Source organism: Argiope bruennichi, chromosome 3, assembly GCF_947563725.1.
Source record: "Argiope bruennichi chromosome 3, qqArgBrue1.1, whole genome shotgun sequence".
NCBI lineage: Eukaryota > Metazoa > Arthropoda > Arachnida > Araneae > Araneidae > Argiope > Argiope bruennichi.
The window spans coordinates 53,721,508-53,865,686 of NC_079153.1; the positions used below are offsets into that span (position 1 = coordinate 53,721,508).

Below are 144,179 nucleotides of genomic sequence, written 5' to 3' on the forward strand. Positions count from 1 at the left end.
ACACTCTTTTGACTGCAACCACTTTAAATGAAGAGGGAAAAAAAAAAAAAAAAAAAAAACTCTCGGCAAGCTAGAAGGTAAGGGTTAATTCCTTTACACTAAGTTACTATCTGGAAACATAAATTGTTAATGTTAAAAAGGTTTAAAATTAAGGCGTGAAAAAATCCCTCTTAAGCCCCTAAATTTTAAAGTGTTATTGCAGTTATCGAAAACCTTTAAATACAAAAGTTGTTCATCTTAATAAGGCTCTAATTTGGCTAATTGGATTCATTCTTTCTATCTTCAATATTAAGAAAGTTGTAGTGAAATGAAAATTTCAACCCCCCACACACCATTTCCAACCCCTTTGAACTAGATGAGGCATTTACGAACTCGTCCGATACACACACATATCCGTTATAATGATAGGATGGTTTAAGGTTCTGGGGACTAAGATCGGTGACAAACTGAAAGAAATTCTCGAAGTCTCTTCTCATGAGAACAATTACCATAGATAGCCTTCCTATAGGAATCTACCTAAAAAATCGAAGCGAGATAGGAGGATACAATTTGTTAAGTGATCTTTTCATCTATCTAATTATTTCATTCATAGACAAAATCCGTGTAAAGGAGGTTTGTCTATTTATCAGCCTAAATTCACAAAAACACGATATAAAAAAATATGATGGATGAAATCTTTTACTGGCTTAATCATCAGAGTTCAAAATTTCTGCTCCATTGAAAGACGGTGTTTACGCTAGTCTGCCTATTCAAGGTTGTGCAAACGCGATTACACAGAACGACAACATTCGGTTTGATACCAAAACTGTTTTTCCTTCTTGTGTTTTGGATTCGATCAATCGAAAGGATGAATCGCTTAAAAAATATACTGTGTAAATGCATTTAGAAGACTCTAAACGAAGAAGCTTAATAGAGTCATATTTTGAGTGTATAGGAAAAATAGAGGAATTGTAGAAAACTTTTTTTTACGTCGTCTTGTGACAAAAATTTCTTTAATACCAAAATACCTAAATCTGCCCTTTTTATCTATATTTTTTTTTCTTATTATTACTATTAACAGATATATTTTTCAAAAATACTTATAATGAGGTAGAACCTAAATGCTAATAGTAGATCGAATAAAAGACATTTTTGTTCAATTTTAAAATAAATAAAAATATAACAAGCGGAAAATTGAATTAGGCTTAGAGGAACGTGAAAAGAATTACATTGAAAGTAAAGGAATCCATTTAGGATTATAAGAGAAAAAATTAGTATAGCCTCTTTTACTGACTGAACACCATGTTAGGTGTCTAATTTTTCTAAATTCAAGCTATATGTGAATGCGAACCAGTTCCAGAATATGAACTTTCAGAAAAACAAAACAATTTTTCAATACTTTTTTCCGTATAGTAAATTGTTATAAAAGTACGTTTCAATAATTGACGTTTTCTTTGGATAAAAACATGTTAATTATTTTCAACATTATATAAAGAAGAAATAAGACAAATTATTACAAATAATTCAGATATTTTAAATAAATGTATATTAGCATTCCTTTTAGTTGTATATTCAAAAATTTACTTTGCGTTTACAGATGTGTAAAATAGATTTTTATTGATAAATAGTACTGTGTTAAATACTTTTATTTTATCTACCAGACCAAGTCCTAAATAGTTAAATTATATTAATGATGTATATATTTTGTTTACAAAAAATATAAAAGAAGGGTTTCATAATATATAATTTAAAATTTAGATTATAATACCTTCCAAGATTCTCTAATGCGCTAATAAAATCCAATTAAAATGCTAATACAAAGGCGTTATATTTTAAAATCGCTAAATCATTTCATATGCCTTCGTTTACTCGTAATTCGGAAATATAATTATTCTTTCCCTTGAAATAAAGACTACATTAAAAACTATCGAATTTTATATCATCTAAATGAAGATGAAATTTAAAAAAAAGGCATCAAAATCCATATTATATTAAAATTGTCTGATCTGAAAATAAATTTAATATTTAATCAACTGTAACATTATAATGTCCGTTAAAGTCCGCATTTCAAGAAAAAAAAATTTATAGTTAAAAATAAATATAATAATATAATAATCTCTCAAAAAGTAGACGTTGCATGTCAAATATAGGAATTTTGCAATTTGTGTAAATATTTCAGAAACTATCAGACATAAGCACATGATTTTTTTGGATTGTGACATTTTAGAAAGTCAGCTTTGCTCTCATGTAAAAAATTTATAATGTTGTAATTCACTTTTTTTCACATTCATAAATTCATTAAAAAATATCAAATTTTTATTTATGCATTCAGTTCATGATTTTATTTAAAAAATATTTTTAGTGAACGATTTTTTTTAGAGATATATAATAACCTCCGAGATATCGTCGGAAGTTCATACGATTGATTTTACATTAGAAGCGTCATTTTTCTAAGATTGTGCAATTCTTGAATTTTTCGTTACAGCTTCATAAAATTTTGAAATGGAAAAAGAAAGCAGAAGAAATTGTTAAAGAAAGAAGAAGAAAAAAATTTGTGAGAGTAGTTAATTAACTAAGTAAATGGATTCGGTTAATCAGTTTATTGGTTGGAATAAATATACCCCTTCGAATCATTTCCAATGACAATTTTGTGAAGAAACCTTAATAAATAAAAAGGTTAATTGAAGTATCATCTATTTTTTGTTGCTGTTGAAAACAAAACATTTAAATACAACAGCGACGATATGTGCTTTCTTACCCTCCGGGTTAGATTTCAATAAAAGAAATTTATAACAATAAGACTTTTCGGATAATGATGAAAGGTTGCCAACTCAACTACTAATTTTTTTTAAAAATCATGAAAAATGTAAATTTCTATTGAAAACTTTGCACTCTTACTTCTTATTATTATAATTATGCGAATAATTAATAAAATAGAATATTCCGAAAAACATCGTAGAAGCGTATTATTCTCCTCTACTTCGTCATATCTTCAAAAGAATAGTACTCATCAAATCCAGACATCAGAATGCAACATTTTTTTACCATTTAAAAAATTTATTATTCAGTAATTTTCAGTACTTTTAATTAAATTTTCCTTTTATTGCTTTGAAATCCTTTAAGTTTCTAATTTCAAGATTCAGTGCCCCTCCCCCTTTTCTGTAAAATAAAATTAATTTCCTGTCCGAAACTTCGTAGTACAATAATGCCATTATGTTAAAAAGAATTCATACATTGGTTTGCGTTTATATAATCTGTTGCTATCATTTCCAATTTAAGTTTATAAATTTTTAAAATCATATAAAAATGAAGCAAAATGCAAGATATTTCGATTCAATTCGAAACAAAAGTAAGGCAATAAAAATAAACGAGCGTTTCGATAGCGAATAAACGGTAAAAATCTATAGTTCAGCGCTTGAATAATAAAATGAAAAAAATCTATTAAAATTAAAAGATTGTTTGCAAGGAAATGAAATTGTTATCATTGAAAGGTTTATTTTTCGAATTTTAAAGATGTAATAGTATAAAAACGATTCTTGTGTGATAATATGTTAAAAATAAATAAATTATTGACGTGGAACTTCAAAATTTCGCTTAACTGTTTTGGCCGTAATGGGCATATGTTTCGGAGATCAGGCCATATTCTCTATTGGATAGATTAAATCTTACTTTTTACATGGTTACATCCTAAAAAAGAACCATTTCACATGGGATTTCAAATTTTAACCTTTCAAAAGTAGGTCAAAAGGGTTAATGTTAATTTTTTTTAAAAAAAAATTGATTCAATATTTTGAAAAAGGCCTTCTCAGTGAGCATTAACTGCCTGAGAAGCAACTTTATGCCAAATGTTAAATCTCTAATTTTATCGGCTTATAAGAAATATACCAGTCTAAAAAAATATATATTAAAAAAAAGACAGGGAAAAAAAAAGTTTTGAATTCCGTATATTATACACTCAATATCAAACTATCGCCCCCCCCCCTTTTCCTTTTGAAACTTATACTATGAAATGTTCAGGTAAAAAATTAAATTTCAAATTATTGCATATATCTATTCTATATCCGTCAGCTTTTAGCATTTTTAAAAATCGATGCTCCTGAAAGAAAGCATATCTTTAAATCGTGACTGAATTATATGTTCGCGGAAAATTTTTGTAGTAGTCATTTATATTATAAGTTGACAGCATCTGCAATGTGTCTTTTCTTCCTATTAAATAGTTCTTGAATACGATCTTAGTGAATTAAAATTAATTGATATAGTTGGTCAAAATTTTGTATTGCACACAAATCATCTATAGTAAGAGTACAAGGACTACTACTCTTGCTTAATTTCAAAAATATCTTTCTACAGCCATAAAAAGCGTAAAAATTTGTATTGCGCCAGTAATGCATCTATTGGAAGCCTTCTACATGCTATCAGCTTGAACTGCTTCTGATCCTGTAATAAGGGCTGTTTACAGAAAGGAGTAAATTTCAAAATGAGAAATTCTAAAAAGGAATGAAAATTGCCCGAATATAAGTTAACCAGCCAATCATAGAAAGCTAGATGGATAAAACCCATGTTCACCAAAGGGTTGGCAGTCTATTGCTCTGTATTTTCAAAATCATGTAAAAGCGATACCCACACAAATGCAGTGACGTAAATTTGAAATCTGGTATGAGATTTTATGACTATATTTGTAGTTCTGTATTTGGTTCAAATTTTGGTTTTTCAATTAGTTTGATAAAAAGGACGACCGAAATACATTTTCTTCTCTGTTATCTGTGTATTAACAGAACCACAACGATTAATTGCCAAAGATCGCACGTTTTTAGGCTTTTTCGTAACTATTGTTCGCCATCAGCAGGTAGTTAATAATATGCTAATACATTCATTAGAAAATATGTGATAATATTCCGAGGAAACCGAAATTTATTCAATTAGATGGCTCTGAAATTAAAGCCGAAGATTGCAGTAATGACATATAAATGTTCAGTGCGATCGCCTTGCATTTTGGGAAATTTTTCGAGGGAAATTTTTTGCTGTACTATGCAATGTATTTTGTATTGTGACAGAACATGAGCAACAGAAATCTTGTTTACCGTTTGAAAATGGTTTGAAAGAAAACAAATGTTTTATTGTTGACTGTTCTTGAATGCCAAAACTATTCATTGAAAATTATTTTTTATTATTGTATTATTATTATTCTATGGGATTCCCATAATCAGAACTTAATTGACTTCAGAATTATCTAACAGTTGAAACTGTAAACAAAACAAAACAAAAATTGAATTAAAAGAAATTGATCTGAACTAAAATTTTAACCAAAATCAGGTTTCATTTCTTCCCCTTTTTTTTTGCTCAAGCGGCATCCGTATATTATAATTTATTTATGAATGAGTGACTTTTAAAGTTCCGTGAATATCAAAAACACGCTCTGTATTTGTAGGAAACTGAGACATCAAGAAATAGACAAGAAGCGGAGGAAACCAAAAATAAAATAGAAAAGATTTATTCCTTTTAAATTAATTTCCATAAATTAGACACTCACAAGGCTAATGTCGTTATAAGAAAACTTAAGAACTAACATGCATTTCCGAATACTTATGAACACTGTATACAAAGATGAGATACATTAAATATTCACAACATTAATATGCGTTCAATCTCATGGGTTGCTATTCTTGTGTCTGTACACAACTCAGTTTCTTTTGTGGATTATTTATTTGATTTAATTTAAGAACACAAATTCTACTTTAGAACACAGATTTTTTTTAAATCTAAGAACACAATTTCTTGTTAATTTAAAACAAAAATTCATGAAATTTTATTTAGGCTGTTAAAACGCTCAAATTTGGATGAAGTAAAAATTTTGGGAATCAATATTCCAAATATTTCATTTTATCATTTTTTTAAAACAAACATATATCGTTGTTTGATAAAGTGGAGAAAAATTTATTGATGGAATTTAATAAATAATTTTTAAAATATTATGATTCTTCGTTTTTCAAAAGCAACTGGAGATTATTATTGTATTTAATAAGAATAATTTTTGAAATAAGCTAATATTCTCTAATCAGTATAAGCTGGTTTTACAAATACATTAAGAATACATAAAGAATTGGATTCCAAGCAATTTAGAGCTCAATTGTCATTCGTTCATTAAAATTCTACAAATTTTGCCTATTTTCTTCATTAAAATTAGAGATTATCACTGAATTTGAAAACGATAATTATTAAGAAAAAATAAAGCTAATTGTTTCAGTAATAAATTAAAACAAACAAATAATTTAAAATGTGCAATGGAAATTTTTAGAAAGATACATCTAGAAATTTAAAAAATATGATTGGCAACATTGATTGGACATTTTTTACTTTTCATTTCTCTGTTGGAGATATCTAACCAATCGAATAATCCGGTGAAGAAATACCGGCTTGTAATTACAAAATAGCAACCCTTTAAACAAAATCAACAACAACAAAGACGATATTTTGATTATCCAGAAGGCTTGTCTTTTTTCAAATTGATTTTGAAAAACAGACGTGAACATTACCATCTCTCATAAGAAAACAAATGTACAAAAGATATATTTTTCACTTAAATAATCCGATTTTTTTTTAACACAACACGAACTATCAGCAGTGCTACTTTTTATACATAAAAGAACATTGCACAAAACGTAATACACGACATTTACCCCAGTTCCTTAACAAATCTCGTAGAAGCTTCAAATGAACACACAAAAAATATTCGATATAAAAATAAATTTTCTTCCTTAACGTTTTCACTTTGTACAGTCTATTCTGCATTGTAGAAAATAATGCCACACATTACAGAACAGAAAATAACCACTTTTTACAATACATATTTATGGCAAGTAAATTCACATTTGGCAAAAACAACTTTGTATCTTGTAATGCATGGGAATATTCATTTTAATGTGTATCATGTAAAACGTTGCAAGGAAAGCTGTTTTAAATAGCAAAAAATACAGTTATGGGAGAAAGAAAATACCTACAATTAAATAGAAAGAATTATATACTTTGAAAATATATAACAATTAAATTGATAGAAAAACTCATTTTAATTCAACAGTATGTTTTATAAAATCAAATTTGCTTTATTAATCGGTAATATCAGTCCTTTTTATATCGAATTATTTTAATCCAATAACTTTATAACATCTAAAAAATTAGACATAGAAGAAAATAAATACTTCCTTAATTTAATCGAATCTCAGAAATTAAAAAATATATATATTTCAGTCAGGGAATCTGAAATATGCACAAATAAAACATGTTCTGGGCTCTTCAATAAAACAGAAAACACTGAATGAAAAATTAAAAGGTTCAAAGAAACAGCAAAAAAGGAAAAAAACCGTAGTAATACTACTACTATTTAACCAATAGTAAATTTTGTTCCATTAATGCCTTCATTTATTAGTACATTCTAAACTACCGACATAGACTACAGAAAACAGTCAGACTTTAATCATAAGTTTTATGACTGTTGTTTGACTCAATTTTCATATGCTGTTTAAAAATTAAAATTGCTTGATAAAAGAAAAAGGGTAAATATTATCCTGGATTATGAAATAGCTGCCTCAGTTACAGTACTTGTTTCATGCCTTTAGCATACAGATAATTCAAGTACACTTTGTAAAAGTTTAAAAGAGTTGGGGAATTTCTTCCATCAAAAATAATAAAATCACTTTTGAAATTAAATCCATTTTTGTATTATAATCGATTTTAAAATTTTAAAATTGTTTGATAAAAAAGACGTGACATATAAAACTTCTTGTATAAAATGTGGCTACAGTACAAAATCAATTAGTATACTGATATAAAAATGTATTAATACCCGTTTTGGAACGATTTTTATGCAACAAAATATCTTTCAGTTATATTACAATGCAGTTGTAACTAAAAAATACTAAAAAAATGCTCACAAAGCCTTATTTATTCAAAATTATCATATCCATGTAGTGAAGAAAGAAAAAATACTGTTTAAAATTGAGTTTAAAAAAGGATTAAAAAACAACTTCAAAATACTACTACAGAAAATGCTATACATTTTCTGCTGGCTCGGAATGTAGACTACCGTGCCATTTGTATACCTGAAAAAATAACAATTGAGCAATGATTCGTCAAAACGGCCTTTCTCTGAAAAAAGCCTTATGTTCCGTATAAAGCGTCATATTGAATAAAACAAAAACAGTCTTAGCGCTGAGTGATATACGTCCGCAATGGAAGTTTGGCAACCATGTAAATAAAAACATTGTGCGTCTTTCCTTCCGAAAACGCCTCGAACAGGGTGATGAAATGAAACAAAATAAATTAACCATCCAAAAGCTATCTCGAGTAAAGACAGAAATTGAGCAGTTCCTTGCTGTAGCAGCTGGACTTGGAATCGCAGTCCCTCCAATGTCTTGAGCGCTAGAGACTGGACTTCCCGCAAGTTCCGAGCTACAACTACTTCTGGTCGTCTTTCTTGTTGGAGTCTATGATGCTGTTGACGTCTGCGGCCTGCACGGCTGCTTGCTGGTAGTTGGCTAACTGCTTGTCCAAGTACTTGATGGACTCGTTAATATAGTTCTGAGCCGCTGACAGAGCCGAGACTATGGCGTGCGAGCCGAATCCGTGGGTGATGAGCGAAAAGTGCGTGAGGTGACGCTGGATGGTTTGAGGCAGTATGGGAGCCATCTTAGTGTTGCAGAGGGGAGAGCGATCCTGCCCCAAGAACTCGGCGAATTCTTTGATGATTTCTCTGAAAGAATAAATAAGAATGTGAGGCTTAAGTAAAAACCATTGTGAGTGAAAGAGTAAAAATACTGAAAAAAGCATAAAAATTAGTTGAAATTGAAAAGGATTGTGACGGAAAAAATTAAGATTGTTCAAGAAGTAAATACGCTGAATCGAACTGAAAAAATTAGAGTCTATATATAGTCGGTGCTTTCTGTTGGCAAGCAGGTTCGAGAGCGACCTAAGATTGGTGGTGGGCATTATATATTATCTCAATTAGTTGAGTACACCTGATCAATTCTATCTGGTAAGAAGCAGTTAAAACGAATATCCTGATCGTAGAATTATAGTATCAGAGAGATAATGGCATTCCTAGATACATCATCATCTTCGGATAAAGGAGATTAGGAAGTACCTAGAAAACTCCTGAAGTAGAAGTTTAATATAGTTGCATTATGTAATGATAGACAGTCTTTTTAAAATCTTCTAGCAGTAGATCGAATTTGTATTTCGATTGGAGGAAAAAAAAAAAAAAAAAAAAAAAAACTAGGAAAAATTCGTTGGCAAACAAATCATTCTTAAAACTGACTTTGATTACCATTTTAAGAATAACATTAGGTAAGAGAAGAGGATAGAAATATAATTTATTCTTTCCGATTTATATTTTTTCTGCTATGCTATATTTTAACCCATTGCTGGTCAGCTATACATAATACATGTTTCCATGTAAGTTTTAGTTTATTTTTCCCTTTATGCGGAGTGCTTCGTTACATAAAATACAGATTGCTAATTTTAGAACTAAAACTATAAAACTTATCAATTAGCGTCGTATTTAGAATTAATCTGAGTGTTATGATGCACCGTAATCTTTCCTTTGCTATCAAATATAGTTGCCATTGATTATAATAAGAATCGCTACAGATGCAAGAAATTAGTTTGAGGAAAAATGAAATATTCTGAAAATAAAACGATTATTACGATGCGAAACAATATATTTGATCAAACCCTTTTCCTTAAAATGCATGCATCATTTCTCCATATTTCATCCTTTCTTCTATATTAAGGCAATTTACTTTGAATAAATTTTTTAGCAGTTACATTTTCACCAAAGGAAAGCTAATATTTTCTTAAACGTCGGATTCAGTTATAAATAATATTCTGATGTAATTGGAAGAATAAACTTGCAAAGGGGGAAAAAAAACTATTCAACAATTTATATAATTTAAACAATGAAATGACTAACTGTCAAATATTCTACACTCTTTAAAAATCAAATTGAATTATATTATCTTTTATTATACAACTAACATGAAGTGCAGCAAAAATATTCTATAATAAAAAGGAGCAATGAGTAATACTTTATATATAACTCAACTTGGAAGTATTTCATAAAATTAGTTTTTCTTTATGTTAGAATATTCTTTGAATAAATTCTAAGATAATTGGGCCTATCTAAATTTTGACCCGAAATTGAAAGGCTAGTACGACTCATGAACCTGGTATCTATGTATCATATTAACATAGGGTCACGATTGCAATCACGAAATATCAAAATTTATACTAATAGTTATTAAAATGATATTTAAATAAACTAAATTTGACTCAATTAATTGTTATTTTAAACTAAATATTTCATGTTAATTCATAGTACTTAATACATATTTTAATGCATAATTTAATACATAATTTTAATAAATAATTATCCTAATTTGTCAACCTGCCTATTTGAATATAATTTTCGATTTGTCAGAACTTTGTCCAGTTAGAATTTCGTCTGTCGAGATCAAATAGCTCTAAATTGTACATAAAAAATTCAGTTCCATGTTCAAGACAAATCTTACATAGAATCAAAATATAGCTACAATACTTTCAAAATTTTCATACGAGAATATCGCCTCATATGGCATGATATTGCATTTAACGATGATCTGAAAAAAAACTTAAAACGACCTCATTTAAGAATATGTTGCCTCAAATATAAGATTGAGGTTACATAATGGCCATTCTACGGATCGGACCGTCTTGTAAATTTTTTTAGTTATATATATATTTTATAGAGTGCCAGTACAATGGAGTATAAAAATATTAAAAATGACTACCAAAATGCTTTGATTGCGGCGTCAATTTCATTTAAAATATATAGTCCGTACATCATAGCTAGCAAACCATGCTAGAATCGAAATAACAAAAAACTCCTTATTTGTGTTCTGATTTAATGATACAACTATTAAAGAAACCAATGAAGAGTAAAGGGCACTACATGAAAGGAAACATCAGTTCTAGTTTTGAATAAAATTTTATTCGTCTTTTTATTATTGGAAGTTTTAAGTAGCATATTTGAGCAAGATAATCTTAATAAATTGCATTGCTAAAAGCTCTTTTTCTTCATGTACACTCCCTAATTCTTTCAGCAAATCAATTCGAAAAAAAATTGATCAGTGATCATTCAACGTAGAAGATCCTATACAACGCAAAATTCTTTTCTAGTCGTTATCTCTAAATCCGGTTGTAATGTAGAATAGTCGGTTAAAAAACACGGAAAATCCTCCACACCAGACGTATTCGAAAAAAAAAAATTCCAATATCCTTATCGAAGAAGATGCAATTGAATATTCTGTATCGGCACACAACGTTACAAAAAAAATAATAAAAATCAAACCAAAAAAAAATTCCAAGAGGCTTTTAATAATGATCACAAACAATAGCAACAACAAAGTCGGGATCATAACTCGGTAGAAATGAACCAATCAAATCCAGTGGGTCATCGAAACAATTAACAGGCCATAAAAAGAAAAGAAAGAAGAAGAAAAAAAAAAAAAAAGAATTATGTTTGATACTATTCGGTTGCTCAATTACGAACTTATTCCTCCAGCTTAATTAAGCTTGACGTGTTCGTCGACAGATGGCAGCAGCTTGAACGTCATTGACCGTGACCCGGAACCTTCTTGAAAAGTCACGTGGTTCTCGGAACTCCATTCAGATTGGCCCGAAGGCACGGAAAAAAATTAAGTGAAACAAGAAAACAAAGTTACGCATACAAGATTGAAAGAATTTTTTAACTTGAATGGCTTGGTTGGAAATAAAAGTTGCAGCGAAATCGGTTAAATTCCATTCCTTCAGCCAGCCAGACACAAATTTTCGCGAGCATTCAGCGATGTGGAAACGTGCGCGCGAACGGTATGTCAGAGTTCTCTGCATCATTTGTTTCGGGCAAAACGGCTTGACGCTTCTGGATCAAAGTCATGCGGCACGCAGGGTTTTTTTTTTTTTTTTTTTTTTTTTTTTTTCTGAAGTTCAGTCTGCTGCGAGAATATTAACGAGTTGAATAAATTGAGGAGGAGGCACAAATGCTCCGAATTTAGTCCAGGTGAATGCTGGCGTTCCCAATGACGTCACAATTATTTCACTTCTCTATTCAGTTGAGAAGTTACAAAAATTTGTGTAACTTTTTTTAAACCACTGTGACGGTGGAAATTCAGCTTTTCATGCGTTAAATGCGAGTTATCCAATCGCTCAACATCCTTTTTTTCGATTATTGCAGTATATTTCGTTAAAATAATAGGAAGAAATTTAAGGGAGAAAGAATGGTTTCAACTTTGTAATTAATAACTAAACGCTAAATAAAAGAAATAAAAAAAATCCTAGCATTTTTTTAAATTTCATATTATATAATCTTTATACGATTTGATTTCGAAAGTTAGCGTTACCAGAAAAAACTGTATCAGTTTTTATCTAAAAAACTAACTTTGTCGGATTTTTAAAAAATAATCCTTGTTACAATCATTAATAAACCGCAGCAATTAAAGACATTACAGAACAGAAAATTGCTTAAATGCTAAAGATTAGTATTAACAATTTTAAAATAAAAAATCGAACAGGTGTCCGTTATTTCGAAAATAGTTTGTAAAAAAGTTTTAAAAAGTTTGAATTTCTGAAAAAAATTCTTTTGGCTTAATTTGAATAATAGTATATTTGTCTAATTTCCGTTTTCATGTACACTTTTTTTTTTGTGTGTGTGTGGGGGGGGGGGGGATTTAAGATAGAAATTAAATATTTTCAGACATTTCTTGCTACCTTTCCCATGTCTATCGTTTTACCCACTTCAGAATCTTACATTTGAAGTATTTTATTATATAACAATATCCGCAATATCCCTGAAAAAATATGTTAATACCGAATTTTTCAGGAATAATGCAATAAATATATATCAAGATCGTGGCATAGAGAAGGTAACTGACTTTCGGAAACTTATGATCCCCCCCCCATCTAGTCATCATCAGCGGTTTAGAAAAAGAAAAATGGTGCCCGGGGCATGACATCCTCTTTCTTATGACATTTAACTTTAAAAAGTGGCATGAATGCTTTAATTTTTATCCCAAAAGACTACTTTAAAACTAGTTACTAAAGTTTCCAGATCACTCTTGCCTTTAAGGTCATTTTATCCAATGAGCTGAATTTGGCTGCAACTTAGGAATGCCATTGCTCTACAGGCATTTAAAAATTTATCAAACTGCTTTTTAAAAAATTGAACTAAAAAAATTTATTTATAAATATTTTAAAATTGTGATTAATGGTTGGGACTGGATAGTTATCGATTTTGTGATAACTATACAGATATTTATATCTTATGCTATAAATAAAAATTCATATTTTGGGGTCAAATAGTTTTTAAAAAAAAAGAACAGGACGAAAACTGATTCGTCAAATTCTATTTTAAAAAGATACTGGTTCACAATATAGTTTTATTTTCAAACTTAAGTCATAAATGGTTTTTACAAGTGACACATAACACCAAGTTTTGCGCCCTCTAAGACTAGCCCACTGGAGGTGTCTATATCTCCCTCTCCCATCGCTACGCCGCTGACTTTAAAGTATTAATAAAAGAATATGCGATTTCTTTCCCTCTATTATTCCAGAAAATACTTTTATGGGGACACTAAAATTCTTGGATGCTATTCTAAAGGGGCCCCAAATTTCCCTAGCTTAGCGTATTTAAATTTGATTAGGCTGGCCTTGCTTGCATCCTCTGATGTTAAATAACCATACCAAGTAAGCAGTGTCATTTCACTGAAAACCATTGTAAAATATTCATAGAAATTGGCTTTTAATAACGATTAAAAGTGATGACATTTTTAGAACGGGTTATTAATTCTTACAACAGAACTTTCGCTATTGGAAATGCAGAAGATAAAATTATTTTTGCTCAGCCCGAATAACTTAATTATTTAAAAGGGCCATTTCTTCCCCCCTAGTCATGGTATATTAACATATTTTTTGGATTAGGATTGGTTTAAGTGACTTATTTAGTTTATTAGATAAATTTGTTTTGATTATTAATTAACCAAAATAATTAATTAATCAGTAAGAAATCAAGACATACCATTTTGTGTGAGATAAGGAACTGAATCATCTAAGTTTGTGACTTATTGAAAAATTTGTCAGAACTTATTCCAAACTACATAATTTCATACAAAGATTGAAGAATTTTCTGGGAAGCACACTTCCCATGGCCCTAGAAAGGGTTCATCTAAATTCAAGTGGTGTATTCAACTCAGTTTATATTTGTATTCCTCAATTTTCAATACGTTACGCTTCGAAAAATTACCGATTACCGATTCATGTAATTCATTCACAGTACCACGAAACAGAAACCTACCTCAGTGTGAACTCAAATACTAAAAGAAAAAAAAATCTCAATAAAAGGGGGGGGGAGAGAAACTGCACGGGAGCTATCTCCGATGATAGGGAAATGCGCTCTGCGATGATTTATGATGACGTCACGGCAGGTAGGCGCTGAGGAGGGCTGGGTCGATCGTATGTGTGTGTGTGTGACTCCACCCTGTCATTATAAGTCCTCACAGATCCGGGAGTTTCGGTGCATCGAAGACGCGACATGAATTAAAGACCGAGCAATGAGATGGAGTTAGGGTGAGGTCATAATTATTTGGGGGGGGGGAATATTTCGCCAGACTTATGTATAAAAATAATGAGGAATATTTCTAGGAGGCGATCATTTTTTTATCGGTGATTTATTCGGAGAAAGATAAAGCATAAAGAAATATAGGTGTTTATGGTCTAATTTAATTTGCATATTGTCATTTCGACTTGTATATTTAAGTAGCGATATGGAGCCTACCGCAGAGGAGCATCATGACAAGAAAAAAAAAAAAAAGAACATAAACAAAGAACAGGAACTGAAACAATTATGGAATTATTTAAAAGCAAGTGTAAGAAACTGAATCTTAAAAACGTTATTAAGAATTTTAAAGTTGTAGAGGATTTTAAAAATATTAGAAGACATTAAAAATATCCATTTTTTTTCAGGTAAAATGTGTAATTTATATAACACACAGCATAAATTTATTGAATTCTTCGTGAATTGATTATTCTATATAATTTACTAAAACTTTAAAAAATTTTTAAAAACTTTTCTAACTTTTTTTGTTTAAAAATTGGTTTCTCTTATTAATTCTAATTTACCAATTAATAGAATATTCAGTACAGTCCTGCCATCTTCCATTATATTAATTATCACAATTTCTTAATTCGATTTATTCAACGAAGGGCGAAAGTGAAAAAGGATAGAATGTGGTTAAAAATTACAAAGATAAAAAAATTTGTTCAAAATATTTAAAGGTTAAAATCTGCTGGATTTCCTGCTTATTCCAAATATTTTACTTTAATAATTAAAAATACTGAAAATTTTGCTACTGAAATACTGTTAAAATTTTTCACAGTGTGTAAAAATATACAGTAGACTTAATATTAAATATCCGAATGGATGGTAAAGACCTTTTTCATTTTTAGAAATGTATACAATTCATGCATATTAATATAAAAAGATTATATAAAAAATTTTTCTTAAAAGTCAAAACCACTTTTATGCGGAGACAGGCCGCTTGATATAAAAGCCAGGTTCTTCGTGAAAGCTGTAATTTTCCTAAAAACTAAAGTATCATAACAAATTCGATAGAGGTATCATATTTTCAATAATTTTATTCATTCGATATCTCTGTTCCAAGAAAATGTTATATAAATTGCTTGAACACTTTTAAAGAATGTAAAATACTTTAACCGGAAAAATTGTTTAATATATGGTTAATATTTTAAAAAAAACTTTTGAACTTTAAAAACTTTTTCTTCTTGTTTTGCAAGGTTCAATCATTATGCCATAAACCTGCAATTAAGGTGCTGCAAAAAAACTAAAGCTACAGGAAAGAAAAGCATGCTATAAAAGAGCAATAGCACTTACTGTAGTTTATTTGCATATATAAATAGATAGAAAAAAAAACAATCATGAAATTTGCGTTTAATGATATATAATATTTCTTCAAAACGGTATTGCTGGATTGAATGAAGAATAAGGATTTCATTCTTTTTGCTTCCGATGATGAGATTTTAGCGTGACTCGATATGCATTCGAGGAATCGAACACGAGTGGAAGAAACAGAGCTTTCGATATTCTGACAAAAATAAAAATCAACAAGATGCAGCAATTAAAGCTTACGTATTTTAGTTCAGTGCTTTTCAAACTATAGGCTGTCAACTCCTAACGAGGTCGAATAGCTGCCCCCCCCCAAACACTGACAGATTGTTATCCTACCAGATTCATCAATATTAGTAAGTGAAATCAATTCAAATATCTATTTGAATTATAAAATTATGCAAATAAATTTACTTCATCATTTCCTTTTTTTAATTAGTCTTAATGAACTGATTTTTTTTTTTTTTTTTGGTTTTCTCTTTGTATATGCATCTGAGATAACGGGGGGGGGATCGTCGGTAAATGGATAACAGAACATTTCAAAGCGAAATGACTCGAGTAGAAAAAGCGGAAAAGGTTTTCGGTACCCTCTGTATCAACTGTGCTAATCACACTTATCAATTTGTGTTATTTAGAGACTTTTGTTATTGTCCCCTGAATGAACATAAATTAGTTCCAAATACTCGATTAAAAAAGAGAAATGATGAAGGCTTATAAGTTAATATTTGATGAAAAAGTTAATTTTTAAGAAATGATTCGTAGATAAAATTTTTTAACTCTATAGGCCAGGGGTTTGTTGCATATGTACGAAGAATAGATAGAAAGATATGCGTTTTTTTATATTTAGTCTTAATTTTTTTGCTTGTTTAAATAGGTAGAAAAATACATTTTTGTTTCTTTTTTAAAGCAATGATCTGGCATAATCCGTCGCAATATTTTGCAAAGCTGCATAAATAATTGCTTTTGTAGAGGGAAGAAACTCTTTATAATTTCATTATCATCAGGTAGATGGAATAATGGACCACTTTCAAAAACAGTTGTTTAATTATTTTCTAAGTTCCACATTTCACAAGACAAAACAAACACGAATACGAAAAATGCACGACACTCTCTTAGAATACGATCTAATAATGACACTCAAGAAGAATTATGGGAAATATGCCTTGATGTTAATAAGGTAACGCCATCTGTTGTATAAAAATAAAGGTAGTAGAGTGATATAACTGCTACATCTTTTAAAATACTTTTTATAACTCAGAAGAAAAAAAAATCCTATATGTTGAAACTTTTTTTATACGTAAAAATGTTTATTATGTCAAAAAACGAAAAAAGGAAAGAAAAAAAAATAATTTTCTTATGGCATGAAAAAATCCTTACCGTAAAACAGTTTTTTTTTTTTTAAATTTAATTTCATCGGAGGTTTAAAAACCACAAATACATTTAACAGAAAATGTATAGTATAAATATCCTATTTATACTAATATCTAAAGAATATATCTAAAGAAGTAAGTACCATATTATTCTTTTAACTAGGTGGCCTATTAGATAAAATTTATTGTTTTTTTCTTGTCCACTAGCTTACCTGGTGTCTACCAGCTCCTGCTTCCTTTTATAGATGATGGCAGGATCTGTGTAGTTCCTGGATAAGAATTCGGCAACTTGCCTCGAGGGGAATTCTGTGTCGCAGACATATCCAAAATCCCGGGCTAAGTGGATTGCTTCTCCTGGAATGAGGAGAGATACAAGAAATTAAAATTTGAATTAGAATAGAAAGATATCAACAAGCCTTTGTTTTGCATAGTTTCGATTCAGCTAGTGACTATGCCTTTCCCTGAAAATTTTGAATAAGGTTATTTTTGCAGTGCCTTTGAACCAAAATTCTTTGAAGCATGACTTGTTTACAGATATTTTTGTTCTTGTTTAAAGTGGGCGATTACGTTGAAAAGTTGATTCTTTTTCCATAATACTTTTTATTCGATGTTCTATTTGAAACGTTTTCTCCCAAAAACCAATTTTGAATTTTGTTTTTACTTGCATTCTTTGGGAAATTGCATTCACTTTTATGATTGTAAAACAACATTGAAACGCGTCGTATATTATACATTTTGAAATAGTATTTTCTAAAATTTTAAATTTCGATCCATTTTTCTTAAGAAAAATATAAATTAAAATTTAATGTTTATTATTTTCTCCAAATTTGGCATGATACTTTCTCGTTATTTTCTGCAGTTCCTAGTTTAGAAAATAAGCAAGCTGTTTATAAATATTCTATAATTATTTCGTTTAATGTTTTACAATGTAAAAAAAAAATCATGTTATTTATCAGTCATTGTCCAATATTTTAAGATATAATAAAAATATTGCATATTTTTTAGTTCTAGAACTGAGTAATATATTAAGTTGTATGCAAGATTTTGAATAAATAATGTGATAAACTTCTCGGCTAAAAGAAATTCCTTTATAGTATTTTTCAGCAGATAAATTTTATTGCAATTTTAAAAAACTTTTGTCATTTATATGATATATTTTGGTTTCATATTTTATATCGATTATTTATGAAAAAATTCAAAATTTTTATAATTTTACAGCGTTTTGCAAAATATTCATAACAAACAGTCACACATCTAATGTCAAAAAAAAAAAAAAAAATCCTTGCTATTTGAAGGGGAAAAAAAGCAATCCGTATATATATATATATATATATATATATATATATATATATATATATATATATATATATATATATATATATATATATATATGCGGATTGCTTTTTTCCCCCTTCAAATAGCAAGGATTTTTATATATCTATCACAATGATTGTTTTCTCTATAAGACGAGTATTATCAAGTTTGACTATGACGATTATTATTATAAAAGGGTTCATATATTTTTAGACCAACTACAATTTTAAATTTCAATTTAAAAAATTTATTTTAATATTATTCTTCGAAGTTATAAGAATCTGATTTTTCACTTCATGTTAATCGCAACCTTAACGTTTCAAAATGATGTCTTATAAAATAACACTTTTTTTTTTTTTTTTTTGAGAAATTGCTTCTGTAGGTCTAGAAGCATTTTTGACATTACAGCAAACCAAAAGTCATTTTCTGTTTTTATATGCATGAAAAATCAAACACCCAAATGACTTAATTAGTTGCAATTCGATGTAGCAACGATATGATGATATGCGACACAACTTTATCACTTGCTAGAAGGCGAGACAGTCATTAACCTACAAGACATCTCGTTTATATTCGACCTAAGGACATTGGATCGTCAATGATCTTTTGGGCTTGATTTTTAGACATGGAACTTCTGTTGCTTTATGAGGCTGATTCAGAATTTATAACGAAGTATTCCAATAAATTTTGCTACATTACAGTGCAGATTTGTCTTCATAAAATACATCTAAAATTGATACGTGAAATTTTTTTTTACGATCCCAGTAGGATAATAGTGACTCTTAATGGCTTATAAGCAACAAGAACGAGTAAATATAAAAACATTTAAGATTTATTTAAACGATTAAAAACTGCAAAATGAACCCTCTTATTCTGAATAACAACAGATTTGAATAAAACTGCTTGAACTCACAGCTATAACATATTTCTCTATAGCAGAAATTATATTCAATGCTAACATATGCGTACATAAAAAAAAAAAAGTTTTCATTTATCAGTTGGATCTATTTCGACAAATATAGTATATGCCCATTGGTTAAAATAAAATTCTAGAAATATGAAAAATGCAGGATTTTTTAAGACAAATATTTATTATAACAATTTATTCAACAAGTGAATCAGAATATGGGCATTCATTTGCATCACATTAAGCAAACCAGTAAATGGAGTTACGGACATTTTGATGTTTCTTGTTCAATTATAGAATCTTATTTTATAGTTAATAGGAATATATGCAATTGATATGAGTAGTCAATAAGTTTGATTAATGTCCATTAAGGTCAAAATAAAATACTTTAAAATAGAAAAAAGTGCTTGCTAAATGTTAATGTAAATTCTTAACACTTTCAATAACCTTTGGAGCCACATCTTATTTATTTTTGGACACAGAATTTTGTTGACTCAACATATGAGACGCAGAATTTGTCAAAAAATTGAATGCAAAATTTCTTATGCAATTTCATAACAATTCAAAAATTAGCAGAATTGTTTTTCAATCCATTGCCAAACACGAGTATAGCAATTGATTTTTGAAATTTTTACGTATAATTTGCTTATTTAAGAAATTGAGGATTAATAATTAACGTACCAAATTTACCATAATGATTTTTTTGTCACAAACTTTACATATATGTGCTGCCGATTTTATTTTATTAATTTATATTTATTGCACTAATAAGTTTCCTTTAGAAAATTTATGCACTTAAATGTATTAAAAACGACTTAATAAGAAAGTGCAAACTAAGAATACTTCTCATATCACATTCAAGCTCAGCATCATAATCAAAATAAAGCTATCATAATCAGTGATCGTCAGAATTTTCGCTCATTAGTTGATATATATAGCGTAGGTGCGATTCGTTACCTGTAATTGTGTTAACAGGCCGTTTATTTGGTAGATTCATAATTTTTTATGCATAGTGTTTGATTTGACTATTATTTAAAAGCTAAGTTTACGACTGCAAAAATTTATTTTTTCTTTGGAAATAAAGTTATTTATAATTAATTTAATTTAAAGTTATTTTTGGAAATATTTTACAACTCAATATTCTTTTTTTCTAAATTGCTCCAAAGATATGGCCAAGTATATGGTTAAAAAATAAAATGTTACCTCAGTTATAAAAATAAATTCAATATTTTATATATCGCTATCGCATATAAAAAGATACCTTCCCGAGACAAATTTGCATTTTACAGAAAATATTCATTTACAGAAATCTTTGGCTACACACGAAAGGGTCTTCCCCCCCATTTCAGCGTACTTTTATAACCTTCGTTTTTAAAGCTTTATGTTAATTTATTTGAACATTTTCAGACAGAAGATACTCACATGTTACATATTATCTACACAAAAGAGTCGCGACGTGCATTATTATTCAGAGCATTAATCCACATTATCAAATATAGATCTTTATCAATTCGTGGAACCCTTCGCGTATCATATGTCACGGTGACGTTTGAAACCATAAAATATGAAACTAAATATTTTTTTAAAAGAAGGCAATAAGACGTATGCGTAAAAAACGTGGGAAATGAGGTATAAAGATAAGGCAAGGACCAAAGTACCCTCACGATTGACCCTCGTAACATTTTTATTTGGAGCAAACACCCGAGAAAAAAAAAAGAGCAAGAAGAATGTGAAGTATGAGACGTTTTATTCCCGGCGTAAAGTAGCTGTGAAAAACGTCAACAACGTGTTTCGCAATCCAGCCTGCATAACTGCTAAGTCATGTCACTTCGCCGGTTTGTACTTTATTTTATAAACTCCATCTTATTCAGAAGGGCTCTTTCTCTCAGCGTGCATTCTGATGTCGGGAGATCGGCGCTTTCTAATCTTAATCCGGTTTTTTACCCATCTCCTTCTTATAAATAATGATACCGCGGGTTCGGAATACCAAGGCGATGCGCACACAGAATCAGAATGAGATGGAAGCATCCCTCTCTTCCTCCCCTTCCCCCCCCCATCTACTCCAAGAATTGGATTTTCATTTTCGATCTCGTGATTACGAAGATAATGGGTTCTTTCTGTAGTGTAGAGGACTTTTGAAGTCAAGACACATATATCATGTTATAGGCAAGGAAAAAAAAAACCCGACAATTTTATGATTCCAGTGCTTATAACTTTTTTACCATCTCGGTACCTTTTTCAAGCTGGAAAAATAGAAAATAAAGAGTTATCAAGATTCGAATGTCCAATTCTTAACATGTTTCAGGTTTGATTTGTCTATAATTATTATTCAATTTTTACTTTCTCTTATACGAAATACAGAAAGAAAAATTGTTGCCATAAAGAATTCGAACTCGAGATTTCCTCTTCGCGTTTGAAAACACACATTTTTGGAATTACGTCTGTCTGTCTGTTTCGGAAAATAACTCAAAAACGATAGTTATAAATTTCCAAGGGGGAAAAAAATTAGCAGATTTTCTAAGAGGATTTTTTTGTAACTATTGTTCAACAATGACATAATTTAACTGAATAATTAGTGCAATTTAAAATTTAATCATAGCAATGATCACACACACACACACACACACACACACACACACACACACACACACACACACACACACACACACACACACACACACACACGAGATATTTGATGCTGCAACACACGTGGATATAAATATATAAATATATTATTGATACAATAAAAAATACAATTGTAAAATACGTAGAAATTTCTAAAATAAATATGAAAATTTTGGGAGAATTTTCACTTAAAATAACATCGGTATTGCCAAAAAGTTATTTTTTTTTTTAATTTAAAAGCTTCTTTGTTTTTTTTGGCAATAATATATATATAATAAAAACTTTGTATCATGCCTGTAGTAATTAATTTACAGATAGAATACCAACCTATAAACATTATCATATTTAAACTGAAATAAAGAAAAAAAATTTATAATTCCAGTAAACATATTAATGATGAATAGATCAGCGAAGGAGAAGTGCTATCAAACTATTTGATAAATTTTAATGCCTTTAATTTTGTAGTTTATACTTGCTTAATAAACTTGAGAAGTTCATGTTGTTGATTTCAGTGATGCTGTAATAAGACCGCAAAAGTTTTGTTTGGTTTTATGACGCACCATATTACGCCAAATGATTTACGAGCTGGTCATATTAAGCCAAATAGATAGTCATAATATACTAAATTGTAAAACATTCAATGTTGCAATTTAAAAAGATAGATTCTTTTTATGTTGAAACATGAAACATTTTAAGACGTATGAATAACCTTACAATAATATCTTCAAACTTAACGTCATTAAATGAAAATCTTCCCAATAATGAAAAGTCATATAAACCAATAAAAAATCGAAAGCAAATTATTGGAAGAGAAAATTTGAAATCATTTCTGAAAAATAATAATAATTATAATAATAATAATTGCCGCATTTCTTGAAATTAAAATAACCGACGTAGATGATATAAACCGAAGTTTCCTATTTCAAGAAAAAAAGTAAATCATGTCAAAAAAGGCTCCAATTAAATTAGAAATCAAGGCGGCGGAAAGATATGTCAATTAATACGCTTGAATCTTTATTACAGGAATATGAGTTCATTTAACAAACGTAGCACACACCTTTTTTATTATGAAACTCGAAATGCATCAATCAAAATTTTTTGGCGTAAAGGATTTGTTTGGCACAATTAAAAATATCAACAAAAAAAATCATCGAATTCAGAGCGTTACTAAACATTTGAAAGCTTAATAAAGAAAAATAACTGTTTATCTTAAATTTAAAAATCTTATTAGAAAATGTAGTTGCAAAAGAATTGCTTTCAGACCTCAATCAAGGTTTCGATAACTGGAATATAAACAAGAAAATGAAAAATATTTTACACAAACGAGCCAAAAGGACCACTTTATCGTTAACAAAAAATAGCGAATGCTTATTTATAACAAAAATATCTAGGTTTTATTTGGTTTTCAAGAACCCTTTTTAAACTATTTTTCTCTAATATAATCTACTATTAAATCCAATTCTCACTTATTTTTTTTTAACCCAAATTCGCATACTAAGTTCTTGCAAGTGTGCATAAATCTGCTCTAAATTTGTAAAAGAAAACTAAGCGTTCGCTATTTTTTTTATACCATAAAAGAATTAAACAGTTTCATTCCAAACTGTCCTATTACTCTTAGTTGTTTTTTAAAAAATGATATTTGTTGACAATTACTTGCAGGTTCTTTACAGATTATTGTAAAAGAAATTTTAACTGAATTTGCCAAGCCAAAAAAAAAAAAAAAAAAAAGATTGGTGAAATGATAAGCATAAAGAAAATCTGAAACAAGTTATAAAATTACAAAATAAAGAAAATTGAAGCTATTTATTTTTCTCCTTTCAAAGGAAAAGGACCAAAAAGACTTAAAATGAAAGAAATTCATGAAAAAGTTTAGCAAAAAAAAAGATAAAGAGTTTCTTTCAATTTACCGCAAAATATCATTGTGAATAAATATAATCTTTTGTAGAGTCAAAATTTCACAAAAATATTAAGAGTAGTAACCCCTGATAGGCACCACCTACGTTCCCTAGAAATGGAAATGCATTTCTTGGAAGTCGTTTAATGCAAATCTTAAAATATCTGTTGTCTCTACCAAATATAAACAAAAGTTTAGGGCAGCAAAAGAAACATTTTTTTTCCCGATTAATGGGATTTTTTTTACTAAGGTATTTCGATAAGACTGATTAAGATTCAAAAATATTTAAAGTTTGTTTATTTGTATCCAAAAAAGTATTTTGTAGAATTTATTTTATTGCTGCTCCAGATTTGAATGATTTTGAAGTCGTTATTTCTCCAAGGTACAATTTTGTTACTAGACTATAAATTTGCTTTTCTGTGCAGCTGGTTTCACAGTAAAAAGAATTTTACAGTAGCTCCAACGAATACTGAATGGATGCAGGGTCAATACCCCCTTCCTTGGCTACAAACTTCGTTAACTTTTGGGATTTTGGCGATAAAAATGGAGGCTCTCGAAAAATGGGATCGAGGGGGAGGGATTTTGGCGATATCTCTATTGGGATTTGAGATTTCTTCTCGAACATTCGATATCCTGTCATGGAGACTATAAAAACAGGAAAAATGCAGTTTTGGGTATATACATTTCACTTTAATGACTAGAGAATGGCGTGCCACGCCACAAACAAATGAGTAACAAGTCCTTTATTTGTCTATTGCTCTAAGCCTCCAGATATCAAATGCGAAGATTCAAATAAATGTCGCTGTTATGTTTAAATCAATAAAAGAGATGACGAATATCTGAAATCTCTAAAAGACCAGAAATTAAACGATTCCATGAAAAATTAGTCTCGCATTTCGCAGTTTCTTCAATCATTATTTTTCTTTTAAATTATCTAAGCTCAAGATGTATATGCAAGAATTCGTGCTTATATTGTCCGTACTTTAGGATAATGCTAGAATAGTTTCTAAACTTTCAAGGATGTCTGAGATGAAAAATATTAATTACTGCCAACTATAATGGCAACATTTTTTAAAGACAAAAATGTTAAATCCCTATTATTTTTTGCCGTTTTAGCTGTTGATCGGGTGTAACCATTTTGAAATATTATCGTGAGGTAAACATTTTCAGAATTTCAAAGCAACTGTCTTCCATAGCTGGCTTTTCAAGCCTTTTCTTCATTTGCTTTCAATTTGTTAATCAGTGTTTACTAGTCCGCATGACATTTCAAAATATAGAAAATCCAAACAATTTCGCTCGAAGAATGCCTTCATTAAAATATAAATTCAGTTTTTGCCCTCAACCAGCAACTTTTACTTAATGAACTGCGAGTTTCCATTTTCACGTAAAAAAAGAAATTTTTCAACATAAGGAAAGTTGTATTATCCTTCAAATTTCTTTATTTTGAAAGTTGTGTAGATTAAAAAACAAGCCTTTATATATTTTGTAACGCAGTTTTTGAATAAAAATTCCTTACAGAATATATCGTCTTTGAAGAGCATTATCAAACGAGAATTGACCGGAAAATGAGTTAAGAGTACAATAGTCATGTGAATAGTTGCACAAAATAATTGCTGTTTTGTCTTGATATATAGGTTTGATATTGATATTACATAATTTATCCTTCGAAATTTCTCACATGAGGTCCAGAACTCAAAATTTATAGAATATCTCAAGAACTTAATACTTTTTAATTAGTTAACTATAAAATAGAATTATAAAAAAGAATCTATAATAAAAGATTCAATAGTTTTTTAACTGCTGTTTGTCTTTAAAGGTAATATTTTAATAAGATCATTTTTTATATTACATATACCTAAGCGTTTCTTCGGAATTTTTATATTTATTTACAAGATTATTTCTTTTGTACTTAGATCTTCCTCTAATTTAAAGTTTAATTATCCATTAGCAATTTTATTTCATTTATTAAATAATGGAACATTTTTATAAATGTATTTGTATTAGATTTTAAAAACAGACGTGGATTTATTAATCTTGGATGATGCATTTTAATTATACAATTTCCAGAAGAAAATTACTTCAATATAATTTTTGCGTTACAAGAAAAAAATAAAACGATTAAAAATTCAAAGTACTTAGAAGATTAAATAAAAAGGATCCAGCTGGAACATAATTTAATGTATTCCACGAAAAATTAATTTGCACACCTAAAGCAAATCATTTTCAAGTGAACTTTTTCCACATGAAGCAAAGGTCATGAAACTCCTCTTTTATGAATTAAATTTAAAGGGGGAAAAAATGACAGTTTTTATGAAAATTTCCATATAATTTTTCGAAGAAACATTGAACAGTATATTACTTTTAGCTGTTCGTTGAAGAGCACAAAAGCAAACCATTGAATTCTTTGCTGCTAATAAAATGAGAAGAGAACTTTTTCAACGTTGAACCTTGAACTTGGCAGCCATTTTTCTTTTTCCTCTATGGGGCTATAAAAGCGAATTTGCTCTCACAAAACATAAAATGTAAAAAAGAAAAAAAAAGAATTTCCAAGAATTGAGGATCCCAGCGATGTTAAAAGAATCCAAAAACGTTATTCCTGCTGCCTTTAATATTAAGAAAAAAGATGAGGTCGTCAAGTCTATGCACACTTGTTCGTTATTCTTTAACCCGAAGAGAGTTTTTTTTTTTTTTTGAAAGAAAAAAGCATGTTGATTCTCGCTCCTTTTTATTCAATATAAATAGCATTTATCTTCCCAGCTGAAGGAACGCTATTTACTCACGTGGAATGGTGAAAGTGTGTACGCAAAATGAACATCATCATCATCATTTCTGAAAGTTCAAGCACTGGCGCTTTTGAATATCTTACTCCGACATTTCCACGCAGAATGAATGCGGAAGTGAAAATTTTATTCTATTCTTCGCCAAATTGAATTTTTATTTTGCTTTCATATTAGAAGCGATTTTAAAAGGAACAAAAGGAAACAGATTTTACATGCGTTGCATTGATCCTTCTGCGATATATCATAACAAAATTTACTCTGGCTGCGATAACAAATTTAAGTTGTTTAACCATCGAATCGAAATAAAATTGATATCTTTTATTGAACTTGTTTTAGCATGTAATGTTGTGTTTGAGCAACTCGACCCTTCAGTTAAAGACTTTTGTGAAGTCGAACACAATTATTTTTTTTTCAAATTTCAGAGTAATCACCACAAGCTAGAAAGAATAGCCGTCATAATTTTAAACAATAACAGAACAATTTTCCAACGATTTTGTGGATACTTGTTTCAACTAAAATGCACCTTTGCATTTGAAACTATTATCGTTATGAGAATATAAACAAATGAATGCTATGAGGTTAAACAAAAGTCGTGATGCTACTAGTTGAATATAGATAACTTGAGTGATATAGTTACCAATCTACTCATGATTACCACCAATTGTGTGGTCACTGCTCTAAAATTATTCGAACTCCTCCGCAGTTTAAGTTCATCGCTTTTGAAGTATTTTGAAGTTCACACTGCATTCTATATCAATTGTAGAAATAGGAGAATTTTTTGAATTAAAATAATATAAAAACATAATAATACGCAATATTGTAGGAACTTTCATAATTTACATATTTTTTTTTCTGTACTACCGCAACATCTGAATATCTGAGACATTTTTTCCGAATATCTGAATAGAACTCCCGCAATATAAACATTAGAAGTATAACGAAAAGAAAACCTTCATTATACTATTTTTTTTTAGAAGTATAATGATTGTGGACCACTGGAATGATCCACAATCCTCTATTTTCTGTTATTTAAAAGGCATTGCTATTTGCTTTTCATATTTATATTTAAATGTTTTTAAACTCGATTCAAATGAAGCTGCTAAAAGACAGATCATAGTAATAGATCCGAGACGAGTTTGCGAATGCAAAAATTAACATTATTCATTGTAGTTAGATTATTGGATAGTAGCTGCAAGTTGATATTTTAAACAGAGCCTTTTGACATATTGAGTACAAAAGATGTCAGCAGGTAAGGATGGCATTCAAAGTTGAAACAAAATCAAGCTTCTTCATTAGCTCGTTTAGGCAAATTTGTAATAGTTATTGAGTTGCATTCGCCTCATACTCAGTTCTCGATATTTTTGGACGTGAAAACTCAATTGGAATCGAAATTCATTCATTGATTTCTTACTTTCAAAAATGTAAAATATCGTTAATAAAACAAAGCAGCCTAAGCTTTGAAGTTACCATTTACTTCCAATTTTAATATGGCATTTAATAATACATCAAGATGATGTTGCCAGTCGTCGTTTTATTCAGTCACCTTATTGATGAATAAACATGAAATAATAAACAATTCCGCTCAATTAAAAACCAAAAAAAAAAAAAAAAAGACGGCAAGAAAGATGTTGCAATGTATATTATATATAGCGCAACACAATGCGAAATATTTTCGAATTTAATAAAACTTATGAATGATTCTTAAATATCCTTTGTGGAAAAAAGAATTGAAATAAGTACACTTGTGATCTCTTGAATAGCATTCAGCCACCGGAATAGGTTAATGATCCGATTTCAAAGATTTTGGAGTTTTCTTGGTCCAATTTGATCACTGGTACATGTATTGCTTTCTACATGTAGTTGTCAGCAGATTCAGATTTTTTGACATTCCAATTTTCAGTAGCTATTATTAATTAGGTACTATAACTGTATAGTATAAGAGCAATTGCAATGAGAATAATTGCAATGGAATGAAATTTAATATGCATATTAGCCGAAATGACAAAGACATATTTTTTATAATAGTCATTGCTAAATAATGAAAACTAAATATATTTCAAATTGTGATGAAAATATAATTACTAGCTAAATTGCGACTATTATGTGATTATTATAAATCAGTCTAATATCATATATTGCATAAGAATGACGAGATTCCATGCAGTCAAAACAAATTAAATTTTATTTACATTTATATACTATTCTCATTTTTTTGTAACAAAGCATACAATATCTGTATCACCATAGGATATTAGAAATACTGAATGGATAATTTATTGCAATTCATGTCAAAGTTCAATTCAGTAGTGCTTTGAGATTTATGCTTGATTGTCATAGCATATTTAAATTGCTCTTTTAAGTTACTTATTTCTTTCCATGCGTGATGCCATTTGGCATTTCTAGAATATCGTGCTTTCATATGCATTTTTTGCTTTTAATTTGAGCTGTAAAATGTTAAATAAATAAGCAGCCAAACTTATTTTGCAACGAGTATAAAAAAAAGCAGAGAAAATAAACATTTAAAAGGCTATTTTGTGAGCTAAAATATGCAACCGCAGACACTAAACTTTCTTAACAGACTCATCAAATAGCCGATTGCGGCACACTAATAATCTCCACACACTTCTTACATAACAAAAAAGTATTAAACAAGACTTTTAAAAAAATGAAGAGAAAATCTTAAAGCCACGCCCGTATTATTAAAGGGCAAGCGAGAGCTTAAACAAATAAAGGAAAATTATGGAAATCAGGAAAATAGCGTGAAGACATTCGCGGACAATGGAGCCAAAGATTTGACAGATGACAAACGGGGTATTAGGAGACGTTTATGATATTATCGCATAAACCCTGAACTGAACAAAAAGCCCCGTAATCGTTGTAAAATAAAGAGCTAACAACCTCTTAGGTTTTCGTCTTTATTCTGATATAAAAAGGTAGCACCTCTTTTATATACAAAAAAGCAACAACCTATTAGTAGTAATTTGGATGTGCGCTGTGCAATTTTGAGGAAGAAAAGAAAGGTTCTTCTTTTTTTTCTCCCTCTCTTTTCATGGTTATTCAAATTATTCTCCCCCCCCCCTTTGAAAGTTAACGACTGCTTTTAGTCCATTAATGTGCAAGATTGGTATCATTTATAAAAGCATCAATGGTTTTTCCCCAAAAAAAGTTATTTTTGATGCTTAATAATGTGCAAACAAATTATACAAACTTATTTAAAAATTCTTTTTTTTTTCTATTTAAAATTTACATAAACGACTGCAGTAGAGTTTAAAAACAGAGAAGTGAAAAAATTAGAATTCGCATAAATATTAAATAGGATTTGAAAGAACATTTATATAGAAATGGTTTCGATTCATTCAAATTCGCGAACATTTAGTACTAAGATTTAAGAAATTGAGAAATTCAGTCCTGAACGCATATCAGATTATTATCAAAATCAATTCATATTAGACTGATACAAAAAGAATTTAATTCCAATTATGTTAGGGAACTAATTTTTTTTTAAAAAAAGTTCGATATAGCCTATTAATATTATCTTTTTAAAAAGAATTCGATTCATTTACATGTGTTTCGTTTTAAGTATTCGAGATATTTAAATAAGTAAATTTGTCTTATTTGTTACACTACAATGTGTAATATCTGAATCCTGTAATCAACTACTAATAATAAATCACTTTGCAGATCTTAAGATATTGCAGAAGTTACAAAAACAGAGTCATTCCCTGATTATAACTAAAGAAATCCTTTAAAATCTGCACGCATTCATCAAACCACTGACTGAGGTTCACTGTTCATTTCATGTCTGAAAATAAAAATATATCTTGTCCAACGCGATTCAAACAAGCAAAAACATTGACTTCATAGAGACGATTAACTCGCCGAGTGGGTTAAAAGGCATCCGATTTTGAAAGAAAAGGCATCTTCAAATGAAACAAAAACTATTGCAGTAAATGCCGTAACCAGTATTTTATGGATTTAATGAATATCTTCGTACTACAGATAAACAGATTTTTAAGCCCAGCCGCGGTAATTGCTACTTGGAGAAAGAGAAAGATGTGTAATCTTACCTTCAACCAGGGAGGTGAGTAGGGTGACGTTGGCGGCTTTTCTTCTACCAGCGGGTAAGTTGAGGCCTATCTTATCCAATTTCTCTCGGAGAGAACGGCCCCCGTTTTTGGACTTGGCCCTGCAGGGAAAGAAAATACAAACGTTACGCCACCTTCATTCATAAATTTCCCATTCATTCAGCCACTCTGGCATCCTGCTTCAGGCTGATCCACTCCGGAGCAGGAAAAACGTTTCAGAGATTTTCAAACGTCATTGAAATGTATTCATGTTTAAACAAAAATATGATTGAGACCCTTATGGTTTTAATATATTATTAGGGCCATCAAAAATGTTATGAATTCTATATTACTAAATGAGATGTAGCAACAAGTGTTATATTTTTAATATGATAGATTTTCAGAAGACTGTATATACAATGGAATTGGACGAATTTGGATTTGTTGTTAATTTGAATTCATGCTATACGCCCGGTTAAATCTAAGTGACTATAGAATGAATTATCTTAGCATAATGTTGAAATATCTATTTTGAACGTTTCGAAATCAAAAGAGCACTTTTTTCCTTAGTTATTAATTATTTGGTATTTTGCGCCCTTAATGATTGCAAATGAATGATTAAAAAAAAAAAAAAACTCGCCCAAGATTTTTTTTTATTATGTCTATGAAGCAATAAAAAAATTGCCACTTTTAAAAAAATGAACACGAATGTGAATTGTATTATTAATTTTTAAAATGTAAATTTTATGTATTAAGAGTGTTGTGTATTCTTTGAAGATAAAAATTTAAAAATTAATTTCAAGGAATAAGTAATGTTTAAATAAAAATCCTTATTACTTGATTAAAATAACTTAATATTTATTTATTAATCATGCTTTACGTATTGAAATTACTTAGTATTAAAAATAAACATGTACTGCCCTTCTTAGCAGATTTCTTTTTTCTTTTAAAAACCATAATCTTAGTTCGAATATAATACTTAAAATGTAAACTAGTGAAACAAGATTTTTATTTTGTTTTTCAAATGTATTTTAATGCATATAGTAATTATTTACTATAAAAAAAGCTGGAAATTCTTTACAATTTTTTCAACCACGCTAAATTATGAATAAATGTATATTGTACGCGTTTGGAAAGCATGACATCTGATACGGCAGATAAATCTTTAACATTGTAACCTTTAACATTGTAAATAAAGGACTCAAATATTCATTGTAAATAAAGGATTCAAATATTCTTGAAGAGTTATATAGAATTAAAAAGAGGGAAAAAATATGTCAGGATCTTTTCGACTAACTAAGCAGTATTTATAGATATATCATTCCTTTAATATAGCATTTCCAAATATTTCATTTGCTTTAACTATGTTTTTGATGAGTTAGTAAAACCAACTGGAAATTCAAATGCTATTAGAATAATTAATAACTCATTTTTAAACTGATGTCCTTACAGAGAAATTCCACTGAATTAAGTTAATTATTGCCGTGCATGATATGATAATTTTGTAAAAAGGATGCCTCAAAGATTTGTTAGACCTTTATTTTAGGATTTAGAAGCCTGCATATTTTTAAACATCTTTTAAATAATGCCAGAATTAATTTAAAAAATATTTTATTGTTATTAACATGAAAAAAAAGAACGTTTGTCAAATTCCGCTTTAATATGATCGTTTTCTCAATGTTTAAGCAGATTAAAAACGACATGTGGGAAAACATCCAGCAAATCCTTCAAAATACTATATGGGGGGGTTGGGGGTGAGGGTATTTTTTTTTAATTCAAGAAATAATCGATATTGTAAACAAAAAAAAAAAATGATAGAGTAAAACCGTTTGTTGTACAAGAAATAATAAAATCTTGACAATAATCAGATTTAATAGATCAAGAACTTTTATGTCGTTTATTCCTACCCTAAATAAAGGTATCTATCAAAACAAATTTACATTTAAAATACCGTTGACCTAAAATTAAAATTTGGAATATAAATCATTCATTTGGAATATAATCATAATCATTTCAAAATGCCATGACATAAAATCGGAGTTCTAGAAAATCTTGAATGCGCTATATTTATAATTACGGAAATCTATTTCCAATGGAAAATTCAAAAGTCATAATTAGCTCTAAACTCTTTTATGATTAAACGTTGAACAAAGGAGATATGATCCGAGATAAAAAGCATTTTATCTAACTATTTTTGAAACTATAAAACTTCTGAACTATAAAACAATATCAACAAAATACTTATATTTTTAGAAGATTCACTGAAGTGCCCGTACCTTTTATATTTCCCATAAAAGGAAATAATTATTCAAATTTATTGAATACTATATTCATATCACTTAAATTAATAAAGGAATTCGTACATTTAATACTTTTGAAAAATGTTAAATGATTAAAAGAAAAATGTTTTATTATTAATATTGAAGAATTCTGATTCAATTGAAAGATAAAATATTTGCAATCCTAAAGAATTTTGATCATCACATTTCATTTTACCATTCATAAGTAGAACGCAAATGCTGTAGATCTTGGCTAATTAGAATTAAGACTTCATTTGAATTTTTTTTTTAATTAGAAGTTTCAACTAAAAATTTTGAATCGCTGTTTTATTTATGAAATGTTTTCTTTAATTAAATCTACATCCATGCCTTGAGTCCTCAGTTTTCTGAAAGAATAAGTTTTAAGATCTTTTATTTATCCGAGGACTTCATTGATGCAAAATATTTGATAAATTTTTGATTGAAAATGTTTACACTCAAACATTTATTAATTTTTATAAAATGCTTTGAACACATTAGATATGAACGGAGCTGTTTATTTTGGAAATTTTATTACATGATATTTATATTCAAAGTGATGAATACAATTTCATTATAAAAACAATTACCTATGGACTTAAATTTTTAATCTTTTTAAGATAATTATTATTACTTTATTAAAGTTATTTATTCCTTTTTCATTAAGGCATTTACAAATTATAAGCAATTTTTTATCGCCATCTTTAGTTTTAAAAATCATGATTTTTAAATTAAATTCAGTTGCAATTTCTTTAGCATTTGTTGTACTATTTTTGTATTTTTTAAGATTCAGTTTTTCATAATTCGAATTTTTGGAATAATGGAATTTTATTGTGGTACTACAAGCTTCGGAGCAGTGAAGTTTCATTCCATTATACATTCACAAGAGGAAAGCTCTTGATTGCAATGGACAGTGTAAGAACGAAATATCCAATAAATAAAACTAAAAACTGACAGCTTTAAGCAGATGTTTCTTTAAATATTACCTCCTCCACCCCCTAATTCTTATAGGTAGTCTATTCCACTCGTCTTCCGGAAGTCAATCTACACAGCGACAATGAGCCAATTTTCCGTCCAAGTGAATCAGCGAGCAAAAAATAAGCTGTTGCATCACCATAATAACGGAAAGTGGAGGGAAAAGTCGGTCCTAAATAGTCCAGGAAATGAGATAAAAAGTATTGCTTTAAAACTCCTACTTTTCTACACTTTAGCAGGATCGTAATAAGAAGGTGTCGAGAGGAACGATTTAGGTGAAACTTCTCGCCCCCGACTATCTTCCGCTTGCACGCCCTGTCGTGTTTGTAAGGTAAACGACAGAAGAAAAAAATCATTCTCCCCCTCCCCCCTCCTTTCCTTCTCTGCTCTTCTAAAATATTTTATTCTTTTCTTTTTTTCTTTTTGTCCCTTGCTTTTTTTTACGTGGTTGGTAATGAGCCATTCTTATCACTAAGCTAAGTAGAGTCACTGGACCATAAAAAGCGTTTCAGGACAAATGTTTCTTCAATCGAATTCTGTTGAATGACAACTTCCCGATTTCATAATTCTGCCTAATTAAATTACAAAAGGTATATTCACTATCGCCTCATAATGTCTATCAAGTACTTTATAAGCCTCTCAAAATTATTCTTTATCGTAAAAATAGGATAGGTTGTATTAAGTTATTTAAGAAAAATAGTCAAAGCGTATCATGAATTTATTGCAACTCCTTATTCCTAGTCGTATAATTTGATAAAGCAATTATTGAATATATAATTATTTAATCATTTATCGAGTAAATTGTCTACTTGCTTACTGCTTGTCTATTTGGCTATGATGTGATACCTCCGACTTTATCAAATGTCATTTTAAAACTATGATAAACAAAATTTTACTAGATGAGCAATTTGATTGTATACGGGAAAAAATAACTGAAAATAGTTCAACTCACTTATATTTCTTGCAATAATTCACAACACGACTTCATGCCTTGGATAAAAATGAATCACTAATAATATCGTGAAACAAAGAACTATTCTTACAGCTTCTACTAATTGTACATTTTCGTATTTATTTTAAGTAGAATTATGTAGCTTTTATTCACTAAATAGTTATGAGCAAGCAAATACTGTTTAATTCATTTAAAAAACATTAACATATGAAGTGATATTTAACTATGTCATACAATTAAATTTTGAAAGAAAAAAAAGAAATTTCTTCAGCGTTGAGTTTTCTGTTAGTACCTCAGAATAGTTTAATTACGTTTTTAATAGGCTAATAACCAACTACGTATTTCCGTTTAAAGGTAAATAATGAATTTTCGAGGAAAAAACTTCAAACCACGAAAGTAATTATTCACTACGCATCAACAACCACTCCGATTCATGCGTTTTAGAAGTTAAATAACAAAGAGGCGCTTATTCTAAGCTTGTTTTCCCCTGACTTAAGCGTATGCATAAATTTATCTTAATCACTATGGCTTATTTCAGATCGATCATCTTTTGTGACGCAGAGAGGATATAGGTCGGTGGAAATTGCACTGACCTTGCTGCAGGAATGCATATACTGTGTGGGGGTGAGAGGGGTTAAAAAAGAAAAGAATCTTGCGGCGTGAATTTGAAAGAAAAAAGAAAAAAAGAAAAAAAAAGAAAAGGAAAGAAGACATTTTCAATGTACGAGAAGGTCGTTTCCGTTACCGCGTAATGAGACGCATTTAAAGCCGAGACGAAACAAACCCATCTTTATCAATAAAAGGATATATTCGTCACTGAAATACATTAATATGAGAAAACCGCGAAATGATTTACCTTCACCTCTCTCGTGAGTGAAACCACAAACATCAGGACAGTTCGAACAATGGATATAAAATACGCAGTTCAGAATCATTCTTTTTCTGCCCTGCTCCTCAGACCATCATAATCACGGGACATCTTCAAATCTATTTGTGTGAATGGGATTCCGGTTATCGCGATATTAGCAGATAATGCTCATACAATGTTCCTGTTAATTATTTGTAATTGCTTGGTAAACAGAAAATGCATTTCATTAAGATGATTATTATACATTCATGGAGCATACAAAAAATAATAGCATTTTAGCTTTAAGAATATAGAATAGATTCTAATTCGACATTCGTTGCTCCCACTAGCCAGGCGCATCTGTTGGAACATATTTGTCGACGAATCATTTAAACTATCACCCTTTCAGTACATGATTTGTCTATTTAACGTGCTCCTACTCAACAGCTTAGAATAGTATTTTTCACCCTTACGTGTTGTTATTTTGCACATAGAACAATGTATAATTGTATAATTCAGTTCTATACAATATTATATCTTATAACCAGGACACTCTTTAGAATTCGACAGAAATCCTGTCCCATATGATCATACTTAATATTTTAAAGATGGTTCTGCTTTTATATCTTTATAATGCTTCTTTCTGAAGTATTTGTTTTTTTAATTTCATTTACTGTCCGTTTCCAATAGACGTTTTGTTTGTTTGTTTTTATGTTTTTTTTTTATCACCATAAAAACCAATTCAGAATATCAACATATCATTATTTTCTTATTACTTTATTTTCAGATTATTAACTACTTCTGATTAAAGATTTCAAATTCAAAAGAGATTGTTATTTTGCATTATTTTTGATTTATTAAATAATAAATGAAGGGGGAAATTACTAAAGTTAAATTTAATCACTGAAAATATGCCTAAATATAATATTTCGTTTTAGAAGTTAACTGAAAATGAATTATCATTAAACGATTAAAATAATACATATTTAATAAAATAGATAAAACCAGTTCAGATTATAATTAAAATATTTCTTCACGGAAGGAAAACGTATACATATATAATTAAACGAAGCTGATTATATCAGTATGAAGAAGCAAGGAGGAGGGGAGGGGAGGGGAGGGGAGGGTGATTATATTCTAAAATATTCTTTGTATCAAATGAAATTGCAACAAACCAATTACATTCTCTGACTTCATTTAATACAAATAAGGATTTTCCCATTTTTACAAAAAATATTTTCTAAGTCTTTGAATATTTACTAATAAGCTGATATACATGACGCTGCTCTGGATGAATATACTTCCATGTCTAAATGCTTCCATATGCTTCATGATTAACATGTATGAATATAACGTTAAATAAGCTCATTTTAAAAGGGGAGGACATCAGTTGAACCAGGAAGATTTTTGAAGGGCACAAAACACTTACTTTATAATTAGTTATTAATAACTTTTAGTAGTATTTACTGTAATCAAATACTATATAAGGCAACATTGAAGCTAAAAAAAATAATAAAAAAAGATGCTATCATAGGGATTCATTTTATAGGAAAATCAAGACTAAACATGAACTGATTTTTTCATACGCAGAAATTAAGAAAAAAAAATTATCAATCGTCAGGAAATCGCTATTAAGACTTTTCTTATGTTTTATTGGATTTCAGTACATTATGAATATATATGAAAATATACGAATTCATATTTATTAATTTCCCTTTTATTTAAATAGAATAATGAAAAATATGTAATATACATTCCTAACTTTAACACATATAATAGCTTTAAAAAACTTAAAATTCCATATTTCAGTAACCAAACAGAAAATACGGTCCACAATACTATAAAAGCTTAATCTAAAAGACCCTATCATCATATCATAGCTATTTTTCAAATAGCCATTTCGACTAGCACTTTCCATTTAATACTCAGCAGAGTTTCGAGAATACAAAAGTGCCAGCCAGCACGAAAGAGCAGACTAGCCAAAGAGGGACAACTGCGACCTCCTCACATTATCTTCAGTCGTCAACCTCATTTGCGTCCTGACCGATGGCAGACCATTGAACTACAAGTGGACCGCTCGCCACCAAAATCCATATAATTGATATCGACAACCAGTTCACATATTTTCGACATCGCCTATAATCAGTACGCCCACAGTGGTCATATCAAGGCCATTTGCGGTACTCAAATAGGAAACTGAAGAAGCACGAGCCTGTAATTATTCCACATTAATGTATGTCAAGTTTGTTGATGAAAACAAAAAGAAATCGCGCTCATCCTCGATGAAGAAGGATCGAAGCGTAACTGAATACTCGAACTAGAAAAACAGCCCTGCCCCAAATTAGGGCTGCCGCGACCGGGAAGCCAATCATTATCATCCGAGGAAGGTTTGTTTTATGGTCCGAAGTGAACTAATTTTCTTCAACAAAAGAGAGAGTCAAAGCACTCTCGGGCAAGTGAAGAATTTACGAAAAAGAATTAAACCGTCAATTAGAAGCACACGCAACATTTGAGTCGGTAACAAGTACGCATTAGCACGGTGCTGAAAAAGTGAGCCACATTTGTTAATGTTTAAATCACGCTAAGTATTCCTAATGAAGTAATATTTTTTCTCTTCAGTGTGTGCTTCAATTCTCATTAGAGCTTTTTTGATTTAATTAATTACAGTAAAGAAAGTTTGCAAACAGACTTCAATAAAATCAAGTAGAAAAAAAATTCAATAAGCTCAATTTTTTTTAATTATTATTTTTGTACAACTTTGTATTCAAAATTATTTTAGAAAGGAATTGTAGGATAGTATCCTTTTTATACAACATTAAATTTAATCTTATTTTTCCATTTTATAATATTGATTGAAATCGTTAATAACATGTATGCAAATAATTGCTTTAATTTCTAAAGAAGTCCTAAAATAGCTGCTTTAAGTTTAGCAGATTAATGAGATTTAGATGATAGCGTATTTAATTCTCAAATGGAAGTTAGAGAATTAAAAATTTAAACTAGAAAATTAAAACTCCACAAATGCTAAATCCTAATTTTCATATCTATAAAAATTATTTAGGATTAAAATCTGTCTATTCAGTATAAAATCGTTTATATATTTCTACCCGATACTATAAAAAAATCTATCTATTCAACATAAAATCGTTTATATATTTCTGTCTGATACTATAGAAAATCTGTCTACTCAGTATAAAATCGCTTATATATTTCTTTCTGCCTGATATTATAGAAAAAATTCATAGCATGATAATTACAGAAATTTTTAAAAAAAAAAATCTTACTGCTGTAAATTGTAGTTGAAAAAAATTAAATGAAAATATATCACGTGGTGTTTTAGTAAACTATTGCCATTTCTTAATAAATAAATTTGCATCTATTTACATACGCTGTTGTAAATTTCATCTTGAGTTTTTGAAAATAATTTGTGTTACCCATAAACTTGGTGTCGTTTCCATGAAGAGAATCGCCAAAAAAGAAGATAAATCTCAATGCATAGCAGTCTTGTTTTAGTTTACGGATCTGAAGTAGTAACTTCTGCTGCTTAACGGCTTAGAAAAAGTGGCAAGACAGCAGGTGAAGGTGTAAAAAATAAGAGAAAAAGTGCACATTTTCCTCTTTCTCTGTTGAATCACAGAGCGATAAACAGGTGAACACAGCCGAAAGGAAGGGGGTGGGCCGGGGGATCGCGAGCCGACTAAGAGGAAAAAAAAAGTGTGTATTTTGTTTAACGTTGGGATTAATGTCAGGGGCTATAAAGCACATTTTAACCTAGATTAAACAGTTTATTTTACTCTTTATTTCCCTTCTGAGTTTGCCTTTTAAATCAGATGTGACGGGTAGACCAAGATTCCTACTCTTTTAATCTTTAAAAGAAATATTAAGAATGTAGGACATATCTAATGTTATACCATAAGCTTTTATAATAAAAAGCACATTTATTCTAATCGGCAAACGTAGTTGTTTGAGTTTATCATAGCAAAACTTAGCAGCTAGTAGAATTAATTGCTGATGTATGTTTTTGGAAAACAAAAAAGTCAGGTGTTTGTCTTTTATTCAGTAACAAAACATCAACTTCTTTTGGGCAATATTGACGATAGTTATTTGAAATGTTTTTCTTAAGGAGACAGTGCAGTGTTATTTGAAGTTATTCAAAGTATATCCATAGGTGAACAAGTGTAAACAATTGCAAAATGATGAGAGCAAAATAAATACTTTAGAAAGAAAAAAGAAAAAAAAGACTTATTCAATTACTGACTTTTTAAGAAAATTAAGATTCTTAGACTTATTAAGATTTAAAATCTTATATAACATCTATATTACATCTTACTCTTAACGATAGATTTATAAAATTAATGAGGAGGTTGTTGCTCTTCGGATCATTAACCCTTATCGGTATGTGCTGTCTTTCTTTAGCTAACAGCAATAGGTAATAAATATTGTTTAAGATAGTTCATATCAAGCAATATTCACAGCTTGTTGTTTACCATTCAAGTTCTGTTTATGAGTGCAGTAATGAAAAGACTGAAGAGTTATTTTTCTATATTAACATACTTTAAGAATTGTTTGAGATTTCATCTACATTGCAATTTGAGCAGCATAAATTTGTTGAGTAGAAACTACATGCTGTTGGTAACTTTGAACATTGTAAAGAGTACAATAAAATTTTATATTATGAATCAAAACCCATCTAGTATCATGCATCATTGATCCAATGTGGTATTGTTAAGTATAATTGTCCTTTTACGTGTTATGATACCATGCCACTAAGAGGAGGGGAAAAAAACTATCGATCCTGAAATTACAAAAAACAATTAAGTTTTGTATACTGAGGGAGAAAAATTTGTACTGAGTACTCATGTAAAATATTAGAGGTTGAATTTGTAACATTAAATTCAGCATTTGATTGTCTTTAAAATGTCTGATAAATATTCAAATATGATATGCCGCACCGCATACCGCACTAGAAAAATATTTTCTGAAAAAGAATTCTGTTGAATACACAAAGGAGCAAAAAAATGAACTATGAATAAACCAAAAAAAAAAAAAAGATTTGGCTTATAGATTTACATTGCCAATGATAAAAATAGACCTGCCACGTAAAACGAAGAAAAAACAGTTGGAGAAGAAGGGTTGAGACTATCTATGACAAGCATGCTTGAAATGAACTGTCAGAAAGTAGAAACTAATTTATCAAGGGCAACATCTTTCAACTTTAAGAGGACTGAAACCTTTAAAAACTTAGAAAAACACGAGGTTGAGATTAGGCCCTTCTTTTAATCGCATCGGAAATCTGATGAAATAGAGATAACAACAATTGATCTAAAGTACAAGAAAATACGATTCAAAGTAAAAGACCGTCATGTACCATGAGTTACTTTATATGCAGTTTTAACTTTAATATATATATATATATATAATTTATGTTATTGTTCGTAGATATTACATAAAATAGAACACCTATAATCATAAAAATGTTAATCATTCGTTTTTAGCTATATAATAGAAAAAGTTATCCAATTCCTTACAAATTCTTTTATAATTTAAAAGGGTTTGTCAAAAATCCTGGAAATGTCTTAGAAATAAGGTAATGAAGAATTTCTTTTTCCCTCCGGACACATTAGAAATATCAGAGTGTATAAGTTAAAATATTTATTTCTTAAGTATATTAAGTAAAACATAACTACTTGAACTTTCTGAAGGCTATAATTCTAAAAATGTTAAATTAGAATGTTGAATTCAAGTGCAGCTTTAAAAAGATACTTTTGTTCATTGATAAAGAAAGAAATTGTAACTAGTTTTATAACAACAAATGCGTATGACATTTTTTTATTTGATAAATAATATCCAGAAACTAATTCAAAAAGCATGCAATTACTCCTCAGTCTTCCAAGATAAAAGTTGAAGACAGTAATTATATTTTCAACATTCTTTTAAGTAACCCGAAGATTCCTCGACTTGAAATTGTCAGCAAACCATCGCATAAATAGGGTTCTAAATCATTGTGTCTTTGTTCCTCTGCTGAGTCCATCTGCTGAACGCGAGAGGCTCCTAATTACAAGTCTTCAAACTGATGTTTTAAGAGCTCATAGGGGATTTGCGCTACTAGACAAAGGCCTGGAGCCGTGGCCTTGCCTTTGGGGGTAGGCGAAATGGCCTGCCCCTAGGCTGTGCACATCACGCTCTACCTAGAGGAACTGGACTTACACTGGAGATAAAAGGAAAGAAACGGAGCAGCTTCTTTCAGATGATTATATCCGGATAGAGGATGAAGGGACGGTGTACAAATAATCCCCATGCATTTCATCGCGCTCATTCTTTTACTGAAACATCTTGCAGCGTTATCTTCACTTGAGTGGTTAAACACTTAAGACATAGACATTTCCGACTGTATCCAGTCAAATACTCATTTCTGAAATTTTTTGGAAAGATTGGCAATTTTTTTCAGTGAATACACCATTCAAATAACTGTGATGTACTTTTTTTGATGATAAATCAATACCATCTAATTACTTCGATGTAATATGAGATGTTTAGGGGAATTAAAAGTATCCATTTGCGGAAAGTATTTTTGATGCATTATTATTGCTTCAAGTCACACATTTAAAAAAACTTAAGGAAATTCTGTGATTGAAATTCTTCTTATTGCAAGAGAACAATTGTTCAGTCATATTCTATTTATCTTTGAAATCTCACATCTGCAATTAAAATCACAAGTTTTGTATTATAATGTGTTCATTTATACAGCAAGCAAACAAGTGATTGCCTCTTTACTTTTCAAATATTTTTTATACCAAGAGCATTGCGACGATGTTAATTGAAAATGAAGCTTTTAAACATTACCCAACTTCATCTAAAACCTTCTTTTAGTATTTTGAATTCCCTGTTCCATTCTGGTTATAATCGTGATCTTCTTTATTTACAATTTTTCTTAATCTTTTTAGATTTATCATTATTCCAAAATTTTAGTTATTTTGATTATAATATGCGTTTTGCTTATTTTGAATGAAAACATATTTTTACATTAATGGAGTGCATCTTTTAATTGCGGCTCACGTATCTAAATTTTTCAAACTTTTTCGTTACTTTTAATGATACTCATACATCACCTGTTTGGACAAGCCCACTAAATGGTATAAAGTGTTAAATCTTATACCATGAAACCATACCTTAAAACTCCTTTTTAATAATACGCATTTTGATTATTGACGATTTATAAATAATTAACAGCGTTCGAAAAGTTTCCTATAAGTTTTTTTTTTTTCTTCTTTTTAGTAATTATTTTGACTTATACTACTTGGCACTGAAATCTTCTGAACACAAGTAAACGGCAACGGAATTCTCTACAGTTACATCATACTATTGCGCAACAAGGTTTGATAATTTCAACAAAGCAATTACGGTCTAAAACGAGTCGAGGAAAGAACGTTCCATCTGTCTAACTTGACAACTGGAGGCAGGTGTTCTTCGGCTTCGAGAACTTTTTCAACACGACATGGCCATTGCATTTTCAGTCGACTTTGTCAAAGAGCTAAAAAGTAGAACTGAAAGAATATATAAAACTGGAATCACGAACGCGCCCCTACTGAATCGCTTCACTGGGATTTATCATTGTTATTAGTCTGAAGTCTGGTCTCTCCTCTTCCCACTGTTTATTTTTTTTTTTTCTTCTATTCCTCCTATGCATGCATGCGAAGGTAGTTCCGTTATGTGAGTAATTGGCCCTTCACGATCAAGAAAAAGAATATTTTGAAGAGAGTGTCGAGTGGTAGAGAGGAGGAAAAAAAAAAAACTTTTGACCGCTTTTCGTTTGTGGAAGAGGGCTCACGACTGACATCCGGTTTTTAAACAATCTAGAAGTTTTGAATGCAGTCCAGACATATTAAGGAAGAATTAATCCGTTCAGGGGATGCACTCAGAGTCTTATATAATTATATTAAATTATTTAGTTTATGAGTTATCGTAACAAAAGGATACGGCATTTAAAAACTGAATGACACCAGTGGCTAAGGAAGAAGTTATTCGCAGTACTTCATCTGTATGCATGATATTCAAGATAAGAGTCGTGCTTAAATTATTATTGCATTTCTTAAACTTCCATTTTCCCCCATCTTGGTTTTTGTGGTTGTATTGTTTAAATTCCAAAAAACGAATTAATGCAAAGATATTTAAGATTTAGATATATTATTTCGCAATAAGATGATCTGTAACTACATTCTATCGTAGAAATATTTATATTGATTTTCTATATGATACATGATTTGATACGTTTTGATTCTATATGATACATGATTTGATACGTTTTGATTCTATGTGATACGTTTTATACGATTTTATTATAACTAAATCAGTTGAATCTAATTTGCGAAAATTGTTGTAGCTTTATCATTGTAATAATTTAATTCATAAAATACTAATGATAAAGAATGACTAGCTATATGGGAGGAGGAACAGGAGGTATATGCTTCCCAGGTATCTTAGGGGACTTTTTTAACGATAAAACACTGTTGTATATCATTTTTTAAACCCAGATATAATGAGGTGGTAAAAAAATGCCATATCTTGATCTAGCATTTAACTTTGCTAAATTACCGATGTGAACAGGAGCATGGCATTAAATATGTGTCAAGTGTTATGTAATCTTACTACGCCATTTGGAAATGATAAAACTATTGGAAATTTCATATTCCAAATATTGTTCTTTCATAAAGCATTCGAAAGCTAAATCGACGATGGGTTGGTCTAACGACCGATAACAATCGGAGCATTTAATTTCATGTTTCTTTTTTAATTTTGTGGCTGGTTAATGTAATTAATTTCATTTATTATTAGCTTAAGCTTGTAATAATTCCATGTAAATTTGAAAACTGCGTATGATGAATCTGTGATGCAATATTATATCAATAATCTACCTTTACTTAAAATAATAAGCAAAAGAAGAAGAAAAGTGCATAGTAAGTTCGGAAAAAAAAATTCATAGTAAGAAAAAAATTGAAGAAATCGCAGTTCCTTTAATGCAAATTAAATCGTTGTTTAATGGTGAAACTAAACATAACCTCGCTCTAAGGCGTCATTTGATGAACGCAATCATGACGGAAACGATATATCTTCAGCAATATGGGGTAGTCTAATTGTCACTAATTCTTAGACACGACAAAAAGCTTCCAAAAAACAAACGACAAAAACCAAAGCTTCTGAAGAATGTTGAATGTGTACCCTAACCTAATGATCAAATTGTGTAAGCCCTTTATAAATTCATGAGTTCAAATTTTTCAAGCTTCCCTATTTGTAAATTTAGAAGGTGATTAATAAACTATAAAAAAATGGTAATTTTTGATAACTTACCTTCGTAGGACACCTCCTAGCAGCGATGCGTTGAGGCATTCAGGTGGCGACAACCTCCTCTGTACCTCGCCAACGGTTACCTTGTACTTGGATGTGGAGCTGAGCAAAGAGAGTCGGCCAGGTACAGAACAGAAAACCTCTTGCGTCGATGTGATGCCGGACAACATTATGTCCTTGTGGTTGTTTTCATTGTTCGACCGCTTAATACCTGAAAGGAAAAGATAATGTTTATTAAGAGTTATGCATTAATTAAAAGTAATACAATAAAGAGCTGCAATAAATTTGGTCGATGATGTCTTAAATAGTGACTCCATTGGTACCACAGAAAGATGTCTCACAATTATTTTCATATACAAGATATTTAAAAAAAATCATTACAATTATTTGCTTTTGATGCCTAATCAACATTTTATAGGAAAATAAGATTTGCAAATGCATTTGATTAAAAATTCATGAATTACTGAAATTGTGTGGGGGCAACAACTTTAAAGTGTTACAACTTAAATGTGTTATAAAATGGAATTACTCTGTGTAAAATTCTCGAATTTCTTTTCATAAAAATTTCACAAGAATCAAATCTTTTGTTTATTAACTTCAAATATCTTCTCCTTCACCTGATGTGAAGATTTGCGGTTTACTACTATACGGCTGCCATTAAAAAAGATTAAAATGACAAATATTCAATTATTAGTAACTTGAAAGAGTTGCTATTCCGAGAGATAACAAAACCCAGTTCAAGCGATATTGTCAATCCTTACGTAGATTATCCATACGTAGAAACGGAACAGTATATAGTAGTCCATTAAGGACAAATACTTGCTGTTATACACTTGTTCTTTCTGGACATGTGTGATTATAACTGGATTAGTTTCACTGGCTAAATATAAACCCATGTTCATGGCACTGTATATTCCAATGCAACACTCGGTTTATAAAATCTACCGAATGGCTTTATCATAGTATACATTATAAGCGTGGAGGAGGGGGACATCACAAGCATAGGGATGAGAAACTACTGTCATAGTAGTCGGTTCTCACTCCCTAATGGGTATAGTATCGGAGGGGAGGATATACTGTGGCCAGTGGTGGTCATCAGTACTCAACTGTATTTCACGTTTCATTGCTGTCTCGACAACAGTCATCCAATTTTATCCTGAATGTCTTCGGGCAAGATAGTAATTATAATGCGATTATCATAATATACAAAACTTTACTTAAACGAATCCTCCTTCTGAATTCTGAAAGAAAAAAAGAATTCCTTATCAATAATTTTTCCTAAAACGATAAAACCACTTTCCCTAGACGATAAAATCGATAATTGTCCCTAGATTTGAAATTTTAATAGTTTCACATTTCAGAATTCACAAAAGGGAATGGCTATATAATTAATAACATCGAAAAGAACTTACCTTTCCGAATGACACTATTGTGTTCCGTTCCAAATATATTCGTCTCGTCGACGGTTGTGGTCTGAAAAAAGAAATAAGAATTTTTTTTTTACATTTTTTTAAAAGCCCTTTAAAGAAATCCACAATCACAATAATAAATAAAAAAGTATATGAATTTCGTTTTATTATAAGTTTTAAAAAGATTAAACATATGTGCGTTTCGCAAATGAGATTTTTTTCTAGAGCAAAATCTGCGCCAAAAACTAAATATATGTATTTGAGCTAAATGTGCTAATAACTAAAACTGAATAAAAACAGCAATAGAAATAAACCAGCAGTAATGCTGGTAAAACAGGAATTTAAGAATACCAGAGCAATAATAAACTAAATAGCATGAATAACCCCAATGTCCCTCAGGTACTTGAAAGGGTTAAAGAGTAAATATTTTTTCCCCAACAAAAAAAAAGAAAATTTCAAATTGAATGTCTGTTGTCAGCTACACAGTCTATTAAAATGTGTTACATAGTAAATGCATCTCCACAACAGTTACAAATTGGAAGAGACTGCGAAAAACAGATATTGATGCATATATCATATGCGTAAAATAGGAAGCCGAGTTTTCATAAATAGGAAAGTTAAGAATTTCAAGGGAAGCTGAAAAACAAGTAGGAAAAATTAATTTAGAATCCTACCTATTGGTGTATTACATTAAAAATCCCAATTTCTAAAGATATGTTGAATTTATATTTACCTTTCTGCCAGAAATAAGTAATTCGTGTTTGTTATCGACTTATAATTATGAACAAAGAATTTACAAATTAAATATTAAAATTTCTTATTTTCTAAATTGAAATTTTAACTCGAGTTGAGAGCAAGAAATAAAATACATGAGGTCACAATACTGATATATAATGTAATGTGGTTCGGCGAGTCGTAGGTGAAAAAAGCCTATTAAAATTTAATGATCCGTTCTAATTAGAATTTCTTTGTTCTAAAATTCTTTCAAAATATGCCAATTACTTTTAAATACATTTGGATAATATTTTGAGCTATTTAATTGGTCTTGATGTTTTTGTTGTTTAGCTTATAATCCCGTAAAGGAATTTTGGTAAACATAAATGCTCCCATTTTGACAAATCAATTTTAACTACAGCTACTCGTCCTGAAACGGTATAGTGATAACTGCAATTTAATTCTTTTCCAAACGTAAGCTCCACGAAAACAATTCCATTCTGTTATCGTAAACAAAAATAAATAAAACCCTCCAGGTGGCGAATCAAAAAAAATTTTAAAAAAATTAAGTTTATAACGGCTGAAAGAATGTTTCTAAACTGAAGTTCTTTGAACTTTTTGAAATTGCACACTTCTTTTAGCTAGCTATTGAGCAATTGTTCAACTTTTATGCTTTGGGTTTACTGATCATAAAAAGGTATTATATCGAAGCATGTAATCTTAAGTTGTGTACGTTAGCAGGAATTCTTGCTCTTCAAAAATAAGCTCATTTAAATAACAAAGCCATAAAAATATTTTTAATTTATAATGTTCTATTCATAAAATTCGGGAAAAAATAAAATGGAAACAATGAAATCTTGAATTGCGATTTTGTTTCGGATGAGCATTTGGAATTATTTTTGAAAGCAAATGTCTTTTTTTTTACGGATGAAATGACTCGCATGCATTATAAAATCTTAATTTAAAACAGTTTTTTAGTACAGTCTTTAAAAGTAACTTCCGGGTTGATTTGAATTTTACTTATTTTGATTTTTTTTAAGATAAACGTTCTACTATGAAACTAATTTTTAAAAAAATATTTTCTTTATTATTACAAAATTGTTCTTTTGCCTTTTTACAACAAGATTTTTTTTTTTTTTTTTAATCTCACAAAAGATTTTTCAGAAATATTACTTGAATCTCTACCGCCTCATCTTCATTTTCAATGTTATACAGAAGAAATGGAACGATGTCATTAAAAAGCTTAGAGCTGTACAATCCTTCGGAGTCTTTAAAACTTTTTTCATCGGCATTCTAACAAACAGAAAAGAATTACAAAAAGATTCAAACCTCTAAAACGAAACATAACATGGTTAATACTTTATTTATATTATTTAAAAAAAGATTAAAAGCTACTTATGTTGTAAATTTATATTTTTTTTAAAACATTCTCTTAATTAAAGTACAGTGGACAAGCATACAAAAACAACTGCCCTTGATATCTTCGCATGCACATGTGTGTAAATGCAGTAATTAAAACAGTAAAAAGTATTAAAGCAAAATATTGTTTTAAAATTTATTGAAATCGAAGAAAATTCAATAGAAATAAAATTGGTATACCTGAAAAGAGAATGTTTTAACTATTAAAGTGGTACATGAAGGGTTTATGGTGCGATAATATTCTTAGATGTTATCGAGGGGAAAACTTTAAATTTTCGATTAATTTTTAAATAATATAAAAATTTTTGACTCCTCCCTTTGTTTTACAGAACACTTACTAACCGAAAGAAACCATTTGCAAATTTGGTAGACAAATCCCATGATCTATCATGTTGAGAGTTTTAAATGATTTTTTACAACATGCGTGTATATTTTTTCCATGTTGCAGTTTACAAATAACCTATGCTAACCATAGACTAGCCCCTGGTAACAGTTATAACGTATATGAGGCGTAGCGACGAAATCGAACACGAGTTGGCTATTCTTAAGACGGAGCTATTTCAACCTTATTTTTTTACGCAAGGGGATACTACTCAGTATGTGGATTAATTCTAGTTCAAAAGATTTGAAGAATAAATTAATGAATATAAATATCTGAATAATGATCAATAAGAAAGCGTAATGCATTTGTGTTGTTTACAATAATAACAAACACGTATTACGCTTGGTTATACAATGAGATTTCAAATAAGGGAATCTAATACCTTAAAAGAATGTAACAGAAACTTGCTTCTATTTTTCTGTTTGTTAAGTCATCCGTTTTAGGGCACAAAACTGCAGGTACCTTTTATTCAAGCTTAATTTGTAAATGATTCAACCACAAAGACTTACAATTTCAAACGTTTTCTGTTAAATATCTTAGAAACTATATCAAAAATTGCATGTTATAAAATATTTTTTTGCCTCTATTATGCCTTAATCTCTGCATTGTAAGCAGAAAATAACACTATATTATATATATTTCTTTCCTACATTTCACTAGTTCCAGGAATTTTTTTTAAAATCAAATTTACAAACAATGAGGAAGAAAATTAAAAACTAAAATCTGCAATAAAAACCACTCATAATTATTGAACTTAACATTGAATTCCTTATCCACTTTATTTCTTATGAATAAACATTAGCTTTAAAACGTTGTATAAATAAGTCAAATGCCTTATTAAATGAAATCAAACCTCAATATTTGTTACATTTCATTTTTATGCTTACTCAACCGGCGAAACGTTCATAAAATCTGCAATCCCCCCTAGATACAATTCATTAACCTTTCTTTGTCGCATTTGTAGGTACTCCGTTGCAAAGATTAATTTTCTGAATTATCTTTTTAATCCATCTGCCTGCTATAATGTGATTATAATTCCTTATTTCTGTAATTAAAGGACATTCACATGAGTGAATAAAGAAAGAATCTGAGCAGGTTTCCTCGAAAGTTTATCTTTTTTTTCAAACATTATTATTTTTTTCTTCTTTTGTCATCAATGTATGCACCGGCGAAGCTTCGATGATTGTAATAAAAAAATGATAAAAGAACTTTGTCGAAAAGAGATTGGATTTTTGGCTTAAGTGATCGATCAAAAGAAGTTAGAATGTCCACAAAAATCCAAAAGAAAACAAAAGGGACCTCAGATAAGACCTCGTGAAGTTGTTTTTGTTTGATTGACTCTCGCAGTCAGGCGGCCTTCCTTGAAGACAGCAGAAATTCATTGTCAAATGTCAGAAACTTCAGTGGATCGAGTTTTGTGTTGTTAGACTTCCGCTCGTCCTTCAGAATACCGTCATTTCTCTGGAGAGAAATCCTTGCAATTGATTTCCCCCCCCCTTCTTTCCGTTGAGAAACTTTATTTGTATGTATGAACTCAGGGACCATTCACTAAATTTTACTTTCAATCGAGATTAAACATACTTCGTTTCGCAAGTTTATTTTTCTTCTTTTATTCTATAGCGAGATTTCCTTTCATTTTATGGAGTCGGAATAGCATTTTGAAAAAATTATCTTCTTTAAAGAGAATTAATAGAAATATACAGAAACGCGGTAAATTAAGGATATAAAAACTTTTAACTCGCCAGTCATTCTGGGATTTGATAAGAAATCAATTTGTTCTATATATTATATTTAGAAGGAATTTTTATTTCAAGATTTATGATGCACTTCAAATCTATATCTATATACTTATAATAAAGATGTGTGTGTGTGTGTGTGTGTGTGTGTGTGTGTGTGTGTGTGTGTGTGTGTGTGTGTGTGTGTGTGTGTGTGTGTGTGTGTGTGTGTGTGTTGGCACTCTACAGGTCAAACCGTTTGACTTAGTTACCAAATTTTGCATGCCTTAGAGGTCAGAAATGTGCACCTTGGAGTCGTCTTTTTTTTTTTTTTTTTTACTTTTTTAATTAGAATCTTAATGAAAAATTAAGCGAAATTTCAGCGTTTTTTTCGCAATAACTTCCGAAAATATTACCGCAAAAAAATAACTTTTAACTCAAATTCAAGTTCAAAAAATTATGTTTTCATTGATACCAATATTTCTAACATGAAGTTAAGCTTCTATTTTTAATCAATTTCCTAAACAATTAAGCATAATTTTTAGCAATTCATTTCACAAAATATAAAAATAAAACCATTTAACCAGCATGAGCACATTACGCGCGCATTGGGAGGGGAAAAAAAAAAAAAAAAAGCTTTCACTAACGTGTTTCTATGACATTGACAAAATCTCAAATTAAAAAGTAAGTTAACTCTTACTGCAAATTAAACTTAGAAAAGTTAAATTTTCAGCACGTGTCTGTGTGAAAGGGAATAAATCTGAAATGGGACATCTAAAAAAGAAATGATTGCCAGGAAAAATTTTCTGTGGCGTTTAAAATAACTATATTTTGAATAAAATTTCAGAAAGTCATAGTAATTCCAAAACTGGTAAAATATTTATGATGCTGCAAGTACAGTTTCTTTTCAAGCACAAATACAAATATGGTGGACATATATGACCACTTTGGCAGGGTCTTTCTCTTGTACATCCCCCCCCCCTTCAAAAACCTATTTGATACTTTAAGCAGAATTTTGTTGAAGCAGACGTTTTAGTATCGACATTACATAATGAATCCCAAAATAGTAAATGCTTTATTCAAAACCTTTTTGAATTAATTTTCGCTTCTCTTATTCCTATAAAAGTTTGGATTAAAAGAAATCGCTGTTTTTTATTTCATATTTTTTATTCGTTCCTTAGAGTCAGCATTTTATTTTCAAATATGCATATTAGGTATTTGCCAAAGGCTCCGTAACGTTATGAGGCTTCAAAAATTTGTCATTTTTTTATTATATTAATTTTATGCTTTATTTAATTTACAACTGCCATGTACTCGAACCGATTTAAAATCAAATTAAATGCTAAAACTTTATTCTGATATTCTTAATTAACCTTTAAAAATTTTATATTATTTTGTTACATATGTATAATATGTGTTGTTTTATATTTTAAAATCAATATATTCGATTCTATCGGTGTGTGTGTGTGTGAATAAAAAGTATTTGAATTGTGCTCGAATTTTTTTTTTAACTATTTTATTAAAAAAATTTTTAATTTAAATCTTAAAATTTTTGAGAAATACTGAAACTCTCATAAAGGGACTCATAATTAAATACTCTGCTAGACGTCAGAATTTGATAATGTAATTGCTTATATAAATAATTAAAATACAAAATATCTTGTGTAGTAAATTAGAGATTGGATAAGAGGGCTGCGAATGCCTAAGGGCCCTAAGAGAGCTCAATCCGATCACGCCTAAACTGTGTGGAAGATGGAAATTTCGTACAAGCCATTTCACCAATACTTCTAGTTAAAAGCAATGGTGCAATTTAATTCAAAACACAAGTTCGATATCGTCCCTTCTTTTGTCTAAATTTTGGCTCCATACAGAATGATAACTGAGACATCAGTAATATGGTTGTTTTAATTTTTTTATCGCCAAATAAAAACTCATCACTTGCTCTTTAGTGTATTTATGACAACACTTATTCAATCAAAACATCTGACTTTTTTCTCACATTCGCTACTTATCTATCAACATATCAAGAGCTTACCTTAACCTCTGTTAAAGCAATCAACGCGAAAAACAACCAGAGTTGGATTCAAAATTTCTGAATGATTATAAATGAAAAATTATGTAAGTTTCCCATTATTTTTTTATTTATACATCCATTCTTTTTCTTTCGAAAAAGTTATCTTTATAATATGCAAATAAAAAAATTGCAGAACTACAACAGTTCCATTGGCCGATGCATCTGCTTACTACAGCAAAAACACTTCATTTTAAAATCGGTACTTAAAATTTCTGCCAACTAAATCAATTTTATTGCTTTTTACATCTTCTCGGAACTCAACAGGAATATTCATAAAAATTTATTCTGACACTCAATATATCACTCTATCAAATGAGATAATAAAGGACATTAGCCCAAGTAACTTTTTCCTATATCACACATCGATAACATTTGCTCCTGGACTATTTTTTCCCCCCTTGACGGTGAACTTCCTTGAAGACGTCCCCGAAATAATCTTGAGATATATTCGACCACCGAAAAGTGACAATACCCGGGGGCGAGCGGGAGCATTCCGAGGGAGACATTACCCCAAGGGGCCACCAACAATCGCACCGCCACCTGGCGGTCAAGTTATTAGCCATAAGTTATAATGCCAACAGGTTTTGGCGAACCCTTTTCATTTTGTTTTATTTCATCACTTTCAGGAGGTCTTTTTTTTGTTGTTGTCATTATAGGTTGAGAGGAGGACGGCTTCTCCATAGAATCCTATCTGATTGCAACAAGGCGCACACCTGGATTGAGTCGCGTCGTTAAGAAGTTCTCCTGTCACGATAGTAGGTTTTTACAGAGAAGACTGGAAGTCAGACGCAGAGGTTATTAAAAGTTGTTTCAAGATTTCGATGGATTTTATCCTCCTTTAACGACCCGCAGCTAGGGAAGGGGAAAAACATCAAACCACTGACTGGATGATAGATATCCTTTGCGCAACTTCTGAACAGGTTACGGCACTAAAATAAATCATTCGTAATGGAACCTTCTGCTACTATAGCACGGTTTATCTGAATAACTGGTTACTTTGAAGTGATAGCCAGAAACGCGTGGAGAAAAAATAAAATTTAAATTATTGAAATTAGTATAGAAAGATTATAAAAATCAACGCTCCTGAAATCGAACAAAATTCATACGAATATCAATTTAGCTCAGCATTGAGAAAAAACATTTTCTGTCATTCCAGTAAATCTCGAAGAGTTTTTGTATCACGAGTAGAGTTTCATTCATATTCGTCGCATTTAAAATGATAATCGATGTCACTGTATTAACCACTTAAATGTTTCGACCTCTTCGAAAAATACGTATCTAAATTGCGTCTCCTGATTAATTATTTATTAATTACAACTCCTGTGTAAAATATACTTTGTCTCCTGATTATTACTTCTGAGAATAAAGTTGACCTAGCGCAAAATGTTGTACTTTTTTCCATGACGAGTATACTCGTCAAAAACAGTTAACTGGTTTATAGCAAATAAGGTTTCTAAAGTTTCTCTGGTATGCAATCTTATTCAACAAATTTATTTGCGATATTAAGGGTGCTTATACATAAAAGAAAATCAATAATTCTTAATGATAAATAGATTCAGTAAAAAAATTTTAAGTTACAACAACGAGGTGCTGATAAACGTACAAGTTTAACTGCAATGTTTTAACCTGAAATATATATAAAATTATCAAGAAAAAAACATGTTGACTCATAAAAATTCTGGAGTTTTAATCATTTGATATTTCTGCATAGTATCTTGTTTTAAAGGCAAATCAATTAATAAATACTTAGAGATATTAATTTCTTATTAGCACTGAAGAAAATGGAGGGAAACCAAGACGAACTGTTGGAGATAATTAAATAGAAATGCTGCAAAGAAAATCAAAATTAAAAATCTTGTCGGAATCTTAACTTAAAATCAACTCTTATAAATATTGAAAATTACCAAATTACTCTTAGAAAACAAAATGCAGTTAAGATTTCAAAGCAAACCTCTTTCTGGTTGAATGCTAGTTCTAAAAATGAGTAAATTTCTTAGAGTTTATAAAAGATTATCAAACATTTTTTCACTTTGCTTTTATCTTCATAAGAGGTTATCCTTATTCACTCACGGTTTCATAAGAGGATATCCTTATGTATTAAAGTGATTAATTAAAACATCCTTCTCAGAGTTTTAAGGAACTATTTAATAATGCGATAACAATGTATACTGTTATTTTTTATATATAATTTTAAAATTATGCAATTAGATCAGAACTAAATGGTACAAAGAAGGTGTGGTTCATCAACTGGAGCACGTTAATAAATAATCACAAACATTCAATTCTTTTCCTTATTCCCAACACTTGTAAGAAATTGGGTTCTAATTTGTATTGAAATAGCTGTCTACAGATAGCCCACTTTCATAGAAAATTCTAACAGGAGTTTATGCATCGAATCGTCAAAGGGACAATTCAATGAGTCCATAGTTTATTTAGTTTAGCAATTATTAATCCATTAAGTGTCGCAAGATTATTTTTTGTAACAAAACGGAATAGAATCAACACCAGAATACATATATATATTTTACAATATATAAAATATGGCTTAATCCTTTAAAGGGCCATTTTTTTCTAGTCATATTATGTTAAAATATTTTAAGGCTTGAAATTAGAATAAGAAAAGGGATTCATTTAGCTTATTAGATAAATTTAATTCGTTTAATTAATAATTAAGTAACAAATCAAGACGCATCATTTTGTCTGAGATAAAGAACTGAAGTATCTAAGTTTCTGACTTACTAAAAAAATTTGTCAGAATTTATGCCAACCTACATAATTTCATGCAAAGATTGATAAATTTGATGGGAAACATACTTCCCAAGGCCCTAGAAAGGGTTAAAAGATACATATAAATGAACTAGTAGGACTAAGCACTTCATATTCGGATTTCAAATCCCAACAATGCTCACGCAAATCCTTTCATTGTGCAATATATTTAAGCTGAAACAGTAAAAACTCTTTCTGAAAGATAATTTGATAACTTTTAAAGTATTACAATTTAAGTTTATTGTTTTAAAGCAACTTAAATTGCCGAAATGGTTTCACAATTTTTCTCGGGTATAAATTGATAAAAGTCTTGATAAAAATCTCAGTCATTTTAGACTAAACTTAGTTACATTTAAAAAGAAGAAAGAACTATATCAGGTGGGTACTCAGTTGGCTAAGTACAGTCTCTTTGCTGGCATAAATCTCTTCAATTGAAATTTTGAAATTATCATCATTGATTAGTATGTTCGTAGGTAAAGATTATGAATTACAAATTCTTTTATTTCTCCAGTATAATAAATAAGCTTAAAATTTAATTATATTATATAAAATTAAATCGTTATGTATGAAGTTTAGTATTTACTTACAGCAGATGCTTTGATACTCGATATATCGGAAATGAAGCCGAAAAGGATATAATAACCCACTGACTTTTTTTTACCATAGTTTTGCTATCAATGAAAAATTCTATCATTTGATGTTAATCTGGTTTAAAAATAGCAATATTTCTTTTTTTTTTTAAATATCATCTTTATCCATTTATCATCTTTGTAATTTAAATTTAAAAGAGTATAAAAAATGAAATTAAGATTTTCAAAGTAGAAAAATGCAAACAACGCAAATAAATCATTTATATAAATTTATCACGGAAAAAACATTGATTAGTTATTTGAGGATTAACTATACATCTGACAAAAACGTGCCAAAAATTTGAAAATCCATACAAAGACATCATCAAGATGTGTCTTCTCTAAAAATAGAAATTTTTCCATCATCCCGAGTTGCCCTACTTTCCTTCTCTTTGTTTGCCAGCCAACCCCCGCAAGCATCGCTTCATTCACACCCTCGTGTTGCAGGCAGCCGGTTGGAAGTGAGCGAAAAGTAAAAGTCCGACCGAGCGGAGAAGGCAATCCCCTTCCCCCGGGGGCAGACGAAGGTGTTTGCTTTTGAGAAGAGAGAGTAAAACGATGGAGATGCCAGATAGACGGGGAGTCTCCAGAAAGTTGCGATTAATGAGAAGGCTCACAGACCTGCACTGAACTGAATCGATCAGTAAGTCATGGCCGACTTTTCAGAGAAAGTGAGGTCTCCCTCACCAATCAGATTTTTCTTTCTTTGGATTATTACTCAAAACACTTTTTGTAATTAAATTTTAAAAAGCTATAAAAAAGATGCAATATTTTTCTCAAAAGGTTAAATAAATATTCTCCCGATTCAAATATTCAACTTAACAATTAAAACTTTTGCGAGCTTCCAGCAAAGATGCTAATCGTCAAATCAAAAATGGATCTGTTCAGGCAAAGATTTAAAGTTCTGCGAAGTATTTATATCTTCTCTAAGATCGACTGTAATATAGATCATAAGGTAAAATAAATTAGCCTCTATCTGAAATTCTTATAGCTAATAGAACAGTTGAAAGTATATGTCAGTAACTGTAAGAAATTTGGGCCTTGGGGAGAACGTACTCTCGGAAGAAAGCTGATGAGTTCTCTCTTCTTTTTGCATGCGTTCAACGCAAATCTGCTACACAACTTTCCTTTAAACCTTCATCAAACCTGTCACTCCCTATACGTAAATCAACCTATTCAGCGTTTGAGTCATTTCAGCATGTGATTGCAATTTAATGAAAATTCAATTCCATCAATAAACAAATCATGTTTATAAAGTACAATCTCCATTTAAAATTATTAACACTCCACAAAAAATAATAAGATTAAATATTTTATGTGGTACAGAAATTAATTCGTGGTTACTAAGCCGAAAAGCTGGTAAAAGAATAACATTGTTATTCTTTCTTGCTTATAACATAGGTATTCTATAAGCAAGCTACTTTTGATGACTTGAGAATGGTATAAAGAAAGGCAATTTAAAACTATCCATGTTCCTAAGATTCTCTTCGATCCTCAGAAATTATACTCTGCAGTAGTACGTATCAGAGTAAGGACCCTATTTGACCTTCCAAAACAATTCTAATCTTTTTCTACAAAGTATGCTTCATATTAAATTTGGTTTCTAGAATTTCAATAACTTCTTGACTTTTAATGAACATTTAGGCTAGACAAAAATTTAATATATCCATCAAATTTACTTCAGACAAAGAACTTTGTAAAATATCGAAAGATAAAATGCATATTGCATGTCAGAATGCTTTAGCAATTTCAATATATACAAAATTATTGCTTATCAATCATGATTTTTTTCCCTGTGCTCCAAATGTATGTACAAAATTAGGTAAGAGGCTGGGGAAAAAAATGGAAATAGGAGAGAAACACCGTTTCAAAATATCTTATTGTAATACTTTTGAGAACTTTATTTTATTTGCAATAAAGAAATGATTCAGACATCCTTCGATCAAAATAATTTGAAAATGCAATTTTAAGTTGCAAAAATGACTTCGAATTGCATGTAAGTCCTATCATTTAACAAAACGGATTGGGAAAATAGAAATTGAACTGAACAGGAGCGAAACTTTAAATAGTTGCATCCTACGTAGATTAAACATAAATCCAATACAGTTTGAATTTATTTATCCTTAAAATACGATTGTATTATGAGTAAAGATAGGGGGGGGATGATGATTAACTTGACTAATGCTTTTTTTTTCCTTAATACTTAATGCCAACATTTTTAAGAAATCAGTTATTTCTAATATTTGATACAAAAAGTAGTAGTAGCAGTTTTTTTTTTTTTTTTTGTCCAAACAGTTCCTGTGTTTCCGCAATCCTTAATTTATTATAGACATACTTCAAATGTCCACATGAGAACTTCACCTTAAATTTAAATTTTCTAAAATATCCAAAGATAAAATTTTAGTACTATACAATTCATTTCGAAAACCACGTAACAGTATTTTCCCACGGTGTTTTCCCGCGCTACTTCTCGTGAATGTGGGTGTGTGTGTGTTTTTCTATGAATGAGGCGCAACTGCAAAAAGCGCCTGGGGGTGATAATGCGCCAAATGATCCCTCTCCATCGTAGTAAGAGTTTAGTAACCACACACGTCCGAAAGAGTGTCGAGCGCAAGAATTTGACCTTGCCGTGATGATAGAGAAGAGAAAAAAAGCAAAAAAAAAAAAAACTGTTCGAACCAACACGTGATCATCTCTTTAGAAACCTAACGATAAGAATCGTGGGGTCAAGTCCGTAAAGATCTGGGATCACGCTCGCGCTGATTGGTCAGCCCGATTAACATGACGGATCTCTGTTGTTTCGTCGCCAAAGTAGCCAATTCTTCTCATTAGTATGCAGGAGGAAGATTTCTTCCAAACACACCTACCTACCTCCACTTTTTTTCTTTCTTTCTTTTTCTCGTCTATTCTTTTTGCTTCTACTTATTTAACAGGCTGAAACAATTAAATCAAGCATGTTTGGCAGTTCCAATTTTTTTTCTTGATGTATTTTTCTGGTGGCCTGTTTCCCCCCTGCATCCTCTACCTTTGCCGGAGATAGTTTAGATTGGGGTTATGACTCGATTTTTTATCAAAGTGCTCCCGCAAGAAAAAGTATTACATTTAGTTGTTTTATTTTAATCTTTTTTTAAGAGTTTTTTATTTTTTCCCTCTAGAATTTTTTTGGCAGCATTATCTTCTTCTATCAGCCAGGCATGAAGGTTAATGTCAACTGATGAAATTTCACGCCTGGAAACTGAAGCCAATTAGCATTTTCATTAAATCCGTGAAAAATTACTTTGGTAAAAAAAAAAAAAAAGCAAGCGCGAAAAAGAGAATCGAGAATAAAATGTTTTAAGATTAGCTTTGTTTTTACTGTGACGAAATTCGTCTTATTCGACTTGTGTGGTTTCATTTACTGGAAAGGTACATTTAGTCAAGCTTCAAAAAAGAGGAAATATCTAATTAATCTGAGCTGAACTTGAACTACTGAATTTGCTTATTTTAGGAAGCGTTTTTTCTAAGAATATGAATTGGAAAACACTTTTCTAAGAATTTTAAATTAACTGAATAATCCGAATACTTCACAAACAAAAAAAAAAATAATAAATATATATGTATTTTGCAATCTGCATTATATTGTAATTATTTTTACTAATTAAATTTTGCCCAAGTCCTTTAAATAATTGTTATAAAATGCATGCCATAAAGACATCAATTCTATGTATTGCAAAATTTATTTAAGCTTTTTTTTTTATTTAAATAAAAAAATTCGATTTTCTTTCGTTTCAGTCACTCCCCATTTTTCTATTAAAACACTTTTTCTGTTATGCATAATGTAATTTACTGAAAATCATACGAAAACCTAAAGCATGTCACAAAGACATCAGTTATTGTAAAATTTATATAAATAAAGATTCCCTTTTCTTTCAATTCATCCACCTCCATTTCTTTGCTAAAACATTTTTCTTTTAAGCACAATTTCATACATAATGTAATTTATTGAAAATCATTCGAAAAGTTGATTTGGTAATGATAGTCAAATTAAAAGTATTAACGAATTAAAAAGTAGTTAGTTATGCTAATAGTTTTTTAAATAATTAGCTTTATATTTGAAGAACTTCGCATAACTTTTCAGAAGGTTATTTAATTTTGAAGAAATTCTACCATAGCCAAAAAGTACGCAGATTTCGAATAATCAGCCAAATTTTTTATATCCATTTTCGAAAATTTAAATTTTTTTTTCTCCATCTCCATTATTTTTAATTTACTTCTGGCAATTACCGTTTTAAAATGAGTATAAAAGTAATTTTCGAAAATGGATATAAAAAAAATATGCTAATTTCTCAACATTTTAGTTCTAGTCAAGTCACCCAGTGATTAAATTTGATGCACTGCTGCATTCATTTTCTTGAGGAGAGAAGTCTTTTTTTTTAAATCAATATTAAATAGAAGGAAAAAATTAGTACCATCATTACATACTTTTGAATAATTTGTGTTATAATTAACGCTATGTTCAGATATATAATGCGAAAGTTTAATAATCTGAAAATGCTTACAAGCTTTTTCACAAAATGGGAAAAATAAAATAGGCTCTTAAAAATGTAATTCGAAACAGTTGGCTTTTATTTATCGCATACCATAGGTTTTTAACAAAATTTTTCATCAGAAAAAGAAAAACATTATTTCCAAATTTGTTGATAACGTTTGATTCTAGAGGACCAGAATTGATCGTCGAAACGTATAAACTAATCAAATTCGTCCTCTCACACAGTAAATTATACCCAAGTTTTAATTGATAATTAAACGAAACTTACTAAATTCAGTTTTGATCAAGAATTCAAATTAATTTTGTAGAATCAAAAGTATTAAAATAATTTTCTCTCTCTCTCTCTCTCTCTCTCTCTCTCTCTTTTTTTAAATCTTAGCTTTAACTCAAAATTTCATTTAATGTTAAATCCTATTTATCCTCAAACATCTTCATAAATGATTCAATCTAAGTATACTGATAAAGTTTGCTCATTCTCAGTCAAGTCTTTCTTCCTTAACACCCTTTAAATGATCAACAGCCCATGCGACATCTGAACCATTTAGAAAAACATTTTCACTCTCTGTCGTGTATAAAATAACGGCTACTGCTTCAGCGCTCATGCACAGTAGAATGGACGCGTCCAGCCGTGGAAAAGTACAAAGTGACCGCTCGATTAAAAACGCTGTTCCTTTCAAATGCTTACTGATTTGTGAACAATTATTTGTCATTGGGGAGACCTTTTGCGATTTTTAATATGAGCTCATGTTCATTAGATGCATGCCCAATGCGTAGAACAGATTTAATTTTGAAGTTAATTACACATTTTATACATATATTATTTGCAAAAATTAAACATGACATGCGCAACGATTATAACCATATGATTTTTTCATTCTGCGAATTTATTAAATTCATTATTTAAATTCACAAAACAAAGAAATTTATCACCCCCTCTCCCTTCTCTACATAAAACTGAAGTTTTCTTTTGACACAAATTTTCACAATCGCACAATTGATCACAAATTTTCTAAAATCTTCTGTTCTACATAAGAAAATAAGTGCATGAAAAATTTTGTGAGGAACTAACGAATAATTTTAAATATATTTTGCGAATAAGGAACATAATAAATGTTACGCATTTCAAAATGCTGAAAAAGTCAGCCAACAGAAAAAAAAAAATGAACTTATAAAGCTAAAGAAAACCTAAATATCAATTATTTCTTTTATAAAAATTATGGACATGAATAAGGTATTATGCCTATATACTATGAACTAAAAGTCATAATGATTATATTGGAATCTAAAAAAATTAGAGCTTTTTATCTATTAAGATCATACCAAATTTTGTACAGAAAGTCTCCAGATTAGAGTGCTGGCTTCCCATGATTTCATAATAAATCTTTCTAATGTATCTAGTTTAGTTCTGTTAAGAATATGTATAAAAAAAACTTTTAAAATAATTACTAAATTAAGACAAGTAACAGAATTTGTGATGCTTGTGCTCAAGAAAAACAAGCAAATAAATAATTTGCAATTAATATCACTTATAAGGAGCAATAACGTTTCAAAGATTCTTTTGGTTGAAATATCCGTCGCTAAAGTCATTTGATGAGCTACATTATTTTATCGTTGTTACAAATTGCTGGGATCATCTTTTCTTTACTTATAATCAACATGTCATGAAGCAGATGAAAGCAAGAAACCAAATCCAAGGATATTATTGATCAAATGGGAATAAAACCTATTGTTAGGATTAATAAAAAGAAGAAATTTACTGAAGAAAACAAACTTTTAGAAGTAATTTTATTTTGAAGTATCTTTCTTGTAGATACCTAAATTTTGTATTAACCTAAAAAGATGCCTATGATCTATAGTGCATATTTTTTTTTAATCATTACATTTAGATGCCTTTTCTTTGTGAAAATATCAGTTGTAATTATTTTACTTGATATCTTGAAGAATAACATAGATATCCATCAGATGAATATTTTTAATAGTGGAACTGTTTCTACAAGCTCACTAGTTTATTGTCAGAAAAGAATGGGAGGAGAGTAGAAAACAAAAATATTTAATTGAAAAATACTAAAGTGAAAAAAGTAAATCATCAAGGGAATAAATCTCTTCCAAAAAGGTAGAAAAAAAAAAAGGAGAGGAATACAAATGAAACATAGGGAAAAAAATGAATGCGTAAATGTCGCAATTCATTTGTGAAATAACTAACTACGAATAGAGAAATGAAATGTAAAAAATAATTGAATAAGCAATAAAAACAATTTTGGGAAACTTCTTTGGCGGAGAAGTTTTGAAAAGAATCCTTAAAACTCTAGTTTTTAATTATTTATATCTTATTTCACCATTCGCAGCATCTGGTAAATTGTGAAGAGAAATCTTGAAAAGTTTTATCTTCAAAGAATTATTTTATTCATCAGCAGATCATTTTAGCAATGTTCCTGTGAAGATGACAGGCCCATATGAGCAGAAATATGATCGAAATACACATAGATCGGAATCGAGAATTTTAAATACAATTTGTTAATTCAGTGTTTTCGGAGAGATTCGCGACGGAATTCGATTCAGTGTAGTTCTACTTTTTCGAAACAATTTTTTTAATGAAAGATCTACATTAAAATTATTTCTCAAGAAATATTCATCGCATATAAATATAAATTCTTTTGATAAAGATACTATGTTTTTGTTGCATAGATGATTAAGTACAAAGTTGGGAAAGTTTTACACATTTTTCTTCTTATTATTATTGTTTGGTAACACAAAATTCAGAATATACCATTGAAAAAATTTGATTTTCCTATAATTCAGAAGGGGAAAAAAATATGGCTAAAAAAATCTATAAACTGTTTCTGTGCAAAAAAAATATTTAAAGACACATTCTTTCAAAACACATTTTCCTATCTTTTTTTTACTTCAATGAAAATAAGCGACCTTATCGACATTCAAGAAATTAACTCGTCATCACAAGTTTATACATATGTATAGAATTAAAATAAGTCTATTTAGCATTAAATAGAAATAAATTTTTAAAAAAAGTCTAATTTAATTAAATACTTGAAAAATGTTAACATGGTGTTCCAAAGCAAAATTATATTTCTTAATTATTTTTTGCTAATTAGATTTTAAAAAGCTTATAGAAAAATGATATACAATTTTTCTGTAATCCCATACATATTTATAACCCAATTTGGAGTTGAGAAGCCCAGTTTTTTTTAAACTCTTTCTGAAAAGGATTTCTTTCGCCTTATTTGAAAAATCAATTTATTCTTTCTATTCAATTTATATTATATATATATATATATATATATATATATATATATATATATATGAAAGCTTTTGAAACATTAAAAAATGGAACTACCTGATGACATTTCAGTTCTCTGTCAGTCAGTCAGAGTCAAACTACCTGACGTGCTTTATTTTTTACAGCTTATTTTACTTTCGCTTTATTAGAACTGATTTTTATTTATATTCTAAATAATAAAACAGTACAAAATACTATTTAAGAATCTAATCTGTAAAAAGGGCTTGAAAACTGCTTTTACGGATGAATTTTATTCTTAACTACAGTTAGAGATAAATTAAAGGAAATAAGCTTCTATATTTATATATTTAGGTCAAACGAATATTTTACTGATTGTTGAAATTATAATCTTCAATTCCAATTTCTTAAAGCCCTTAATACTTTATTTTTAGACATTTGAACACTTTTAAAATAATTTCTTCATATACAATTCCTGTAACCGCATTCGCAAATGCATATCCCCTCTCGGCCTTTATTTATTTTTTTAGAAAAATAACGATAGTGATTTTTTTTTGATAGACCTATAAAATCTTAACCTACAAACATAAAACAAAATGAAATAAAAAATACTTTCTAAAAAAACTATCTTAAAAGAACGGTGGAGAAAGGTTTCATTCACGAAGTTAAGTAGGAGGTGGCACCTGAGCTTGCTATTGTAAGGACGGGTGGCGAAACAGATCAGATAAAGTGGCTGAAACAATGATGAAAGAGCGCAGTTATCAAAAAATAGAGCATTGGGTTTTTCATTCTTTTCCATATTTTTTCATCCATTTTATTGCTACTTAGTAACGGTTACTTCATTCAAAATTTAACTTTAATTCTTTAAAAATTTAAATTTGTAATTCTTTTATAAGTAAGACAGATGCGATTTAATAAAGCAGTAATATTGTAGAAACTAATAATTTTTGTTTGAGTTTAGTTAAGTTATATTAGCGCCCCATTTTCAAAACAAACAAGGTTATTTGAGAATGGACCTCAAATTTAAATCATGGCCAGATTACAAAGACAACACCTGAAGTGGTAGCCCCTTCCCTCAGCGCCTGCGAGAGGACATTTGGCCTAGATGGATTTAAAGAGCAGCAAACCAACTCGCATTACGGTTTTTCGGTGTTATTATGGCCCTGAGAATTTTGTTACAATAGAAATGCCAAATGAAAAATGTGTAAAAATATTTGTTTGTAAATATATTTTTAGTAATGTAATAATCAGTAGATATTTTATTTATGTTTTAATTTTCTTCCCTTTTAGTTAGTCAATTCATTTATATAATTGTAATGGAATATTTGAACTCATTTCCTCCAATTCCTTATTAGTTAGTAACACTTGTACGGAAATTTAATTATTTTACGAATAATTAAATTTCTGAAAATATTAAGAATGTTATTCATACGAAAAACTCAAATATACCAATTTTCAAAATTCAAACCGATAACAAGCTAGTGAAAAATGGATTTCAAACTTGCTTTCTTCTAACATGGAACAGAATAAGTTGAATAGAAATGTGTAAAAGCATACTTATGAGAGTACTAAATAAAGGTGTCCTAAATAACTGGCTAGATCACGACTGGGATTAACTAGTTAATTGTTTCGACCTCTTCGGAAAATGCTTACCTAAATTGTCATAAACATATTATATATATATTACATAAATATAAAAACTTAACAATTATTGTATGTAATAATTGTCATTGAATAAACTTGTCATAACGCAAAATATTGTACTATTTCCATGACGAGTATACTCGTTAAAAACATCAATATTTAGGGGAGGATTATTGTTCTAATTTCCTCCCCCCAGTTAGTCATTTCATTTATATTATATAAATGTAATAGAATATTCAAATTAATTTCCACAAATTCCCTACTAGTTAGTATCCCTTGTATGGAAATTTATGAATAAGGCTGATGTCTGCTAAATATTACTTGATTCAGCAGGCACAATACAAAATACCATCTTGAATTGTAACATTTCATAAGATTAAGTATAAAAACAATCTGCTAAGTTTGTTTTTATTTGCACTAAGAACAGATACATTATCCCTGTTTTATTTCTTTTCACTTTATTGCAAACACAAAAATTAAATGAAGTTTGTTTTCTAATATACATTCGGAATTGAAATTTTTTACAACTAAATTAAAGTTGCAAATAAAAAAAATTAAATGTAAAATCCTACATTAAATAACTGTTTCTTTTAATTAATTGTATTAATTACTGTTACTTCAGTAAATTACTGTTCTACAAATTGACTCATCTAAGATATCAACTAAAAATATGAAAGATGAATGTAAATGAGAAAAAAAAAGTTTCTATAAGGTTTAATTTATTTAATAATTTGCTAACTATTAAAATAAATTTTAAACAGCAAACTATTAAATTCAACTTTTACTGTCAAGAAAAAACGAGGGAACAAACATTTGTTGAGTTATAAAACGATCTTGCAAAAAAGAAAAATATAAACAAGCAGTCGCAATTTATTTGAAATTGTCTGGCAATTGTTAGGTAAACAAGCACTTGTAACATTTAAGAGGATAATAAATTTTCAACCAAATTTGAAAAGAAACATGTATAAAAGCATTGAGATAATACGCATTAAGCACACGCTGTGTGTGGTTTACACACAAACGTATATTAAATTGCATTTAATACTTAGTGAGTCTTCTAGAAAGGGGCCGAGCAAGGAAAAAAAAAAAAAAAAAAAAAAGAACGAGGAATGGTCTTCCTAAAAAGTCAGGTGTGTTGCCGGCGGAGGAATGTTAGAAAAGTCAGGCAGGTACATAAGAAAGGGTCAACAACCCTGGAGGAAAACTTGCGGCTCTGGAATCCAGTGGGGGGAGGGATGCAGCAGCACAGTATCCTTGGCCGCCAAGTTAATTCGCCAAATTTCAAACTCACGCTTGGAGATGAAAAGTTACACTTCTTTTCCCATTTTAATTTATTTTCATTCATGAAATAAAATGATTTGCACAAAACATCTAAAAATCTTGCAATGACACGGCATGAAGATTGAAAAAAAAAAAAAGAAAATGTTAAGTTATTTAGACATGACATTGGCAAGTAAGTACCAATTATACCAAAATTGCGCGCATAAAAGACATTTAATTTTTACTCTTGTCTTGCATTATTGCATATTTCGTAAAATAGCACAGAAAAGAGGCCTTATAGTTCCACAGAAAGGAAAGGTTGACTTCGTGGTTGACTCTACATAGAAATTAATGTATTTCACTAATGTACAGAGTATATTGACCATCCCTTCCTCGTTACGCTGAGTACCTCCTCCCTTGAAGGTTAATGAGACTTCTTGGCCTTTGAGGGTTCCCTTATTTAACTCTAGGGCTCTTTAGTTTTCCAATGAGAAGGAAATGGAAAAATTTACCCTACATTACAGGAAGAAATATTTTCATTTTTATACTTTAACAAAAAACAAGACATGACATCGTTTTTAAGATTTAGTTTTTGAAAATTAAAAAGTGGAATTAAGCACAAAAGACTTACAATTTAGAATCTTCCACATTTTCTTCCCTTTTCTTTTTTGCTCTTTATTTTTCTAAATTTGCTCTTTATTTTTTTGATTTGCTCTTTTTATGGTAAAACAAACAAGAAGAAAAAAATAAAGTGTAATGCTTGAAAGTTTCTTACTCAATGGCACTACTTTCCTAGAGCTAGGAATCAACAGTTGCCGAAAGTGGGCTTTTTCTATAAGAAATCGCCGCAGCTACAATTTAGGCAATCGATTTTTAATTACTTATTCACAATTATTTTTTATTGTTGCAAGCTTAAAATTCTTCATAATCTTTATACATAGACGAGTTTCATTTATATAAAGGTCTATTCTATTACAATTCAAATATATAGCTTGAATTAGTTATTGAGAAATCTGATCATTCACTTGTTCCCGTAATAATAAAAATGTCCACATAGAATGCAAAACACGAAAAAACTACTGCTCATTCTTAAGCATAAAACAAATCTAAACATTTATATTTCTAGAACAAATTTTATAGATCAATAAAATTTAATTTTAAAATACTTCGAAATACAATGCTTACCTAACCGCTAATCAAATATTTTGTATTTTCGAGAAGCTTTTTCCGGTATTTCAAAATGGTTCTATTTTTCCGGTTCAAAAATGCGGAAAATGTTGTATTTAATAACAAGCAGGAAGTATTTCTCTGAATACCGTTTTGCCTGCGTATTTTGTAAACAAACTTATGTTTTTGCACTTTACCCGCAAGGTCTTCAAAAATCAAAACAAATATTCTCTGGAATTTATATATTTTACGATGATTTTTCTTCCACAGTTTATGCTCACAAAGCAGAATTTTTCCAGAGTTTCGTTTTATAATGACCTTAATGGCATTTTAAACGTTTCCTTTTTCTTTTTTAGAAGTTTCATTTTAAGGCAACTAAATCGTAACCCTTTTTTTATAAATTAAATCTTTTGATTTCTTCAAGGCACCTCAAAAGTAGTGTAAGATATAAATCTTGAGTAACTTGGTACATAGAAACTCACTAGAAAATTGAAGCTAAATTGATTGAGGATGTATTAAACATTTTCTCTCCATTCTTAAAATGTAACAAAAGCAAGAAGATGATGGATAAGTTTTTCATTGAAAAGATTATTACAGTTTTTATTTTATTAAAGGATACTCATTTTAAACACTTATGCTAGTCAAATGATGTGAGAATAAAAACAAGCAAAAAAGAATGTTCTAAATTTCAGTCAATAGTTTAAGAACTTTGGATTTTAGTTAGTTTCATTTTCTTTTTTGAAAAATAAATTTTTTGGTCATTTGTTAGGATGCAAGCCTCTTATTATAAAAGATCTCTCTAAAATATGTTTAAGTAATATCTCTTTATTAAGATATTCTTTCAGAGCATTAACATCACTAGACTGATCATTGAAGATATAGTTACAAATGTTTTATTTCAAAAACGTTGACAAAGCTTGGTAATTTGCTCTATGTATCAAATTTTTTAATGATTGATTTTTTTAAAAAAAATTATTTTAGGATGGTCTTGAAGATCTAATGATATCAATGCCATCCATTGAAAGCACGTAAAGGGAACAAAGTATAGTGTAAGAAAAATTTGCACATCATTTTTTTATTCTAGATTAAAATTTTCAAACTAATTTTCTTTTAGTTTCATAAGAAGTTTCCCTTAATTTAATTATTTTTATTTTATAATTTTCCATAATGCTTACAATATGATGGTTAAATTAAAAACAAAAGAAAAATGGCATTTCTTGAGTGTAAAAGAAATGAAAATAAAATTTGAAGGAATGTTTAGTTTTAGGGAAATTTTAGAAAAATTACACAAAGATGATTAAAGCTAAATTCATGCATTTCAATTATGAAATAGTATTATTAAAAACACTCACTAAAGTCGTATAAACAAAATAAACTTCTAAAAAACTTTTAAATTTTCTAAATAATAGCTTGGCGTTGGTTGACTGTAATCAATTGTCCACCCACTGAGGCTGCCCAGGTGCCTTCTTTTTGTAAAAGGATGGACATTTGTAATTAAATGAAAAGATAATATTTACATATTTCTCACTGATTTGGGTTTTCTATCGAGATTAGAAAGGGAAAATGCTTAATTTTAATCTAGTATAAGCTCTCCGGTTCAAGCATTGATTATTTAGAAGACAGTCAAATGATGCTTTGCACTTGTTATGGCAATCAGAAAGATTGAGTAGTTTTATTTTAAAGTTTGACATCCGACTTACATAGCTGATACATCAGTCTAATTCATTTCCGACATTAACTTGGCAATACACTGATACAAATAATAAAAATAAATCAAAACACTTTTTAAACTATTTATAAATAATATTTTTCGCGTATAAAAATATTTTTAAATATTATAGTGTATAAAATGTTGTTACAGATTACAACACTTTTTTTTTTATTGAAATCAGAACTTTCTTTATATGTTTTTTTTTATTTAGAACTCGTAGTTTTTCAAAAACTAATTCTATTCCATAAATTATTCTCTTTTTCAAAAATTGTAATGAAGCATTGTGTATGGATACTTGGATTTAATTTATCATTAGTAATTTTATTCTGTAGTGATAGTAATATTAAAAAGGTAAAATAATCTTTTCCATACATTTGATAATAATTTGATTAATAAGAAATTAACGGCTTAATTAATGTTGCGAGAGCTTTTTAAAAAAATTCTTATTCTTCAAAGTATTAGCGAAATAAATATCATATAGTCATTTGGTTTTCAATTAGCTTAAAAACTATGCATAAACTTTTCATTTTATATACATAAATTATATATTTTATCAATTATTTTTTATAATAATGCATATTTTCTACAAGATTCTTTTAAAATCTACTTTTTTTTACATTGTAATACACCTTAAAATAATTAAGTGGGAAATGAAAGCATAATTGGCGATTATCTGCCAAATGTGAAGACCCACAGGCTTGGAAACTCGTCTGGAGCAGTAGTAACCAGGGAACTTGTACAGGGATGGGAGGGGTCTTCGGATAGAGTAAGGGGGGGAGCTGAAATAATACCTTTTACACACAAGCCGACAAAAGTTGTGAGGTAGAGAAACAGAAAAAGAAACCAAAGAGCCCAGGGGGGGAGGGGGTCGAATATCTATGGTAGGTCAATCAAAAAGGCTGTTAGCTTCTTCATGCCTTTAGTTATTGAGCTACTCATTATTGCACAAGAGTTTAGTGCGTGCTCATGTCTGCAAGAAAATTACAAACAATTTCAGAAGAATGAGAGAAGAGATTATTGTAGAATTAAAAAGCTACTTTTCCCGTATCAATATCTTTAAAAATATTCTTACATCATACAGAATGATGAGAAAATTATAGTCATAAAATGCTGAGATTAAGGTTATAGAAGCATTGGAAGAATGCATAATTTTTTACTAGAATTAAATTAGATTTATGTGAATATTCTTCCAAAGAAAACTTTTCCAGCGGAAGAAATTACATGGTAATATTTATATTAACTCAACCGAGATATCGAAATATGTGCAATTTTCTTTTTCTATATATGTGCTCACACTAAAAAGATAAAATTCGCCTTTTGCCTTAGTTATTGATTAGTTACTAAGTATTGTAGTTAAGTACAAAGCAATGATGATTTTTAGTGAATTTAAAATCTAGCGTTTTCCCTTAAAGGAAAGTTTCCATGAGTCTAACTCTTTTGTCAAAATTTCCGAACATAATCAATATCAATATAGCAAAAAATTGGAGCTATTTTGACCCTACGGTAGATTATTGACGTTCCAGATTGGAGCTTAGAAAACACATTTATCGTCTACAGTGGCCTTCTATATGTGAAATTTATCTGAAATTCGGGAAAGAAAATACTAGTTCAAATTTCCCTATCATTTGGCCACGACTCAGAATTAAGAAAAGTATTCCAAAAAGAGCTGCTAATTCTAAACGAAATACTTAAATGTAAAAATAAAAAGCTTATTGTTTTGCTGACTTTAATTCTCTCTATTATAATTTTCAGTTTGAGTAAATGGGAGGCATAAGTGGTTAAAAATATTAACGTATAAATAACCTTTTCTCATGAAAGCCTCGAAGGTGATAATTATTTAATAAGAGAATGCTGTTCTTTTTATTGTATTGATTTCGTAATAGTTTTTCAGATCTGAGTACCATTAACAAGGCTAACACAAATCTCTTAAATTTTAAATAAAAAATTTCATTAAAAAAATTAGTGTAAAAAACGTATATTCATGGGAATACCATATCCATCAGAGTTGCTAGGAGTAAGAAAATAAGACAATTCCACTGACCTGTCCATCATCTAAGGCAGCCAATGCACCAGCATTGTGAAGGTTGATGATGTCCTGATCAGTTAAAGTGTGTGTCGAGTGCACCAAAATGTCTGGTCTTCTCGCATATGCGATGTCCGTCCTGCGGGATGAATCTGCATAAGTAAGCATGTTTGTTTGAAGATGGAGGTTTGCCTCGTCCTCTCTCTTGAAAAGGTTGCGAGGATTCGTATGCAGTTGGTGGTGATATTGCTGCGGCGTTGTGCCGGGTAATGTAGGTGTCACGGGACCGTAAGGGTCCGACTGAAAGTCCAGCTGGGGCTGTGTTAGACTACTGTAAGGTGGTGGAAAATAGGGTGGCTGGAATTCATTGGAATGGTTCAGGCGGCCGCCACTGGTGAATGTCGTAGCACCGGGAACTATGCTGGCAATAGAAGTCAAGTTTCCGACATGGCTAACCACTAACTCTCTGCGATCCTGTAAAGAAAGAAAAAAAATTCTATTGTTATACTAGCAGATTAAACACTTGTTGAATTTAAGAACACTTGGTTTCAAAAATCAATTATATTATCTTAGCTATAAAAACCAGCTTTTTAATTTCAAAATTAACTGCATAAGTAATTGTATTTTTTCATTACATTATTTAAATACTATAAAAGATTAGGAAAATAATTATTATCAGCTTAAGGATAGTTTAATTCAATATATTATGTTTGAAATATATTTTATTGTTAACATTTGTAATAACTTGAAAATTATTTTTCCCTGAAAAGAGTATTTCAAAATTTTTTCCTTTAATCAATTTTTCGGGATATGAGCATAATATACACTAAATAACGAATCTTGCTATTTGTTTACAAATCGATAAATATCTCAAAATATAGTTTTTTAAAAATTGAGTTTATCTAAAATATTTCGCAATGTCTATTTTGAAATTTATCTAACCAACATTTAATTTATTCGAAATTTAAATTTAATTCGCTGTTAAAAGAAATTGTCAGTTTAGCGATGGAACTTAAAGAAAATCCATGTTTATCATGATTATTTGTTCTAGGATATTATTTTCTTGTAAGATAATTTCTTTATAATATGTAGTTTTTAAATTTCATTTTAAAGATTGATCTTAATGGGGCTTTTTTTTTTGTGATCCTATATGACTTTTAATAGTTCCACAAAGGAGCAATATTTTTCTTTAAATTTATTTTCAAGTCAATAAATGAAGACGAAATCTGTTGACTTCAAGCATCGTTGGGGCTACATATGAAATCAAAAGAGTACCACATTTCCATAAGATTATGCCTGAAACTTTCATAGGTTAAGGCATTGTATTCTCTGCCCGTATAATACAGGCCAAAGAAAAATATTCAAACTGATGTTTTTTTAATAGAATTAATATAAGTCAAAGCATCAAACATCTGAAAGTTTCAGACACCTTTTTTATTGATACCTCCTCCCTTTCCAGAGAATTATTAAATACATAACGATCTTTGTGAAACAACCACTTGAAAATTCTAACAAATGTAGTAGCTCTTTTATAAATTCCCCAACTCAGTGGTCAGAGAGTCCCGGTAGTAATTAATTCATTTCAATTTCCTACAATGATTGCTAAACGGAATGTCTTGCATGTACCATGTAACCCGATTGAATCCCTCGCAGCAATATCTTCTGCAGACGATGGATGTTCTTCAAAAGGGGTTGCCCAACCTCGAACCTAGACTGTGGGAAAATGTCGGCTTTGCGTCTTCGAAGGTCAGACACCTTTTTCTCTTTACAGGCACACCTCTCTCAACTCGTCTGTTTAGCTATGCATTACTCTTCGCGCTCTCTCTTCGTACCCCCCCCCCTGCATCTTTCGAATGAAAACTTAAAAGTGTTTTACATATTCATTTTCTTCCGGCTTATGCCGTCGGTCACGTCGCCGACACTCCATTAGACAAGGGCTGCGTGGATGGGGAAGGGGGTGCAAAGGGGGTTACAAAGAAAGGAGTGACGCCCACGCACTTTGAGCTCTGAAGAAGAATGGTCCATGTTCCAATGTTCAGTACACCTGACCGTGATTGTATGAACCTTTAATTCGATCTGACTTACATGGGAAATAAGTAACCCTACCATAATTTACATTTTAGATTATCTATCCACTTTGCTGAATGCTTCGAGAAATAAAAATTTTATCAATCTGCAAATTTTAGGCATCTTCTTGTTAATGACAAATATTATATAGTTTTTAAAGGAAAACTTTATTTCTTACATTTTCGTTATTCTCTAGTAGGATTATTGACCATTACGAACCCTTAAATACATACCAAGCACGCAATTTTTAAATGATTAGAGAGGTAACTATTCAGTACTACCAATAACTAAAATAATATAAGGATGCTCTTCAGTATTCCAGACCAGTACGCTCTATTCAGAGATTTAATTTTATAAAATGATGAATAATCTTGAAGAGGAATGGAAGATTCCTTTGAAAATGTTTGCGACACCATTCGTCAATGGGATATATTGGTTGTCGGCTAGCTTGCTGGATTTATTGAGACTCAAATTGTTTATACTTTATTCACTAAAAAGGTTTTATCCAACTGAATCAATTCACTTAAAACTTGTTGCAATACATTTTAGGAAAGATAAATGGTTATCACTTTTTAAAAATATGCAAAAGAATCATTAATGCTTTGATTTATTCACGAATTCTGAGAACAGGCAACGTATATTTTCCTATTATAAATATTCCATAAAAAATTGCATATTTCACGCTGGCAAACATGTTACTTCTATTAATAACTTCTTTCTTATAGAGATTATGAAGGAATTACTTAAAATTCTCCAAAAATATATTTTCTAGAATCGGCCAATGTCATATTCAGTATTTCAATTATTTCTATTTTCGTAGCTGCACTGCATCTTTCAAAATTTTCCTCTTTCTAATCGAGTAAACATTTCTTTCGCGGCTTCGGATCAATTGAAAATTTCGCAGCAAAATGTTTCGAGAAAGTCTTTTACGTATGGTATTCATATTTAGAATAATTTTACCAAATCGCATATGCGTTCGAGCACTTATGATTAAGAAAACCACTATCATCATACCATGCCATTTCCTTGTTGTGCAATATGCAATATATTCATAGTTTATTTTTAAAATGCTGAAATGCCTATTTTATCAGTATATTTCGTTTCAATCAACAAATTTATTTTGTTCGCGATATTTTGCCAGAGATATTCAATTAAGTTAAAACCTAAGTCAAATAAGTTAACACAAGTCTTAATCGTAAGTGGAAACTATTTCAACTCGAAACAAGGTACTGTGCATTAGAGTTGAGTACTTCATGAACTGCTTAGATTGAAAGTTCCCATCATCTTGACATACTTCACTTTGCCAGAGAAAGCTTGAAAACAGTGTAAAAAGTTTTATAGACGGCTTTTCGTCATTCAAATAGAGGCGTTTCACTTGTATTCCTTTCACCTGGGTTCATTCTGCTTCTCTTTCTTTTATTCCCTTTCTCGTGAGAATACGGTAATAGTTTTACGCGCTCTTTCTCACTGGAGCGTGAATTTCATTAAAAGAACCACACGATTCGAAAATGGACTCGCAGAAAATTAAGACATTGTACACAACCTCATCTGCTTTGTATTGTGGGTAGACCTCACGCATTCCGGAAAAATACAAATCTCCGATATTGGTGTTTTGGAAAAGAATCATCGTAATTTACTTCATGCAGCTGTACTTAGTGCAATTTATATATTTTTTTAAAAAATCTAAACAATATATATTTTAAAACAAGCCTTAAGGTGAAAATACCCTGCACTATTATTATTATTTTACTTTTGTGTAATAAGGTTTATCTTTAGGGAGAATTTTAAATTACTTGAGTAAGACTCAATGTTATTAGTAATGTATATTTTCGAAGAAATCAACAAATAAATGTAAATCTGTTTATCATATGTTCAATAACACATATCTCGTGAAGAATAAAAACGCCAATTAAATTATTAAAAAATATTGAGTTTCTTTCAATCCTTTCGCCTTTTTTCTCATCAAAGGAGAAAATTTCCTTACTGTACTCATTTTTTTAAATTTGACCTATTTTTATTATTTATATTATAAAATAAAAATTTTAAAAAGTGGTAAATTTTTCACAAAAGAAACTTTTTTTTCCTTAAACAAATATCTAACTAAAATTCATTAATGTCAGGAACAGAAAGGAATAATTTTTAAGTTTTTTTTTTTTTTTTTTTTTTTTGGCATACACCTTAAAGTTCAATTTCAAAGTTCAATAGTTAAAATGTCTTTTTAAATGCGAAGTCTCATAATTTATTAACAAGCGGTAAATTTCAATTCTGAGCGAAATCGAACATTAGTATTACATGCATTTTTTTACAAAATTATATGCTGAATAATTAAAGAGAAGAGCTATGAATAGTTCATTTATCAGAACAGATGAAGCATTATTTTCATTTGGGATTCCCCGTATTGCGTTAAGATGACGTCCATTATGTTTCACTAGATTAAAGAAAAAAACCCAACAACTGGTAGTAGTCACTTCCTAGATTTTATTGTCTATTTTCAGTGAAATGTAATTGTAATCGAAAATTGTTTCAAATTCTTCAACATTTGTAAAAGAGAATCACTGTGAATCAACCGAAAAAATTATTAAAATATTCCAATGAATTTATTAAATTTTCCCTATAATTATTATTGACCAATCTTTATTTTCTATCTTTATGATAGTCACAAAATATTTCTGGCAAAAACATTTTTTTTTTGAATAAGGACCTTGATTAGGAATAAAATAATAGGTTCTCCTCCCCATACCATTATATTTAATCAATTTGAAATATTTATATGGATTTTCAAACAGCTATTTTCATCGTCTTATTATATTCATTACATTTCAAAACTAGAAATTTATGAAGAATAAATTTTTAAATCTTTTTGAATAATTTGATTTTTTACAAATTCAATAAACTTAAATAACTTTAGAGTGCTAATCCTTACTGTAATAACATAAACATGCAACAAGTAAAATATGCCAGCATCCCGAATTTAAAGATTTCATTGCAATCCAAATATCATGTTATAATACACAGTAAATTTTGATGCGTATAAAATTGATTTTCTTCTAAAGGAAATAAGATGTTACGTGATAGAAAAGGAAAGGCGGTACTTCAGATTAATTTAGAAAGGAATACAGGATTTTTCTTTACTAAATTTCATATAACTCGATATATCTTAATCATACATTAAGGGAATAATTCAAATTCATCAAATACAATAGAACAAATCAGTTACTTCTTTGAATTTTCTGCCTTTTCTTATTATATGTTTTTACTTAATAAATTACATTTTTATAATGGAATAAATTAAATTAAAAAGAAGTAGAATATATTCCTCAATAAAAAAGATAAACCGCTAAAAAAATGAAAAAACTAAAATTTAAAAGAAAAAGATTCGTGTATAAATATTGTATTTTATCAGCAACAATTTTCCTTAACAAATATAAAAAGTTTCCGACAAATCCTAAAAATTTCAATAACAAGTTATTTATCTATCTATCTTACTTCTTATATAGAAAAAGTTATGCATGATATAAGCAAATTTGATGAGATTCGATTTTTCAAAGAAAATATCTTAATATAGGAAATGAAACAAAACTCTATGTATATATCGAAAACGCACAGTTTTTAAAAGTAATTACACCTGCTTTGCATTTTAATATGTTAAAATATTTTAAAAGTCAAAAGATTAATCACCGGTTTAGTTTCACTTAATGGGATTAGTTTAAGACGATTTTAAAAGTCCGTGAAGTTATTTATGATCAAAGAAGGTTTCCAATAATAAAATCCGTAACGACTTAAACACCTCCTCCTTAATCACTTTGTCACATGCTGGCTAACGAAAGTGCAGAGAAAAATGGCCTTTTCCTTTTAGTAAAACATTTTCAATCGAAATACGCATATCTATTACCGAGCAATGCTTCGCGACCTAACAGCAATTATTTTGCGCCGTCGATGAGAAAGATTAAGTAAGAACCTATAATAACCTTTCGGAATTGCATTATTTCTCCTACCGAGAACCGTTCACATACCGACAGCAATAATGTGATGAGAAAGGATCCGGAGAAAAATGGTGGAATATAAATAGCTTTGTAATTGCAGCTTTTGTAATTTCGTCGCAGTTGTACGTAATCCCACGTTGTGTAACTGGTTAAAAAATGGATTGCGTATAATAATGTCCGTTACTCAATAAAAATCTTATCCATCATGACTTGATATATCTACTTTTTTCTCTTTTCGAATCTGCAGCTAATTTGGTATATTTCATAAATTTTTCAGGGACTGGGGGAAAAAAATCTTGACACGAATTCTAAACTTTAAAGAATATTCATCTGGCAACTTAATTATAACTTATCAAGAATTTATTACATGAATTCTTGATAAATTATTACGATAGGAATTTATATATTTGAAATAGTTTGGTAAATTTTTTTAGAAGATTTATTTTCTTCAGGAGTAAAGTATTAACTACTTTTTCCTCTCTGTGTCGAGCTAATTTTTTCATATGAATTATGATGGGCCGTTATTGAAATAATTTCCTGAATCTATAATTGTCAGCTGAGTATGCTATTACGTTGAACTTCGATTATTTTATCTAAATGTAATCACTTCGAATAAACGAAAACTCGGTTAATAGACAGAATGTAATTTGAAATTTATTTTCAATAAAGTTTCCCAAAATTATTTAATATAAATTTATAAAAAATAAATTCACAAGTACTTTGGCATATAAGCATTTTTAAAAGTTTAAAATCAATTACTAATAAGAGGATTTGTTAAGGTTACTGATTTTCACTACCTCCCATCTACTTTTTCACAATAATTCTTTTAAAGGTGTTCTGTTTGAAAGCATGCCATTAATTTAAGGATTATATGCTAGTCTATAACGTTTGTGCTTTAAAGGTATTTTACAATGCCGTTTTCATCTGCGATAAGAACAGATAAAATGCTTTAAAATTGATTTTTTTTAATAAAAATTTCCTTCTTAATAACTTTTTACAAGATTTTTTTTTCTAAACATTTATTAAATGCCACTCTGATTCAGATAGAAAGAGCATACATGATTTATATCTGTCTGAGAGCACGTAACCGCAAAAATCGAACATGATATAAAAATGAAATTTGCTATGTTTTTTTTTTACATCAAAATCATTTATTTTAATGAAATTTTAGATTAAATCGTCTAAAAGAAAATAATTTCACCATATAAATCTCTCAGAACATAATGAATAATAAAAGGATAAATGGATGACATTTTATATGTTTAATTCCTATACTTGTATATCTGTGTCAAATATTAAAATCCCAGTTCTATTAGAAGATTATTAGATTAGTTATGACGTCTAAACTATTCGTTATCAAACTTTTGATAAAATAAATCGAAGAGAAGAGACTTTAAAGGTATACTGAACTGAATGTAATAAACGAAGAAACTTAAAAGCATATTTTATAGAATACGGAAAAATTGGAAGTTTAAAATCGTGAATTCGTTGAAAATTCTTGGATAAGACCTTTCTTTAACTTGGTAATATTTATAGACCAGCATGCTGTCTGTAAAGTGTATGAGGCTTGTGAAAAGCACTCATTGAAATACAAGGAAAGAATTAGTGCTATAAAAAGATATTGTAAGAATAACCGAGTGATAGATATTCTTTCTGTTACGCACGGCTGATGCAATCAAGACAAAAAATACAAGTGAATGGAGCCAAGCACATTATCATGCTACAATTTTTCAAATTAGAGGTTCGAACCTTGTATTTTTTCATTAACGCAACTGCAATGAGGAAAATATTTCAAAACTTCAAGAATCCTTTTACGGACATCTTGAAAACATCCTCCATCTAATAAAAAAAAAATTTTTTTTTGAATGAGTGTTCAACATTAAGGCATTAAGTATAAATTAATAAGCGCTAATAAATTTCATTATTTCATCTTAATTAATTTACTGTGTGGTAAAAAAATGGTGCAGAATTTCTTGGATCCTTATTTCATATATTTGTGAACGATAACTGCAGAGAAAGAGTAAAAATTAAACATTCCTACTGTTAATCCGTCCTGCAATCAAATTTTATATAGTCTGAATATTTTTTTTTTATTTTTTGAGAAAGCAAAATTTATGATAATAAAATAACTGCAATATTATAATAATCGTTAAAGCTCGTGCTTTATGAAAATTAGATCTATAGATACAAATTTAATGTACTGTTCCTCCTCAAAAACTGGGTGTTGCAAATTGACTCTGGGAATTCTACAACTTTTGTGAATATTAAAAAAAATATTTGAGGTATGCTCGTAATATTTTGGATTCCGGCATTTTCGGATGCTAGTTTTGCGCCCTACAAAAACTTTATTATGCTACAATTAATGCTTAAAAATTGATAAAATGCTTAATGCTTATTGATTAATTTATTTATAAATTATTAATCTTTAAAAATATTAAATTTGTGATATTTATGCTTTTATTTCGCCATTTTATGAAATATGATAATTTTCTTTCCTCGAAAAAATTTGAAAAACAGAATAGTTTTCGATATATCGCTGAAAGTTCATAAGACTCATTAATTTTGGAATTGGTCATTATTCAAAACTTTTAACTTTCAAAATTATCAACAAAATTCCATAGAATTTTATTGAAATGTTAATTTCGTGATGACAAATTGATTCTGCCAAAAAATGATAATCATAATGGAAAAATTTCGGGACAATAGTTAATGAACTCGGTCAGTCAGTTTATTGTTTGTTATAAACCTGCCTTTCGAGTCATTTTCATCGACACCACTTTGTGAAGATACGATAGTAAATAAAAAAAGTCAAAGATGTTCCCGTTTTGTTGTTGTTGACAACTGTATCAGTTCAACTGCATATATCTCTATTGATAAATCCGAATAATCGAAGGTCTATTGTCATTTAATGTTGCCATCATTCTTACATATCATTTACATTAAAATTTTTCTTTGGTGATAGAAATTGCAACCAGCTCTTGTGAAACATAGTGTCATAATTACTAATCCACTTTTTAAAATCGATCTCACTAAAGATCTTATTTGATACATTCTAATACTTAAATGTGCCAAAATTGCATTGCTAAAAACCGAGCTTTATAATAAAATTTAGTTTTGAAAATTGACATAGTTTCCATAGTCACAGAAAGGGGTATTAGAGAAAATTGGTTGTTGAGAATTCATGCAATGGACATTCAGAAAATTATATAAAGGGGGAAAATAAACCAAAGCAATTGTGAAGACAAGCAAAGAAATCTTTTGTTTTATTTGAAATTCAGAGAAATGGAATTCATCGGACTTTCATCAATCAGAACATCAATTTGTATCTAATGCGTTCTAATTCTTTTTGTAAATGAAACTGAAACATTGGCAGAAGGAATAACGGAAATTATGATTTTGATAAGAACATTGTTTCATTCGTTTTTCAAGGAAAATGAATTTTACTTTTGTACTAGAGTACTATTTGCGTTAAGGGATTTGTATTACCTATATTAAATGTATATTTTGCCCGTTCGTGCGCTTTTTATAAGTCGAATGAAGTTAATTTTAGACCTATTGATTCATTTATAAAACTATTGAAAATTTAGTTAAATCTCAACGGCAATGATAGAATAGATGCCCTATTAAACCTTCGATAGATACAGAATAAGGTTTCAAAGTAATGCAGCAGAAACAGAAAGATTCTATAATTTCAAAAGAAAGAACGTTCTAATATGCGAAGAATAGCCAGCGGGGAAATTAATATTAAAAAAAATCAAGGTATCCTACTGGCTAAAATAATTTTTAATATTATATATAAAAAGCAGATTTTTTTTAAATGAAAAACTGTTAATGAATTTCTTATGGAAAAATTTCAATCATTTTTTCAATTAATATAAATGATTGTAATGAATATACATCTTATTAAATTTATTTTTCCGAATTTTGCAAAAAAATATTAAAAAATTCTACTTTTTTCGGATTTTATTAAAATTTTTTTCAAATGATTATGGATGTTATATTATCATTCTCTCGACTTTACAGAAGGGGCATCTCTAAATCTGCATATTCACAGAAATGGAGTGTTTTAGAGAAATTATGCTTACATTGCTGAGTGGATTTTTTTAAAAAAATTAGCACTTGACAATAAACTAAGCTTTAATTATGTACATGGCAATGTAATATAATTTAGTGCCCGTATATTTTCTTTATTAAACTAAATAAGAAAATTTGCAAAATTTTGTCATCTGTCAGGAATTAATGAAATCCACTATGATTTTGTTGAAAATATATAACATTGCAGAAGGGATACAAAATTATGGCTTTGATGCCATTAAAAATGAAAACACAAAAACTTGGTTGAAAGAATTCAATTTTCTTCGAAACTAAATTTTTGATTTCCAAAATGAAAGAATTTGGGGAGAGGTGAAGAGGATTTGTAGGTATATGAAAGAAAAATATCTTGAGGCAAATGGAATTTTCATTTTTAGTCACTTTGTATCATTCAATTATTTGTATCATTATATTCATCCTCCCCCACCTCATATGTGGTTGAAAAAATAATATATTCTTTAATTATACTGCTTTATTATTATGCGTCAATAGTCAAAATGAAACAAAGGAATAAAAGATAAAGGAAAGAAGTGGGGAGGGGGGTAGCTGGTGATGGAAAAAAAAAAGTAAAGAAGAAAAAAAACCCCAATATTTTTTGAATAGGAAAATCCAATTAAAATCCTACTGTCTCAATTAAAAAATATCAACAAGACGCAACCCGCAACCGTCCCGCAAAACGAGGAAACTCCCAAGGCTTTTTATTTACTAATGGAGGGCTATCCCACAATGCTCTAGGGCAGCCGCCATGACACTGGTAACTAGAAGAGTGTGTGAGAAAAGGCAGCAAGTCGTAGAAAAGAAAGGCAATTAATGGAGACCTTGGGGAAGCACTTCGTTCTGCGAGAAAGCCTTTTTGAAAACAACCTCGGGCGAATTGTGCTTCATTTTATTATTGTTTGATGGTTGTATAATAGTACTCCCATGGATCCGACTACCGTGCAGTCGATGCTGCGATACGGTGAGGGGCATGTGGTCTCTTTCTCTCGCAGGTGTTCCATACAATCGGAGGAAACTATTAATATCTGGCACAGCACTTCTGTTTGTTGTACTTGCTAAATGGCAAGTTCTGATTTAATTGACCAAATGAATAAGATACGATCATTCATTTCGTTGAAATAAAAATGCCGATTCTTTTGCTTATATTCAGAAATAGCAGTTATAATTTTTTTCATGAATGTCATTGTAATAATTGCCTGGAATGTTTAAATGATTTCATTAGTTAAACTAGTTCAATGCGCCAAGAAATTATATTATCAATATTGAGTTAAAATCTAAAAATTAATCTAAAAAATGCAGAAAGTCCAATAAATTTGATACTATATAATAATTATGTTTTGAATTCGGAACTTTCCGAATAACCCTTTCTTAGTTATGAATCTGATATTATTATTATTGTAATACAATCATCTTTTTGTGCTATAAAATGGGTAATATCCCGTAACGAGTATTTCATTGTTAAAAAAATTAATATATTAAAAAGAATTAAGACGATTTTGAAAATAAAAGTTAATAAATCTTGAAATTTTAATGGGAGATTTGCATCTTTTATCCGAAATATCGAAACAATATCGGAGGTTTCTTGCGTCCATTTTTATCTTTTTAAAAAATTTGTCACTAATTATTTATCTGCCTAAATATATGATTATTTCGCAGAGCGTATGAATCTTATAACTAAATCTCTGTAAAAAAAAACTTAAAATATTTTTTTTAATACCATTAAACCATATTACTATATTAGAGAAAAAAATCTGCAGAAATAAAATACATGTGAGAAACTTGAAAATTTTAAAGTGGCCATTAAGATTTTTTTTATGTGTTATATGTTCCAAAATGATTGATGCAAACATTAAAATTGATCAATTTATAATTAAACATTAAAATTCGGTTGTAATGGGCATATACCAACACAAAAGTAAATACGTGTCAAATTTGGTAATTCCAGGTCCAGAAATCTTCTCTGAAAAACGTTTTGGATGAAATTTTCAACGTACATATCTCTTGACATTAATGTACGAATTACATGCCAGTCTATAAACTTTATATTAAAATAGTTTATAAAGTTGGTCGTGCAATTCCATCAATAAATTTAATAATAAATTTAAACTCTAAAAATAAATTAAAATAAAAAATAAATTTAAACTTCAAACACCAGTTTTAGGTTCATGTTTTTCTTTATCCTTAGAATTAATTACAAAAGAACATCTGACAGAAGTAAAAATTACTGACTCGTTAAGAAAAACATTCAATGAAGCTTTTAAAGGCAACGAATCGGATTATTTGATAGATGTAGAGAAAATTATAAGGAAGAAAGGAATCAAGAAGACTTCAGTGTTAGCAAAAAGTACGTTAAATCATAGTCTTTTTCAGAACTTTCAATGATGAAAGACATTAAGAAATATTAAGAAAAATATTTGCTGTTGTTCAATATTAAGAAAAATATTTGCTGCTAATATTGAGTTAAAATATTACTTTCTTCATTTTTTGACTATTGATTAATGTTTTTTTTTATTGATAAAAAAAAAAGCCTTTCCAAAATCTGGCCATAAAGGGTTAATATTTACGAAACTGCAGTGAAAGAGATAGTATAGTAGCATATAAAAATCAAATATTGGCCCCAAGACATTTAAAACAAAATCCAAAATTAATAAATATACGAGGTTGAAAATAATAAATGCAAGCCTTTTTGTGTTTATTATATGATCATAATATCTTGATGGGCCATTTATTTTTAATAGAAAAAGAGTATTAAAATATTGTTAAAATTAAGCAATACAATTATTAAAATAAACGAACAAAGATATTGGCACATGATAAGAAAAAGAATTCGTAAGGCAATGAGTGTTTTACAATATGATCTTTTAATGAGTTACTTATTTTTAATAGAAGAATTCATTCTTTTCTTCTATAAAGCACGATTAAAAACTTTCATTCAATTTTTTAATATCTTTTTTAATGCAATTAAAAAATGAAAGAATATAAAGCTTTCCTATACTTTCGGTTTTGAGAAAATTGAATATTTATCCTTTAATTTTAGTATTTCTTTTTCGATAAATTAAGTAACATAATCTCCCAAATAAATAAATAACCAGATTGTTAACTCGTAACAAAAGATTGGAGAAAAATAAGGAACTATTTATAAAGAGTCATTGCACAAAGGCATTCATATAAAAAGAAGAGAAAGCTAGCGAACCAGAAATTATGGGATTTTCTCGGTTTCCTTAAGAAAGAAAACGATATTAAGAGCCAGACGTGCGTAACACAATCAAGTATAATCAGTCTGTGAGTTTAAAGAATGAATGATGTGAAAATAAGAATATGTCTGCATATTAAGAAGAATTTCGAGTTTTAATCAATGAGATAATTAAAAATATATTAGCACATATTGATGATCCTGGCCTTATAAAATTGGAAACTTATTTTTTTATTTAAAATATTAACTGTGGCGATAAAGTATTTCAACTCTGACAGACTTATATGTAAATTTTAGAAGAAAAAAAAATTAAAAAATATCTGATTTATTACTCGATATGCGGATAAATTCGTTTGCAGTAATAAATATTGAACTATTTTATAGCATTGATACACAATATTATATTAGTCATGCCTATTGCATTAAATCTTCTAGTCACAGATTGTTATATAGTTTTGTCATTTAACTATATTTAATATAGTTAAATAACAAAAATCCTCCATGCCATTTTTCAATAAATAAAATATTTATGCTGAAAGGAAGAAACCTTAAATCCAACAGAGAAGAAAAGTATCATGAAAAATTTGTCAGCAAGACACTTACTACTAAAATAGACTCAATATAGAAAGATTTTAAAATAAATGCTTAATAAAATGCAACTAGAGGCAACCAAAAATGATCAGATATAAACAATATTCGTTTCGCTGCATTACAGTACGTCACTTGTACTGCTAACAGTAACTAAAAATGTTTTCTTGCAACAGATTAGAATTTGAGAAATATTTAAGATATTAATCTTTATTTTTTAAATCGCAAATACTTGATTTTGTTTGCTGCTACACCAGAGAAAACAAGTCATGATAAGGAGTTTAGATAAAAGGGAACAAAAGTTTCTTTAAGACAAGCATGATTAATCTAACAAATTTCAAATTTAAGCTGATTTCTAAACAAGTCAGTCGGCTAATTAATCCATCACATTTAATAATATTAAAAAGTGAAGCGACAAAAATAATAAATGATCAGTAGGGTAATGAAATTATAGAACGTGGCCGATTGCATATTGAAATTTAGAATTTTATTTTAAAGGGGTTGAAGATATTATATAATTTTAAAAACTGAAAAAACCAGGTTAAAAATAAACTATCAAGATAATAAGGAAATTCAATTTCAGAAGAATTATGTTTTATTAAAATTATTTATCCAATGATTTCATACTTCTGGTAATGGATAAGTCGGCTGTTTAAATGTCTGATAAGATTGTTTTATATCTATTTAAAATCCCGTTATCATCATTATTTTGGCGCAAAAGATTCTTCATTCAATAAAGATTAAAAACTCCAAAGAAATGTTATGAATCTGTAGTATTTGCAATGATGCGAGTAAAATCTTTTTCATCTTGTTTACATTCACTTGAGTTTAATATCAATCAATTGCCTTTGAGCACCATTTTATAAGCACAAATAAGATAGATTTTTAAAAATGGATAAGTTCAAATAAGCTAAGAACTGCGCTTCTGATTTATGTGCTATTACATAAAAGTTACTATTTCATGAAAGAAGAATACGACATCCGACTTTATTTGTAATAGATTCTTGATAGCGTCATTCAATGTAAAAAAACCTCATAAACAGTCAAGACAAATCAAAATAATCAAATCGAAAGAAGAAGAATATTTATACAGAATGTTACTAAATTCCTTATCGCAATTACCTATTACAACTTTATTGTAGATTTTTTCCAAACTAAGAAGAATGACTCTTGAATTTTAACAAATAATGTTTATAAAATATCCTGTGTTTTATCAATTTAACTATTTAAAACATTCTAGAGATAGCTTTTATTTTAACAATGAATAAAGTTTTAAACGAAACCATTGTATTTGTCCAAGAAGCTTAGGACAGCCGAAAGAGAAGAAATGAGCATATGAAGTAATCAGACATAAGAACTAAATCGAAATGCTCGCCTAGTGAAAATCTATTTATTTCATCACTTGGGTGGCCCCTCTTCTTCAAAAAAGGAAAATAACATTTAAATTGTTCATACAGTTTCTCTCTTTTTGTAAACATTAATCTCGCGTTTCTACAAACAAATCTGTGACAAAGAATAAATCAAAAAGTATATCACTTCAAACGAAGGTAAAACCTAAATTTGAATCACAATTCATCGAATCGAATGTCAATATGTAATGCAGAAAGAAGTGAAATCCAAGGATATCATTACTTCAACAAATGAATGTGGACAAAAGGAAAAACTAACAAAATACAACGATTTCTAAATGACATGCCGAGTTAGTTATCAGAATTTTTTGAACCGATTCCTAAACAAGACAAATTCGGGAAGAAGATATATTCTATACATTTGAGATACCATATTTGAAATAGTTTGGGTCAGATTATTATTTTTTTTTTCCCAATATCGAATGGAAAGACATTAAATCTCAAAGATTCAGATTAGAATGTTAAATTACTAAAAAACGAGGGGTATAAAAACACTAGAGGAAAAAATTGTCTTCAAAATAAGCAAAATTGGTTTTCTAAAATTTGTAAATATCGATTTTTTTTTTCCTTTAAACAATTTTTTTAAAGTAAAAAGTCTATTTTAACAAACAGTTAACGCTTACATAATATGTCATGACTTTATCAGCTTCAAAACTAATAAAGTTCATGGCAATTGTGCTTAAAAATGCATTTAATGAATGAAAGCTACTTAAAAATTTCTTGAAATATTGAGTACAACTTTTCATATGCTTTACGTCCTTATCGACCTATTTTAGAGAGAAATAAGATTATACGAATTACCTGTTAATGTAATGCTGCACAAATGATATTTTCGATAATTTAATAATCTATAAATTTAAGTATCGAGGTTCTTTATTCCCGCTATTATTTCACTAGTTCAGAAGTTTTCGGTATATCACTTCGTATGGCAGAATAAATAATGAATTTTTTTAATCCTTTAAGCCTTTATAACAAGACACTTTTCCCCTTAACTTCATGAAAAAAAAAAAAAAAAAAAAAAAGTGAAAAAAGCAACAAATTCCTGCAACTCATGTAAGGCATGCACATCTTATATAAATAATTAAGTTATGATTTGCAACAATACAGATATTTTATCCAATAAAAACAACAGTTAATTACAGTTACACTGTTAACCATTCTCACTTAAAATGGATAACATTTTCTTCTATAATTATTTTACAATTTCTATGATAAAAGTTGGCTATACATATTAGTAATACTACATCGTTTTGTAAGAACGAAAAAGTAAATTAAAAAAACTTCCTTAAGTTTATGTTGGATTCTTTTCTTTAGAAAATTCTCATGTATATTCTGAATCAATTTATATATATATATATATATATATATATATATATATATATATATATATATATATATATATATCCTTGACTGACAATTCAAAATAATAAAAGAGTGAAACTAGGGCGTATTATTATTGCACAAAATGTTTGATTGTTGATACAAAATATTAAAGATTTCCAAGAAAAATGCAAAATAAATTTTAATCTTATATAAAGAAGAATTCATTATTTTGTTTTTTGTTTCAAGATAATCTAAAAAATAATTAAAAATGCAATAATGAAAAAATTAAGTTAAAAAATAAAAACGCAGTAAATTTCACATATCATAATAAAATAAGCTGCTTTTATACAACTATTATCGTTCTTCCCAAAATTTAAGACAGCGAAATAAAATTTCATGGCCGGCAATATAGAGCACATTTTATATTTATGAAAAAGATGATACATTTCACTCAGAAAATCATTCTCAGAATAATTCATGTCATTCAATGATCAATCAATGTAAAAAGACTTACGTATGGAATATTTAATATTTTTACCCTTTGATACCTCTCATTTGAAGATTGAAAATAAACATTCTTGTGTTACTTTGTTCATTATAATGATACATTTTTATAAACTTAGTATTTAATCATTTAAAAGGATAATGCAGAGGAAGAAAAGGAAAACTGACCTCTCCCGCATCGATAAGTGCAAAAGCCGACTGAATGTCCGTACTTTTCACGGACTGCGTGGGAGACAGCTGACCAGCAACTTCGACAGATCCGACATCATCGTCGGGGGTTCCTTTGCGTTTTTGTCCCACCGGACTGTCATGGGCGGGTAAGGGGCTCATTTGAGCCATCATCCGTAGTGAGATTCAAAACCTCGTGGAAGAGAGGATCCCAGGAGAAACGGCCGGCTTACAGGATCGCTTAGGGCAGGAGATGTACCAAACAAAACAATGAACGGGTTAACGAGGTCCGAAAAAATGACAACAAACAGATGATGAGCCCCCTCGGGGGCTATTCGTTGAAAACCTCCGGATACATAGTCAGATTAGGCCTAGCGGAACCATCTTCGCGGTTTCAGATGGGTCCGAACTGAAGCACCTGCGAGCAATGTGGTGCGTCACTCATGCCTGCAAGGTTTTTCGGCCTTGCGTCTACTGGATTACAGCCAACAGGTGAGATGGATCGACAACAAGTTTGGCTGGTTTATCTTTTCGCTTGGCAAGACCTCTGGCGGAGAATTGGCGATGAGTAATTAAGTTAAATTGCCCAAAATGATCCTTAGAAAGTTGCAAAATTTAAATTGTTCTCATGAGTTCAAAATTTCAAATAATAATTAGTACCGATTAATTATTAGCCAGGAAATGAAAGAAATCGACCAAAAAATTTCGTAAGATCAATATGTACAATTTCTTTTTATTCAAAGAATATATAAAAAAGACAAGGAAAATATGTTTCAAGGAATATATAAAATTGTTTACCTGAAAATTTATTACTTTTCATATTTTGTTCCTTACAAAATTCTCTTTCGACTTTATAATGAAAAAAATATATTTATAGCAAAAATTATATTAAGGAATGTTTAAAGTTCTTATTTGGATTATTATAGGCCTTTAATTTCCACAGCAAAGAGAAAATAATTCACAATGAAACACCTGATGAATAAGTTTTCAAAGTCTATATAATCTATAACCGAAAAAAACAATGTCTTTGAGTAACTTTTCACCTACTTGTGTTTTGAGAAGAGGGCGAGCGGCATTTAGAAGAAAATGCATCTTTCTTTCATTAAGGAAAATTGAATGTATTTATTAATGTGGATCAACTCATAGATTTAAGCAAGCTAGTTTTCCATTCGCACCATTTTAAGTTAAAAAATAAACTTTTGGCAGCTTCTTATATGTGCAAAATATAAAAAAAATTAATGGGTGTGGAATGGATCAATAATTTCTTGAATATAACCATAACAAAAAGATCTTTTGAGTATTGATACGACAGCAAATTCGACTTCTTCGAATTTTTCTACCGTAATTAGAGTTATATTATAAAAGTATTATAAAACTATGAAAGACACTGGATTTCCGTCAGAGAATTTTTAACGAAAATATGAACGTTTTCTTCAAAAAAGTTTCAAAAACTTTAAAATAAAGTATTTATATTAAACGATATCGGGAAGCCTTTATTTTTATAACTACTTTATATTTTTCATTTTTACTGCTTCATCTTCAGACACAAATTATAAAGTTTTATGCAAGCTAATAATTTATTCGAAACAAAAATTACCGAATAAATTATTAGCTTGAATAAAACTTTTCGTCAAGCTAGGCACAAAAGAAATAGTTTTCCCCCGGGAAATGTTTACCTTTCTAAAAAAGCCCGCGAAAATTAAACCATGGTATTTGGCGTCTGCAAACAAGAATCTGCTTTTATACAGGAGGCAACCCTGTGAGTGACGGGGGCTATAGCGGAGTTTACCTTTACGAGGTGGCAACGCCGGAGATACCTGTCGAGACAACTTTTGTCAGAGTAGCGATGATCGTAGATCGGAAAAGGGGGGTTCCTAAATAGAAGGGGGAATGGAACGTGGATATGAGGAGGGGGTTATCGTCAAGTGGAGATCTCTGTGGCAAGAAGACACACTCGCCAATTGATGGGTTGCATGGCAAGGGGGGAGGGCACGGGGGGTCTTTTTTGCTTCTCGTATCGGAGGATGGTCAGATAATTCCTCTAGCCTTCCCCAGCCCTCCCCCCCTTTCTACGTTCGGCGCCGACGGCATACTTTGACTATGGCTGCTGGGGCCGGTCTCTAATTGCCAAGTAGCATGGAGGTTTTCCAACTGGCCTTTTTATTTTTAATTTACTATTATTTTTTACGGAGTTATTATTAAGCTTGTCAAACGATTGCTTTTGAAAAGGATTTTTTTCCCCTTCAGACTTCCTCCATCCAACCGCTGGAGAATTTTCGTTTCGTAACAAACCGATTTCGGAAAGGGGTTATGAAACGCCCATGTATGAGGGAAAGGGTAAGGATAAGGGACATCTTCATCAAGAGGAATGCTGCTGGAAGATGATTGCGTCTGCAATGCATGTTGAATTTTTGAAAGGTGCCACTCACAGGGTCAACGCGCTGGGGTTTGGTAAGGACAAAGAGTTTAATAACCTTCAGATCGAGGACATTCTTTTTACTTTAAAGTGAGGAAATGAGATTGAAAAAATAATATTCTTTCCGAAAATAATTTCCGGCTGAATTTTCAATGTTGAAATTCTGCAAAAATATTACCATTATACCAAATAGGGGGTGGGAGGAAAATGATATAAAATTAAGTAAATCATTTTTCTAGAAACTTCTCCACCCTACATTTAACAAACAGCTAATATTTCAAAAATAAACACATTTATTTATTTTGTTCCACAAAATAATCTATGAATGTAGTCTAAAATAAAATAGACGTCTTTCCAAAGAAAATTGCTTGAAAAACTGTTTAGGTTTTTTCCAAAAAATAAATCCTTCACCTATTTATAGTTAAATAAAACCATCAATTCTGATCAAAATAGCAATTGCTTTAAAATTCTTCAATAATCTTTTTTTTAAATCAAAAAGATAAGATGTAGCTTAAAGCTTGGGTTTTTTGCCAATTTATAATTTACCTAAGCGAGTATTTCTTTATCGTCGCCGCTAACTTAACTAGTAGTTAAAAAGTTTTATCTAATTAAAAATTGTTTTATTTTCTTTGCAAAACATATCTTTTTCGTTGATAACTTGATTTCCTCATTTAAAAATTTCTTTTGCACCCCGAATCTTTTAACCGCATATTTTAAACCACAATATTTCGTGTCCATTATAAAAGTATAAAATTTGATTGTTAACAACGTCTATTGCTTAAATTTAAAATTTTAAATGCTAGAAGAGAAAACTGCAAAATCTAATAACAATTATTTTTAAAAGTGTTATCATAAAAAGTTGAAACGAAATAAATCATACTGTTCAAATTAACCAAGTATCTCCCGCACTCAAGTGATGACATAGAAAGACATCAAGAACCGTTTCTCTTTTCAACACGCCCGTTGAAATGCGAGGTGGATAGATCACAAAAGATGAAAGGGCGGATTATAGGGTGCAGCGTGTGTCACTTAACCTTTTACCGCCTCCGAGAGAAGCCAGCGAGTCGAAGTTGACATTTGGGCCATTTCCATTGTCCGATAAGTTGACCTTTGCCTAAAAGCAGATCAGTTATCCAATTCAGAAGCAACCAGGCATACTACACGCTTCTACTCGACCGTTACACGTCTCTTCCCCTCGCATCTCTTGACAAAAAGTAACTCACAAAGCTTTCGATTGTGTGCAAGTTGTAGCTGGAAGGGATAGGTTTCACTGTGTCATCGAGTTATATAATAAACTTCACGGCTCCTTTCCTTTTCTTGCAGTTTTTTCTTCTTCTTTCGTTTACAATGGTTCATTGTAGTTATCAGAAGCTCGTTTTGGGAAGTAAAAGTTGGCTTCCGCATTTTTGGAAAGAATCTGTCCGTGAGAGTGGGAAGGATGGGTAGGGAAATGTAGGAGCAGTTATAGCCTAAATAGGATGGTTTAGTAAGTTTAACATCCTGCTTCAAATCTTCACGAATTATGCAAAAAAGATGTGAACGAGTCGCCCCACTCTCTCTAAAATTCAACATTTTATTAACAAGAGTCTATTTGATCTTCTAAAAGACCCTGCTTTAGAATATAGTTTAATCTGGTTTCATTTATGTGGCTTAATTAGGGTGGAGAAAATAGAACGCATGACTTGGGCACAAGAAATTCAAAATCCATAAAGTTAAGAAAGCTATTTTTTTTAATACTTAATTTAAATCTTTAACAAATGGTTCAAACCAAATCTAATAGCAAGTAAGGCATCAAATTTCTTATTTTTTTCTTTCTCTTTTTTTACATCCTGAACTTGGATCTTGGCTTGATTAATCTTTTAGGCATTTTTTTTATTTATTTTAATTTATTACCGCCCCATGAAACAAACTCAGGATTTTCTAAAGAATAAATTCCTCACAAAATAAAACAAAAGCATGTTCTCAAAACTAAATATGTCAAACAAATTTTGCAGTTCACTTTTTTTTTTTTTTTTTTTTCTATTTCAAATTCGCGATTTTGTTAAAATTCACTCCGAATTTCAGAATGTGAAAGGAAATATGGGGAAGGGTCTGCGGTGTGTTTACTAAAAACCGTGCCGATTAATAATCGATGGTCTGCGGTGTGTTTATTAGAAACCATGCCGATTAATAATCGATATTTTTCAAATGAATCCCACGCTTTCTAATGCCTTCCCTGATCTCTATGGTTATAATGTATCTTGTATACATGATCTTGGTCTCTAATCCATGATTTTTCGATTCTGAAACTTTACTACCAAGTCACCGTTGTCCTGTAAATTGATAATTTCGATCAATGAATTATTCAAATTGATCCAAACTTAATATGCGAATCATTTGCAAAAAATCTTTAAACAGTCACAAAATTTCAGGAAAAAATATAATTTGATAATTAAAATCCATAAGATTACACATTCTCTAAATAAGCAAAATTTCTTTGGGACATTAATTTTGAATAATTTATGATCGAAAAAATTTAAGCTTGTGAAAGTTAACAATCTGTTTTCTTTGTTGCCTTAATTCGCTTATCTAAAACTTTCATTCGTTAAAAATATAATAGAAAAATTTCAAAACATCAGGATTTCTTTCCTTTGCAGATAATTTCAACAATCTCAAATGCTGATAGTTTCAGTTTCTGAAGTTTTTATTTAATGACTTAATGTAGAATTAGCCTTTCGAGGCTCACGGGGCACATTTGTATTGGTTTGCTATAAAAACCCTTTCAAGCCCATCATCATAAGAGAGAGAGAAACAAACAACAAAAAATGCCTTCATTTGATATGAAAATAATGAAAATTCTCAAGTTTTTTATTTAGTTAGCAATTATGTGGCTTTTGTAAATTCCATATAGTTTTGAAAGAGGTTATTGTCACAAGGACATAGGTGAAAAATATTTGTCACACAAATGAAACATATATGCTTTATAAATTATAATTCTTACATAATTTTCAAAAAGCATAACAAAAACAGAATTATCCGATGGGTATTGTAGTATCGTGCGATAACCAATAACATAACGACGGAACCAAGGGAATGTAAATAACAATGCCACTTTTGGGGGATGCCATGCCGATATATCACTTAGGTATTTATGACGATTATGACGGAGAGCCGATGAAATAAATACTATGGCAAGGCGTTATTTACACTTGTTAACCTACTTAAGCCGAACCAAATAAACTTTATGCTCTGAACACCACTTTCCGTCCTTACGCCACTACGTGTAATCCCAATTTCTAGATCTAAGTAGAAAAACTAACCATTATTTATCAGGTTATGTGATAATTTTTCCTGTTTACTATAAATGGACTATACTATACTATACTATAAATTTCTGTGTACTATAATGGCTTATAGGAGAATTATTTGAATTAAATAACAAAAGAATGCCATTAAGATGTTTTTAGAAATAGTTTTTCTTATCGGAAATCATACAAAGCAAGATGCGTTATTGCATCTATAGAAACCTCCTTTTTATCCGTAATTCGTGAAATCGCCAAAAAATTTTCTATTAAAAATGAAATTAAGTTATTTATAGCTGACAGCCTTATAACTTCACGCTAGCATAACAATATTTTTACATCAGATCGTTGTTACTTTATTTACACAAAAAGTATTTTGCATTTATCAACTTACTGATGCAGAAAGAAAGAGACAGGCTTAATTGTTAAGATGAATCATTCGAAAAGCTTTGTATTTACCATATAACCTGTCCACAATGTTGAAAACGATCTGATTTAAGATTTTAGAATTTGGATATCATCTTGATCCTTCCCCCTCCCAAAAGACAAGAGCCAATTAAGTGTACTGCGTCCACCTGGGATGCAAATATCGGGCTTTGACCGTAGCGACAAAAGCCTTTCACAAGAAAATGAATGTCTAAACGATGAACCGACTGCACCGGTCAGGACTTCCTCATTGCAAGCGGGAGGTCTCGGGTTTAATATCAGGAGTGGGCGGAAGTGAATGGCCCTTCAAACGGGCCGAAAACAAATTCAGGAAGCCCCGGATGCTGTACCCCGTCCTATTGCGTCTTTCATAAAAGAGATACTTTGTTGTACCGAAAAATCAGTCCTGTCGTGCTTTGGGCCGTGCTCCTTTAGAGCTTGACATATTTTTCCTTATACAGATTTGAATAGCCTATTCTTTTAAGTGAAATCACTATTCTGTAAGTATAAAAGAAAAGGTAAATGTGACAAACCTATGAAACTTTTCGTAGGCTGAGTATTCAGAAAATTATTAATGTTACCTTACAACAAAGAAATCTGAATTTTAAAGATGTATGAAATGTTAGTTTCGGACGTGAAATACTCAGGAATTTCTTAATTGTTATGCAAATCTTAAATAGTGTCCATAATTAATAACATTTATAGATAGAAATAATCAAGAACTTTGATAAATTGTTTTCCTTTCAGAATATTTTTGAAAAGGATTTAAATTCAAATTCGGATAAAATTGCAACTGCCTAACAGGTATTCTAGCACTTATTAATTTAGCACCGAGTAAAGCGATTGTAACTCTATAATAGAAAGTAAGTATCAACCACATGCTTTTCATTAAATGTTCGTCTGAAGTACTTCGCATTCTTAAATCATAAAATCCGAATAATTTTGGTTGAATGTTCTCTTTGAACAATGAAGATTTGGTTTCATGGTTCCCGATAATACATATAATCCTTACAGCATTAGACTTTGTGGAATATATTCATGCGTAGGATTTTGTTACCCATTTGGATTAGAACCTTGAGATTTTGCTCACTGTACCAAGTAGCATAACAGCAACATAACAAGATGTCAAAGTATTTGAAACATTTGAATGGAAGTATGATCTCATTAACATATTCGAAACACGGTAATGAAATGCGTTTCAAACCTACTATTTGATTTTTGAAAATAATTATATCATTTTTATCATAAAGCGATAGATGGCTATCATGTATGCTATTTTTAGCTACTCATTATGAATTGGAGCAAATTCTTGATTTTGAATCCGATACATTTATATGCCTTAATTACTTCATGACATTAAAAATATATGTAATTGCATTTATAGTTACTCGTATATTGTCCATTAACATCCGAAATGTCGAGAATATATTCCATTAAAAACAGTTATTTTATGTAATGAATAAAAATTCTCAAAGAGATTTGTTAACATCTTTTATGAATACTTCTCTGAACTTCGGCACATTTCGAAGAACATTCAATTCTTCAACGATTTATTTCTACCTGCATAGACGGCGAGAATAATTTAGGACGATTATTTAAATGTGTCAATATTTAGTATACTTTGGCACTTAACAATCCATTCTCACACACGAACTTCTTGAACTAGAAAACGATAGGTGGGATTGCTCGAACACCTTTTTTTATTGCATCTAATTGAAAAATAATTATCCAGATTTAAAACTTAATTCAAATATAATTTTACAAATATCACATAACGGAATTTAACCCACTCTTTCACTTTTTTTTTTTTTTTCCTTTTACAACGGATTTCAAAATATGCTTTTAGTTTCTTCCGTTTTACACAAAGATCTAAGGAATTTGATAATTCTAATAATATTCAAAGATTTTTGAGGAATTCAACGATTTCTTTTAAATAAATAAGTTTTTATTTATCTAAAAGAGAATTGCCAAATATTTAGTTTTATCAAGCTAATATTTAAAGTATTTTCTTCCTAAAGATATTTGTATTCAGCTTGATTGTTTTACTCTGTATTTATTTCATGTTAGTGAAGACTGAATTTTGCAACTTATTTTTCCTTCACTTCCAGATGTGTTTTAAAATTTTGCACACATTTTCTTAATCACAATATATCTCATCATTTTTTAAAAAAAAAAAAAAAAAAAAAAACATATTAATATTTGATTAAGTGATTGATTAAATTTCGATTCCATACGTTTGGCGCTCTCTGGCAATGAATTTGGGAAATTACCAAATGGATTACAAGAACACATAACATTCATAAAAACGAGACAAATTAAACATTAAGAAGTAAACAATTTTAGTTAAAAAAAGGTTGTTTGTGTAGCAAACAAAAGTTATTTTCTTTTAGTTATGAAAAATTCTTTTAGTTATATAGTTCGTTACAATCTCTTTTTAAAAAATCGAATTAAAACACGCTTTAAAAAAAGTCATGTTTTTCTTTTATTATATTCGTTACTTTAACGTTTAATTATAAAATGATCCTTACGAACTAAAGACAATATTTAATAATTTCTTTTCATTTTGAATTTTAAATAGTTTTGCCTAAAAAAAATAATTAATCGCTGAATAAGAAAAATCTTTGCCAAGAAGTCGAGATTTGAGATACATTCGTAAAAATTATTTATTGTGAATATTTTTTTAATAATTTTTTTGTTCCTTTTCTTTGAGCGCCGTTCCTCTCATTTAAAATATATGAATATAAAAATCCCCGCTTAGATTTTTTTTTTTAAGTCTATCGACTAAATGATATTGATATCAAAGGTCCAGAAAAACAGTATGAAAAGTGCAAGTTTTGCACTTTTCTATTACGAATTCGAATTCTACGAGATATATACAAAATGATAAAAGTCGGAAGGATATTTACCCGCAAGGTCACAAGGTAAAAAGGGGGACAGAAGTGGGGAACTCTCAAAGTTTTTCCTGGAACTATAAAATACCTGCAGGGGGAGAGAGGGTAAAAAAATGCCCTGGAGGTTAATAACTGTACCTGAACAGTGACCTCTACCTTGAGGGGAGTGACAAGCACGCGCCCTAGAGAAGGAAGTTTTATTTTTATTTTATTTTTTTCCTTTTTTTTTTTTTTTTTTTTTTGTAGCTGATAAGTACCAGTCCCCTACCGCAAGGGTCAAGATAGAAACATGAAGACGGGAGTTTATATACCGGTTCCGTTTTCTCTCTCAACTCCTCCGCTTTCAAGATGTTTAACATTTTGTTTCATATCGCTTTAATTGGAAAGTAACGCATTCTGTGGAAGATTGCAATAATAGATGAGATTATACAGGCATATCTTGCAAATTGAAAAGATAGAAATTATAGATAAAGGTGATTTGAAATAGCGTCATCAGAAAGCGTTGCCTAAAATTTAAACAAAGGAAAGGAAAATGAAGATCGATTGATTCAAGTGAGTTCTATGAAAGTTATTCGAGGTTTCGTTTTAACGATTTTACTGATAAATCAGCGAAAAGAAGCAATATTATTTCCGTTTTTTTTTTTTTTTGATAGTTTTAAACTTGCGTTATGGTCTAATCATTGCTTTATTTAAATCTGTTACTACTGTGCTATCTCTGTATTAAAAAAAATGTAATTTTCAACGATCGCTGAATCTTTTACAATTTATGTTTTGCATTAATTAATAATTGAAAGTGAAAGTAATAGAGAATTGTAGTCAGTTCTTAAAAGAAAAAAACTTTCAGAAATGGACTGAATTATTTTCATTAAAACATTGTAATCACATTCTAATTAAATGTAATATTTACATAAAATGAAATAATATATCACCTATTCTCAAGGAATTTTTTCTGCTCTTATAAGAAGGCTTCGACTGAACAATAATTAAAACTTTTTTTTTTTTTGGTCGAACGATGTAATTTAGCTTGAATATCAAATAGATATAAAATATGTGAATGATATCAGCGATTCAGGTAGTATGATGAAAGTATTATAACATCTGTAAGATAAGTAATATAACATCTGTAGAGAGATGAGACTCTTTATAATTTTATTATCAGATAGATGAAATAATGGACCACTTTCAGAAAAAGTTGTTTAATTATTTTCTATTTCCCCCATTTCACAAGACAAAACAAACATAAATACGAAAAGTACCTGACACTCTCTTAGAATATGATCTAATAATGACCCTCAAGAAGGATCATGGGAAATGTACTTTCATGTCAATAAGGTAACGCCATCTGTTGCATCAAAACAGAAGGTAGTAGAGTTATGCAACCGCTACACATATAAATAGCATAAGAAAATAAAGCTGAAACCTGAATCGGCTCAAATATTTGCTTCAAAACACGATTTCAATAAGATTGAACGAGTGCAGAGACAAAATAGGTGAATGAAGAATCAATTTTGAATAGGCAAATTTTTTCCTAGAAATTCGTAGAATGTCGCAGTAAATTTTTCCAGTAAATCGATCTTTCGAACTCAACCGAATGCATTCGCAGAATCATGAATCGATCTATGCTCCATTTTTCGTAAGCTAAAATAAGCTTGATATTCCTTTCAATCATATAATCATTTAGAATGAATAAAATTTCGTTTTCAGTCGGCATGAAACTTTAATTTTAGTCATGCTTCATTATTAATCCATCATTTAAAAATGCACGATAGATCAAAGGCCGGAGGATGTGGCATTTTTTTTTTTTTTTTAAATCTAGAATTGAACTTCAGAAATAGTCTCCACCGCAACAAGATCCTCCCAGTCCTCCACCTTCCCCTAGTTCCTTGTAGCAGTTGTTTCAACTCTATCTTTCATGCAACATAGTTTGTCAGGCAAACAAAATAATCCGATTGCCTACCTCCATTAAGATTACAATGTCTCTGACCAAAATAAAAGAATCGAAATATTCCATCTACTTCATCATCATTTTTCAATGTCATGCGGAATCCGAAAGCCTAATGCCGCAGAAAGGTCCTTAGAGTTTTGAAATGAAATAACAGTAATAAAAAGGGGGAGACGAGAAATAAAAGGTTACAAGTTCGGGTGAGTTAATTGCAGCCGTCAAACCGAGTAATAAGGTAATAACATAGCATTGAGAGGTGTGTAGGAATAATGGGTTACGGTCATGGGTGACTTCTTACCTGGAATTGACAAGAAAAGAATGGATGAATTCGAACAAGTGCAGGGGTGGAAGATGTCCAGATATTCTTTTATGATAAGAAATAATCATTCGCTTTGTTTGAAGCATCTGTAGCTATCATTTTTCAAAAACGCAAAGACGGACCGCTGCTGTCTATGCATGTTAAAAATACAAGAATTAAAGGAAGATGATATTCCCTGAGCAAATATTGAATTTAATGGAGCAGGTTGGACCATAATGAATTTGATAGAGGTAGATATTTGAAATTGTGCATTATCTCAAACTGAAATAAGCAATATTTATGTAGTTAATTGAATTATATTTTATTGAAGAATTCTGAATGCTTTATTGCAATATTTTTATATATATAATCAATAAATGGGCTTTATTTCAAACAGGTTTATACAGGAACTTCTCTGAATTATTTTATCCTAAATTACAAAGATTTGGGGAAAGACATCAAAAACATACCAAAATAGATAGTGAAATATCAACATGTCGATTCATTTTTCACGAATAATGCGCGAACAATTTCAGTGATAAGATAATGAAGAATGTTTTATCTCTGCAATTCCTGCACAAACGTGAGATAAGATATCAGCCCCTGTTGACAAAAGGCGGGAAAGTGCGAAATTCAGGGAAGTATGTTTGAAGAAAATATATCTACAATTCCCCAAGGAAGATTTACAGCAGAAAATAAATGTAAACAAATTCCTTAAATGTTTATAGAAACTCATAACTATTACTGAGGCAACCAATTTAGTGATTAAATAACTCTTTCTGACAGGCAAATAAAATAAGCCGATGCCTATGAAGTAGATGGGATTTGGATTGAAATTTCAAACCATGTTTAAAGGTTATTACACAGATACAAAGTTATTATTTAAAAGTTATTTCGCTTTACAAAAGAAGCGAAAATAATTATGAAGGAGAAAAATGTAGACGTATACCTAAAGAAAACAATACTTTGGAGTAATAAGAGATCCAGATTGAAAACTTTTTTAAGTCCAAAAAGTAAAAAGAATTGAAAAACAAGATGGGAGACAATTTCTATATTTTATATCCCTAAAAATAAATGATTGCATTTATCAAAATACATTATGAAAGTTGCATTCCTGAGAAAAATTAGTTTAAATTGAAATGGTTTTGAAGTATTTAGGAAAGTTAAATAAAAAGCAAGAAAATTGATTGCTTCATTAAAATTCTATTAAATATTTTTAAATATATTTTTTCATCAAAAAAATGTTCTGGATTTATATCCTACAATAATAATAGAGATGTATAACCGAATCTATTAATGTGGTGAGGAAAAAAAAAAAAAGAAAAAAAAGAAAAGAATTTTGTATTTCCAGGTCAGTTTTTGTTTTGCACTAAAGCATAAATGTAAGATTTCATGCAACAAACAAGGAATACGAATTTATTTCAATTCCGTTTCAGTGCTATAGAGGAAACGAATGCGGTCGGTTTGTGGAATAAAATATGATGGAAACAAACTGTTTTCCTTTCTTGTATATTTTCTTTCTGCTAGAGATTGCAGAAAGAAAAGGTAAAGAAGGGCAACATCCATAACTTCATAGTGCATTTGCATGAGTAACTCATAATCTTTCGTTATTTCGATACTTACAGATTATATATTTATTTAAACTCACTATAAAATTAGCAGCGGAATTTTCCTTGTTCATATTTTTCACTCCTAGTATCCAATTTCTACGAGTATAGATATTCATATATATTTTTTTAGTTAATGATCAATTCCCTCACCCAAAAATTATTATTTATTATAGCAATTCAATATTTGACAGATTTTGTAAAATTTTATGAAAGCAGTTTTGACATTTAACCATTTCACTGTCAATTTTTTTTTTTAATTCTAGGCCACAAAGTAATATATTATACACGCACAAAAAGTTATACGACGGTATAATTATATTCTGTTTTGGAAATGTGTAATATTTTTGAAAAAGAATATCTTTATAAAATTATGAATAAAATCATTTCAATAAAAAACAAAAGAATCTATAAGTAACAGATGGTTATTATAACCTTTAAATTATACATTTATGAACGGTATATATATAATAGAAAAACCAAACCAAAATTATAATATTTCATATATGTCAATTCTGTTCCCTTCAACTTACAGATGAATTTCAAATTTGTCCGCTCATCATAAAGAAACGGAGCAGAATACACACAATATTGAATGACATATACTATTTAGAATGGAACTAAACTGTCAGGCGTACCAAATATAATTTTTGGCCCCGAGTGAGGAACTCAAAATTCCAAAATCTCAAAATGGTGGTCATGGCACGAGTTAAAGATATTTTGGTTATAGTGGTACAGACGTATAGAATGCTATTGTTTCTGAAAATTTCTAGAATTAAAGAAAATATCGAGTTCTATAAAAGTGGAATTTTAAATATCTTATGTTAAAAAAAATCCTTAATTTTTTTTTTAATTTATGAAAAATAAAAGCCTAACTTGTGTAATGTTCACTTATTTATTATATCGAAGTAATGGCATCGAGATCAATCTTAACGCTAAAATTTATATCCTTGCCTTTTTTAATGCTTTTAATACACAATTTTTTGGATTTATGAAAATACTCTATATATTCTATGAAAATACTTCCCCTCCCACCCCACCCACCCATTGGTTTATTTCACACCAATGATTTTGACTTATATGACCCCTGGCTTATGCCTCCTATAGTGTCACTTTAGTCATTTATAGCCCCCCCCCTCCCCAATGGTAGCAATGCACGACAAAAAGTTTTGGTTAGATGCATTGTGAGAATACAAGACAAGACATTACAAAAACATTTTAAAAGCTCAACATTATTCTTTATTTCAATCTTTCTCTTCAATACCTTTTACCCTATTCATGTTTTCTTTTCAAACAGATTAAAAAAAAAAAAAAAAAAAAGGAAAAGAAAGAAACCAAATGCACAGAAATACAGTGAAAGTACAAGTTCTTTAAAAATTATGATCTTGTTCTATGAATTATGAGCTATAAGATGGGAAGACAGAATTTTAAAACCGAATGCCTCCAAGAGGCCCCCCCCCCAGACAAAATTGTTACAGTTATAAAGATGCATTGACAATGTTATTGCTCTAACTTCCAGAAATGAAAAATAGGTTTCATCCTAAATATTCACTGATGCTCTCGTAATACTTGACTGCAAGATATTGATTAGAAGGAATAGGCAATATAAGAAAAGGTACTTTCTACTTTTTTAAAACTATAATGAGTAACATCCTAAAAAAATAAGCAAAATAAACTAAATGTTGGAAATTCACTTATAGGTAATAAGAAAAACTTGTAAAAGAAAATAATTTATCGTTTTAAAAAAAATTGAAATAAGAAATAAAACAGGGAGGAGAGTGTCCCACCTGTTTTCATTAAACCTGAAAATCGCGTGCTGCTAATGAGAGATTTTTTTGACCTGAAGCGGATGTCTATTTCCCGTCTCGCCAAGAAACGGGGTTAAAAATAAATGCGATCCGCTGTGCCCAAAATAACCGGAAAACTCTCCAGAATTTATCTAGGCGAGAAATAAAAACAACAAGCGACGCGCTCGCGAGCTTTCACAATCCCGAGAGCACTGAACACGAGCAGATTCACGGTAAAACGCAAATCACGTGCCGTTGATCAACCAATCCAGGCGGAGTTTTATCAGGATGTTATTAGCGATTGGATCACCGACGCCCCTCCCGGCAATCGAAATTGAAGATGCGCATGTTCTTGCGAAAGGTCACGCCTTCTTTGCATTGACACTGATGGATCGACAAATGGATGCATTTAATGATCGTTTAATGCATTCTAACTTTTGTTAGTGAGGATATTTGGTTAATTTTCTACTTTTTATCCCAGTTTCCGTAATTAATAAATTCTCGTTTGTAACTAATAAGAAGGAAATATCAGTTTGGAATTTTTGAAAAAAATAGTTCAGAGTATCCCCGTTTCAAATTGAAATTCTGATAGTTATAATGTTTAATAAAAAAATATTTAGTAATTAATGCCACCTCTCTTCGTTATATGTTTAAAGGGTTCCCCACCCTCTTGATTTGCTTCTTTCAAAGTTTAAGTTTTGCAGAAAGCTTTATATAAAAGGTAATACAGTTTAAGAAGGTAGTTTGGATAGAAAGATACAAATTTACCATTTTTATGATGAAAACATGTGAATTTCTATCAAAATAATTTGAATTTTAATAAAAATATATAATCAAAAGTTTTCGGAGTTATTGAGATGCATTGAAACATTTTTAAAAATTCAAAATTATCGCCCCTCCCCCCCAAAAAAACAAACACGAGGGCATAGTTAGAATTTTTATATTTTGTTTCAACATGAGTATTTGAATGAAGCAATTTGTAGCATTTATTAGATTCATTTTAATGTAAGTATATTCTGATACGTAAGAATAAATTTATGCAATTGTGAAATGACAACCAGTTTCTAATTTTTCCAATTTTCTGAATAAGTTATTTAGCTTTCACTGCTGAAAATTGCATCCATTTAATGAAAATCGAATTAATTTAAATCTGTAGAGAAACGATAAATACATAATTAAATAATTTTATATAAATGATGCAATGTCATGTGTTACACTAAGCTCCTGAAAACTGTTACATTTCAAAATCGCCATTTGGAATCGGGCTCTAAATGTATAATTTATACAAAATTCTCTAATCTAAAAATATGAAGATAACATTCCTGTATCAAATTTCCCTCTTCTATAACTAGTACAACCACCCATAAATGCAAGAAACATTAATTCATATCTTTTAGTATGACTATAATCTTTTTCTTGTCTCCGAGCCAACATATTCAACAATTTTAATTTATATATGTACCGAAAGATAAAGATAAGGGGAGGATAAGTAAGTTGAATAACAACAAGCCACAGCCGACACCCCATTTATTAAACTCTATTGTTTTATAAGTGTCATCGCAGAAATGTTCCCCCGCATTTACACAACCAGTTTTTGTCCTGTTGCGTGTTTCGGGCTTCAATGCAACCGATCATAATTTTGAGATTATCAACAAGTTTTTCAGAATTAGTGGCATCCTTACTTCTTAGGTGACAACTAACAAACAAAATAATCAACCATTTTTCATTTTAAATAGCATAAAGAACAGTAGGACCGAAGGTAATCTTAAGCTGTTTTTTCCCACTAAATAGTAGGAAAATTTTTCTATTACAGACGAATCTAGCTTCCATCAAAGAAAGCAATTAAAAGCAAATTAAGTTCATGCTTTACTGGTGAAAAAATCTTTCAATATATCGGAGCTAAATAGGTTTCTTTTCCCACATTACCCTAAAAGACATAAAAATCAGCAATTAAAAATATATATAAAGTAACGGCACAAAATCCTTAAGAGTATGGACTAAAATTCCAGGAAGAAACAACTCTATAAAGAGACATCCTTTATGGGACGATTATTTCTGAAATTCTGTTTGATATTTGTCAGAAACCAATTTCGATACATAGAATTTTCAATAAGACATCGCCTATAATTTAAAAATGTATTAATATTTGATTTAATAAGTCTATATATTATGTATACTCATTCCAATATAACTTTGAAAATTGAGATTTGTAAAAATGATTTTGCAGCATTATTTGGAATAAAAAACGATTCGAAGGAGAAGAAAATTCGTATTGCAAAAAGAGAGTGAGAGGGAGGGAGGGGGATCACTTTTCTTTAAAATCACGAATTTGACTTATTTTCAGATAGTTATTCTGTGATTTTTGCAAATTAATTGGGGATCAATTTTATTTGACCGTTGCGCATAAAAAATGGCTCCATTCCAGAACTCCTCAAGGCCAGCTTTATTTCAAAGAAATTGATCCATGCTTTCTGTTTCATTGAATCGCGACTATGTATTTAAAGTCATTTTTTAAGAGTTCGTATTTCGAATTACTGCGCTAAATAGAAAATTGAAAGGATTGTAATTATGAGTAAAAAATATCTTCTCCAAGAATGATGAAGAATTGGAATGATAGAAGATAAAAATGATTGCAAAATCTTCTTCGAATTCTTTTTTTTTTTTTTGAACATACTAAAATTATGTAAGGTTCCTTCGTTGTTCGTGGAAGTGTTGACACATATAGAATTTTGCGAATCTTAGTTAAATCTTACGTTTGCATGATTCGAATTGTACTTGGAAAGAGGAGTATTTCCAGTGCAAAGGACTGATATGTCAAGTTTTATTTGGAATTTACTACGAAAAACGGTAAATCAAATCCATTTTTCTGATTAATCGATTTTTAGTGTTTATCGTTTGTGAACCTTATTTGAAAAATTATTTTTCTGAAAGTTTTATTGTAACCCGCTATTGATATTCAACCAAATAAAAGATTTATGCTCATTTTTCAAATCCTCGGAGTTAAGAGTTTGTCATCTAGATTGCTAAAAATCTATTTTTCATGGATATATATGGATGTACGCCACTTATTTAATATGAATCTGATGCTCAACCTACAATTCGTGTTGAGTTTTGCTCTTCAACTTTTTTTTTCCTCCCCGGTCTATTACGAGTTGTCATATGCTTGAAATTTCACACACTATGCCGGACACAAGTGATTTTATTAAAACGCTTTCCAATGTCTTCTTGCGGTCTCAAACTTACATATAAGCATTCGAAGCAATTCAGATGGGAATTTTACTCAAATGAGATAGCGAATATCGCATAAATAAGTTCATTTAGTAATTTGTTCAAGTTATGGAGTTCTTATTGAGAACAAATATCTGTCAAAAATTGTACGGCCTAACGGTTTCCGCAAGTTCAATAAAGTAATCATGCCTTTTGAAAGGAGTTTTTCTTCAATAAATAAGCAAATCAAATGACGTATGAATATTTCTCTCCTCTCCCTCAACTGACATAGCTTTGAAGCCAACAGTGTTTTTAAAAGTTCATACAATTCGGCATACAAATTCTATAGATGAACTTATTTTAAAACAGAACAAGGTGAAAGATATCTAAAACTGAGAGCTAGAATTACGATCACGATACAAAACAGTTTTAAATTACATGATATTTTTACAGTTTTTTTTAAAATCATTCTAATACACATTACCGCGCTTATATTGAACAATGAAAGAAGCTAATCGCGATCCATTTCAAGTGGGAAAAAATGGATCAATCAACACCATCTGTTTTAAACTACATTTAACTATTATCTAATAGACGAATAATTAATTTTTTACTGTTTAGGGATGATTCAATTTCTTCTATAAGTACACATTTCATAAGTTTGTCCTAGAAGCTGAAAATTAACATTTTGTTGACGGGCAATTGGATATAAAAGTTTTCATATTACCGATATTTTGTAATTGAATATGCAAAATGAATTATGAAACACGAGTTAATTCGTGAGTGTTCAATCACGTTTGGGAAGAGACACATGAGTTAACTAATTGTTGATCGCTCACTGGGCGAGATTTCTTCGTGTGTTGCAAAAAATACGAAATTGTATTAACAAATGATGAATCCCAACAAATGAATATATTCCGGTAAGGTAATAGCTCTTTTCATCTTCAATAAATAGCAAACTCTATGAAGAAATTTTATCTCAAGGGGGGTGGGGAAGGTGAGAAAATTTCTCGTGTAATTCAAGCAATTTCACTCGGTATTTTGATATCAATCAATGACAACGTGTGTGCGCGCACGCGCACGCACACACTTATTCATGGAAATTATTGCTTTAAAAAAAATCTTTTCATTTAAAATTTATTTTCTGAACTCGTGGCACTGGATGCGATTTAGTTCCTCCTGAGCCCAAATGTGAATAAATAATTTTGAGAAAGCATATAATGCTGTAAGGATAACAGGTGAATGTTAAAAAGCACAAGTATGCTGGAGAATAACTCAAACCATATTTCGACGACAAATTTTTAAATAACTTTTTGAGTCTATTTTTATGTGCGAATTTTCTCTAAGGACACTTCAAAAACTATCTTTGCGGGCGAATTTCTTCGCTAAATACGCATCACAAACTATTTTGATGTGTGAATTTTTCCCTAAGTGCACGTCATAAATGACAAATATTGTTCTTTTATTCGATAACCGTACCTTTTTGCTGAGAAAATTCGCCAATTTTGACTTCTCCTTAGTTGCTGAAACAGGGATTATATATTGTCAGTGATTATTTCCTATACTGAAAACGATTGTTTACATAATGTCTTCAGTTATATCCGAATTTTCGAAATTCTATTCGCAGAATTCGTAATTCAACAAAAAGCAAACCATCATATCTTATGAAGTTTTTTACGCCTCAAACTATCTTTGATTGAGGCCCTTTTAAGGGCTAATATGTCGAGGAAAAACTTGGGCGGAAAAAGGGCGGATTTTTTTTTTTTTTTTTTTGAATCCATGCTTAGATTTCCTACGTGACGCATTAAAACTTTAGAATCAGTGTGATAACATGAGTAAATCGTTCAGTTTAGAGAGCTAATGTGTATCAGAAGACCGTGGGAAACGAATAAAGATGAACATAATAAAAAAATCACGTGTAACATCTTCGAGCTGAAATTGCTTACACAGGTCAAGAGTAATATCTTCTTACTTTCTCCTAGTTTAACAACGCTCGAAATTCTTCATTTGAGCCATTTGTTGGTTACTTTTTCTGAGATAAATTAATCTCATCGGAACCTCAAGTCCCAAAAATAGCAGCATGATCATGCTTTAATCTTGGTTCATTTGTCTATATATTATTCTTAATTATATCAGCGATAACGCGCGCGGACGTATGCATGCGCTGACACATGCATATTTAATATTGGATCACCGTGGATGCTTATAAGCGCTGTAATTAAGCAAATGAAAAGTAATGCAATACAAACTAAAATATATCTAAAAATATATTAAAATTCGAGCGAAAATTGTGCGGAAATAAAAATGATACGATTGAAAGGCTAATTCCTTGAATTTTAGAGTGATGTATAATTGGTTTTTGTTCAATTACACTCCAAGGCTTTGACGATCTAAGACTATATTTGATCCATTTTTCAAAAATTTTAAAAGGAAAAACATCGTGAATAGTCTTTCCATAACTTTTTTTCGTATTCTCTAATGAATATACTACTTGCGTATTATGAACCATGTGCCACTGACGCGCAATAGTGGCAAAATATCAATCATATCAAATTTTATTTAAATTAGTGAATTATCGCGTTTAAATGTTTGTTATAATATAGACCAACAGACGGTCAACTCCTTGATGGATTTGATTTTTTTAAGGGATAAATTTTGGTACCAAATTTTACAATCTTTACATTACATCATGCTAGCTAATTTAGACAGCCGGTAAGTCATATCCTCCGAATAGTTTTTTTTTCTCTTTTTTTTTTTTTCCAAATTTTTTGACAGAAGTCACCAAATTTCAAATAGAGACCTATATATCAAATTTTACCAATTTAGCTCTGAGTTATCGTGTTCACAAATGTGTTTAATTCTAAAAATTTGTTTTTAGATCTGAAGCATGACAATCGCCCACTTATTTCTCGTATTTTATTCACGTAATAATCGGTGACTGCAAAAATTGCAATTATATCCTTTATTTTCTATTCACTTTAATACCTCAGTTCTAATCATTAATATCAAGTTCAAATTATCTTGAAGACTATACTTTCTCTTTTTAAACTTCGTATATGAGAAAATAGAAACTGTTAGTAAACGTTTATTATCCAAGAAATTACTTCTACCACACTTAGTAGTTTCTAGATGCATCAGTCTGCTTTCTAGAGGGTTTTGTAATGGTTTTAGCATCTTGCATCGCAGATGTTGCCAAAAAGAAAAAAATATCCATGCTAAAAATATTATATACATAAATTTACAAGGGTAATATGTAGAGAATATTCATATTTGAGCTGGATTTTTTTTTCTTTCAAATATTTAAGTGAGACCACCACGAAAACATATCGATTACTCTGTGTAAACAAGAGGGGGGAAAAAATCAAGTTTAAAACGATAATTTTAGAACGGTCCTAATATAACGTTTCTTTAGAAAACGAAGAACTAATTTTAATCTTTCTGTAATAATAAAATGCTATTAAATATTGTTGGCGCATGCGCGCTCCCAACCGGTCATGTGATCATGAGTGTAAACAAGGGAAGGAAACAAAGGAAACCCGAAGAGACGCCGAGTGGATTTCGGCAATAACGGACGTGGGTAATCGCTGTGCTAAAGTATGAATCGAAACCCACAATAACAAAATTTACTGTCATTTATATTAATGTTTTGTGTTGTCTTGTGTGATGTCAATAAATAATTTAGAAAAGGGCAACACTGGTCCGTCGTTATTTTATCTAATGGAATCTGGATTTTAAGCCAGACCATTTTCTGGTCCGTCGAGCCGGAGTCGAACCAAATATATAGACATTAAAATTAGTTTGATATTTTACTCCCATACGAATTTCAGAACAGCTTGCTGCTTAAATTTATGTAAGCGCTTTCTATACATTTCAGCTCCATTTAAATTCACACTTTCCGACAAAATAACATTATCTAGAAAGCTTACATAAGAGTATTGTGGTTGTAAATCAAATTAATACGAAAAAAAAAACTCACTGCTTACATCTTTGCATGCAAACAAGAAGATTTATATTAGTCTATATCTTAGTCTATAATGGTGATTTTACATTAAATGCATTGTGATTATTTGTAAAATTATATATGTTCTGAAAAATGGGGGGAAAAAAACTTTTACAAAAGATTTTTCCGTTCGATTCCTCACATTGCATATATTCCGAGAGCATAATATATGCAATGTGAGCTGCCATTATACATATTAGGAGACATGACTTTTTCAACCATTTAGTGGCTAAATGGCTCCTAAAAATGGCTTTTGGTATTTTTTTTTTTTTTTCCTTTCTCTTCATATTTGGCTTTAAAAAATGACATTGAAATGGACTAAAATTTTGTTTTTATATTTCTTAATACTAGAGATTGAAATATTTATACATTCCCACTTGCTTTCGGCCACAACACAACTGATTTATGATTTTCCAAAGCTTTTCACACACATATATTATACCTCCTAAAACATGACAAATTTTCACTCCACGTTTTTCACGCGTAGTTTTTCTTGAAGTTATTATATATATTCTTCTACATGAAAAGGAAATAGATAAGAATAAAAAAAAAAAAGATGATAAATAGTTTATAACATTCAGTACTGATTGTCGAATAAGATTTTTAGAATGCAAGTGAATTCTGCCATTTATTTTATTACTTTGCATTTATTTAAAAAAAAAAAAAATGGAAGCAAGTAGAAGCTAAAATTGCTTTCGATCATTATGCTATTTGGAGTAATAGAGGATTGTCAGAATGCAAGGCTTCAACCTTAACGACAAATCTCAAAAGCTATGACAGAAACAAAATCATTTATGTGTTCAGGTATTTCAAACGTTTTTTGTTCGACGCAAGACTTGACGCAGAAGATTTTAAAATGGAATTTAGAAAGTTGGAAATTATTTTTGGAAGTAATAATAATAATAATAACGATCCGTTATAAACGTCCATCCTGAATTACCGCATTCCTGTAATTTTTGAAATGTAGTGGAATAATGCAATTCTTATCTTTAACAGAAAATGGTATATTTGGTTTCACATTCGAATAAACAATAATATTGGAAGATGGACACATTTTTAATGTTTTGATTTTATTTTAACAATTCTGCGAAGAACCTTACTAAGCCTGCAAAACCGAGCTTTGTGACACTCATGATAATAAAATAATTTCAGCATCGCCCTAAATTTTAATCCACATTTTATTACCCAGCCCAATACGAAGGAGAAAAAAATAAGTGTGTAAAACAGTAATTGATTCACGTGCAAGAGCTCATGATCCAAGATTTAATGGCGAGTTGGTTGAATATCTTTTGAGACACTGACCTTAAATGAAGTAGATAAAAAGAAGAAGAAAAAAAAAAAGCCATCGTCATCATCCCTTGTCAGCCAACGACACCTGTATTCTGGAATGAAGTCGGCGGCTGCAAAATAGGCTGCACTACAAGTCACGTGACGGAATGCCGAACGATCTCATTCTGACAGGGATGGGAAAAAATAAATAAAGGCAATAATGATTATGTCGCTAATAAAATAAAGGTTGGCCTGCTCACCGACACTTGCCAGTGTGTGCGACACTGATGCGCACACAACAGATGGTTTTTTTTGGGGGGGGATTTAATTTTATTTCCCTTTCTTTTTAAATTGCTTGTTTTTTGTTTTTTTAATCTTTGCCTCCTCTTTTGAACTTAAGCTGAAGCCTTCCTTATAATTACCACATTCGTGTCTGTCAAATGAGCACAGTAAAAAGGATTATTTATTCTTTGTCAGGAAACTTGCGGGAATATATATACAATGTTGCACATGCGGAGCGCATAACGACTCTTTATATACGCAGGAGTGGCTTTCGCTCTGGGTTGCATGCAGATTAAGGTGAAGTTCAACATGGTTGGATTTCAGAGGACAGGGCATGGCGGTAGAAAAGCGTTAATTGGAAACCATAAATCATGGGAAATGCAGGAAACTTGTTTGTTCAGTTTATATTTGGGAAAAGAAACATTAAATACACGCATTCTTTAAGAAAAAAGTGCTGAAGATGGTATCACAGTTTAATAGATTCAGTGTTACATGTTCAAAATTGGCGATTCAAATTAATCACACCCATGAAGAAAAGGATTAAGTATGACGAAGTATGGTATTGTTGTATTACATATAATGAAATCGGATAAATGATACATTTGAAATGTAATCTATACTTATAATAAAGCTCAATGTGTGTGTGTGTGTTGGCGCTCTACAGGCCAGACCGTTTGACCTACAGCTACCAAATTTGGCACATGTATACCTTAGAGGTTGGGTATGTGCACCTGAGGTTCCTTTTTTCGAATTTTTAATTAGAATTTTAATTATTAATTAAAAACTAACTTACCCGCCAAAAAAATCTTCCATTTTCCCCATCGCCAAATGAGTAAGGCTTCAGTTTTTTTTTTCTCCCAACAGTAATGAGGCTAGGGTTAACATTTTTCGGCGGATTATTTCAAACGATTCTGTTTATTTTCTTAATGTTTGTTGCATTTAAAATTAAACATTGTTAATTAATCGATCTTTCAGATTCATTCTGAAGTACTTTTGAATTAAAATAAAACAGAATAAAGGAAATTAAAAATTTCTAATCCGCATAGCGTTACCCCAACTGGCGTAGAAAAAAAAATCACTTATTTGCGTTACGTAACTGGCGTTGAAAATTCACGCATGCGCATTGTGTTCTGAATTCCGCATTCTGTTGACAATTATTATCAACAGATGCGGACTGGATTTAAATTATTTTTAGGTTCGTTGTATGCTTTTGTAATTAAAATGTATTTATGTTAGTTATATATTTTTTGTATATGCTTATAGTTTTAAGTACATCGTTTTCTAAGTAGTTTTTTTAAAACCTGTTTTCGACCGTTTATTTTAAACGATTCGTTTTATTTTCTTAGTGTTTGATGCATTTAAAATTAAACATTGTTAATTAATCGATCTGTTCATGATGAATCTAAGAAAATGTCGATGACAAATTCTAGAGATTTTACATAAATTAAAAAAGATATACTTTAGTGCCCATAAAGTTTAAACGCTGAGTGACTATTTTCAGTAATCGGATTATAAAAAAAAAAAAATGCTTTGTTTCAGTAAAAAAATATTATTATATAAATTGAAGATTAATTCTTTCCACTTTAATTTAAAGCATAAATTCTACGGGTGCTAACAGAAAATTTGAGAGATATATATTACGTTATAACTGAAAGCCTTTATAATATTATGAATGAATTATACGACAATCAAAATTTGAAGTTTTAAAATATTTTGATGAAGAAGCTATTAAATTAGGAATTGCATAAAATATTTCATTATTAACATTTTAACGAACATTAAGATTGGCGAACCGGCTGGTCGCCAAAGGCGGCTAGTACTATATATAAGGAGTGAATTTATAATCAATATGATTATCTTTTATCTCTGTTTTCAATGGCAAACTAATGCGGTATATTAAAACTTTAACCAATCAATTTAGATCATTCTGGAATTTCTTCCACGGTTTGGTTTGGTTTTTTTTCCCTGCTAGATTTACAAAACGAAAGTTTTGAAATTGTCAAAAAATTTGACATTGAGAAATTTTGATGAATATTTGCATTTTAGACCTTCAAGCGTCCGAAAGAATATTTATATCTGCAAATAATGTTTGGTTGAGAACATAATATGCAATTTTATAACGTTGATTAATATCGCTTTTATAAAATTACATATTCATACAAAAGGTTGGAAAGATCCGTAATAGGAGTCTACAAAGGTGGATGGTGTGCACGAGCACGCACCCACACACATCAAAAGTTTTAACTTATAATCATTTATATACTTCACCATATTTTAACTAATCAAACATTTCAATATTTTTTTAATTATGATTATGCCATCCAGGAATACAATTAAAGTGTCCGTGCTAGACAGAAAAATTCATTTCCTTAGAAGTTTTAATTTTGCCACTGTAGAAATTTTTGCAAAAATTCATAATAAATACATAGCATTCGACGTGTATACTTATTCATTTTATGTTACTGTAGGATTCTCCGAGATCCTACATTGAACCAATCTGGCCCCTTGTATAGTCCAGCATTTTGGAAAAAAACAATTGTGAAGCGTTACTGCATGCGGATTAATTTTTGGCAACAAAACCAAAGTATTTTCAATTATATTTTATAATTATAAACAGCATATTTTTTAGAATAAATTGTTCCTTTGTAATAATGTTTACTATAAATATAGATAATATAGATTCAGTATTAAATGCAATTTAATATTAAAATGCTTTTTTTTTTAACATGGAACATTTTATCTTGGAGTTTTGCATTCTGCAGTCCTCTAGTCTTATCTGCCGAATTGCTCAGAATATTGTATTAAATAAAACTAAAATATTGAAATTATTTATACATTTTTTTTTAAAAATTGGAAACTATTATTAACTATTGATGTTCCGACATCTTTAAACCAAATTTTTAATTACAATATATTTGTTATATCAACACGAATGAGTCTTTCAACTGAGCCAAGTTGAACAGAAATTTCAATGGAAATTCTCATCGGATGATGCGTACTCAGTTTTATATTCACTTACTACGCATCTGACAATGCGGTGATTAAAAGCAAGAGTAATATTTCTTTGGGTTCCATTTATTCATTTTACAGGGGTCAAAAATAAACCAGAATTTCAACCTTTGAAGAATAATGATTTCTGTCATTGTGCAATAAGCATTCCAGAAATAAATTTTCTTCCCTCTTAAAAAGTCATATTTTGAGGTAAGCTTCTAAAGCAAAGCTTAAACGAAGCCATTTATTAATTTGCTTAGAAGATATTCAAGAAAAGCAGTAATCTACATATTACACAATTCCTACTAAGCGATTCCCGTCACGAACTGCTGCTTTTTCTACTTCATTTGAAAACTGCTATCTTGAACTTGACATTTTTTCGAACAATAACTAATTAAAATTAGTTAATTAAAATAAATACATTTCTTCTGTTTTGCCCGTTTTTTTTCGAGTGTCATTCTTCATGTTGTTCATCAGCTTACTTACAAGAGGGGTGGTGTACAAATTGCCTTTTAAAGGCAATACGGGTCTTTTAAGGAAAAAAAAGGGTTGCAAACAAATATTTATGTATGATGAAACACGAAATAGTACATTTTAATTTTGAAAACAACTCTTAATCAGGCAAGTTCACAGGTAAACAGTTACGAAATTAAAATCTTAGAACTCGAGTTGAAGCAGTTGAAACGTTGTAGACCATCTCAATTTTTTTTTAAAAAAAAGTATTTTTAATAATGTTTGAATCTATCTGGTTGAGAACAGAAATTAGACAGGTAAAATTTCATATGTAGTAATTATTTCAAAATATGAAACTAAACCAAATTTTGTACTTAATCTGTAAAGTCTGTTTCTGAGAACAGGCACATGGCAATTCAGTAACCTAGTAAGGCAATTACATGGAATCCGGCAACTGATTACATTATTATTAACTGTAGAATGCGCACTTCTGAATGATTTGAAATTTGAATTAATAAAACTGAACGACATCGCGATGTTTTCTTGCAACAACTTAGATATATCACTGCACAAAAATGTTTTTTCATACCATTTTAAAATACTAATATTTTTTTAAAAATGGTATCCATTTATTTATTATGCTATGCTTTTCTGAACTTTTTAAAGTTTATTATTTATTTTTAACATATTTATAGCAATTCTTTTCATTGCTGCAATAAATTTCAAACCGTTTTCATCATTTTAACCAATAATAGCAGCTTCGGATGACCAGTTGCTAACCAAAATTAATCCTTGTCAAAAATTTAAATCTCACATTTTGCACGATTTAAAGGGTTTTCGAAATATCTTCATAGAATTTGCAAACCATTTGTTTGGAAGCCTTGTATCATTTTGCATTTTCGTGCTATCAGCCTACCGCATGCACGCACACACTTACTATTAGAAGAAATTTAATAGTAAAATCTCTTCCATTGTTGAATTTGATTCTATAAGTAATATTTAAATGCACGATTAACAGAACAAGGCTAAAGGAAAACCTTTCTATCACCAGTCGGTGCTAATATGTCAAATAAAATCAATGAGCATGAAATTTTTGTATAAGTGATTTAAGTGAAATTAAACACATCTGATCGTAAAAGACGGCTAGTATTAATAAAGTCGGATTAAAATGATCTTTATGAAATCTTAAATATCTTATTTTAAACCAATCTTTAAAAGACGATTTTGTATAAATGGCACATGTTATAGATTTATATAGGACATTATGGAAACTACGGACTTACAAAGGACGATGCAATAGTAAAACTAATGACGCAATCATGCATGCCTACTTAAACTTATCAGAATGGTCTTTTTTTGGAAAAAAAAAAAAAAACACGTATCATTTGTTTAACTGAAAATTAAAATAACATGCATATAATAATTTAAAAATTCCGTTTGATTTTATTTATAGGGAATCTAAATATATATCTACAATAAATCATTGAAATACTAAAAGTGTTAGGCATTAGAAAAGGGAATATTTTCACTTTGTAGAAAAGTGTGCATCGTTTTTATGTTGGATCAGAAGTAATATTTATTACAACATTTCATTAAAAGAATATTAAAAATTATGTCACATCCAAATGAAGTCGGTTGCAGTGAGAAAATTTTTAAATCGTTCTCTCGGTCTTGGAATATTGTTTCCACAATTAATATGCAAAATATATAATAATTCCTGCGATTTTAAATATCCGATTTATTATTTCCTAACTTTAACCGAAAGTGAAGGGTTCGTTTCGATTTAAATAATTATCATGCATTTCTATAGAGATATGTATACTCATCCGCCATATTTTTTAATTAAAAAAAAAGGAAAATTAGGGCATTATATTCGATTTTAATTTGTTTTTGGAGTGAAATTAATTACAAGAATGTAAGTTTTTGTAAAAGTTTTAATTTTCTCATATACGAAGTATAGAGAAAGTACTGCAATCAAAAACTTGGAACTATCCATTATATCAAATCTCCACGCTTCAGATATACGAATCCAAAAACTTTGATATTATATCCGTCTGTACGTATGTGTATGTGAACATTAACTCCGAAATACTTTGAGCTAGATAGGATGAAATTTGGTATATGAACAAATTTATAGATTTCTATCAAATTTTGTTTGAAACCCGTTCAGTCTATTTGTCTGACTGATTGTTGGAGTGTAAATGAACAAAATAATTACAAATCGTAAAAAGCTGCACGATAAAATTTGGTACCCAAGTTTAGTATTTAAAATGTAGATACCTTTCAAATTTACTATAAAATGTTTCCAATTGTACTTTTGCATGTATGTCAATGTAATTTCTCATACATGCAACGACATAAATCAATAAAATGCGATATGTGATTTTATGGCTATAATTGTAGCTCCGTATTCAATTTCCTTTTCAAATGGTCGTGGGGGGGGGACTTCCAAAATATATATTCACACGATAGTTTGAGTAAATATACCATATTCACAACATACTTCGCAATTGTTTTTGAAAATCCATGTAAATTGTGCCTTAGACAAAATTTAGAACATTATGCTAGGTGAGGTAAGTAAAATCTTTATTGGAGAGTACATGATAAAGTTCTGGAAAGACCACTTATTTAGTTTTAATTGACTCAAAAGCAATGTATGGCAAAACTTCTGAAACATACATTTTCTGGATTGATACATACCTAAAATTATTCATCATTTGTCATATACGGCAAAAAGGGAAATTGGACGACTACATTTAAAGGGAAGGAATAATTAACAAGTTAGTACAAATTTAAAAAAAAAAAACAAAATTTTAAAAATATAGAGTTTTAAAATAAATCTTCTACAAACCCGAAAAAGAAATTTGAGACAAAAACTTTTTTTTTTATCACACAGCATAGGAACAGAATACGAAATCAGATAGTCTTAAAGAAACATCCGAGATCGACTATTCTGTTAAGCAAATGGTTAATCCGATTTCTTGGCCGATGTCACGCTCGATTACGTCAGATGGGATGAAAGATAATATATGCTCAGTATCGGTTTGTTTGCAGTTAGCAAAATTTGCATAACTAAAGAAGCTCACAAACATGTCATTTTTTATTTCTTTTTTTATACTGGACCTAAACTTCATCTCTTAGTCAATAGATGGCGCTAGATCATTTTCATCTTGCCTCTAATCTGTTTATGGACCGGAACGATTCAAAAGTAAAAAAGAATTTAATCTCTATGTGAAGAATACGTAAAAAATGAATGGGCATTCAGAAGATTCGACCATTCTAGTCACGTTCATTGGTGTTTATCTTGGATTTAAAAGCGAAATTTAACTGTTGCTCAACCAATGTAACAAGAGAATATAATTCATTCGATAAAAATCAAATTTTGTTTATGCATAATATTATTATGCATAAGCCTTTTCATAACTTGTCCATCTTTTTTCATTGATAACAGAGTCAAGTTTAAAATGAAAAGATTTGGTATTATTTCAATTTTTGAAAGGAGCGTTGTTCAAAAAAGATCATCTAACTCACAATGTACTAAGGAAATCAATAAGGAAGAAAGTTTATAATATCAGATCTTTAAAGTTTTTAACAAAAATAAAATTAAATTCATGCTAGATTTATTTAGTTTTACATTTTTGTCATTAATTAACTGTTTCAGAAAAGATATGATTTTTCTATTATTCCTTTAAAAAAATTAAAATGCATAAGAAATTGGATAATTGTATATTTTTATTTAAGTAATGGTTTCCGTTTTTAGTCGCTCTTTGCGAATTATATTTCTTAGCAATAAGTTATGTGGATTTTCAATAGCATATAAAATGATATAGAATCAAATTTCTTCAATATTTTTCAGGGCGAAAAAATCGTTATTAGTTTGCTACGGCATCAATGTTTCTCCTTAGTAATAAGTGTCGAAGTAGAAATTCGGTGCTGAAGTTGAAGCATAGTTTAAAGCTCATAGTTATTGCCATCTTTTTTTGACATAAATGTCAGTCATTTACAAACAATCACACGTGTGTAAATTCATAAGAGATAGATGCCGATAACACCATTTACTATATTGCATTCTACTTTATTTTCAATATTGCTGCTCAAGCTATGGTGTTGATTAAATCAAATTTGGACGAACATTTTGTGAGTCATTCAATAGCAAAATAGCAATTTGCAGGATTTCGGGATGGAAATTTTAATCCTGGAAACGGTCCACGTTCAGGTGTAGAAAAAAGTGAAGACGATCAGTTTTAAGTTTTGCTGGTTGAAAATCTATGCAAAATTCAGAAAGAATTTGCAGTTACAGTTAGGAGTTAGTCACCAAGCAATATCACTTTGATTGGCTGCAACATGAAAGATGGAAAATAAAAAATGGGTTCTTCATAAAATGACGAAAAAAAAGTTGACACCTGTTTGAATTTGCTTACTCGAGATGAGGAGAAAAAAAAATACAAACTCATTACGGGTGATGTAAAGTGGATTTTGTACGACAATCCTAAACGTTAAAAAGATGGGTTGATTCAGGACAGATATGAACATCAGTTGCAAAAACGAATATTTATGCCCAGAAAATATTCTCTTTGTTAATGTGATTGGTAAAGAATCATTCACTAGAAGCTTCTGAAACCCGATTAAAGTGTTACAGCTGAACGTTACCAGACCCGATGAGTGATGCTCTGGAAGAAAAAAAAGTCCTCTTAAGGGCAAGGATTGAAGAAAGTTAATTATATTATTGCATGACAACGCTCGTCCATATGCGACAAAATGAACTCGGGAACTCATCTTCTTCTGAGGCTGGGAACTTATCCAGCATGCGGCGTTTTTTGCAGACTTGGCTCCAGTTACTCAGACCACCATATCTGAAAGACCATCAGCTCACGAAAGTTGAAGATGAGCGAAAATGACTCGATGACTATTTACTTTCAAAATCGCAAATTTCTATCGCGATGGTGTTCATCATTTATCAGATAAATGCCAAAGGAACATAGATCGAATGTTTCAATTGCTCATCTTTCTAACAAGTATCTTTTCAATGAAGTTGAATTTGACCAAAAAGAGTCGAGTTTCTACTTGCACACTTATTATGATATCTCTGTTCTCTATATGGAGGCTATGCTCTTGAATATCAAAAGATTAAACGCAACAAATGGTTTTAAGTAATGTCTTACTTTTGAAATTCAGATCACATACTTATATATAAAGGGAGCCTATTAAAATACCTATAAATCGTTTGGGTTCTTAGTTTATATAATGTAAAAACATCAGCAATTCTTTATATTATTTTATCCATATATTTAAATTATTGACTAGTTTGATGAATTTACTTTCTTTAAGCCGAATGTAGCTCATAAATTCGGATAATTATTAGTCGACTAAGCACTGCAAATTATAAGATTACTTATTCAGGATTTATAAATTGCTGAAATATTCATTAATAACAATTAAATTAGTAACAAAAATAATTATTAACCAATTGTTCGATGAGCGAATATTTCATCCATAAGAGGAATAAACAAAAGCATTATTCTAGAATGAAGTAGGAAATGTTTGCAACACGCGCAAAGTACGAATATTGAAATTAGATTACATATCTAATGAACTAATAACCTATATATAAGAAAGGGGAGGAAAGCAATGAGAACGTAAGTTGTTATTTGAGTCAAAATGGTGCCATTTCTATTAATTGAACCATTATAGTTGCTAAAATGAAATTTATGGCCACACAGTGACAGAAGTGAAAAGTCCCAATTGTTTAATCTTGAGATTTAAAAAGAACTTTTACTGATAAATGATAAAAATGCCAAATTTTCCTTTTTATAAATTATGCAGTATTGAAAAATAGAAAGCATGCTACAATTTAAAGGTGCAAAATATGACGGACGAAATATTCAATCCACATTAGTTCATATTCAAATAAAAACGAATGTTCAATTCTTTGAATTCAGCAGGAACTCGCATAAATGAAATGCGATAAGAAAAATTTTACATCAGCATGAATAATATAATTTCTTTTAAGCATTTTTAGATAAAATAAAAAAGAATGATTTAACGAAATGGAAACTAGTTATATTGAATAAAACAGAAACTCATTTTTGAGGCCCAAAGCCCCATAAAAAACAGGAAATTTTTTTTAAATTTCTTTCAAAATCCCCCCCCCCCCCTGTATTTGGGTTTTTCTATCCACGAATTCCCGTTCACTTTTTTTCGGGGGGGGGGGGGTCAAAAATTCTTAATGTTCGCGTCAGAATGTGCAGACCAAACTTAAGTTCAAAAGCAAATTGCTGGTAAAATCCTTTTCAAACTAAACAAAGAATTGTTAAACATGATGATCTGAAAGTGGATAAAATAGTCATTTACTTAACTCACTATCAGCATCACTTTCATTTAAAAGAAAATTATAAATTAGTAATTTATATTTTAAGTATTATATGAGTGCCCTTATAGAACACTAAAAAACATTATAAATATTCACAAAAATCATAAAATGCCGAAAAAACACTAATTTTTGAAGCCTAAAGAACTATAAAAAACAGGAAAAAAAATTTGAAATTTCTTTCAAAATGTTTTTCCTGTATTTTGGGTTTTATAATGTTCTATAAGAAAATATTAGTGTTTTTTTAGTGTTCAATAAGGGAAGGTTCTGTTAAGTATATACTGCTATTATATGTTTAACAGTAATCCCATTGTATCTTTAAAAAATTTGATTCTGAGATAATTGCAAATATTTTATAAAAAATTCCAAAAATAAAATTAAAATTAAAAAAATTAAAACTTGTAAATTTAACAATTTGCAATAATTTAATATAATTATAGCTCTAACTACAAATTTAATAGATGACAGTTGGTGCGAAACATCGCATGTAACAACGGAACGGGAAACAAGAGACGAAATGTAACAATTCTCCCCTCCCAACTTACGTGGCAAAGGCAACTTCACGTCAAGGTAGGTGGCCTCTGCGGTCGAAAACGAAACAGAAAATAATAATTGTAAAAAAATAAAATAAATAAAAATAAAAAAGATACTCAAGTTAAAAAAGGTAGCCGAAGATACCCTGTGTAAAATACGTGACCACTTGGTCACGTGGTATCACGCGAGACGCACGCACGCAAAAGAGGCCGTCGTGTAAACCATAAATAATAATACTTAGCATTGTTCGGCGCAAATTAATGAACGTGAAGAATATAAATAAATAAACGACAACCCTTTTTTTTTCTCCCTTGAAAATCTTTGCACGAATCTTAAGATGAACTAAATTAATCCGACCATTGAGAAACTGATTGTAAACTAATGAAACATGACCATCTATGTATTTCTCATGTACACTTTCAGTGCAAAATTACTATAACCCAGAAAAGGATAGGATTTATTTTCCCAAATATTTAGGAATCAGCAAGGAGAAAATAATCGCACCATGTCATTGAACTCTTTTTAAACATTGGCATTCCGTATATTTTACATATTCACGATTTAGTTCATTAAACGCAAACTTCCTAAACTCGATACAAATAAAAAGAAAAATAAACAGATACCCAACATGTAAATTCTCATCAGGCAGAAAAAGAAATCTCTAGATAAAATAAGGTACAGAAATGGAATGAAAGTACTTTGATCACTCCATATAGGTAGTTTCTAATAGTCTGACATATTTAATAAAGTGCGGCAAAAAATTAAAAATATTTACAAACATGTTGGTTATGCATTTGAATGAGAGAAAAATCGAATCAATTAAAAGGAAGTCACATTCAGAATGCATCTTTTGGTATCTATAAAATATGGCTAAGTAAAAAGATGACTAGTGGTTTCTTTCGAAATAGCAAGGTTTGATTTTTTTATATATATAGATTACTGCGTTTATTTGGAGAACCCCCTTATGAAAAGATGTATAATGCTGGTTTATTGTTGATATGAAAGCAATCGCAAAAATTCGAATCAACGTGTCTCAACGTCCCTTTGACGTGTCTCAACACGGAGTAATCCCTTTTTATTTTCTCGGCAGAATTTGTTGATGGAACTGATATTGACAGTCGAATGTACATAGAATTGAGTGTATCTAAAGTATTTCAGTTTTCCGTTGGTGTAAGGTTTTTCACAATAAAAATCCTGCTAACAGCGTATAAGAGTACAATTTTCAAAACTGAAATCCCAAAGTTTCTACGATCTCGATTCTTGCCTTACCGATTCATGTCCTCTAAGAATTAAAGCTAAAGGCTTGAAGCTAGCCTTCTGTTCGTCTCTTTGGAGTGCGTTGTCTCTCAACTATGACATTTTTCTCGACTGCTTTGAAATAAATAAAAACTTTTCTGAATGCTCTTTAAGGAGTTATTTGAAAGTTTACACCAAGAATGTCAGTAGTTAATTAAAATTTGCCAACATAAATGCAAAAGAAATAAGATACTTCCAAAGTTAAAGGTTTTCCACTAAGTACTCTTCGTAAGTATCAAAAAAAAAAAAAAATCCTGTCGGCAAGCTGGAAGGTAAAATTAGATTCTTTTACATCTAGGTTATTATACTATCTGGCAACATAAAATATCGATGCTAGAAACAGTCAAAATTGGGACTCGAAAATCACTTTTCAGCCCCTAACTTTTAAGATATTGCAGTTATCGAAAAACTTCAAATGCAAAATTTGTTCGTTTTAATGAGGTGCTAATTTGGTTCATTGGATTTATTTTTCTATCTTCAATACTAAGGAAGTTTTAGTGAAACAAAAATTTCAGCCCTCCTACCATCTCCACCCCCTTTAAGCAAGATGGCCCTTTTACAAATTCACCCGAGGTTTCTACATTTCTAACATATTTCAAGCCGGTTAAAATCCAGATGCAATGACTGCTGCTATCTTATTGCAAGCTAAGGGGAAAGCGTTATACGCATGTAATATATAAACTTTTGAACAATGGGTGGATTTGGCTTCTATGGACCATGATCGTTGAATATTTGCAGAAATTTTCCTAGTCTTCTCATGAGAACCATTTCAATAGGTAGTCTTCCTACAGGAATCTATCTATAAGTGTTTATATGAATAAAGAATTTTGAAATTTGTAAATCTTATTGAACTTAGGATATTATAGGATTTCTGTATGAAAATCCTCTCAGATGAAAGAAGATTACTTTTTAATTCGTTAAATTCAAGTTACAGCCAATTACGAAACATTCGCTGGAACTGAATCTCGCTTATAATTTTTAAAACCACCAAATAAAATTTTTTTTTAAAAAAATACTGATTACTGATTTTTTCTTATGCCGAAGAGTTCGTTTTCCAGTAATTACTAAAAAAAGAGAAAATTTCGAATAAAATAAACTATCTCTGCTTACTTGATTTTGACAATGAGAAGGAATTCATAGTACTATATCTATTATGGTAATTTTCAGTAAACAGATCATTTTTTTTCTAAAATAATGAAGATGTAAATGAAGGTAATTGTTCTAAAATAATGGAGACATAAGCGAAAAAAAGGAGATGTTTCTTTAGCCTAAAGGTTAAACATACTGTTTCCCAAAAAAGGAAGATAAAACATTCTAAATACGTAATTAACAAAAACTGAATCTAGAAAATATTAAGAAATATGCATATATTTTAACTGGAATGAAGAGAGAAGCCTTTGACATTTTGAACTTTAAGAAGCAAGAACTAACAAACCAAAAAATTTAATCTGAAATTTTATGAACCCATTTATGTCAGCAAAATTCTTCTAGAAGCTCGTCAGTAACTACAGTAGGATGGCTTTAGCCAGCATGCTTTACTTCCTGTAGAATTATACGACCGCTTTTAATTTAAATTTATTCTCCTGGAGTTATAAATCATATTTTTAAGATCTCAGAATTTTTCATTTATAGCACTCATTTAAGAATGAAAAGGGAAGGAAGAAAAAAATAATAACCTTTCTACATGAAGGGAAGCTGGAGTTATGCGGAGTATTTTGCGTAAATACTGATCCCAAAAACAATGCACGCAAAATACGTGCTCTGCAACAGCACGTATCTTCGCTAAAGGCTATCGGGAGTAGGAATAGAAAAAAGAAATTCCTAAATAAAAAGTTATTTATGATTACAAAGTATATATCTCTCGGCGCGCACAGCTGTTTAACCTTTTTACGCCGTCTTAGATATACTTACTTAGAGTCAGGACATGATTTTACTCAGTCTCTGGTATTTTGTTTTTTTTATTTGCACTTGCGAGTATTCTTTTAAACTGTAAATTTAAGTCGCGCAATAACCTCAGAGTTCAAGAACTCGGAGTGCTTGCTCCAAATGGGGTTTTTGAGGGAGACCGCGCAATAAATAAAAGGATACGGCGTGAGATAAAAGCGAATGCTTTTATTAAATGTATACGAGGAAAAAAGGTACTTAAAAAAAAGGCTGGCTTCCTTTAACTACGAATGTTAATGCTTCTGTCAGAGACGATTACCTTGCATAAGGAAGTTCACCACGAAAAACTTTAAGATTCAAGTTCCTGAATTTTATATTCAACGGCTGTTTACTGTAAATCACATGTAGCAGCTTGTAAAAGTGCTTTGGGTCAGAAGAAAAGTAAAAGAAGGGAGCAGGAAAGACTTTTCATATTAATGATTCAACTCATTTTTCCGTTTTAAAAATATTTCTACAATCGGTCAAGCATCTCGGTAGATAGAGATGTCAAAAAACGGTTGTTTAGAATTTTCAGTTTTATGATTTTTCTTTTTAGATTTTAAAAGAATACTTTGAAGGAAAGAAGATGCTAAAAATTATTGGCAATATCATTCATCACTGAGATAGGTTATCGGATAGTTTTAAATTCATTCAATTTAAAATGGCAATAGTGTCCTAGATGTGGAATAATTGATGCTGGAAAAAAGAATTTTTATATGAAACCAAATGGCAGAGAGTTATCGCTAATCACCGAACATTTATGCCTAATTATGCTTGTTTTGGAAAATGAACCAAAGACTTGTACTACTAGTGTGTTTTCTCAAAAACGAATTACGATACATCAAATAGGGAAAGTAAAATTAAACAATTGTACAGTATTAAGGCTTGAGAATGAAAGTCACCTTTTTAGAAGCTTTAATGAATTTAAAAGGATATCAAATTGTATCAAAATCATTTTACACAGTATAATAACATCGGCTTTACATTTTATTTTAATAACTTTTTACAGTGAATCAAAAATAATTTAAAGAGAATACTCTTTAAATTATTTCCAGTAAAAAAATAGTTTAAAACTATTTTTCATTCATTCCATGCAAGGTGGCCTCGTTCTCGTATGTAATAAAAATTCAATTGAATTAACTAGCTTAATTTATCAAGTTTTGTTTTGAAGGATTTAAAATAGCACACATCCATCATGAATCAACAAGCATAATATTTTTCAATCACGGGAACTCTCCATCCGCACAAAACATGTTGATCAAAAAGCATAAAAAAAGCATCCATGACAAATATTTATATATGATCTTTTTTCCTGCTCTCCGATTCAATTCTTGATCAATACATAATATCTTTAAAATATGAGCCTCAAATATAAAACGATATGTTTATACAATGTTTGAAATCGGACGACGAAATTTATTGCTAAGTTTCTCCTTCCTCACTTATTGGAGGGTGATTGCGGTATTCCGTTTAAAAGGAAATAAATCTGTGATAATTTATTCTAATCTCTTGTTGACGGATGCTAAAAGATTAAGAACTACTACTCGGGAAACAATAAGATTCGATACGAATCGTAAATAAGAGCGGATTAAAAGTTTCAACACAGTGGGCCTGATCCAATCTGTAAAAAAAACTTAATTTACACAATATTCAGTGGTGTTAAATTGAGAAAGGATGAAAGAGGTATATGTGTTCTGGATGCTACGGAGACAAAATATTACTGTATTTCCCTTTCAAAGTCAAACAAGATAAAGGGGGGGGGGGAAACCTTTTATTTTTTATCTTCCAATAAAACTACAATGAGGTTTATTTTATACACATGTTACGTATTTCTATAAAGCTTGCTCAATTTTGTTTCATACAATTGTACTGATTTCAAAATAAATATAACTAAACTTCATACAACACTAAGTACATAAATAATAATAATAATAATAATAATAAAAGAGTAAGAAAGGATATTTTTATATTTAAAAATATGTCTTTAATTTGATTAACAGAAAATTTAATGACAATTTATATGTGCATGCTTCTCATCTTTAAGCCTATTTTCCATATTTTCATTTCTAAGACCCTTTCAGAGAAAGTAGTTTTCTTAAAGGAAGTTGTTTAACTTTACTTATAATTAAAATGAATGTGTGTATATGAGTGTTCGCCTTCTAGAAGCCAAACCGTTTGAACTAGAGCTACCAAACTTGGCACATCTATACTTTGGAGGGCGAAAATGTGCACTTCAGGGCGAATTTTTTGAATTTTTAATCAGAACTTTAATTTAAAAAAATTAAGCGTCATTTTGGCGTTTTTTCATGATAGCAATCGAAAATTTTCACGCACAAGAATATTTTATCCATCATATAAAAGTTCAAAAAACAATCTTATCAACATCAATGTTTTAACTTGATAAGTTAGTTTTTAATAAATTTTTTCATAAAATATTTTAATCATTTTTAAACAATTTATTTTGCACAAAATAAAAATACAATTTAACCTACATTAGCACATATGAGTGCGTGGGAAAAATAAGCTTGTATCGGCGTGTTGCCATCATGTTGACAAAAACTAAAATTGAAAGATTAAGTTAATTCTTATTGCAAACTAAATCTAGGAAAGTTTAATGTTCAGCCCTTAAAATTTTAAAATAGTTATATGATTAAGGCAGTCATTCAGTTATATTTAAAGCAAGCTTAATTTAATATAAACAGAATATTCCACTCTATTCTATCCATAGCTAATTTTTAAATTTTTATTAATTGGCGCATATATATTTAATAAAAAATGGTCTAATTGAAATGAATAATTATATTTTATGTAGTTTGAATCAATACGAATCAATCTGATGAATTACGAATTTAAAATTTATATACAAATCTTTTACTCTCGTATTTAATAAAATATTTTTGAGACACTAATATTTTAAACTTTTGACTACCAACAGGACATATGCATCTCAGTAACCTTTTAAAATCAGCTTAAATAGTTCTAAGTAAAAAATTTTTTAGTGAGGGGCTGGGTGTATTTGGCCATCATGTCCTAATTTCGGGCGCTTAGAAACATTTGAAAAAAAAATGGAATAAGATATGTCTAGCGTAGAAGCTATTATATTTATTTTCTACGCGAATGCAGAGGAAAAGATTTAAAAAATTTGTATTCCAAGGGTTAAATCGAAGGAAAAAAAATTCCACGTTTATGCAAATAAAACCAATTGAGTTATGAAACTTTAAATGTCTTCTATAAAAACGTACACAAGACTGAAATGTTAAACTGTCGAGATAGTTTTACTGAATATGATTTATTGGATCGAAGGACTGTATAAAACTTTGATTTCATAATTGTTTTCAGAAGTACATTTATTGATTGAAATAAAATATTATTTACCAGATTTAAATCTTTTTGAAAATAAAACTGAATTTTATGAGGAATCAGAGATATTTTTATTGAATAAAGATTGGATATATTATTAAAAACATTTTTCTTTGCAACGCATAACATTGCAGTGCTAAAACACTAGTCAGATTTCTATAGTCCCATTTTTAAAAAATATGCTTGGTTCAGCAAAAATGTTTTTGTATTTTTTGATGTTTTACCTTTTTTTATTTCAAATTCAATTCGTATGACAGTTGATCGCAAATTGAGAGAGATAGTACAATGAACAAAATATCTTAAGACTTCGAAATAATATAAGTAATGTGACCATCGAAATTTGATGTTTAAAAATATTTTATTGAAGGAACTATTAAGAAATTAAGGTAGATAAATATTTATTTCAAAATTTTACCGAGCATTCCCCCATGGCGAATCAGCTAGTCACCAAATGCGGAAAATCTTAATAAAATAACAATGGAGAGAAAGAGATGAATTACCACTAACAAATTACTTTAGTGATGACTTACAATAAGGCTACATCCTCTGACCACAGATGCAATTATGAAACACAATTAAACTTCTATCATCAGTTTTTAATCTTCTCAAATTCAAAATATTATTTAAAAATAAATAATGAAAAGAAATATTCTAAACCTTTTAAAATGATCTAATCCAGTTTTTTCGTCATTTATTATCCATTTGTGGCATTTAAGAGCATGCAAATTAGTATGAGTTTTGGTAATTAAATTTATTTATAAAAATAACCGATCCTGGCTATGCCAAAGGACATCAGTGGCTCGGAATGAGGTTATTTGCAATCAGTGAGTATGGTTTCAAATATTTCCATTAAACAATCAACAGGTTACAAAAGAAAAAAAAAAAAATGATGAGAAAACTTTTTTAATAAATCAAATTTACATTTTCTTTTTTTTTTTTGGAAAATTTTTTGAACAGACAATTGAAAAAGACTGAAATTTGCTTTCTTGAATTAATACAAACTAAAATTCACTTGAATAAATTAGAAAACATTCTACGAAAAGACTTTTTAATTTTTTTTTCTTTGAACCATTAAGAGCCAGTGACGTTCGATAAAGACACCCCCTGTTATTAGGATTCATTATGTAGTTTGTGGATAAGGAACCATAAAATGGAAATGTAGGAAATACTCTTAAGGAAGATGAAATCGCAACTTGGTTATAATGATGAAAAAAGGCATCCATTTGTTTTATTCATTTTTTTTCCGTGGAAAGCAGAGAAAAAAATAGGGACCAAGTTCCTTTGATTTTTGAGCTGAATATTTAGAGGCTCGGCAATGGCTATAATGTGACGGTTCTCTGAAGTACCTAGACGTTATGGTTTTTTTTTTTTTCCCCGTTCAGCTGAAATGAATGAGTTAATGGTAAAATATATATCGAAATATATAACTCTTTGAAAAATGGAAATTTTACTGGCAGAAAAATATTTCATACAGTACAAGAAATTAAAGAACGAATATCATGCCTACTCAAATTAATACCTTTTACACAGCCAGAGATTTAAATGCTTTGATGAGAATAATTTTTAACTATGCATAGGCTTGAAATGCAGTTGTAAAATAAGAAAGCAAAAATAAGATTCCATACATAATGATTGAAGATAGGAATCTAGGATGGAAGAATTTATGAAGTGATTGTCAAAGATATATATGGTTCAAAGAAACAAAGTACTGACGGAAATTCTTTATTGATAGCAAAGGATCGAAGCATCGATTATAGCATGATTAAAGAGTTTTGTTAAGAAAATTACTACTTTTTAAGCTAATTTAAAACTAATTTTTTTTGGTTTATCATTATCAGCAAATTTAATTTCAAGAATTGAAAAATGATTAAATTTCATATATGAATACTAAATAAAAATAACACTTAAATTTGATGAAATTTAAAGTTTTTATTCATTTAAACATTGCCTCCTTTTTAATTTCTAAATTATATCTTATCATCGGTAATAATATAAGATATTGAAATCATTTTTTCTCTGAAATTGAAATCTAAATACATATGAAATTAAATTTAAATCAATCGATTAATTTATAATTTAATAAAATATTTAACTGCGGTATTGTTATTGAGAATGCAAAAATGATCAAATTTCAAAATCTAAAGCATACAAGGAGGTGGGTGAAAAATTGTCTAAAGAAGTATATTTTTACAAATATGGAAATCTAAATAATAGCTGTTTGCTAATTGACTTTTAACTGTTGTAACGCCATTGACAGTATACATCTTATCTTCAACAATCTTAATTCTCGAATATAAAACGAGTGGAAGATAAATTAAAGTTTATTTAAGGAATCCAATCAACCAAAAGTTTAATTCATGCCGTATTTCCTCATATAAGAAATATTAGCTAGATGTTTAAAATGTCCACATAGCTCTTAAAGATGCAACTGATATCGTGTCCGATCGTCAAGTTGAATGGCACGTTGAGAAAAGAGCAATAAAAAAAAAAGGTACAAAACAATAGTTATTCCTCCGCACGGCCATCTCTAAATTACGTTTATCTGCGCTTAGAATTTTACCTCTCTCCTCTTAAGTTTCAAAATATCCGCATGGCTGGGGATTAATGGGGAGATAAATAAAAGAAAAAAATGTCTTTGTCGATCAGAATCATTGTGACAAATGTCGGTTCTCTTCCCAGATAAAAAGAACAATTTGAATTGCTTACACGCTAGATTTAGCACTGCAACGGGCGGGTGATTTTTCGGCACATTTGACGTCCTTTCTCCTCCCCCCTCCCTCCGCAAGGACACAATCGCGGCTCCGTGACCGAGTCTATAAGATGGAGTTGTTGGTCACAAATTGCAAAATACTTCAAGGTGTCGTCGTTCCCGGCGACCCATTACTTGGATGCTACACTGTTTGATGTGATCAAAAAATGTCGCGATGTTTTGTTCCTTGAGGAGTCATTTACCCACTGCGAATTTTTTCTTTAAAGGAATGTTTAAAAAAATTCTACATGTATCTTTTTTTGTTGTTGTTAGGAATCTCATTTGTCTTGAATCTCATTTTTAGTAATTCAGTTAAATACTTAAACAAAAAATGATGCTTACTTAGCGACTTTACTGAGTTCCTTAGTTAATTTTTACCATCTGGAAATTGAGGAAATCCAGTTTAATTTTTTAGAGGGGAAAAAAAAATATTCACGTTGAACTGTTTTTAATGATGTGGAGAATGAAATAATTCTGAAGAAAGTAAAGAATTTGAATTTTTTAAGGCAAAATTGTACGCTACTAATGAGAGATATTTTTTGTTGATTTGCATATATTCATGCAATGCATAATAAATGAAATAAATATATAATAATTACAAACAAGCGTATCCTTTGTTTTGTATAAATGTTTAATGCAATAAAGCAACCTTTGAGAATAGAAAAAAAAAAAGCATAAAAATTTCAAAAAAGTCAGAGGCGAAGCAAAGAAAAATGGACAATTTAAAAAATAGAAAGTGAATCCAGCAACAAAAATCAGCAAGAATATTTGTAGCCAAAATAATACTTTTGTAAAATATTTCACGATTATCACTTCACAAGCATTATCTTTTCAATTTTTCCAGTTTTGCAAGAACAAGAAAAAAAAATTTCACAGCCAGGGAACAAATATTTCCGATTTTCCCCATTTGGCAAGAAAATATTTGTCACACACACACACACCAAAAATATTCATGTTTCCTCCACCCCCAATCTTGTTGAACTTGGAAATTTGAAATAAGTAGAATTATTAAACGATGGAATTTGAGGAAAGAAAAAGTGCTCTCTCAATCCTAAATTAAGGGTTAAGATTAATTTATTTAGATTTGGAAGTAGCTTTAATTACAAAATAATGGCAATTTAAACCAAACGTAATTGCAAAGAGACAAACCAATTTTTATTACGGAGCATGGATTGATATACTTGTTTACGTTTGAGTTTGAAATTGAACAGTAGATTTTTTTAATAGATTCAAGAATTTTTTTTTTTTTTTTTTTTTTACATAAGCTTGTACATCCTATTTCAAAAAGAGTTTAATTACAGGAGAAAAAAAAAATTTAAATTTCAAAAAAGAATTAAATGTATTTTGAAAATTGTACTAATTGCTTGCGATGAGTAACAGCAGGTTCACAGGAATTAGATTTGCATCCTGTTTGAGCTTGCTTTTTCAGTTAAAAATTCTCATAGATCAAACATCGGAATAATATAAACTAAGGTTTTTTTTTTTTTTTTTTTTTTTTTACGATAGTTAAAAGGAAATAAGTAACCACGATAATGGTATGTTTTTTTTTGGGGGGGGGGAAGCACCAGATTCAATTTAACCACGATAAAGCAAGAGGTTTCATAAAAACTTATTTCATTCTCCTACCACCTTTCAATTCTAGTTGTCTGATTCAAAATTTCCTTTAAATTGCGAAAATTTGATGTCTATATAAAGAAAAGACAGTGCAGCTATAAACAAATGTATGTTCAATAGTTCTCAATTGGAAAAAGAAGTTATGATGGTCATATTCGATTTTGCTTTCAAGTTCATAATTGCATAAGCACTTAAGCAAGGAAACTTTTTGTATGGCTATCTGCATAAAAAGAAAATTACAGGGAGAGGGAAATGAAGTATGATGACGGACGTAATTATTTTTTCAGTTTCTTTCTTTTTATCACTGTCGTTTACATCACATAGCAAGAGAAAATTTGGAAAGAACTGATCAATTCTTTTCATCATTTTAGGACTGGGGCTGGATGCCAGCTACCAATTCAATACACTACAACTCAAATTTTACGCAATACCAATGAAATTAATTTTGAATGTTTCGAAATGCAAACAAACAATTAAGGATTGCCTTATTTTTAAAAATGGGATATTAATCCTGGATGAGAGGGGAAAAAAGATCCGATACCAAATTAAAATATTTAAAGCGTAACTTCATTTAAATGATAATAATTTTCTACTTGATCAAAGACAAAACACTAAGAGTAGGCCCTGGACCCGAGTACGAGCTAGGCTTTATTGGCCCGACCGCCCATGAATATTTCTTAATTGCATTTGAAGAATTTTTTCGTCTTAGTATGCGAATAGCCTTTTTTCAGTCCTGACAGTTCCTCAACAAGTAAAACAAGAGCGATCCCCCGAGAGGCCAGACCGTTTAGCATTCTTCTGAACTTCTTCAAGCGGAACGCAGCTCCGAAAGTGATCGTGAATCCACGCTCCACAAAACACTGCACACCCACGCACGCTGAGCACGCGCGCACGATGACGCGGGAAGAGATTGAAAATGTGAAATGACGGCTAATAACTGCCCTCTTATCAAAAAGAAAGTTCACGAAGTCGAAGAATTTTGAAAGGAAAAAAAAGAAAGAATAAGAGCAAAATATCACGCAGGATGGAAGTAGCAACAGGAGCAATTCATGTTCACGAAACTGACCGTTTACAGAAACAGAGTTCGATGCGCGACTACTTGTTTATAAGAACATGATTGATTGCCCAGTAGAAACAGTACAAGAAGAAAATGTTCAATTTCTTTTTTTGTACATGGTACACTTTTCCTTTCTCGTGATTAATGAGTTTCGTAACATTATTCGTCGTGATTTGTTCGTCTCCGGAGTAGGAAACGGAATGTTAAATGTGGAAACTAGGTATAGAAGGGGAAGGATTTCATTGAAGGTTTCAGCGTGAGAAAATTAAAAATTAATGCTCCATTGTTTGTTTAAAAGTATAGGTTTTCCTACTTGTCAGAATCTTTCAAAATATTTGACAAGGATTCAAAATTATGCACTACATCCATCCAAATACTTGAATGGTTTTAACTCCTTCGTGTGCAATGGCTCATCCGATTCTTTAATGGAATTGCTGAATTTAAACAATGTAAATTGAATAAGAGTTTAAAAGACTTGGTTATGTCAAGTGTTTTTGCACCTTTGCTCTTTTATTTGGATTGAAATAACAAAATGTACAAAGTATGGCCATTTAATTAGAATATTAGATAACTCCGTAGATCAGAAATATTAGGCACCCAAATCAAAACTTCGAAGAAAATCTAGTAAACTTGTATATTTTTTTTTAAAAAAATAAGCTAAAAAAGTACTTTTTTAAAGGGTTTATTTATTTATTTTCTCGTATACGAAGTATCGAGAAAGTACATTAATTGTCAAAAAATTCAGATTTTGATGAATCTCCACATTTTAGACCTTCTTGAGTCCGAAAAACACTTTTTTGGAATATGCCCATCCGCCTGTCTGTGACAAAGATATCTCAAACGCTTTGAACTAGATGGATGGAACTTGATATACGATCTTTATACCAAATTTGCTGATTTCTATCGAATTTTGAGCAAACTTAGTTCAGAGAAATTCTGTCTGTCCGGCTGTTCGAATATAAGTTGAAACGAAGAGAGCTAGATGGATAAAATTCCGTACATAAATATAATATCTATATTGTAGACACCTATCAAATTTTGGGCAAAATACAACTAGAGGTTGACCGTCTGTCGGTCTGTACTTTCAGAAACATGCAAACGCGATGAGTCGAAAACGCAGTGACTTAAATATATCAACTTTGGTACGTGATTTTGTGACTTAAGTGCAGTTTTATGTCAATTATTTTTGTTTCAATCGGCTACGAAGAACGCGTTTGAAAACTAAATTCGATTTTTTGATAGTTTTGATCGCATGGATCCCACGATAGATTTAGAAAAAACGCTAAATTTATGCCGAAGATTAATACTATTGTACGCCAGTGCCATACAAGGCGTTCACTTGATAACGTCTTTGTTAGAGAATATGCGAGAAAATTTTGGGGAGACTACTCCTATTTCTGATTTCTTTTAGCTTTTAAAGACTTCTTTAAAGACTGAAATATATATATTTTCTCAGAAGAATTTATTTCCCGTCCGATTCTGCTTATTGCGCCATTTCAAATTCTGCGCTTATTTCGAGAGTAGAAACAACGGCAATAAAATCATATACCTTTCCAGGTTATTTCAATTGAGCACAAAGAAATTTTAATATAAAAAATACATTTCGCTTTAATCCATAAGAACCGAAAAACTATTGCTACAATACCCATCCTCTTTAATAAGTTCTAATATATCGAAGTATTAAGTTTGTTTTAGAACATCTAAGAACAATAACAACTTTACCTAAAACTAAAATTATAAATGTATTAATCTTGCATTCAGAATGCATGCGAGCTCTATTACTTGAACACCTAGGATTCATTAAACACTCGCTACTTTGAAATCTAAATAATAATAAAAGGTTTCGTAATTTTCATGTTACGGTCAATATAGAACAAAATTTCTCTACGTTTTGTATATGAATGGAAACTTCATCTTTATAATATCATTACAGAACAGGCAGAATTTTTTCAATTGAGTTCAATTCAGAATTCAATTGAATATTGAGCTAACAATGCAACTAATCATAACCATCAATATTACAGAATTAAAAATTGCCGATCTACTTTCATACGATATCGATATAACGAAGTGAAAATAATACAGAGTGCTGTCCATTTAATTATTATGTTTCCCAAACAAAGATCTATCCGTGGATGGCAAACAGCTGTATTATTTGACTCGATAGCAAGAACCGGTAATCGTAAAAGAATTCGATTCTCAAATTGTTCAATATTACAATACCAAAGCTTGAACTTTGGTATCTGAACAATACAAGGTGATCTCGAAAAATCATCCCTGTAAGGGTTGGTATAGGACAACGTAACAATTATGGGTACAAGAGATGCAATGAGATTCGAACACAGGGAAAAAAGCGATGAAAGAAGAGATAAATGGGAAATTTTGGAGGGCGATGGAATGGTCAGGGTGGACGAGTCCCTTGGCCACCTCTATCTCCCAGATTATTCAGCCTCGATCATTTTTATATGGGGAATCTGAAGAGTCTTGCTTGTGGGACTCCAGCCGACTCAGATGAAGATCTCGTTGATTCATAACTGCTGCATGCGTGCGTGAAATACTTCACGTCTTTGAATGTGTATGCGAATCACTTCACCGACGTTGTCAAGCATATATCACTGTTGATGTTGAATTTTGAACAGCTACTTCACGTCAACAACATTGTTAGTAAACATTGTCTTTCCTTTCATCTATAGTTTCTTGTGTTTATTTTTCACCGGTTCACTTGTGGTCTTACATTCGTATACAATAAATGATTGTCTCAGTGTTCTACTGAAGATCTTAAAGTTTGTGTCATGAATTCGGGATCACCCTGTGTTTCACATCATTGCATGACCTTGCATTTCAAGTTTAATGAATCCACGCTCACCATCGACTTTGTTGCTAGAATGGGAAAGTCGCATTGGAAAGTATATAGTACTATGAATATATACTATTCAATAAACTTTGAGAAATATATGACGCAGACAAACTTTAGAAGATATTGGACATTTGATAAATGGCTTATTTATTCATCGGGTTTTATTGAAGGTAACATTTCCTAAAGTCACCGAATTTCGGTAATTATAAGTCAAAATGTACTCCGATTTTCCTTTCTTTAGATGGAAGTTTCTGTACTTAAAATGTAATTTAACCTCATGTTCCTGCCAACAGAAATAACTAACATTATTTTTTCTTTTCAAATATCTTAAAATTTGCATCTGGATATCAGGACAATTTAGTAACTAAAGTAGTAGCTTTCTAATTTGGTTTAAGACTAAAATGTTTTATGAATAAATTTTCTGAAAAACTATGATTTTCACAACATTTGGAAAATCTAAACAGATTAGACAGATTACTAGAGCTAATACGACATAAAATTGTTTGGAAACAGCGCTAAGCTTTGAAATTCTTGCTGTGAAGCTGCATCCTTAATCTAATTCCTATTTTCAGAAAATTAACATGTATGCATAATCAGAAAACAAAATATCTGGGTTTTCGATAACTTATTTTCTTCCGAGTTTGATGAATTAGAATAAATTTCTTTTCAGGTCAATTAAATGATACGATAAAAAGGAAGCTTTAAAAAGACCAGTTTATTTCATGTTTTAAGATAAATATTAAAAATACTTTCAACGCCAAGTTTGAAATTTGTAATTTCACAATAACAACAACTAAACAAGTAATTTGAAATTTGCGAATTGATCGTTTATATATCTAGTTTCAATGAGGAAGGATCCTAAGTAAACAACTTTCATGCCATCTCTATTTCGGCGAAATAAAGGTCTGCAGACGTGAGCACAGCAACGGGGAAAGTTTTTCTGTATCTTAGATTTGACAATTCGGTAGATGATAACTGAGAAGCGTTTTTTGCATTAAAATGTCCAGTAAGATTAACAGAAATCTTGAAGACAATTATTGTATCATAATTTGATAAATATATTATATAATAGTTAAAATATACATGATTTAGAGAACACAAATGTTCAGAGAGTGAAATCAAATCCGAAGAAATCTCGTCCGTTTGCATGCTTTTCTAAGAAATATGAACAGCACGACCCGAGAACTTCTGACCCTTTTTTCTAGGCATTTGGTGATAAACATTAAACGCTCTCACAAATTAGTTTTTTTTTTTTTAATGCATTTAAAAATTACATGTGTTTGCTTTATATGCCAATTATTGTCAATGCAACTATTGCCATTATTTCTGCATTGAATTGGAACTTTTTGTTAGATAAAAGCTTGCAACGAGAAATAAAAGAATTTTACCTCTATAGGACTATGATGTTCTGTTTTTATTTCCTGCTGTCCATTGAAATCGGGCCAATTTCTGTGTCTAAGAAAACCAGGATGAAAATGATGATCGCCTTGATTTCCTTTCATAATCTATTTAAATATTGAGATTTTTGCCATTATATTGGGGAGTTAAAGCTTTTCAGCCAACACATTTTGACCGAAGAAAATCAAAAATGTTTTGAAGAATAATTTTAATTTAAACCAAAGCATATTAAAAAAAATATTGCAGAAACATATACAGAACATTTTTTTTTCTTTTTATTTATTATTATTTTGATTTCCGAGCTTCAAAATGTGTTGTCACTATAAAAGTTACATTTTCATACATTTTCTTAGTTTGGAAAAGGTAGTGACGATTTATTTCTTCGAAGAAAACAGTAAAAGAAAAACTGAATGCAATTTTTTAAAAATTAATTTCAATCCATCAATTATTTCTTTAAAAAATAGTTTTTGTAAAAAACATTCTTACGAATATTTATAGAAAAATAATTAAAATAGTGTTATTTAAGTTAATGTTTAATAAGAAAAAAAAATGTGAATTCTTTGTAGATTTGACATTTTATTTTCACATTTTTGTTAATGTGTCAATAAAATTTCAAATATCAGATGATATTCTCTATAAAATAATTGAATACGAGTACATCTTATTCTAAACTCTGAATGTACTTTGTATCTTCCAATCAAGGGAAAATTATACAACACTTAAAATAATTAAGAAAAAAATCTATGCTACCGGTTTTATCGTTATTGTTTTGATATTTTAGTTAATTGTCACATATGATTTGAATGTTTGCATTTTAGAATGTTGTAAGAATATACATTGTAAAGTTCTGTCAATCATATCTTGGCGAGTAACCGCTTCAGATTTTAATTTGTTTTTTTGTTTTTTCAAAAATAAAAATGCTTTTTAATATGTCGCTAGATGACGGACGTTTGAACACAAATATTTTTTCTTCATCTGTTTATTTAAAGGATCCAGCTAATAAATTGATAAATTAACCAGAGTTCAGAATCGAGGCTTCAAAAATTTTCAGAGATCTCATAATTTTGTACATGTGATTTGAAGGTTTGATGCCTGGACAGGTATTCACTTTTACAGGTTTCTACACCATATCAATAAGAAAGTTTTAAATTCTCTTATGTTTAAAAAATTGTCGAATCCATTGACTTCAGATACTTTAACTCCTATTCCTCTTTCAATTCTCTATTTTCGCAAAAATTGTTGTGACAGCTGGTATTCGTAAATAATTGGTATACAGAAGAGGATTTCGATTTCTTCTTTTTAATGAATTAAGCATTTATATTCAAAATCAGTGACATTTTATGAAGAGAAAAGAAAGTGGAAGTTCCATAGATATTTGAGAGTATTGGTCTATTTGATGCATTTCATAAATGAGGATCTTCTGCATCGAAATAGTTAAATATCGATGGATATAACGAGTATTTAGTAGATGCATCTACGTAATGAATCTACAATGAAAACGGGATTTCCTTCAAGTAATAAGAACATGGATTCTATCATACAGGGTGTTCATTAATTATTGTCGGGGTTTCCGTACCTCATACTTTCGAATAAAAAATATTAATCAAAAACCGATTGCGTATTCGTAAATTACAACTCAAAGAATTTTATTAATGATATTAAAGTGTAAAGCTCGCACAATTTGCACTTTGTAGGCATTCAGTTGAAGGCGATTATGTATTCGTAAATTACAACTCAAAGAATTATATATTCGTAAATTACAACTCAAAGAATCGCCTTCAGCTGAATACCTACAAAGTGCAAATTGTGCAAGCTTTACACTTTAATATTATTAATAAAATTGAGTTGTACTTTACGAATACGTAATCGGTTTTTGGGTAATATTTTTTATTCGAAAGTTATGAAGTACGGAAACCCCGGCAATAATTAATGAACACCCTGTATTTCAACGATTTTTAACCTTTGCATTGCGTCTTGGAGGATTTTTTTTAGACATGCATGAAAAATAAAATATGCATTCTGCTTCTGACGCCCAATTTTTTTATTCGCGTAAAAGAAAGTTTAATCAATGACTAAAATATTAACATAATCTAATTTGAAAAAAAAAAATGGGTAAAAAAGCTGTTCTTTTGAAAATAAGATGCATTTTAATTATAACTTTTAAAGTACATAATACTTGGAAATATTCTATATTTTGAAAACTAGATACTATTCTAAATAGAGTACTATTCTTAAAAAGAAATAAATAAAATACATATGAATCTAGAAATAAACTGTTAAGAAATGTTATTGAATAGAAGCGTCGAAAAATCTTAGACGCCCATTGCCACACAAGTTACGGTACACTGAACAGTAGTTATGATTTTGATTCATTAACAATTACATTTCTCGAATTTCGATTCGAGAGAAACCATAATTGCCCTTAAATTACTTAAAGATAAGAAAGATATTTTTTTGATTCACATTTTGTACGATCTGAAATTACTTATAATTCTTCAGCAAGATTGCGCTATCCCAAAAATACTCGGAGGAACGTTACGTCCACAACTCCGTGAGGGAAGTAAATCGCAGGAGGAAAAAAGTTCATGGATTTTGAAATCACTGTTTCGAAAATATAAATCTGTAAGGGTCATTGGAATGTTAAGATGTTAACACGATATGATTAGTGAACCGAGAGGGCTACTAATAAATCATGAAGAGGCTAGACAAAAAAACTTACAAAGTGTTGCTCAATTGAAACTTCAATTTTTAAGAAAGGCGTGTGTAAACTTATCAGAAGCGTTAACTTCCTTCTTTATAGTATCACCTTTAGAAATCTATGTGGCAGTACCATCAAGATATTACTCACGACCTCTCATTTTTTAAAAATCTAACAGACAAGCCGTCCTAAGCGCTTTCCTCCCCTATTTCTTAAAAGTTATTAATTTCACCTTAATAAAAATACTTTACGCCTTGATACCCTTAATTTATAAGTTAAAAAAAAGATGTCGCAAGAGAGAATTAACATTGGACTTCAAGCTTTTTATAGAATTTTTGTTTCATTCTATAAAAAAAGTATCCGTGAAGAGAACTTCTAATCATTAATCATTTGGGAAGAACACTCTTTTGCAAGCCCCTGGAGTGAAGTACTGATTTTAGATAGATTACCCACCGGACACGGTTTCAAATTCGAGGTTAATTTTATTCGTTTATACGAGTAATAAATTTTTAATCAGGCCGTGAACTTTTAGAAGATGAACATGATAAATGCTTATTTTTTATATATATTTTTATTTTTGATAGAATTTACAGCTTTCTACGATGTCTGGATGACTCGCTTTAACCAGGTGAAAAGATTTAAATCAAGACACAATGAATTACTAATAGCAGTTTTTTTTTAAATCGTTATATTCTCAATTGAACTTGCAAAATGTTACAGGAAATCAGTTATTCGGACCACTTTGAGAAATAAAAATCTGCAAACTGAATCCTCCGGAGTGAAAGCGAATGAAGACTGCAAAATTATTGAAATAAATCAAATTCAGTTATCTTTTTTAACCAGTTAACTGTTCTTGACGAGTACACTCGTCACGAAAAAATTATAATTGAGTTACAGTGAGTTTATTCGTCATGGGCAATAAGTAGTGACAGTCTACAGTTTGAATTACAATTTTAGTAAAAACTCAAACATATTCGTAAATTTCGAGGTGTTGGATTTCGATTTGGCCTCAAAATATTTTAAAGGAACGAATAAAAGATTGTTATGCGTTGTACTATGCTTTGCTCCATAACATTCTCTAACAGCAAATTCAAATAAATTTATTTTATATCTTTCTTTTTGTTCATATTCAAAAAATGTATGTTAGTTTAAATAAAAAGAAAATTTGATTACTGAAATAAAAAATAAGTCATTTCATTACAATATAATTTCATATCACACGTACTCCGTGTTTAACGAGTTTACTCGTCATCGCTAAATTTTTACGACGTAATTTTGATACGCATTTTCCGAAGAGTTCGAAACAGTTAACTGGTTGAGAAATATGCACAATATAATAAATAAAAATGCTGTTTTGAAATCAAGAAATAAATATTTCATCAATTATTCACCTATCCGGATCTTGTATGATCCCATTTAATTTGAATAATTTGATATTCTGCGAAGCGTTTGCAATAATTAATAATATTTGATATTCTGCAGTTTTATAATAAATAATTCTTATGTTCGATAAAATTAGCATATTTTATTATTTTCCCTGTCACAATTTAATCCCCCTTTCCTATGAATTTATAAGATCTCTGAATTAGAGGACATCACCATTGGAACATTTGTTATTCCATTCTCTTTAATAATATGAAGGACACCTTGCGATAATGAAACATTTCCAAGGTTATAATTACGTTTAAATGGCTTAATGCTTTCACTTAATTGCTGATTTAAATGCTGAAAACTCAGTTATTCTATACGCGTGTCACAATGTCATTGTAAGCAAGAGTTACTCAAAGGTGACGCGGCAAATTCAGTGAAATCATTCATCAGTTGCAGAGCCTCAGTTTATGTCAAATGATGTGGTGAATGTTTGATCCAATGTTTGACAGTTTGAGTGGGCCAATTGATGGAGGAAGAGAAGTTACAGTTTTTACTGTCACAATTTTAGTATTCATTCTTTGGTATTTGACATCATATTCACCCTAGAAATGGTTATTTAGTTGATAAATGGCTGAAAAAATGACTAGCCGTATAGCGATGTCAAGCAATATGCAAATTAGAAAGTATATATTTGTATCCATTTTTATTCGATGCATTTCATGTTTGCAAAGAAGGGACTTTGCTATTAATTTTCCC

General features: G+C 29.9%; 1 pseudogene; it reads right to left on the reverse strand.

The window, feature by feature from the left end:
* Nucleotides 1-5,454: 5,454 nt before the first annotated feature.
* On the reverse strand, nucleotides 5,455-89,805 carry LOC129963717 (transcription factor AP-2-epsilon-like; annotated as a pseudogene).
* Between the last annotated feature and the right edge of the window lie 54,374 nt (nucleotides 89,806-144,179).